At 48.5% G+C, this 136,406-nt stretch overlaps 10 protein-coding genes, 1 long non-coding RNA gene and 1 pseudogene across 21 annotated transcripts in view; 6 read left to right on the top strand and 6 right to left on the bottom strand.

Annotated features, from left to right (window-relative positions):
* NPHS1 (NPHS1 adhesion molecule, nephrin) overlaps positions 1-19,790 on the top strand; it is a 20,914-nt gene extending 1,124 nt beyond the window's left edge. Inside the window, exons 3-29 of one of the 4 annotated variants that reach the window (XM_045846770.1) lie at positions 1-3; positions 164-292; positions 816-897; positions 1,278-1,381; positions 1,572-1,699; positions 1,788-1,959; positions 2,146-2,303; positions 2,544-2,688; positions 2,792-2,916; positions 4,325-4,511; positions 4,713-4,842; positions 5,016-5,188; positions 5,635-5,775; positions 5,855-5,995; positions 6,531-6,652; positions 7,518-7,689; positions 7,790-7,946; positions 8,042-8,193; positions 9,440-9,551; positions 9,635-9,816; positions 11,832-11,888; positions 13,589-13,708; positions 13,842-13,866; positions 13,968-14,043; positions 14,190-14,283; positions 14,380-14,435; positions 18,461-19,789. The exon at positions 1-3 is cut by the window's left edge and continues 120 nt beyond it. In XM_045846770.1, the coding sequence (XP_045702726.1) occupies positions 1-3; positions 164-292; positions 816-897; positions 1,278-1,381; positions 1,572-1,699; positions 1,788-1,959; positions 2,146-2,303; positions 2,544-2,688; positions 2,792-2,916; positions 4,325-4,511; positions 4,713-4,842; positions 5,016-5,188; positions 5,635-5,775; positions 5,855-5,995; positions 6,531-6,652; positions 7,518-7,689; positions 7,790-7,946; positions 8,042-8,193; positions 9,440-9,551; positions 9,635-9,816; positions 11,832-11,888; positions 13,589-13,708; positions 13,842-13,866; positions 13,968-14,043; positions 14,190-14,283; positions 14,380-14,435; positions 18,461-18,592 (3,275 nt within the window). In that variant the 3' untranslated portion in view covers positions 18,593-19,789. Of the gene's footprint in view, positions 4-163; positions 293-815; positions 898-1,277; positions 1,382-1,571; positions 1,700-1,787; positions 1,960-2,145; positions 2,304-2,543; positions 2,689-2,791; positions 2,917-4,324; positions 4,512-4,712; positions 4,843-5,015; positions 5,189-5,634; positions 5,776-5,854; positions 5,996-6,530; positions 6,653-7,517; positions 7,690-7,789; positions 7,947-8,041; positions 8,194-9,439; positions 9,552-9,634; positions 9,817-11,831; positions 11,889-13,588; positions 13,709-13,841; positions 13,867-13,967; positions 14,044-14,189; positions 14,284-14,379; positions 14,573-18,460 lie in introns of all 4 variants that reach the window. The other 3 variants (XM_045846768.1, XM_045846769.1, XM_045846771.1) reach the window with 3 other exon arrangements.
* A 4,346-nt stretch (positions 19,791-24,136) lies between these two features.
* On the top strand, positions 24,137-24,697 carry LOC123823887 (annotated as a pseudogene).
* Positions 24,698-34,576: 9,879 nt separating this feature from the next.
* On the top strand, positions 34,577-43,197 carry PRODH2 (proline dehydrogenase 2). 5 transcript variants are annotated; one of them, XM_045846845.1, is made up of 10 exons: positions 34,577-34,802; positions 34,879-34,963; positions 35,036-35,075; positions 35,316-35,427; positions 35,512-35,598; positions 38,148-38,228; positions 38,311-38,466; positions 38,543-38,709; positions 41,137-41,247; positions 42,654-43,197. In XM_045846845.1, exons 1-10 carry the CDS (start codon positions 34,626-34,628, stop codon positions 42,952-42,954), a joined length of 1,317 nt encoding a protein of 438 aa, XP_045702801.1. In that variant the 5' UTR covers positions 34,577-34,625; the 3' UTR covers positions 42,955-43,197. The 5 variants fall into 5 exon arrangements, with proteins under 5 accessions (XP_045702801.1, XP_045702800.1, XP_045702799.1 ...); XM_045846844.1 differs by having other exon boundaries at positions 35,289-35,427; positions 42,654-43,196; XM_045846843.1 differs by adding an exon at positions 41,656-41,741 and having other exon boundaries at positions 34,879-35,075; positions 35,289-35,427; positions 42,654-42,886.
* An 11,322-nt stretch (positions 43,198-54,519) lies between these two features.
* ARHGAP33 (Rho GTPase activating protein 33) lies at positions 54,520-68,298 on the bottom strand. Its single transcript, XM_045846767.1, has 22 exons — positions 68,137-68,298; positions 66,086-66,183; positions 65,923-66,007; positions 65,496-65,576; positions 65,253-65,390; positions 64,729-64,821; positions 63,254-63,376; positions 63,093-63,170; positions 62,941-63,007; positions 62,798-62,857; positions 62,556-62,708; positions 62,368-62,470; positions 61,039-61,183; positions 60,876-60,958; positions 60,679-60,786; positions 59,173-59,318; positions 58,386-58,539; positions 58,156-58,301; positions 58,003-58,077; positions 56,251-56,925; positions 55,769-56,160; positions 54,520-55,684 (listed from the first exon to the last, which is right to left on the bottom strand). The coding sequence occupies exons 1-22, from the start codon at positions 68,140-68,142 to the stop codon at positions 54,893-54,895; spliced, it is 3,801 nt and encodes a 1,266-aa protein (XP_045702723.1). The 5' UTR covers positions 68,143-68,298; the 3' UTR covers positions 54,520-54,892.
* A 3,028-nt stretch (positions 68,299-71,326) lies between these two features.
* On the bottom strand, positions 71,327-84,484 carry PROSER3 (proline and serine rich 3). The gene is given in 12 exon segments (XM_045846960.1): positions 71,327-72,475; positions 72,478-72,559; positions 72,718-72,799; positions 72,890-73,754; positions 73,865-74,040; positions 76,058-76,194; positions 76,296-76,378; positions 77,063-77,169; positions 77,276-77,403; positions 78,688-78,890; positions 79,100-79,281; positions 84,363-84,484. Coding segments are annotated over 11 exon segments (2,097 nt in total). The 5' UTR covers positions 79,106-79,281; positions 84,363-84,484; the 3' UTR covers positions 71,327-72,247.
* Positions 84,485-85,556: 1,072 nt separating this feature from the next.
* HSPB6 (heat shock protein family B (small) member 6) lies at positions 85,557-87,968 on the top strand. The gene is made up of 3 exons (XM_045846772.1): positions 85,557-85,792; positions 86,741-86,863; positions 86,971-87,968. The coding sequence occupies exons 1-3, from the start codon at positions 85,595-85,597 to the stop codon at positions 87,154-87,156; spliced, it is 507 nt and encodes a 168-aa protein (XP_045702728.1). The 5' UTR covers positions 85,557-85,594; the 3' UTR covers positions 87,157-87,968.
* Positions 87,969-88,024: 56 nt separating this feature from the next.
* LIN37 (lin-37 DREAM MuvB core complex component) lies at positions 88,025-94,813 on the bottom strand. The gene is made up of 9 exons (XM_045846846.1): positions 94,630-94,813; positions 90,136-90,211; positions 89,893-89,943; positions 89,545-89,574; positions 89,384-89,469; positions 89,132-89,298; positions 88,398-88,538; positions 88,236-88,309; positions 88,025-88,152 (listed from the first exon to the last, which is right to left on the bottom strand). Exons 1-9 carry the CDS (start codon positions 94,661-94,663, stop codon positions 88,071-88,073), a joined length of 741 nt encoding a protein of 246 aa, XP_045702802.1. The 5' UTR covers positions 94,664-94,813; the 3' UTR covers positions 88,025-88,070.
* Positions 94,814-95,863: 1,050 nt separating this feature from the next.
* On the bottom strand, positions 95,864-97,233 carry PSENEN (presenilin enhancer, gamma-secretase subunit). 2 transcript variants are annotated; one of them, XM_045846837.1, is made up of 4 exons: positions 97,076-97,233; positions 96,802-96,947; positions 96,299-96,403; positions 95,864-96,113 (listed from the first exon to the last, which is right to left on the bottom strand). In XM_045846837.1, the coding sequence occupies exons 1-4, from the start codon at positions 97,195-97,197 to the stop codon at positions 95,974-95,976; spliced, it is 513 nt and encodes a 170-aa protein (XP_045702793.1). In that variant the 5' UTR covers positions 97,198-97,233; the 3' UTR covers positions 95,864-95,973. The 2 variants fall into 2 exon arrangements, with proteins under 2 accessions (XP_045702793.1, XP_045702794.1); XM_045846838.1 differs by having other exon boundaries at positions 96,802-96,886; positions 97,076-97,142.
* A 610-nt stretch (positions 97,234-97,843) lies between these two features.
* On the top strand, positions 97,844-99,278 carry LOC123823816. Its single transcript, XR_006786600.1, has 3 exons — positions 97,844-98,592; positions 98,706-98,801; positions 99,102-99,278. It is a non-coding gene; the product is annotated as an uncharacterized LOC123823816 (long non-coding RNA).
* A 158-nt stretch (positions 99,279-99,436) lies between these two features.
* Positions 99,437-102,799, top strand: IGFLR1 (IGF like family receptor 1). Of its 2 annotated transcripts, XM_045846610.1 has the most exons (6): positions 99,437-99,610; positions 100,259-100,479; positions 100,976-101,160; positions 101,419-101,728; positions 101,858-101,956; positions 102,588-102,799. In XM_045846610.1, the coding sequence occupies exons 2-6, from the start codon at positions 100,323-100,325 to the stop codon at positions 102,797-102,799; spliced, it is 963 nt and encodes a 320-aa protein (XP_045702566.1). In that variant the 5' UTR covers positions 99,437-99,610; positions 100,259-100,322. The 2 variants fall into 2 exon arrangements, with proteins under 2 accessions (XP_045702566.1, XP_045702564.1); XM_045846608.1 differs by having other exon boundaries at positions 101,858-102,718.
* On the bottom strand, positions 102,705-122,118 carry KMT2B (lysine methyltransferase 2B). Its single transcript, XM_045846607.1, has 37 exons — positions 121,762-122,118; positions 120,612-120,684; positions 118,385-120,366; positions 118,128-118,241; positions 117,884-118,034; positions 117,427-117,706; positions 117,210-117,265; positions 116,697-116,975; positions 116,291-116,385; positions 115,918-116,016; positions 115,666-115,779; positions 115,380-115,526; positions 115,175-115,270; positions 114,636-114,753; positions 113,976-114,089; positions 113,626-113,810; positions 113,461-113,550; positions 113,266-113,370; positions 113,060-113,133; positions 112,361-112,476; positions 112,173-112,264; positions 111,956-112,093; positions 111,091-111,249; positions 110,767-110,887; positions 110,611-110,689; positions 110,348-110,508; positions 109,058-109,285; positions 107,682-108,975; positions 107,511-107,588; positions 107,324-107,433; positions 104,686-104,823; positions 104,526-104,600; positions 104,245-104,422; positions 103,839-103,946; positions 103,638-103,721; positions 103,391-103,520; positions 102,705-103,298 (listed from the first exon to the last, which is right to left on the bottom strand). Exons 1-37 carry the CDS (start codon positions 122,116-122,118, stop codon positions 103,023-103,025), a joined length of 8,094 nt encoding a protein of 2,697 aa, XP_045702563.1. The 3' UTR covers positions 102,705-103,022.
* A 928-nt stretch (positions 122,119-123,046) lies between these two features.
* Positions 123,047-126,756, bottom strand: ZBTB32 (zinc finger and BTB domain containing 32). 2 transcript variants are annotated; one of them, XM_045846876.1, is made up of 6 exons: positions 126,701-126,756; positions 124,641-125,623; positions 124,316-124,449; positions 124,137-124,205; positions 123,847-124,011; positions 123,047-123,667 (listed from the first exon to the last, which is right to left on the bottom strand). In XM_045846876.1, exons 2-6 carry the CDS (start codon positions 125,522-125,524, stop codon positions 123,414-123,416), a joined length of 1,506 nt encoding a protein of 501 aa, XP_045702832.1. In that variant the 5' UTR covers positions 125,525-125,623; positions 126,701-126,756; the 3' UTR covers positions 123,047-123,413. The 2 variants fall into 2 exon arrangements, with proteins under 2 accessions (XP_045702832.1, XP_045702833.1); XM_045846877.1 differs by having other exon boundaries at positions 123,048-123,667; positions 124,316-124,389.
* Between the last annotated feature and the right edge of the window lie 9,650 nt (positions 126,757-136,406).

The raw sequence follows: 136,406 nt of genomic DNA, 5'->3' as shown, positions 1-136,406 counted from the left end.
TGGGTATGGTCTATATATCTAGCCCTCTCCCACCACGGACCTAAGAGTCCAAGCTACTAGCCTCTCTTTCTTCAGATCCAGGGTGCAGAACTCACTTCATAAGCAATGAAATCCTCATATCCTTGTTGGTAGTAACGGCTTACTCCAGACCTTTTCTCACCAGTGCCCCCCAAGATGCTTCAGATGACCCCTGAGGCAGGGAGCACAGTCACGTGGGTAGCTGGGCAGGAGTACGAGGTCAGCTGTGTATCTGGGGATGCAAAGCCAGCACCTGACATCACCTTCCTTCAAAGTGAGTGTGGATGAACTGCTGGGAGCAGTGTGAGACTCCTGGAGTTGGGAGAGGGGTACCCTTGCCCCATGCCCTCCTAGGGGCCTCAGAAAATATAACATTCCTGAGATGAGGACACAGGCTTGGGGAGATGCTGAGGCCAGCATGGGATGTGGTGGATGGTGGGACATCCAGGGAAATGCACCAAGGAGATCACAGGAGCACTGGTTTGGGACTCAGTCATCCGGGCTGAGGCTCCAGAAAGAGATGTGGTGTCATCATCAGTGCAAAAATGAGAAACTGAGTAATGGATGTAGGCAACATACCTAGTAAGGATGGGAGGGGAGGCGAGAAGCCCAGGAACCAGGCCTGAGTACTCTGGGATTCAGGGAAGCCTGAATGTGTGGAGGGAATGGAGCTAGTACTTTTCTTCCAGAGCCAGGAGAGAGGGCAGTATATCCATCCTGATGACTTCCAGGCCATGATCCCCAGGGTCTGCCTTGGGGAGAACCTGGCATCCCTTCTGTCCTCTTGTTACCCCAAGGTGGACAAATAATTTCTGACATTACTGCTAATGTGGACGAGGGATCCCAGGAGAAACTCTTCACCACAGAGGCCACAGCAAGGTATGGGAGTTGGGATGCCCTAACTTTAGCCTGACCCCAAAATTTTTTCATGAAAACCCCATAGCCCAGGGATTCAAGCATGAAACTTGGGTTAGGTATGACTATCAGGGTCCCTGACTTCACTCTGACATTGTCTTCTGACACTTCAAAACTTCTTCATGGGAACCCCAGTTCCAGAGTATCAAGTATGAAGGTTTTGGCCATGCATGGGACTCTGGGACCACAATTCTCATTCCTAATCCCACAAATCCCTTCCATGGAATTCCAGATCCTAGAGGAAATCAGCATGGAGACTTAGACCAGGTGTAGGGACTCCTTCATCCTAACTCTCCAAATTTCCGATAATAACTCTGACTCTAGAACCCCAACTTCCCACCTAGAGTGACACCACAGAGCTCGGATAATGGGCAGTTACTGGTCTGTGAGGGGTCCAGCCCAGCTTTGAACGCCCCTATCAAGGTCTCAGTCACCATGAATGTTCTGTGTAAGTGGGAAACTGAGTGAGCTGTGGGCACTGGGGACAGGGATTGGGGGAATTGGGGCTCTTGGGGGTGCACAGGGGTTATGAATGGTTCTGGTTCTCAAAGAGAAACATGAGGGTTCAGGGGCAGACTGTAGTGCCTGGAAAGAATGGATGGGCTCTCCAGGCCCACTGAGGGACTGCTGCTCTCTAGTCCCCCCAGGCCCCCCCGTGATTGAGTGGCCAGGCCTGGACGAGGGGCACGTGCGGGCAGGGCAGAACCTGGAGCTGTGGTGCATGGCCCGAGGAGGAAATCCACCAGCCACACTGCAGTGGCTGAAGGTGAAGACAGAAGCATACATGAGGGCGGGGAGATTGGTGGGGGCTGGGAGCTGGCCTTGAGATGGCCCGGGCCTGTTCCTCTCTCCAGAATGGCCAGCCCATGCCCACAGCATGGGGCATGGAGCATGCTCAGGCAGTGGCCAGAAGCATGCTAGTAATGATGGTGCGGCCAGAAGACCATGGGACGAGGCTCAGCTGTGAGGCCCACAACAGCGTATCTAAAGGGATCCAGGAACGTGGGGTCACACTACAGGTTACCTGTGAGTCTTAGCACCAGCTGCCCATCTGTCAGTCTATGTACCAGAGAGCCATCTGTCTGTGCCCCCAAATCATGCCTGTTTAATGCAAAATACCTCATCATCTGTCCCAGGTTCCCTGTCTATCTGGGCTGGACTGTGTGGTGTCCAGCCCAGCTTAGTGTCTCTCCTCTGCCCATTATCTCTCAGTTCCCCCCAGTGCCATTACTATCCTGGGATCTGCATCCCAATCTGAGAACAAGAACGTGACCCTGTCCTGCATCACCAAGTCCAGTCGCCCACGGGTCCTGCTGCGATGGTGGCTGGGCTGGCGGCAGTTGCTGCCCACAGAGGACACTGTAATGGATGTGAGGCAGGGGCCAGACTCCTGGGTGTGAGGGAGGAGGGAGTTAAAGGCATGGCCCTTGGATCTGAGAGAAAATGCCTTGGTTGTTGGGGAGCATGGACTGGGACCTGGACATCCTGGCTCTGACAGAGGAGGGGATGGGAAGGCTTCATGTGTCTCTGCTGGAGCATGAAGTAGACTCAGGCCTCTGGTCCATGGATGAGGGTGCCCTAGTCCCTAGCCTGAAGCTCTTTCCTGCCAGGGCCTTCATGGTGGCTACATCTCCATGTCCAACCTGACGTTCCTGGTACGACGGGAGGACAATGGTTTGACGCTCACCTGTGAGGCCTTTAGTGAGGCCTTCACCAAGGAGACCTTCAAAAAGTCACTCACCCTGAATGTGAAATGTGAGCCCCTATCCTCCCCCTGAGGGATATGCCCTGCCTTAATAACCCCACCCTCAGTCCTCAACCCAGAGAAGAGAGTCACTCTTTCTGCCTCTCCCCACAGATCCTGCCCAGAAACTGTGGATTGAGGGGCCCCCAGAGGGGCAGCTGCTCCGGGCTGGGACCCGGGTGAGGCTGGTGTGTTTGGCCATTGGAGGCAACCCAGACCCCTCCCTCACCTGGTACAAGGTCAGTGCCAAGCAAGGGCTGTAGGATGGCCAAGAATGTGGGGAAGTGCTGAAGGCCTGTCTCTCTTCCAGAGTCTTCGGAAATCTTGGAAAAACCTGAATTAAAAAAAAATACTAAGGATTTCAAGTTTTGTCAGGGAATTGGAAAAGACACAAATGCCCTAAGAAATAAGTGGAATCCTAGGAAAATCCTGGGAAATCAGTGAGAATCTTGTGTTAAATGAAGGAATTCTAGATCATATTTGGGAATTCTAGAGAAAAGACAATTTCACTAAATGAAATTCTGCTGAAATCTCAGAATTCAGGTGAAATGTTGGAAATTTTAGGGAAAGACTAAGAATTCCAGGAACAAAGACAATGACAGGCAAAAACTAGAAATTTGGGGAAAGACTAGTAATTCCACAAAGCATTGAAATTCATTAATTAGTATTAAATTGACTTCTTATTGAGATTGATTTGGAGGTAAATAAATGAAATTCTGATAAAATTAAAAGAAATTCTGACAGAATTCTGGAAAGATCTTGGGAAGTTAGGGAGCTAGTGAAAATTCTGGGAGGAAAAAGTAGGACTTACAGAGATGAAATGGAAGTCTCCATAATTAGATGGAATTCTGGGGAAATGCCAAGACTTTGAGCCTCACAAAGGATTTTGGTAAAAGATTAATGATAAAATATTGGGAAAGGATTCAGAAATCTGTGAAAAAACAATTGAATTAAAGCAGGAGTGTCAAACTCATTTTCACTGGGGGCCACATCAGCCTCGCGGTTGCCTTCAAAGGGTCAAATGTAAGTTTAGGGTTGTATAAATATAACTACTCATTAATCAGGGGCAAGGAACTCAACACTGCCGCTGGGTAGAAACAAAGTGCCAGGCTGGATAAAACAAGGTGGAGGGCTGGATTCAGCCTGCGGGCCTTGTGTTTGCCACCTGTGAATTAAGGGAATGATCAAATGAAATCTTCAGGGAAAGTGGGGATTTTAATTAAAAAAAAAAACAAACCCTAAGGATTGGAAAACATGAAGGAATTCTTGGAAAGCCTTGGGAATTCCAAGGGAGTTTCCTGGAGTTTGGTATTTGGTAAATGTAGCTGGAACGGATTTTGAGAAATGGGCCTGAGGGTCAGCAGAGGGCACCAACAATCTCAGGCCTCTGCAGAGCAGAGGTGAGGCATGGAACTGGAGGACGGATCCGAGAGCAAAACAGCAGAGTTTAGGGGGTCCAGGTTAGGCGGGAGAGATTCCGCGTTGGGAATAATCAAGTCCAACTTCTTCCTCTGCCCTAGCACGGTTCCCGTGGAAGGGGGCGCCTTTTCCTCATCACACAAAGGCTTTATCTTGGGCTGGAGGCTGCCAACCCAATTCGGGGAAGGCAAGGCTACCCATGGTCCTCATGTCACTCTCGACCCTCAGGACTCGCGCATGGTGACTGAGCCGCGGCTGCCGCAAGAGCCGCGCCGCGTGCAGCTGGGAAATCTGGAGAAGTCGGGGAGCATCGTCTCTCGTGAGCTAGTGCTGGTCACGAGTCCGTCGGACAACCAAGCCAAGTTCACGTGCAAGGCGGGCCAGCTCAGCGCATCCATGCAGCTCGTGGTGCAGTGTAAGGGCTGGAATGACCCGGGTGCGCGGGAGGGCTTGGCGGTAGCTGGTAACTGAGCCAGAGCCGGTGGCGGGAACAGTGGGTTTGGCAGAACCAGGAGTAGTGGTAAAGGGACACAGGGCTGGGCTGGACCGGGCCTGGGGTCAAGGCACAGATCTCCTCTTCATCTCTGAACCTTGCTCCTCTGACATGTTCTCGAAGTTCCCCCAACTAACTTGACGATCCTGGCCAACGTGTCAGTGCTGCGCCCTGGGGATGCCTTAAACTTGACTTGCGTCAGCGTTAGCAGCAACCCTCCGGTCAACTTGTCCTGGGACAAGGAAGGGGAGAAGTGAGAGTGCGAGTGGCCCCGCCCCTCCCTTGTTCTGGCCTTGCCCACTTACCTTCCAAGTCCCGTCCCCACCCTGCCTGCTGTCCTGCCCAGTTTCCAAGCCCACCTCTGGCTTTGCTCCTGCCCCTGTGCCAGTCATGACATGATCCCACCATCCCCTGCCCTGTCCACAGGCTGGAAGGCATAACTTCACCACCCCGGAGCGCCCCATTTAAAGGCTCTGCCGCCGCCAGGAGTGTCCTTCTGAGAATATCATCCGGGGACCACGGCCACCGTGTGACTTGTCGTGCCCACAGCACCAGGCTACGGGAAACCGTGAGCGCCTTCTACCGACTCAACGTGCTTTGTATGTGCCCTGAACTGGAGCCCCTCTTGATTCCCTCCTGACCCTGTATCATTTGGGGCTTCACCTTGACCCTGTCCTTGACCTCCATCCTAAACCTTAAAACTTCCCTGAACTTTATCCTGACCCAGCCTTGCACCAACTCCTAATCCTGCCCAAACCCCATCTTGCCTTTGTCCTCTATCGTAACCCCTGATCATGACTCTCATTCTGAACACTCTCTCCATCCTTAACGTGACTCAGGCCTCTACCCCTTTCCTAAACTGGGTCCTAACCACCATCCTGAACTTAACCTCCAAGCTCAGTTCTTTACTTAATTGTTCCTTGTTCACAACCTTGAATCTAGTTGCAACCGGGACTTTCACTCTGTATACCTGTGCCTGATCTCAAATTCATCCCCATTCCCAACCTTAACACCAATCTTGACTCCCAGTGGCATCCCTTCACAGACCCTCCAGAGTTCCTGGGGGAGCAGGTTCTTGTGGTGACTGCAGTGGAGCAGGGTGAAGCACTGCTGCCTGTGTCGGTGTCTGCCAACCCAGCCCCAGAGGCCTTCAACTGGACCTTCCGTGGCTACCGCCTCAGCCCAGGTGTGGGAAAGGGCATGGAGAGCGGTGCAAGTCTTCAGAAAGGGAGGTCTGGTAAGCTCCTCACCTTGATCTCCCCTAGCTGGCGGGCCCCGGCATCGCATCCTATCTAGTGGAGCTCTGCAGCTATGGAATGTGACCCGTGCTGACGATGGCCTCTATCAGCTGCACTGCCAGAACTCGGAGGGCACTGCTGAAGCTCTAGTGCGGCTGGATGTACACTGTGAGCCCCTCATCACCCTAGGAAACTAGGCAGCTCTGGGAGCCCCACCCATCATGGAAACCACATCAACCCAGGAACCTTGCCTGCTGTGAAGTCTCCTTATTGTGGAAGCTCTGCCCACGCAGGGATGTTCACCTGTCCTGGAAGCCTCTCACTCTGGGAGCCCCAGCTACAATGAAACCCAGCCCACTTTGGCTCTACTGCCCCCTAGGATGATAATCTGCTCCTGACAGGGGACCCACCTACATGGGAGTTACTCCCATCATGTCCATGATGGGAGTAACTCCCACCTCCAAACAATTCTGGAAGTCCACCTGACCTACTCTTGTCACCACAGAAGCAGAGTAAAGGATAGGGACAGCCTCACTAACTCTGAGAACTACTCCAAGTGCTCCATATGTTCCACATAAGAGGCAGATCATCATACCCATAACTTCCCTGGACACCTCTAAGATACCTTGCCCACCTGGGATCCTCTCCCACCATGGCCTGTCTGGTCCAAGGGCCTTCTTCAAGCCCCTGTCTCTTCCTCCAGATGCTCCCACCATCCGAGCTCTCCAGGACCCAACTGAGGTGAATATTGGGGGTTCTGTAGACATAGTCTGTACCGTTGATGCCAAGCCCATCCTTCCGGGGATGTTCAACTGGGAGAGACTGGTGAGGATACAACATTTGGTAAATGGAGGTGGGGCTGGGCAATGTGGTTTCTTACCTGTCAACTCTTTGGGAAAGAGGGTCACATCTATATGACTATATACTTGTCAGGGCATTCCCTAAGAACTAACTGTTGAATGGCAGCTGAATGGATGGATGAGTGGATAGATAACCAGGTGAGAAGGCGGGCAGGTGGATAGATGTGTAGATTGATAGGTAAATGGGTAGATGAATAGGTAGATGGATGAATGAGTAGATGAAATAATAGATAAACAAATGGACAAGTGAATGAATAGATAAATAGCCATGGATGGCTAGATGGATGCTTGAATGAGAGAAATGAGTAGATAAATTAATTAGATTAGAAAGTACATGGATGGATAGATACTCCATCAGTGTAAAGATGTCTGTGGAAGGATGATGGATGAATGGATGAAGAGATAAAAAGATGGATGAATTGATAAACAGATGCATGTACTCATGAGTGTGTGCATGTATGAGTGAATAGATAGGGAAGATGGGTAGAGAGATGAAAGGGCAAATAGATGAATGGATATAAGAAAGAAAAATGGTTGGTTGAATGAATGGGTGAATGAATGAATGAATGAATGGATGAGAAGAGAGGTAGACGGATGGGTAGATAAGTAGATTAATAGGTGGATGGTTAAATAGATGAACATATATGTCAATAAATGGCTTCATGAATGGTTGAATAAGTGGGTGGATGGATGACAAGAAGAATTTTTTTTGCTAGCTCTGTAAAAGGTGATTGTGGCTAGGAGAATGAGGCTACATAAGGGACCCATTTGGGGAGATAATGGAACTGGGGCAAGACTGGGGGCCATCACCCTGAGCCTTGGGCACCCAGGGAGAAGAAGAGGAGGACTGGAGCCTGGATGACATGGAGGAACTGTCAAGGGGGTCCACAGGGCGTCTTCGGATTCACCATGCCAAGCTGGCTCAGGCAGGTGCTTACCAGTGCATTGTGGACAATGGGGTGGCACCTCCAGCCCGAGGGCTGGTCCGTCTTGTCGTCAGATGTGAGTAACACACATACCCCTGAGTTGAAGTCTTACCAGTAAACCTACAATTCTCATGTTCTTCCAAATACCTCATGTTGACCTCCTAGTGCCCTCCTAGTTGCTCCCCAGGTAGAACACCCCACTCCCCTAACTAAGGTGGCTGCAGCTGGAGACAGCACCAGTTCTGCCACACTCCACTGTCGTGCTCGAGGTATACCCAACATTGTCTTCACTTGGACTAAAAACGGGGTCCCTTTGGATCTCCAGGATCCCAGGTGAGCCCAGGCCCAGCCAGACAGCACTCCAGCTCCAATTCTGTTCCCTCAGCCCTAGTCGCTCTCCCTGAATTCCTGCCACACCTCTTTTCCAGGTACACAGAGCACACGTACCACCAGGGTGGAGTCCATAGCAGTCTTCTGACAATTGCCAATGTTTCTGCAGCCCAGGATTATGCCCTCTTCACATGCACAGCCACGAACCCCCTCGGCTCAGACCATACCAACATTCAACTCGTCAGCATCAGTATGGTGGGAGGGGGCTGTGAGGGTTTTGGGAGGGTGCTCCCTGGTTTAGGCCCCAAGTCTCAAGTTGGCTCCCTACTGGAAGTGTTCCTGAAACCTTAGAAGTGTTTATGAATAAGGATGGAGTTTTTGCCTGGCCTGAAAATTCTAATGAAGGCTGCAGGGGAACTCACAACAAATAAAAAAAGGAGTGGGGACTTATTGGCTCAAGTAACTTAAAAGTAGATTTCAGGAGTCACTGAATCTAGGTTCAGCTGTCATCAGAACTCTGTCTATCAGGTCTACTTTTTTGTGTGTTGGCTTTATTCTAAGGCTTCTCATAGTGGGCTGCTGGACTTCCTGGAGGAAATTGAATTTTATCTCCTCCTAACAGTGGTGTGAAAGTGCTAGAATTAAGATTTATTGGCTCTTTTGGCTCCCAGCCCTGAACCAATCATGTGGTCAGGGGAAGAGCAGAGTCTCTTCCATAGGAAGCATATGGACTGAGGATGTGGGCAAATGTTTCTCCTGTGGCTACTCAGGGTTCTGTAACCAGAAGAAATTAATGGAGTGGATGTGAGATAAGCACAAAAAATACACTTCAAGAATGAATATATATATAAAATACAGTTGATGATCTAGTCATTCAGGCACATGTACAGAATGGGTAAGAAGTATGAGTACTTGATGAGCATATTCTCAGCCCAGGGAGAAAGCCACATTCTTCCTTCTTGTTTCAGCTCTCATATGTAAATACGTGTCCTTTTTGAGGTCTATTTTGTACCATATATTGTGTGCTGTTTGTCCTTGGGTTTTGTTATTTAAAATGGCCTCCAAGCATAGTGCTGAAATGCTATCTGGTATTCCTAAGTGCAGGAAGGCTGTGATGTGCCATATGGAGAAAATGCCTCTGTTGGAAAAGCTTCGTTCAGGCATCAGTTAGAGCTGTTGACTATGACTTCAATGTTAATAAATCAAGATATCTTAAATAAGGTGTTTTTCAACAGAAAAGCACATAAAACAAGATCATGTAGTGGTTGTTTAATAAAAATGTTGTGACTAGAGGCTTAGGAACCTAACTCTGCATTTCCTCTAGAAGCAATGGTTTAGTATTTGCTAATTCAGTGTTCACAATAACTTTATTGAACATAACCACCATGAATAATAAGAATTGACATATTTAAAATCATTCTTAGGAAGAATCTGGAAGGAATCTGCCAGAACCCTTTTGTATCCTCTGACTACTTTTCCCATCATTTTTCTTGAAGGCCGCCCTGATCCTCCATCTGGGGTAAAGGTCGTGAGCATGACCCCATACTCAGTGGGGCTGGAGTGGAAGCCTGGCTTTGATGGGGGTTTGCCACAGACCTTCCAAATCAGGTGGGTCCGTATTAAGGCAGAAGAGGGTGGCAACCATCAAGGCTGGGGCACCGCCTTGAGTGACTGAGGTCCTTCTCATGCAGGTATGAGGCTCTGGAGACCCCAGGGTTCCTCTACATGGATGTCCTACCACCCCAGGCCACCACCTTCACACTGACTGGGCTGCAGCCTTCTACACGATACAGGGTCTGGCTGCTGGCCAGCAATGCCCTGGGGGACAGTGGACTAGCAGACAAAGGATCCCAGATCTCTATCACCACCCCAGGTGGGAAGGGACAGTCTTGGGCAGGTTGCAGAGTTCCTCAGAGGACTTAAAGGGTGGTACAGTGAAGTCAGTACTATTATACCACTTTTACAGATGAAGAAACTGAGGCCCACAGAGACTGAACATGTTGTCCAAGGTCACACAGCTGGAAGGAAGTAGAGATGAGACTGAAACCCAGGCAGATGATCTCCAGAGACTAGGTTTTATTCACTGAAATATACTGTCTGAATGCAATTAATGATACAAAAAATTTTAAAAAGTTTGAATCAAATGAAAATGAAAACATATGAAAATTATGGGGTACAGCTAAAGCAGTGCTTAGCAGAAAATTTATAGTGTTAAGTGCTCACATTAGATTTTTTAATAAGATTTTATTTATTTTAGAGAGAGGGGAAAGGAGAGAGAGAGAGAGATAAACAGCAACATAAGAGAGGAACACTTATTGGTTGCGTCTTGTGTGTGCCCCAACCAGAGACCAAACTGGCAACCCAGTCATATGCCCAACCAAAATGGAACATTTTGCTTTGCTTTGCAGAATGACACCCAACCAACTGAGCCACACCAGTCAGGGCTTAGATTTTTTTCTTAAAAAGGCCTCAAATTGACACTGAAAGTTTCCAGCTTAAGAAACTGGAAAAAGAAGAGCAAGTTAAACACAAAGTAAACAGAAGGAGGGAAATAATAAAGGTAAGAACAGAAATTGGTGAGCTCAAAAACAGAAAAACTAGAGAAAATTAAGGAAACAAAGTCACTTCTTTTCAAAGATCAATAACATTTATAGAGTTAATCAAGGCAAAAAAGAGAGAAGACACAAGTTAAGCAATATCAGGAATGAAAGAGGAGACATTATATTAAGGGAGTAATAAGAAAGTATTATAAACAAATTTAGGCCAATAAATTTAACATCTTTGATTAAATGGACAAGTTCTTTGAATATAACTAATGAGAGCATTTTGCTTCTGACAGGCCAATCAGTAGTGTAGTGGCTAATCACATAGAACCTTGTTCAGAGAAGCCTGGTTTGAAGTTCCAGCTCTGCTGAATCCTAGTTATGAGACCCTAGGCAAGTTACTTTATCTCTCTGAGCCTCAGTTAAACCTCTGTGAGCCACAGTTTCTAAAAATAAGATACGCCTTATTTTTCTAAAAGTAACGTCTATCTCAGACAGTTGTGAGGATTAAATGAATTAATATATCTAAAGTGTTTAGAACAGGGCTCTGTACAAAGTAAGTGCTATGTAAATACCAATTTTTAAGAAATGCTGTCTGCTCACTTTCATTCACTTAGTCCCATGAAAGCACCCTCTTTCTGTCTTTCCTTTTCTGGCAGAGCAGCCTTTCACCCATGGAAGTAAGGACACTTCCTCATTTCAACAATATTCCCTTCTCTCTCCACACTCCCAGATTTGAGCCTTCCCTTTAAGAACTAAAGCATAAAATATTACACTCACCTCCCTTGCTCTGGAACTTATACCTCTATTAAGGGATCCTGAGAGTAAGCACTTTTTTAGTTAACCTGAAAAGTTCACAATTCTGGTTAAAAGAAACTTGCATACCACAAAGCACTCATCAACAAGTAATTATTATTATTATTATTATTATTATTATTATTATAGACATTAGAATGACTATCAATAGTATTGCCATTCTTATCAGCAATTTGCAGGTCTTCTTGAAATATTTCAGCCCTGGCTGGAGTAGCTCAGTGGAATTGAGCGCGGGCTGCGAACCAAAGTGTCACAGGTTCGATTCCCAGTCAGGGCACATGCCTGGGTTGCAGCCCATGGTCCCCAGCAACCGCACATCGATGTTTCTCTCTCTTTCTCCCTCCCTTCCCTCTCTAAAAATAAATAAATAAAATCTTTAATATTAAAAAAAGAAATATTTCTGAGAAGCCATAAACTAGTTTTCTTGAGTCTCTAAATGGGATGCAAAGCTTAATAAAAGACTGAGAAGTATTTAAGGTTTATCCTAGAGTTTTTTATATTAATTCACAATTTCTTATCCACCCCCTAGGTCTAGACCAGCCTCCTGAAGAACCTGACTACCAGCTGCCCACAGAGCAGCCTGTAGGCAAGTCCTCAGTTCCCTGAAACCCCCTTTCTCCCCTGAGACTAGAACTTTCTTGTCTCTAACCATGCCTCCTCTGCTTCATGGACCCAGTCCCTGAAGACTTAGCTCTGTTCTGCAGGCCCTAACCCATTTCCTTCATTCTTCCTATTGCCTGGATATGACACATTTTCTCTCTTCTTAACATAGTTTAATTCTGAAAGAATTAGCTGATTTCATGCCCCATGCAGAGCCTGTATCAGTTGGTTTTGGCTGCATAACAAACTACCTTAAACGTTGGCACTTATAGCAACATTATTTCTCATGACTCTGAGTGGCTGAACAGTTCTGGTCTGGGCTGCAGTCAGGTGGCAGCTCAGCTGGGACTGGTTGGTCCAAGATGACCTCCTCTTCACATGTCTGACAATATGGCTCTTGATTGGGATGATGAAGATAACTGGGCCACATGTCTCCCCTTGGGTTGTTCACATGGAGGTGGTCACAGGAGTCCCAAGAGCAGCAAGAGAGGGCAAGTTCTGATTTATAAGCATCTTTCAAGCTTCTGATTCTGTCACATTTGCTATTGTCTCTGTGGCTAAGGCAAGTGATATAGCTCAACTCCAAGTCAGTATGAAAGGGGACTACTCAAGAATATGAATACATGGAGAAAATTATGACCATTTTCCCAACAATCCCCTTTCAGAGCCTAAGAAGTTTGCAAATGACAGAAATTTGGCTGTTCATGGCAATAAAGGGAATTGGCTGGCTCATGAAATTAAAAATTCCAAGTATGGCTGGGTTCAGGAACTTAAAAATTTCACCAAGGACCTATCTTTCACACTCTCTCAACTTTACTTTCTTCTGTGATGGCTTCCTTCTCAGGTTCTTTCATCAAGGTTACAAAGGAGTCTCACATACACCTCTAGTTTTCATTCTACTTCTTAGCAGCCTGCAGAGGAATGTCCTAAATGTTCTGGCAAAAATCCACCTTGGGTCAAACGCTGTCTCTAAACCAATCAATCACTATGAAAAAATGCTGTTTTTGGCCAGGCTGGGCCCATGTGTTCCTCCATGAGTCCTACAGAGCCATATAGACCGAGAGTGGGGAAGTGGCTATTTCATCAAAGGAAAGTGAGTGCTGTTAGTAGAAGATGGGGAATGAATGACGAACTGACATATACTTAGAGGCACTTAGTCTCAGGGATATAGCAGAGGAGTCTGATATTGTCTGGGATGTAAATTTGTGCAAAGAAGTCATTTGAGATGGAGTTAGATGGGTGAATGAAAGTTGAGAAGAAAGGACATTCAAGGACAGACACTTGACTATTTCAAGGCTTAGGGGTGTAGGTTTGCCTCAGTGATTCTGGAAACAGCATGGTTAGTTTGTATGGCTGGAGGGTCTAATACCAAAGTCTATGGTTGATGGGCAAGGCTGGAGACATTGAAAGAGGCCAGATCATAGGTCCTGAATACCCAGCTAAGGAGCTCAAGCTCCTGCCTGAGTTCCTACATGGGTCTCAGGCAAAGGTAGGACCCTCTATTGGTGGCTTGACTTGAGAAAGGAGCCTACCTGCCCTGAGGTAGCAAGGAGTGGACATAAAAATCCCCTGTTCATTTTCTTCCCTGACCTATGAAGAGGGGTTTTCCCTGGTCAGGGATAGACTTTCTTTGGGCCTAGAGCCAGTTGTTTTGAGCTCACTGAGGGGGCTACCTTCCATCCTCAGGCTTCTCGGAGCTGCCCCTGATGCCTGTACTATTCGCTGTTGGGGGTCTTCTGCTGCTTTCTAATGCTTCCTGTGTTGGGGGATTCCTCTGGCAGCGGAGACTGAGGCGTCTTGCTGAGGGTGAGGAGCCTTGTTCTGCTGGGATTGAGGTCCACAGGTGATGGGGAGCCCTGTGGCCACTTCATATTGAAGGTCTCTCAGGGCCAAGTGGGCTTGGGGGAGTCTCTGACCCCTTTTTTCCCACTTCCCTCAGGCATCTCAGAGAAGACAAAGGCAGAGTAAGTGGGTATATTTTTCTGTAAGAAAGGCTCTGAGGTTTGGGGGTAATGGGTATCTGAGGATCAATAACCAACTGCCCTCCATACCCCCATCCTGAAAGCTCAAAGGAGGACCGAATCAGGAATGACTATGAAGAAAGCCAGTGGACTGAAGACCTGGACAACCGAAGCTCCACGGTGAGTGAGGGTACTCCAGACAGTCTCATTGACAAGGAACTGACAGTGATTAAAATTCTATTAGCTTCAGGTTAATCATTGACCTTTCCAGGGAGTCAAAAGATGAAAAAGACTTTACTTGTTTTGGGGGGTGGGGGTTTTTACAGGTTAACACAAAAGATATGGAGCCATATTACCATTCCATGAAGGATTTCAGCCCCCAGCTGCTATCAACACTGGAGGAGGTATCTCGTCCTAGAGGTGAGGTGCGACTACATCAGAACTTCCCAACTCATAGACACCCCTGATATCTGGACTGGGTGCCCTGATCATCCCTTCTTTCCACTCCAACCTCAGGTTTCACAGGTCTTGAAGAGGAGAATTTGGTCTTTCCTGGGCACTTGTATGATGAGGTGGGAAGACTGAACACCCCATCTGGAACGTGGGGACCCCTCTATGATGAAGTACAGTTGGTGAGGAGATTTGTATCTGCAGAAGTCTTTCCTGGCCAGTGCCAGAAACCTACATCTTACTGCATATATTAGTTAGGGTAAGCTAGCTGCTATAACAAACCAGTTGTTTGTTATAGGCCTGGCCACAAACCAGTAACCTAAAGAAGACAGTCTATTTACTTTTCTCTCATAGTATTCAGAGGTGAGTGGCCCTGATGCAGGTGGTTATTACAGAATACAAGTTCTTTCCATTGCAGTTCTCTGCTATCCCCTAGCACATTGTCCAAGTTTGCGTGGATGGGCCATTTCACTGGGGTTTCAACCATTAGAAGGGGTAAAAAGAGAGCAATGCAGACACAATCCTGCTTTATGGGTTCAGGCCCAGAAATTACACATTCTACTCATTTCCCTGGTGAAAACATGGTCACATGGCCACATCTAACTGCAAAGGAGGCTGAGAAATGTAGCCTAGTTTGGGAGCTGTATGCCTCACTACAGTTAGATTACTGTGGAAGAAAAAAAGGTATGCATTTTGTTAGAAGTTAGCCATGTCAACTACACAGAGAAAATATTTTGGCTCATTCAATTGAAAAGTCAAAGTGTAGAATTGTCTTTGGGCCCACACAACTGGATGAAGAATTTCCTCCTTAAAGATGTCCCCAGAAAATCCAGGTTTGTATCCTATTAGTTGGGAACCTTCAAAGAAAGAGAATGCCTCTTTTCCAATAGTTCCAAAGTCCCAATGCTGACACTTACTGATCTAGCTCAGGTCACATACTCATCACTAAACTGCTGAGGCAGGGAATGGAATATGCTAATTAGACAGGTCTGGGTTACTGCCCACTCATGGCATCAGGGAGTAAGGACCAGCCCCACTCAATCCACTGTATTGAGAGTGGGAGAGGGTCAGAGAGCCCAGAGTCTAATGAACATAGTAGCAGGATAGGTAAAAACAATAGACAAGTACTTTGATCATCAACTAACCCCCATCAACTGCCCCACAGTAAGGGAAGTGGGGCAGAATATCTGACTTTTGGTGTAGCCTTGGCTAATGCTGGCACCTCTGGGCCAAAGATTTCCATCTCTAACATTGTGCCAGATGGGACACTATTCTCCCTATTAGGGTGGACATAAGGAGCATACAATGTTGTCCGTGGTGCTGAAGCACATGTGCCCTCTAAAGCACAGATACATTCTGCACACTTTTTCTGTAAAGAACCAGATATTCGATATTTTGGGCTTTGCAGGATATACTGTCCTCAAAACTACTAAACTTTGTTATTGTAGTGTAAAAGCAGCCATAGACAATACATAGGCAGATGAATGTGGCTAAATTCCAATAAACCTTTTTTGTGAACACTGACATTTGAATTTCATATATTATAAATATTATTCTTCTTTTGATACTTACCTTGCTATGAAAAAAAAGGAAAACCATTCTCATGTTTTGGACAGTACAAAAACAGGCTGAGGGCCATATTTGGTTCATGGCAAATCTGCTGTAAAATTTCCTGAGCCAAAACAACCATTTTCTCCCAAACCTAATGCAAGACACATCCTCAGTAAGGACCACCGTACATGGATTTTTTTCTTTTCTTTTTTGATAAGGAAATGTTTTGGTGATTCATAGGAATAACAGACTCATGACTCACATTCCACAATTCCCATAGCTGACATCATGGACTTTTAAAAGTTTCATATATCTGACATTCAAATTCTTTTTCTGACAGAAATTCATGAGATTTCTTGAGCTTGCTTAAAAATAATCCAGTTAATAGGGATAGAGGATGAGAATACAAAGATATAGATGAATCAAGATTGACTGAGAGTTGGTATTATTGAAGCTAAGTAATGGGTACATGAGGGTTTGTGATAAGAGTTCATTATAATCACTCCCTTCTTTCTTAAAATATGTGTTATTGATTGTGCTATTACAGTTGTCCCACTTTTTCCTCTCCTTTATTCCCTTCCACCTTGCACTCCACCCTTCCACCAGCATCCCTCGACATTAGTTAACATCCATGGATCATACATATAACTACTTTGACTTCTCCATTTCCCATGCTATTCTTAACCTTGCCCTGTCTATTTTGTACCTACCATTTATGCTTCCCATTCCCTGTACCTTTTCCCCCATTCTCCTCCTTCCCCCTCCTCACTGACAACCCTCCATGTGATCTCCATTTCTGTGATTCTGTTCCTGTTCTAGTTGTTTACTTTGTTTTTGTTTGGTTTTTTTGTAAGTTAAGATGTTGATAGTTTTGAGTTTATCATTTTACTGTTCATATTTTTGATCTTCTTTTTCTTAGATGAGTCCCTTTAACATTTCATATAATAAGGGCTTGGTGATGAACTCCTTTAACTTGACCTTATCTGGGAAGCACTTTACCTGCCCTCCCATTCTAAATGATAGCTTTGCTAGATAGAGTAATCTTGGATATAGGTCCTTGCTTTTCATGACTTTGAATACTTCTTTCCAGCCCCTTCTTGCCTGTAAGATTTCTTTTGAGAAATCAGCTGATAGTCTTCTGGGAACTCCTTTGTAGGTAACTATCTCCTTTCTTCTTGCTGCTTTTAAGATTCTCTCCTTATCTTTAATCTTGGGTAATATTGAGTAAAAATTGGGATGTTCCTTGGTGTGTGCTTCCTTGCCCAACTTCTTTGGGACTCACTGAGCTTCCTGGACTTCCTGGAAGTCTATCTACTTTGCCAGATTGGGGAAGTTTTCCTTCATTATGTTTTCAAATAAGTTTTCCATTTCTTGCTCTTCCTCTTCTCCTTCTGGCACCCCTATGATTCAGATGTTGGAACGTTTAAAGTTGTCCCTGAGGTTCCTAAGCCTCTCCTGATTGTCTTGAATTCTTGATTCTTCATTCTGTTCTGGTTGAATATTGATTTCTTCCTTCCAGTCCAAATCATTGATTTGAGTCCCAGTTTCCTTCCCATCACTGTTGGTCCCCTTTACATTTTCCTTATTCCACTTTGCATAGCCTTCACTTCTTCCTCTATTTTGTGACCATACTCAACCATTTCTGTGAGCATCCTGATTATCAGTGTTTTGAGCTATGCATCTAATAGGTTGGCTATCTCTTCGTCATTTAGTTCTATTTTTGGAACTTTGATCTGTCCTTTCATTTGGGCCATATTTTTTTTTTGTCTCGATATGGCTGTTACATTATAAGGGGCAAAGCCTTATGTATTTGTCAGGGTGGGGCAACCCATGTTGGCTTCATTATGATGCTGTATGTGTGGGAGGGGTCTGAGAGGGAACAATGCCACTTGCTTGGCTCTTGGCTGGCTTTTAGTCACTTCCCCTGCTACGCACAAGTAAGTTGGGCTTTTCTGGTGCTTATTCCTAGGTGGGTGGGTTTGTGTACATTCTAGGACCCTGTGGATCTCTCCATCGAACCCTCCTGTGAAACTGGGAGTTTCTCCTGCTGCCGCAACCCCCATAGCTTTTACAGTCAGAGATTTTAAGGCTTTATTTCCCTGCACTGTAACCCTGGGTTGCACAGTCTGTCTTGCTCCCCAGTTGTTCCTCCTGGTTTATTCATACACAAACGTGGGACCACCCCATCCACCAGCTGCCACCTCACTAACCCAGTCCTCCAGACACTAACCTGCTGTGAGTATTCTCTGCCCTGGCTGCCCTTCTTCACCCCTCCACCTCTCTGGGTAAATGTTTCTTCTTTAACTCCTTGGTTGTTGGACTTCCATACAGTTTGGTTTTCTGGCAGTTGTGGTTATTTTTTTTGTTTTTAAATTTGTTGTCTATCTTTTGGTTTTGCAAGGAAGCAAAGTGTATCTACCTATGCCTCCATCTTGGCTGGAAGTCTCTCATTTTTATATGTTGGGATTTACCCCCATAATTTGATAGTAAATTTTTTTTCCTCTGGGAAGGTGAATGTAATTATATATACCCCACAGCTGCAATGATGACTCACAGGGCATCTCTTTATGGTTCTAACTCCACCTTTGTTTGCCAGGGCCCCTGTGGCCTCTGCTGGCCTGAGGATGAATATGAGAATCCAAAAGGAATCTACAATCAGGTGGCAGGAGACGTGGACCCAGTGGAAATGGATTCTCTACCCTTTGAGCTGAGGGGACATCTGGTGTAACAGGATTCTCAACACTCTTTTCCTACACCTGCAGGACATAGCGTTTCAGTGGTCCTTTTCATTTTAGTCTGGGATGAGCTTGTTAAATGAGCTCTAAAAGACACAAAGGAACTGGACTTTTTCAGGAAAGGACATGGAGATATGTGTGTCAGTGACAAAAAAAGGATTCAAGCTGGTGTCAAAGTATAAACAAAGCTCCTCCTTGGGTCAGCTTTAGAAATTAAACTCCAAAGGGACACAATGAATTGTAAAAGACATTTTAATAATGAAAAGTTATTATGAGGGTTTTAATGTTTTTTCAGAAATATGAAAAGATATATTAAAAACAGTTCATTTAGAGTTTAACTACATCTGAAATAGCTAATAATAAGTGGAATTTATGGACTATTGTTGTATCCTACTTGTTTTATTATTTTCCAGTTATCTAAAATATGATGTATAAACTATGACACACTTGTAAACATAAATAGATGAAAATAGACTAAACACAAAAGAATATATATTGTGTGATTTCACTTACAGAAATTCTAAAATAGGTGAAGTTATCTATGATGAGCAGATCAGTGGTTGTCTGGAGCCATGAAAAGGGAATTGACTCTAAAAGGCCATGGGGGAATGTTTTTTGAGGGGGTGATAAAATGTTCCATATCATGAATGTGGTGGCAGTTACATGGGTGTATAGATTTGTCAAAGATCATTAAACTATGCAATTAAGATGAGTGCATTTTGTGGTACATACCTCAATACCTTGGTACCTCAGTAAAGGTGACTTTATAAACAGGCTCCATAGTAAAGCAGCACAGCAACATAAATTTTATTCTTTATATTGAATAGCAGAAAAAGATAACTGAGAGATCTATTTCCATGGGAGATGGACAAAATCTTTCTGTAGGGGGTCTTCACTCCTACTTTATTAATAATCTCATCAAAAACTGTCCTGGCCAGGCTGGTTCACTGAGTTGGAGTATCATCCCTTAACTGAAGAGTTGCGGATTTGATTCTGGATCAAGGTGCATACCTAGGTTGTGTGTTTGGTCTCCTGTCCAGGTGCATACTGGAGGCAACCAATTGATGCTTCTCTCTTGCATTAATGTTTCACTATCTCCCTTCCTGTCTCCCTCTAAAAAGCAATGAGAAAATGTCCTCAGGTGAGGAATAATAATGAGTATAATAGTAGTAATAATAATAATAATAAATCAAAACTGTTTGTTCAAATGCTTGTCCATATATTATTTTCATCACTACAGACCTAAAATAAGTTTACACCATTGCACTTGAATCAAATAATTTCCATTTAATTAAAAAATGATTCCATTCTGCTCTGGCTGCTGTGACTCAGTGGAATGAGTACTGGCCTGTGAACCAAAAGGTTGCTGGTTTGATTTCCACTCAGGGCACATGCCTGGGTTGCAGGCCAGGTCCCCAGTAGGGGGTGTATGAGAGGCAACCACACATTGATGTTTCTCTCCCTCTCTTTTTCCATCCCTTCCCCTCTCTAAAAATAAATAAATAAAATATTTTAAAAAATGATTCAATTTCCTCCCTGGCTGGTAGCTCAGTGGATTGAGCGTGGGCCTACAAACCAAAGGGTTGCTGGTTCAATTCCCTGTCAGGGCACATGCCTGGGTTGTGGCCCAGGTCCCCAGTAGGGGCACATGAGAAGCAACCACAACCACACATTGATGTTTCTCTCTATCTCTTTCTCCCTCCCTCCTCTCTAAAAATTAATAAATAAACAAAATCTTTTAAAAAATTATTCCATTCCTAAGAATAGAATTTTTCTAATTGTGCATTTTTCCTTTTCTAAGAAGAAACCTTAGACATTTTGTTTCCACATTGGTTTTTCAGGAAAGATGAATTTATTGGCTTTTCTAGCTGATATTCTCTGGGGAGTGTTAGCTTCAAGTACTGCTGGATCCAGTGTTTGAAAAAGCCATGAAGAGTCAATTGCTCTGTATCTCCTGTCCCTGTTTTTTTCTGTGTTGATTTCATTCTCAGGTAGACTCTTCATTTGGTAGACAAAAATGACCATTTACAGTTCTAGGCTGGTATTCCACAAGTTCAGCAGACAAAGTGCCTCTTATGCCAGTACTTCTGGAAAATTATGGGCCTCTCTTTCATCCTCCCAGCTTGGGTCTCATGCCCATCCCAGAACCAATTGTTGTGGCCAAGGAACAAAATATGCTGATAACAGGTCCTGGGTTGCTCTACCACATAAACCATTTGAGCAATGTGTTTGAAGGGAACTTCAGGCTGTGAGTGGATCTCTTTCTGTACTTCCTACTTTCTCTTTGACTGTCTAAATCAATATAGCAGATGTCTATTGCTTCTGTCTGCCCAGAATCTAGTTTCTCTTAATTTATATACATATTGTTGAATAAGCCCTGGCTGGTGTGGCTCAGTGGATTCAGCACCAGCCTATGAACTAAAGGGTCACTGGTTCGATTCCTGTCAGGGCACGTGCCTGGGTTGCGGTCCAGGTCCCTGGTTGAAGGTGTGCGAGAAGCAACCAGTCAATGTCTCTCCCACACATCAATATTTCTCTCTCTTTCTTTCTCCCTCCTCCCTGTCTATCTAAAAATAAATAATATCTTAAATTAATTAATTAATTAAAAATCTTTTTTTAAAAAAGATGCTCATATGTGGTGTTATCAATAATGTAGCAAAAGAGGCCATTGTTGTGGGTGTATAAAATAGTAACCCTGTCCTAGACTTCCCTAAATTTCCGTGGCTAAAACTAAGGTAAGACAGGTATGCAGACATATATGGAAGCATGCTAACCCCTGAAATATTTGTAACATCATACAACTGAAAACAACCCAAATGTCCATCAATGTAGTAATAATTTAGTAAATTAAAGTAATTAATTAAAATGGACTTGTGAATTATGTTTATTTACCTAGGCAGATGCCCATTATTATTTTTCAATTACAGATGACATTCAACATTATAGTAGTTTCAACATTATATTAGTACAACATAGTGATTAGACATTTATATAACTTATAAAGTGATCCCCTGATAAGTCTGACATCTCCTGACACAATACATAGTTATTATGATATTATGGACTCTTTTCTCTATTCTGTACCTAACATCCCCATGACTATTCTGTAACTACCAATTTATATTTCTTAATCTCTTCACCCAGCTCCCCAATCCTCCTCCCACCTGGCAACTATCAGTTTGTTCTCTGTATCTATAAGTTTGTTTCTGTCACAAACATAATATTGAATCTAAGAAGTCAGACACAAGAGAGAGCATTCCCTATGATTTCATTGGCTTAAAGTTAAAAATGGTCAAAAATAATTTGTGGTAGTAGAAGTCAAGAGTGGCCATCTTTGGTGTGGAGAGAAAGAGAGTGATTACAATGGGATACAAGGCTGCTAGAGGGCCAATAATGTTGTTTCTTGATTTGGGTGCTAGTTTCAACAGATGATGTTGTCACTTTCTGAAAATTTGTCTAACTGAACACTTGTAGTATGGGCAAATTTCTTTATGTGTTATACATCATTAAAATATTACATTGTATCTTGAGCTGGCATTAAATTATGATTTTCCAACATGATGATGAGCAGACTTTGACACTGTGTTGAAAAACAACAAACAACTTTCATTCTATTCATTCTATTTCAAACTATTTCATAGTTTCATTTTTTTCTTAAAAAAGTGTATTTTCAGGCTTCCAGTCAAGATAGAGGCATAGGTAAACATGCTTTGCCTCCTCATGCAGCCATGGAAAGAATTAAAAACAGACCTCAGAACAAATAACACCCAGAACCATCAGAAAATTGGGCTGTATGGAAATCAGACAACCAAGGATTTAAAGAAGCCATTTTCATCCAGATGGATAGTAGGGGCGGAGGGAGATGCAGAAGGGGCAGGGAGCCACAGAGATGAAGTATGGCACAGAGAGGCAGAGGCTGAATGGGCAGTCATACATTCATGTGTGGTGGATAAAAATGGGAAGGGATACCTTGGGAGCAAGGGATGCCAGCCCCAGGCCAGACCACACAGCCCAGGGTTCCAGTGCCAAGGAGATAAATCCCCATAACTTATGGCTATAAAAACCAGTAGGGGTTGGGACAGGGGAAGAAACTGCCAGATTGTCAGGACACTCCACTTAAAGGGCCCTCAAGAACTTAAAATATATGCAGGCCCACCCACTCTTGGATTCAGCACCAGAGCAATAGCTAGAAGGGTGCCAGTTGCACAGGACAAGTGCAGGACAAACCTCCAGAAGCCAGGAAGTGGCACTGTCCTCCCTCTGAGCCCTTCCCCCACACAAAGCCACAAAGTGGTGAAGTGGGTTGCCCCACCCTGGTGATTACCTAATGCTCCACTCCACATAATTTACAGGTATCTTTTCTATAAGAGGCCACACTACTAAGACAAGAAGTCAAAGCAACTCTACCTAATACACAAAAACAAACACAGGGAGGCTGCCTGTGTTGCTACTGTTCAAGGCCTGAGAAGTTGATGGTATTTGCACTGATGGAAGAATAGTCACGGAGCCATTGGGAGTGTGGCATGCCTTTATCTGGGGTGGACAAGCCACACACAGTGGAAGCCATGCATCCCCCTGTATGTCTCTGTGTGGCACACGTTGTGGCTCTTGTTCCCCAGCGTGGCACCCATCATGGCTCTCAGCAGGGAGTCCCTAGCTACTTTTAAATACTAGAATAAACAAGGCTGGCAAAAAGCCAGAAAAGTCTATATCAGAATAATTCTGCACATGTGAGTTCACTTCACATTATGAGAACAGGTTATCAGACTCAGTCTCAAGGCTATGAGAACACTATTTATCAGACCCTTCCAAGTCTATGGGAACACTATTTCCCTTAGTTACCCAGACACAAGGGTGAGGAAGCCAGACTGCTTCCACTTACCCTACAGTGCCAAACTGAGGAGTCAAAGAAATATGGTCCAAATGAAAGAACAGGAAAAAAAATGGAAAAAGAACTAAAAAAAAACAGAGATAACTCACCTATCACATGTAGAGTTCAAAATACTGATGGACAGGATGTTCAAATAAGTCACTGAGTATGGCAACAAAATAAAAAAGACCCAGGAAGAAATGAAAGTTACACTAAGTGAAATAAAGAAAAATCTACAGGGAGTCAACAGTGGAGGGGATCAAGCCTGAATTCACATCAACTATCTGGAACATGAGGAAGAAATAAGCATTCAACCAAAACAGCAAGAAGAAAAAAGAGTTCAGCTCTGGCTGGTGTGGCTCAGTGGATTGAGCACTGGCCTGCAAAACAAGGGGTCTCTGGTTTGATTTCCAGTCAGGGCACATGCCTGGGTGGTGGGCCAGGTCCCCAGTAGGGGACATGGGAGAGGCAACTGAACATTGATGTTTATCTCCTTTTTCTCCCTCCTTTCCCGTCTCTCTAAAAATAAATAAATAAAACCTTAAAAAAAATAATTCACTCCCCCCTCCCACTACTCCTTCCCCTAGAGTGCCACTTGGTCTGCACTACACTTGCTAGTTGGGCTGTCGTTCAGCCAGTAAGTCTGTTGTTTTCTTCCAGCACCATCATGATCATCTACTGGGACCTCATCAGTTATGGTGAGATGTTCTCTGATATCTACAAGATCCAGAGGTCACAGATGGTCTGTGTTTGGAGGTAGAGGAAAAGATGGTCGGTAGGACAGAGGTTAACATTGATGACTCACTTATTGGTGGAAATGCCTCTGCTGAAGGCCTGGAGGGTGAAGGAACCAAAAGCACGGTAATCACTGGTGTTGATATTTTCATGAACCATCATTTACAGGAAACCAGCTTCACAAAAAAGGCCTACAAGAAGTACATCAAAGATTACATGAAATCAATCAAAAGGAAACTTGAACAGAGACCAGATAGAATAAAAAGTTGTTTATGACAGGGGCTGCAGAACAAATCAACAAATCAAGTACATCTTTGATAATTTTAAAAACTACCAATTCTTTATTGGTGAAAACATGAATCCAGATGGCATGGTTGCTCTGCTGGACTACCATGAAGATGGTGTGACCCCATATATGATTTTCTTTAAGGAAGGTTTAGAAATGGAAAAATGTTAACAAATTTGGCAATTTGGACCTATCACCTGTCATCATAACTGGGTGCTGTTTTTCATCCACACACCAGGACTATGACAAATGGGACTGGAGTTATCTTGAGTTCTTCGTTTATTTTGACCTTGATTTACATGGAGTAGAGACATTGTTTTTAAGAAAAATGGATAATTGGAAGGTGGTGGTGAGATACGTGGGAGCAGAGTCCACTTTACCCTGTGCATGGGTGAAACACCTAGCGGATCTTCTGAGGAACAGAGTGAATAGCCAACAGTATCCCAGCATGAAAATTAGAGACCAAAAATTGTAGAGGACATTGAAAATCAGACAGTGGGAGCTATAAACACCAGTATACCTGCTGGAAGAGGAAACCCACCAACAAAAGAACCACCAACAAATAACAACAGAAGAAGGTGAAGGAGGGAGTGGAAGTCACACTAACCTCAATCCAGGACCCATCTGAAAATACAACTAAATGATGGAGAAATTACCCAGGACAAACAACTGAACAAGAGCGAGAGAGAAGCTTCAAAACCTTGTACATACAGAAGAATCAGCTTCAACACAATCTGTCCACACCGGTACAACATAATACAAGATGTGGTGGATGGAGTAACCCTCAGTTAAACAGCTAGAGGGAAGGATCCACCAAAGAAAAACCCAACAACAATCAAAACCCAAAGACATACAAAGAGCCAACATAAATGACAGCTCAAGACCAGTGAGCTCAGGAGATCAAGGAGATTGCATCACTGAATCCCACAGGTCTTCTACCATAGAAGTTCACATCAGAAACCCAGGGAGTCAGAAAAGATTAATTTAAGAAGCAGAGACTAACAAGAAGAGTCTCACAAACAATGGGAAGACAAAGAAACAATCCCCAAATGAAAGGAAAGGAGGAAGCCTCAGAAAGAATGCTAAATGAAATAGAGGCAAGTCAACTATCAGATATTGAGTTCAAAGCAGTGGTTATCAGGAAGCTCAATGAGCTCACAGAGAATTACCAAAAACTACAGGGAAACTACAATGAACTCACTGCAAACTATATCAACATGAAAAAAGAAATAGAAACTATCAACAAGAGCCAAGAGGAAATGAAGAATACCATTTCTGAACTGAAGAACACAGTAGAAGGAATCAAAAGCAGGCTAGATGAAGCAGAGGATTGGAGCTGTGGGGATAGCAAGCTGGAGGACAAGATAGAAAAAAACACCCAGAAAGAGCAAGAAGAAAAGAGACTCAGAAAGAATGAGGAGGAGTTAAGGGAAATGCAGGACAACATGAAATATAACGATACCCATATAATAGGGATACCACAAGGAGAAGAAGAGCAAGGTGTAGAAAACCTGTTTGAATAAGTAATGATGGAAAACTTCCCTAATTTGATGAGAGAAAAAGTCACACAAATCCAGGAAACACAGAGAGTCCCAATTAAGAGGAACCTAAAGAGGCCCACTTCAAGACACATCATAATTAAAATGGCAAAATTCCAAGACAAAGAGAGAATCTTAAAGGCAGCAGTGGAAAAACAGGAAGTAACATACAAGGGAGCCCAAATAAGGCCAGCAGCTGACTTCTCAATGGAAACGCTTCAAGTCAGAACTGAATGGCAAGAAATATTTCAAGTAGTGAGAACCAGAGGCCTGCAACCAAGGTCACTTTGCCCAGCAAGGCTCTCAATTAATATGGAAGGCCAAATAAAGAGCTTCCCAGACAAAAGTAGTCTAAAAGAACACACCTCCACCAGACCAGCTCTACAAGAGATGCTAAAGGGACTGCTTTAAGAAAAGGAAGGAAAAGAGTGAGAGAGAGGGAAACATAGGTACAAAGAAATGGCAATGAATAAATACCTATCAATAATAACCTTAAACATAAATAGATTAATGCTCTAACCAAAAGACAAAGAATAGCTGAATGGATAAGAAAGCATGGCCCACACATATGCTGCCTACAAGAGACCCACCACAGGACAAAAGACATACACAGGTTGAAAGTGAAGGACTGAAAACAAATTTTCCAAGCAAACGGACAGAAAAAAAAATCCGAGGTAGCAATACTCATTTCATACAAAGTAGACTTCCAAAAAAGGTCCATAAAAAGAGACCCAGAAGGTCACTTCATAATACTCAAGGTAAAAATCCATCAGGAAGATATAAACATTGTAAATATATATGCACCCAACATAAGAGCACCCAAGTACATAAAGAAAATCTTGGAGGACTTCAAGAAAGATATTGACAGCAACATAATTATAGTAGGTAATTTCAACACCACACTGCCAAAAATGGATAGATCTTCCAAAAAAATATCAACAAAGATATTGCAGCATTGAACAATGTCCTAGACCAAATGAACTTAACTGGTATATAAAGAGCCTTTCATCCCAAAGAAGCAAAATACACATTCTTTTCAAATGCACATGGAACATTTTCAAAGATAGACCACATGATAGGACACAAAACAAGCCTCAACAAATTCAAGGAAATTGAAATCATATCAAGCATTTTCTCTGACCACAAGGGACTGAAACTAGAAACCAACCTCAAGGGAAAACTAAAAAAACAAACAACAACAACAGAAAAACCACTTAAATTCATGGAGATTGAATAGCATGCTATTAAACAATGAATGGGTCAAGAATGAGATCAAGGAATAAATCAAAAAGTTTCTGGAAACAAATGAAAATGAACTCATAACAACCCAAAACTTATGGGGCACAGTGAAGGCAGTCCTGAGAGCGAAGTTCATAGCAATACAGGCATACCTAAAAAAAAAAGAAAGAAAGAAATATTTCAAACAAACAACCTAACCCTACATCTACGAGAACTCAAAAAACAGCAACAAAGACAGCCCAGAGCAAGTAGAAGGAAGGAAATAACCAAGATCAGAGCAGAATTAAATGACACAGAGACTAAAAGCACAATTCTAAGGATCAATAAATCCAGGAGCTGGTTCTTTGAAAAGATAAACAAAATTGGCAAGCCTTTAAGCAGATTCATCAAAAAAAAGAGAGAGAAGATCCAAAGAAACACAATCAGAAATGAAAAAAGGACAAATAACAACTGATACCACAGAAATACAAAGAATTGTAAGAAATTACTACGAAGAACTATATGCCAAGAAATTTGAAAACCTAGGTGAAATGGACAAATTTCTAGAAAAATATAATCTTCTGAAATTCAATGAAGAAGAAGCAGAAAGCCTGAACAGACCAGTAACAGCTGACAAAATTGAAGCAGTAATCAAAAAAACTCCCAACACACAAAAGCCCTGGACCAGATGGTTTCACAGGAGAATTCTACAAAGTATTTAAGAAAAAGCTAACCCCTATCCTTCACAGACTATTCCAAAAAATCCACGAAGATGGAAGACTCCCAAACTCTTTTTATGAAGCCAGCATCATCCTAATCCCAAAATCAGATAAAGACACAACAAAGAAAAAATAAAACTTCAGGCCAATATCGCTGATGAACATAGACACTAAAATCCTCAACAAAATATTGGTAAACCACATCTAGCAATACATTAAAAAGATCATACATCATGACCAAGTGCGGTTCAAGCCAGAGACGCAAGGATAGTACAATATTCACAAATCAATAAATGCAATACATCACATAAACAAAAACAAGGACAAAAATCACATGATCATGTCAATAGATGTGGAAAAAGCATTTGATAAGGTACAGCACCCATTTATGATAAAAACACTCAGAAAAGTGGGAATAGAGGGAGCATTCCTCAACATAATAAAGGCCATATATGAAAGGCCCACAGCCAACATCATACTCAATGGGCAAAAACTAAAATCTTTCCCAGTATGATCAGGAACAAGACAAGGATATCCACTTTCACCACTTCTATTCAACATAGTATTGGAAGTCCTAGCCACAGCAATCAGACAAGAAAAAGAAATAAAAGGCATCCAAATTCAAAAAGAAGAAACAAAACTGTCATTGTTTGTAGATGACATTATTGTGTACATAGAAAATACTATAGACTCCACAAAAAAAAAAAAACTGCTCAGCCTAATAGATGAATTTGGCAAAATAGTGGGATACAAAGTTAATATTCAGAAATCAAAGGCATTTTTTGTATACCAACAATGAAACATTAGAAGAAGAAATTGGGAAAAAAATCCCACTTGATATGGCAACAAGAAAAATAAAATACCTAGGAATAAATCTAAATAAGGAGGTAAAAGACCTGTACTCAGAAAACTACACAACACTGAAGAAAGGAATTAAGGAAGAGACAAATGGAAACATATACCATGTTCATTGATCAGAAGAATTAACATCATCAAAATGTCCATACTACCCAAAGCAATTTGTAGATTGAATGCAATACTTATTAAAGTACCAATGGCATGTTTCACAGATATAGAACAAACACTTCAAAAATTTATAGGGAACCATAAACAACCACGAATAGCTGCAGCAATTTTGAGAAAGAAGAGTAAAGTAGGAGGGATCACAATACCAGATAACAAACTATATTACAAGGCCACTGTAAACAAAACAGCCTGGTACTGACATAAAAACAGACACATAGACCAATGGAACAGAATAGAGAGCCCAGAAAGAAACCCAAGTCTCTATAGTCAATTAATATTTGGCAAAAGGAGAAGAAGCATAAAATGGAGTAAAAACAGCCTCTTCAACAAATGGTGTTGGAAGAGCTGGACAGCTACATGCAAAAAAAATGAAACTTGAGCACCAACTTACACCATACACAAAAATAAATTTAAGGTTGATAAAAGATTTAAATATAAGTTGTGACACCATTGAAGTCCTAGAGGAGAACATATGCAGGAAAATCTCAGATATTCCAAGGAGCAATATTTTCACTGATATGTCCCCTAGAGCATGGGACATAAAGGAAAGAATAAACAAATGGGATCTCATCAAAATAAAAAGCTTCTGCACGGCTAAAGAAAACAGCAGTAAAATGAAAAGAGAACCAACTGTATGAGAAAATATATTTGCCAATGATACCTCAGACAAGGATTTGATCTCCAAAATATATAAAGAACTCACACAACTCCACTCTAAGACAAGCAACCCAATTAAAACATGGGCAAAGGACTTGAACAGACACTTCTCCAAGGAGGACATACAGAGGGTCCAGGGACATATGAAAAGATGCTCAGTATCCCTAGTATCAGAAAGATGCAAATTAAAACCATAGTGAATTACCACCTAACACCAGTCAGAATGGCCATCATAAACAAGCAACAAAGAACAAGTGTTGGAGAGGTTGTGAAGAAAAGGGAACCCTAGTGCACTGCTGGTGGGACTGCAGACTGGTACAACCACTATGGAAAACAATATGGGATTTCCTCAAAAAACTAAAAATGGATCTGCTTTTTGACCCAGCAATTCCACTGCTAGGATTATATCCTTAGTACTCTGAAACACCAATCCAAAAGAACCTTTGCACCCCCAATGTTCATAGCAGCACAATTTACAATAGCCGAGTGCTGGAAGCAACCTAGGTGCCCATCAGTAAACGAATGGATCAAAAAACTATGGTACATTTCCACAATGGAATTCTGTGCAGAAGAAAGAAAGAAGGAGTTCCTACCCTTTTCGACAGCATGGATGGAACCGGAGAGCATCATGCTAAGTGAAATAAGCCAGGCAGTGAAAGAGAAGTACCATATGATCTTGTCTTTAACAGGAATCTAATCAACAAAATTAACAAGCAGGCAAAATATAACCAAAGACACTAAAATTGAGAACAGGTTGAGAGTGACCAGAGGGGAAAGGGGAGGGGATTATAGGGGAAAGGGATGAGGGGTTTACAGGAACAATTATAAAGGACATATGGATAATAACAAGGTGAGGGTAGAAACAGAGGAGGGAGGTAGGAAGGGCTGGGGTGGTGGGAAGGGGTGGGGGAGAAAAGGCAGAGAACTGTACTTGAAAGACAATTTTAAAATGTTAAAAAAAGTAAAAAAGGAAAAAAAGAAAAATGTATCATTAGGTTGTCTAAAAATAAAATGCATTGAAACTTAAAAAAATAATTTAAAAAAATGAGGATAATATAAGGCACCTCTGGGACATTTCCAAACATGCCAAAATCTGAATCATTGGGATGCCAGGAGAAAAGGAAGAGCAAGAAATTGAAAATTTATTTTAAAATAATGAAAAAAATCCCTAATTTGGTGAAGGAAATAGACATGCAAACCCAGGAAGCACAGAAAGTCCCAAATAAGGTGAACCCAAAGAAGACCACATCAAGTCACATCATAATTAAAATTCCAAGGGTTAAAGATAAAGAGAGAATCTTAAAAGCAGCAACAGAAAAGCAGACAGTTACAAAGTAGTTCCCTTAAGGCTTCCAGCTGATTTCTTAGAACAAACTTTGCAGGCAAGAAGGGACTGGCAAGTATTCAAAGTGATGAAAAGCAAGGACCTACAACCTAGATTACTCTATCTAGCAAAGTTATCATTTAGAATTGAAGGACAGATAAAGTGCTTTCTACACAAGGTAAAGCTAAAGGAGTTCATCATCACCAAATGATTATTATATGAAATGTGAAGGGACTTATTTAAGAAAAATATCAAAAGTATGAAAAATAAAATGGCAAAAAATACATATGTATCAACAATTGAATCTAAAAAGCAAACAAAACAATGAGAAGAACAGAGAGACAATCAAAGGTACAGAGAACATTTTGATGGTTGCCAGGTCAGAGGGGGGTAGGACAGAATAGGTAAAAAGGTGAGGGGAGCCCTGGCTGGCGTAGCTCAGTGGATTGAGCGTGGGCTGCGAACCAAAGTGTCGCAGGTTCGATTCCCAGTCAGGGTACATTCCTGGGTTGCAGGCCATGACCCCCAGCAACTGCACATTGATGTTTCTCTCTCTCTCTAAAAATAAATAAATAAAATCTTTTTAAAAAGTGAGGGGATTAGGAAGTATACACAGGTAGTTACAGAATAGCCATGGGGATATACAGTACAGTATAAGAAATAGAGAAACCAAAGAACTTATACATATGACCCATGGACACGGACAATGCTGTGGGGATTGCCTGAGGTAGTCAGGGGTGCTGGGCTTAGGAGGGCAAAGGGGGAAAATCAGGATAACTGTAACAGCATAATCAATAAAATATAATTTTAAAAAAGATATTGAATTCATGATTAAATACCTCCTCACAAATAAAACTCCAGGTTCAAATGGTTTTACTGGTAAATTCTATCAATGATTAAAAGAAGAAATACTAAAGAATTTTTCAAATTTGTTACAGAAATATAAGTTATAAGACTGGAGTTATCTTTAAAAGCATTGTTAAGTAAAAAAATTAATGTGCAAAAGGATGAGTAATATTTTCTTTTTTAAAATTATTTTATTGTTGTTCAAGTACAGTTGTCTGCATTTACCCTCCACCACGCCCCCCCCATATTTCCTACGTATATAATAAATAAGTGATATGTATAGGTTCATTTCTGTGCACAGACTATCTCTGCAAGGATACCTCACTATCTTAAAGGAAGGAAATTGAAGGATTTAAATTTAGGAGTAGGAAAAAAACCACGTTTTTCACTTTGCCTCCTTTTGTATTGTTTTATTTAAAATATGAACTGTGATGATTTTTTTAAAAGTTTGAATTCTTTTAGTTCAGGCTTTGCTGGATTTATAATCTGAGTCTTATCATTCAGGTCTGTGAATTGGGTACTAAAGAAAAAACTGTAGAAAGGAATGATTAAAATTTTCAGGCCTGGGGTCTAGAGAACAAGATCATTGAACCCACACTTGGCCACCAACTGGTTGCATGATTTCAGGAAAATATCTCTACCTCTCTGGGTCTCTGTTTATAACATCTGTGAATGGCAGGTTAATTTTTTCCAGCTCTTGGGGGATAACCTCTAAGCCCTTGAAATGGCCTGCTCAATAAGAGCATTTTGATTTACCTGGTGGCCTTGGTCTGTACGGTATTAGTGTGCACTCTGGAGGGGTTGCAGACTAAGTTCAGTCATGTGAACATAGCCTTGCCAATGTAACTGACCTCTAATAAAAAGCCCAGACACCAAAGCTCATGTTAGCATCACTGGCTGCAGTACTTTTTATATCTTGTCACACATTGTTGCTGGGAGAACTGGGTGCTATTCACTTGATTCTACTGGGAAAGGTCAACTAGACTTGCACCTGGCATCGCTTGGACTCTATGCTCCTCTTCCCTTTGATATCTTCAATCTGTATCCATTCAGTATAATAAACCATAACTGTGAGTAAAAAACTCTGAATTCTGCAAGTCCCTCCAGTGAATTACTGAACCTGAGGTGGTTTTTTGGATCCCTAGATGCAAGGGTGATTAATAGTATATACCTCACCAGGACATAGCACCAATGAGATTATGCATACACAACATGCACTAATCACAGCCAGTACTTACTAAGTTCATATTGTGTACCACTGTGTGTCCATGAACTCACTGATTCCTCATTACAACCCTGTGAAACCGATAATTTTTATTCCCACTCCCTACCTATGATTTTTTACTTTTTATTGTTAAATGTATTTTATAGTCAGGAGTACAAAATATAAATGTATGGCTTTAAAAAATACTATATAGACAATTGTGAATCATCACCACCTTAAGAATCAAGGACAACCCCATCTGATGTAGCTCAGTGGGTTGGGTGTCGTACCACAAAGTCAATGGTTACCAATTTGATTCCCTGTCAGGATACATGCCTAGGTTGCAAGCCTGGTTCCCAGTTGGGGCATGTGCGAGAGGCAACGAATCCATCTCACATCTGTGTTTCTCTCCCTCTCTTTCTCCCTCCTTTCGCCTCTAAATAAATAAATAAATAAATAAATAAATAAATAAAATCTTCAAATAATAGAATAAAGGACATAGAAGCCCCCATGAGCACCTACCTAGTGACAACTCCTCCCACCTTCCAAGGTAATCATTTTCTTGCTTGTCTTTTTTTTATAATTGAACCACCCATGTACATATCCCCAATACATTTGCTTCATTTCATTTTCCCTGCTCTCAAGTTTTTTAAAAATATTTTATTTATTTACTTTTTAGAGAGGGGAAGGGAGGACGAAAGAAAGGGAGAGAAATGTCAATGTGAGAGAGATACATTGATGGGTTGCCTCTCATATGCCCCCAACCAGGGACCTGGCCTGCAATCCAGGCATGTGCCCTGACCGGGAATCAAACTGGTGACCTTTTGATTCATAGGTTGGCACTGAATCCACCAAGCTACACCAGCCAGGACTGCTTTCAAGTTTATTGAATGGAATAATACAACATGTGCTCTTTGGTGTCTGGCTTCTTTCACTTAACATTATGTGTGTGAGATTTATCCATGTGGTTGTGTGTATCAGTAGTTTGTTCTTTTATTGCTGTATAGTATTACATTATGTAAATATACCACAATGTATGTATCCTTTCTGCAGTTGATGGAAAGTTGGGTGATTCCCAGTTGGACCTACTGAAAACAGTGCTGCTATGAACGTTCCTTTCTGTACATATTTCCTGATTTCCATGTTCAAGTTCTCTAGGATATATACTTAACATGAAATGGATGGGTTACAGGTTATATGCATTTTCAAATTTATTCAATACTGTACTCTTTCTGATTGTAAGATGAAGCAATTTCAACGAGAGGTCAAGAAACTTTCCTAAGATCACAAAGCCAAACTGCTTTGAACCAAAAGATCCTTGCTCCCAAAGCCAAGCTCTCACTAGCACCTAGTAGCAAATGTGGACACTGAATAATTGTGAGCTATCATACTGAGGGTATAGAGAACTGTTATTCGGGGTCTTCCTGTCCAAGTTATTCTGAACTCTGTCCCTTTTAGTTAATTGTTAACTGCTTCCCAAGAAGCCTGTGATCCTAAAGATTTGCCTTTCACTGCCTACGTCTGGTTAATCAGTCACTGCCCCTGTCTGGTAGACTGCAGCCTCCAAAGCCCATTTATCTAGTGTGAAAGTGGTGAGGGATTCATGATGCTCCGGACCTGTCAAGTGCTCTATTCCCAGGCTGGCAGCCCTACTAGGGGCTGGCAGCCCCTGAGTTTTGATGGTGGGGCCTTCCACCTCAAGGGCACAGGAGAACTGATGCGGGCATTGCTGGTGCTGCGACTGTGTGCCTGGCCCCCTCTGGTCACTCATGGCCTAGCGGTGAGCAATGACCTTGGGGACTGGCTTTAGGGCTCCACAAGGTCTTTCTCTGAGCCCTCGCTCCTTGTTACCACAGCTCCAGGCCTGGTCTCAGCGACTCCTGGGCTCCCGGCTCTCCGGAGCTCTTCTCCGAGCTTCTATCTATGGGCAGTTTGTGGCAGGTGAGACAGCAGAAGAGGTGAGGGGTTGTGTGCAACAGCTGCAGACCCTAAGCCTCCGGCCCCTGCTGGCAGTGCCCACAGAGGAGGAGCCAGACTCAACTGTCAAGACTGGGTGAGTAAGCACAACCACCTCATGGGCCATCACAGTCCATACATGCCTAGTCCCTGGCTTGTCCCTCATGGGAAGTTATATTAAAAATAAAATTTTAAAAATTAAAAAAGGGGAAAAAATAAAATTTAAAAGGAAGACCAGATGAACCAGGGCCCAGGGCCCAGGGAAGGGGGGTTAGTAGGCTCTAGGACCTGATGCCTGCTGGCTGGGCAGTGAGTCCTGGTATGAGGGGAACCTCAGGGCTATGCTGCGGTGTGTGGAGCTGTCACGAAGCCTCTTGAAGACCTCTGCCCCAACTGGGAACATCCTCATGCAGCTGAAGTTGACAGCGTTGATCAGCACTTGGCTCTGTGTAAGAGACCCAGGATGTGGGAGGAAGGTGTGGCTGGCTGCCTACCATGTCCACCTCACCACCCCATCCACCACCCTGTTCCAGAAGGTGCTAACTTCATGTATCGGAAGGCCAGGAGCTTCCTTGGAGCTGAGCCCTGAGAGGCTGGCAGAAGCCATGGACTCTGGGCGGGTAAGAATCTCAGTCTGGGGAAGAAATGAATAGTTGGTGGGGAATGTTGAGGGAGCAGAATCCCCTGGACTTGTATGTAGCAGGCACCTTCAAGTAGTTTGTTCAAACTATTTAACTACCACTACTTTCCAGGCTCAGAACAATCAGAATAAATGTGGCTGTAGTTGGAATGGATGGAATATGGGTCATCTGGGGGTTCTAGGGGAGGGGCCTGGGGGCTCAAAGCTCTCAGGAGTGTTTGAGACAGCAGCTTTTTATCAAATAGAAATAAGTATATGAACATTTTATCAATCTACTTAACTATGCTAGTATATGCTGGAAGTTGTGATTAGACCAATGGGATTTGGTTTAATCATTCATTCACCCATCCAAACATCCACTTCTTCATTCTTTTTTCTTTTCATGTCCTATTTCTACCCTGCCTGCCATTGGCACCCACTCTGTCCTGTATAGTGTATATCTTTATTATTGTGATTTTGTTTTGCCAAGTATATACTGTTTGAAGCCATGTTTTTCCAACATTTCATTATGAAAATTTTCAAACATATATAAAAGTTTAAAGAATCTTACGATGAACACTCATATACCTGCCATTGTTAATATTTAACTATACTTGCTTTAAACCATCTGTCCCTCTCTCCATTGCTCTGTCCATCTATCAATCCATCTTATTTTTTTATGAACTTCAAAGTAAGTTGCTCACATCAGCACACTTCCCTCCAAATGCTTCAGAAAGTATGTCACTAATTAGAGCTCAATAATTATTTATAGTGCTTTATTTCTTTTCAGGTAAAATTTTCATATAATGAATAATGTACAAATTGTAAATGCATGCTTAAAAAATTTTTTTTGTATCCTCACCCAAGGACATTTTTTCACTGCTTTTAAAGAGAGGAAAGGGAAGAGAGAGAGAGAGAAACACTAATTGGTTGCCTCCCATATTCCCCAACTGGGGCTCCCCATTCAGGGCTCAGACCTGCAACCTAGGCATGTGCTCTGACTGGAGAGAGAACCCACAACTTTTTGGTTCATGGGACAATGCTCCAACCAACTCAGCCACACCAGCCAGGGCCATAAATGTTCCCCTTGACAAGCTTGTACAAATGCATGAAACTGAGCAATTCAAATCCTTATCAAGTTATAGAATGTTTCTATAGTTGCAAAAGCTCCCTTGTGTCCTGCTCCATTAATCTGGGAGATACATTTTAAGATGTATGCAAATAGTGTTATGTTATCTATCTTGATCTGTTACACACTTTTTCTCCTAAGCACTCAGACTTTAAGTTCCATCCAAGTGTCTTTGTGAATAGAATTCCATTGTGTACAATTGCTGCTTCTAGTGGTGTGGTTTATCTTTCCTGGGATGGATACCCTGGGAGCCTCCAAGTCTCCACCACCCCAAGCAATGCGGTAGAGCTGAGTTAGAGGTAGTTATCATTGGCCATCTATCATGTTCCAGGTGCTGTGCTAGGGGTGGAGGAGCAATGACCAAGATAAACAAACTCCCTGCCATCAAGGCACTCATTTCCTGTCAGGGAGGGCGTAAGAGACACTTAAAAATGAAAACCAAAGCCAATATGTAACAAGTTAGGTATAAATAAATATTGTAGGTGAAAAAGGCTGAGGAAGGGGCAAGGAAAGCCCCAGACAGGGAGTTGAGGATTTAAACCAGGGAGAACCTCATTAAGTAGAGGATATTGGAACAAAGATCTGGAGGAGAGGTAAGTGGACCTCTGCGGGAAAAGTGTGCCAGGTAGAAGGGACAGCCAGAGCAAAGGCTCTGAGGTTGGAAGGTACCTGGCATGTTTAATAGCAGGGAGACCAGTGTGGTTGGAGGGCAGAGAGCAAGATGGACAGTGGAAGGCAGTGAGAACAGAGGGGCCAGATAGGGTGGAGCCTAGAAGGATACAATGAGGCCTTGGTATTTGTTGAGGAAATTGAGGTCCTAAGAGACTAATAGGAGGAAAACATGGCATTTATTATGAGCTAGCTACTGCTCTAAGCATTTTCTATAGGCCAACTCCAAGTTACTTCTCTGTCTAAGTTTCAGTTTCCTCACTGGAAAATGGAGCTTGGAATGACACCTGTCTACTAGGATCATTATGGAAAGTAAATAAACACAATAGTATATGCAGTTACCTATTACTATAATAATGACAACATGTATTGAGTGCTAATTATTTTCTGGCACTGTCCTGTCATTGTTATGTCTAGGCACATCTCACATGTTAACCCATTTTTATCCATGTAACTCCATGAGGAAGCTACTGTTATCATTTCCATTTTACAGAGGAGAAAACTGAGGCCCAGAGAGGTTACATGACTTGCTCAAGGCCACAAAGTATGTGGTAGAACCAGGATTCAAGTCAGTTTCTGGGGTCTTAACCATCGTATTACACTTCAATAAATTGCATATATATGTGAAATAGCAACTTTTTAGATTCCTAACAATTTCTAATTTTTTCCCCTTCCTGTGGTGTGGGAGAGGAGACTTAGGCCCTATAAGGAAGTCCTGAGCTACTCTCACCTTCCTGGCTGCCCTCCCCTAGGACCTCCAGGTCTCCTGCCTCAGCACTGAGCAAAACAGTCATCTCCAGGCTTCTTTGAGCCGCTTGCAAAGGGTGGTACAGGTAATGCCTCCTGTTGTGGCCTAGCTCCACTGTACCTGCTAGACACCTCTGGTGCTCTGACCACAGTCTCTCTCGCCCTCAGCATGCCCAGGCCCAACACGTGAGGCTCCTAGTGGATGCTGAGTACACCTCGCTGAACCCTGCTCTTTCTCTGCTGGTGGCCGCCCTGGCCTTGCGCTGGAACAGCTCCAGGGATGGTGGGCCCTGGGTGTGGAACACTTACCAGGCTTATCTGAAGGTGTGTGGTACATTCCTGGGCTATTCAGGCTGGAATTTCAGCATCCTGACCTTAAGCAGCCTGTGTACTTTGCCAGGACACACACGAGCGACTGAGGCGGGATGCTGAAGCTGCAGACAGGGCTGGCCTGGCCTTCGGAGTGAAGTTGGTACGAGGGGCGTATTTGGACATGGAGAGAGAGATGGCCCGGCTCCAAGGAACCAAAGATCCCACTCAGCCTGACTATGAGGCTGCCAGTCAGAGGTAGGAGTGGGCCAGGCCAAGCTCTGTGACAAGTAATAATAGCATCTAACCTTTAGAGCTCACAACACAAGATACTGAGCATCCTGTATGTGTCTACACATTACTCCCTCTTCTTGGTCCAGCACACCCCTGCATCCCACCTGAATAGTAGCCTTCTCCTTGGGCTCCTTTCTCACCCCTTTGACCCCCATTCCCTGTCTCTTCCCCACACGCAGCTGGAGGGAGTCCTGTTTATACTCAAGTCAAATCACGTCCCTCCTCAGTTCAAAATCCTTCCATGGACAGGGAATGGCAAAAAATGTGGGAACAACTGTGACAGCACAATCAATAAAAATAAAATGTTTTTTAAAAACCCATATTATTTTTTAAAAATCTTTTCATGGATCCCATTGCACCCTCAGTAAACCCCAAATCCTTACAGCAGCCCACAAGGCCCCATGCAGTCTGGTCACCGCCATCTCTCTAACTTTTCCTTCCACTTTTCCCCTCACTCTCTGCACTGCTTGATGATCCCCAGGGCCTTTTGTACTTCCTGTCCCACTGCCTAGAACGTTCTTCCTCCAGACAGCTTCATGGCTCAATCCCTTACCTCCTTAGGTCTTTGTGTATTTGGTGCTTTCGCAGGGGGCCTTCCCTGACCTCCCTAGCAAAAACTAGAATACCTCATCACCCATTCTTTAACTGAAAGTTCAGTTATCTGGGAGTGAGATTGCTGTGTCACATGATAACTCCACATTTAAACTTTGGAGGAATTGCCAGATGGTATTCCACGGTCTCGCACTATTTTACATTCATACCAGCATTGTATGAGGGTTCCAGGTTCTGCACATCCTCCATGGCATGGTACCACTCATGTTTTAATATATATTTTGAGTGAATAATGAATTCACATGATGCAAAAATTAAAATGATATGAAAATTAATACACCAACATATCTCATTTTGACCAAAATCCCCATCTAATTATGGAGTCTCCCTGGCCCCCACAGGTAATCCCTTTTGTTAGTTTCTTACAGGTGTTTCTTAAATTCCTTTATGCATACAGAGGCAAACACAAAGATTTTTGTATCTGCAAAAGTCACATGTCTACATATTGCTCTTTGCTTTTCTACTCAACTGCCTCTCTTAAAGGCAAAATAGTCTAGTGATGAGCACAAGCTTTGGAGCATCAGATAGTCTGAGCTCAAATCCCAGCCCAGCCATTTCTAGCTGTGTGACCTGGGGACAAGAGACTTAACCTCTTTCAGCTTCAACTCTGCTTATGTAAAATGAAGATAACCAGAACATCTGCCTCACAGAGTTGATTTGAGAGTGAGGTGAGTGAACATATGTGTGTCAGGCAAGATAAAGGAGATTTATAGTAAAGGGACTAAATTAATGGAGTGCCCTGGATGGTGGATTTCAGGACTAGCATGTGAATCAAAAGGGTCGCAGGTTTGATTCCCTGTCAAGATGTATGCTTGGGTTGCAGGCCAGGTCCTCAGCTGGGGCCATGAGAGACAGCCAAAGGGTGTTTCCCTCTCTTTCTCCCTCCCTTTCCTTCTCTGGAAAAATAAATAAATAAAATCACTAAAAAATAATATTAAAAAATTAATGGAACATGGGTAAGGTCCAAATAATCCATAGGGAGTGTTGAGGCACTCAGAAACCCACAAAAGTGGGAAGTGGTTACAACCTTATTATAGGTGAGGAAGAAGGGCCACACTGGAGGAGGTGTGGACAGATAGGGTGGGCCAGGGAGGGGGGCTAAAGGACAAAATGCCCGAGCTCTCTTCCCTCCCACCTTCTAATCTGCCCATGACTGGGTGTTGCAGGATGTAAAAAGTCAGCTTCCTAAGGGGCAGAGAAGGGCAAAGAACAGATCTGGAAGGCAGTGGAAAATAACTACTATAGCGGTGAAGGTCATAGGGTGGCACCTGGCCTATAGCAGTTCAGAAAGCATTTTCCAGTCTTTGTACCTTCCCAGGTCAGTACCAAGAGTGTCCTTGTTCTTTATACAGCTGCATGGCACTCCACTGTACTCTGTGTACCACCATTCATCAAGCCAGTCCCCTACTTAAGGACATTTGGGTTGTTGTTAATCATGTTCTGTAGACAATGTTGCAGTGAATGACCTCAAGAAAATGTCATGTCGTGTGTGTGATGTGGCCCTTATTTGTGAGAATGCCATTGGGCCAAAGGCTTTTTGTATACCTTCATCTCATTCCATCCTCTGAGCATCACTTTTAGGTGAACTTGCATTGTTACAAAAGAGGGAAAAAGCTCAAAGAAGTGATGTCCCTTGCAACTGGTCCAGGTGGAAGTGGGGTATTTTATGACTCCAGAGTTCTTGTCCCTAGGAACTCCATGTCCCAAGGACAGAAATGCCTAGTCACTGAGGCCTGACTATCACTCACCTGGTACCATAACTGGACCATCTGTCTTCAGTTACAGACGCTGTTTGGAGCTGATGTTGACCCATGTTTCCCACCGTGGTTCCATGTGCCACCTCATGGTGGCATCCCACAATGAGGAATCTGTTCATCAGGCAACAAAACGGTATGAAGTGGGCCCCTTCCTTCTTCTCCCTAATTTACATGCTTGGAATGGGTAGAGGGTGGTGGACGTGGAACAAGATGAGGGGCAGAATGTGGCAACAGTAGGTTCAGAGGAATTCTCGGAGGATATTAAAAACATTAAACCTCTGCTACACTTATAGGTCTTATAGTCCCTAGCTGAACAAGGCATCACCCCTTATATGCTAGGATACTGGGAAGTCCTAGGGTTCCAGGGAAGGAATGGAATTCACTGGAGAGATTTCAGGCATCTTAGAGCAGTGGATTTTTTATCATTAAGTTTAGAAGTATTTCAATAGTTAAATAACTGGAACAGCCATGTGGATGCCAATGGCTGACTGAGCTCTGGATCCAGCCACTGTCTGGATTGATGATGTGGCCTTTTCTGTAGCATGTGGGAGCTGGGCATTCCTCTGGATGGGCCTGTCTCTTTTGGACAACTTCTGGGGATGTGTGACCACGTCTCCTTGGCACTGGGTATGTGAATGGCCCGTTCCCTACCACCACCATCACCATGCCCCACCCAGCCCCAGGCCTCATTCCTTCTCAGCCAGGGTCCTTCTCCCATTTCAACCAATGCCTTACCATGCTCCTATCTAGAGTTTGCAGATGGCCCAGTCTCTTCCAATGTCTAAAGTCTTGTAGGCCTTTGTCTCTGTACCTGCTCTCTGTTGTTTTGCTAGTTTTTGATCATGGTGTTTTCTTTCCTATGTGCTTTGTTATCTTTACCACGTTGCTCCCCAGGGACTGACCAGAAGATTTATGTCTTTCTCTGCCAGATGCTAAGGGCTACAAAATTGTTGTATCCTAAAGTCATAGCTTGAGGTTTCCTGAGACATCTCAGATATGCAAATTTGGTCTGCAAATATGCAAGCAGACTAAAGCACAGCCACAACCTCTCAGAGATGGATTTCTCTGTTTTCTTCCCTGCTGTGCATAAGCTGGGTCAAGGTCATTCCCTGGGAGTAGAGGGAACTCTTACTCTGAGAGTGTTCATTTTGGGGTTCCAGCTTAATGCGAGGAAGCTCTCCTTTCTACCTCTCACCCTGTTCAGACTTTAGGCCTCAATTTCTGTATCCCTTCAACTCTGTAAAGCCATCAAATAGCAACTCAATTTTGTATTCAGGGCAGAAGTGCTTCCTGTGCATCCCTTCCCTCTCTGGTTTTCCCTTTCTCTTAATTATTGGATTAGGAAGTTCCTTATTCTCTTGGGAGCATTTTAATAACTTTAAATGTTTACTCCAGAATTTTTAGTTTTTCAGTGGGAAATTTTGTCTAACTCATCTATCTGCCATATTCTCAGAACTAGAAATCTTTGTTCCAGATGGGGCCTATGGGAGCCTCTCTCCAAACACTCTTATCAACATCTTATCAACACTCTCCCTGCAGGGCAGGCTGGCTATGCTGTATACAAGTCCATCCCCTATGGCTCCCTGGAGGAGGTGATCCCCTACCTGATCCGGAGGGCCCAGGAGAACCAGAGTGTGCTGCACGGGGCCCGCAGGGAATGGGAGCTGCTCAGTCAAGAACTTCGACGGAGGCTGCTGGGGCGGGGCCTGAGGGCACTATGTTAGCACACCCAGTGGTTATGTGGTCAATAAAGGTCCTGAGCTACTGCCCAAGCTGCTACCCTGCACTGAAGCTGCCTCCTTGGAGAAGGACTAGTCTTGACCTCACCCAGCCCAGCTAGGGTGTTCTGCAGCTCGTGAGAGACCGTTAGATAAGCCTAAAGCATAGCAAAAAGATTGAGCAAAAACTAATGAAGCCTCTTCCACCCTGAAGCAGTCTACCGTGTGATAGTTCTGGGGTCAGCTTTACTCAGCCAGTCAGTGGCTGAAGCAGGAAATTCCTTCACTCCAGTGGATGCCCAGATGAAGAGCACACCTGAGGCAGTAAAGCCAAGAGTCTGGGTGAAGGCAACATGTGCAGGGAGGAAGTACACAAAGTACACAGGGAGATGGTACACAATCTATGTTTCTCTCCCTTCTTTCCCCTCCCTCTAAATAAATTAATATTTTTGACTTCCAGTCAAGTGGTGGTATAGGCAGAAAAGGCTAGCCACTTTACACAACCTTATCAAAATTACAACTAAAATATAGAACAACCATCACTCAGAATCATCAGAATACTTCAAGTTGAACAGAAGTCTGATAACTATGGGTTGAAGCCCCAACCATCCAGACTGGTAGGAGGGGCGGAGATGCAGAACCAGCTGGTACCACATCCATTTGTGGTGGATAAAAATTTGGGAGAGGTATTTTGGGAGTGAGGAGTCCCAGCCCCACACCAAGCCCCCAGCCCAGGGTTCTAGCATCAGGAAGATTAGTCCCCATAAATCAAGGCTGCAAAAACCAGCCAGGACTGAGTCAGTGGAGAAACTTCTGGAGTCCCCAGGAGTTCCTCTTAAAGAAACCACACACGAACTTATTCAGACTCACTCCCTCTGAGCTACAGCACCAGGGTAGCAGCTTGAAAGGCACCAGTGGCATACAGGGAGGGATTGAAGTTTCTAGCATCAGGGTGAGAACTGGGAGACAGCCTTCTCCCAGACAGAAAGGTGGACAGAGGTCACTGTGTATTTTCTGAACACTCCCCTGATAGAGTAACAGAGTCAGCAGGCCGGTGCCATATCTGAGACTTCATTAACCTGGCTAATGATGTTTGACCAACACTGGGGATCCCTTGAGGCTCCATCTCACCCAACTGACAGGTGTTAACAGTAGCTTTTCCTACGAATGGCTGGTCTTGGCTCAGGCTTCACAACTTCCTAAATCCTTTCAAGCAAACAGCAGCTGGCCTCAGTGAGTCCTGAGCACAACCCCCACCCCCCATACATCTTGCTAAGTGGCTCCAAGCATGAAATTAGCAGCAGCCATCCTAGATTCACAGCTTGTCTTTGACTGGTGATCTCCAAGCCCAGCACAAGTAACAGTCATCTCAGATTGCTTTATAGCTCAGGCAGGGTGCCCCAAGAAAAACACATGTCAGGGCTGACCTTGGCCTGCACCACCTGGGAAACCCCAGGGCCTTTGGACGTAGTGGACAGCTACAGGCCATGTCTGAGCACCACCACCCTGTCCCTGCACAGCTGATCCTCCATGGAGGACAGAGGTTGATGGTCAGTGGTCACAACCAGCCCTTGCATTTGACTGGTGTGGGAGGCCTGGGAGGCCTGGGTAAATACCTCCCCCATTGACCTGCCAACAGCAAACAAGTCTCAACTACAAAAAGAGGGTGTACTCAGCCCACACAAAGGGTGAACCTCGAGTACCTAGCTTGGGTGGTAGGGGAGGCTGTGCCACTGAACCATACAGGACACCTACTACATTAGGTCACGATACCAAGACAGGGAGTCATAGCATCTCGACCTAATACATAGAAGAAAAATAAAATTAAAAACAGGGATGCTGCCAAAATGAGGAGACAAAGAAACATGGCCCAAAAAGAAGAACAGATCAAAACTCCCTGAAAAGAGCTGAATGAAATGGAGATGAGCAATGTATCAGATGCAGAGTGCAAAACACTGGTTATGAAGTTCAGGGAACTTAGTGAGAACCTCAAGAGCATAAAGAAGATCCAGTCAAAAATGAAGGCTGCACTAATTGAAATAAAGAATAATTAACAGGGAAACAATAGTAGAGTGAATGAAGTCAAGAATAAAATCAATGACTTGGAACATAAAGAAGCAAAAAACAACCAATCAGAACAATAAGAAGAAAAAAGAATCCAAAAATGTGAAGATAGTATAAGCAGCCTCTGAGACAACATCAAGAGGTTCAACATTTGTATCATAGAGGTGCCAGAAAGAGAACAGAAGGAGCAAGGAATTGGAAATCTATTTGAAAAAATAATGAAAGAAAACTTCCCTAATTTGGTGAAAGAAATAGACATGCAAGTCCAGGAAGCGCAGAGAGCCCCAAACAAGGTGAATGCAAAGAGGCCCACTCCAAGACACAGCATAATTAAAATGCCAAAGGTTAAAGATAAAGTGAGAATCTTAAAATCAGCAGGAGAAAAGCAGCTAGTTACCTACAGGAGAGTTAGACTGTAAGACTACCTAAGGCTGTCAGCTGATTTCTCAGAAGAAACTTTGTTGGCTAGAAGGGATTGGCAAGAAATATTCAAAGTCATGAAAAGCAGGGACCTACAGCTAAGACTGCTCTACCCAGCAAAGCTATCATTTAGAATTGAAAGTCAGATAAAGAGTTTCCCAGACAAGAAACAAACTAAAGGAGTTCATCATCAACAAACCAATATTATATAAAGTGTTAAGGGACTCATTTAAGAAAAAGAAAAACATCAAAACTATGAACAATAAAATGGCAATACATACATATCTATCAACAATTAAATCTTTAAAAAAATAAGCAAACAAAGAGAACAGAGGAAGAATCATGGATACGGAGAGTTTTGATGGTTGCCAGATGGGAGGGGATTGTGGGAGAACGGGTGAAGAGGTGAGGGGATCAGAAGTACAAATAGGTATTTATAAAATAACCATGGACATGTAAAGTACAGTGTAGGAAATAGAGTACCCAACGAACCCATACATATGACCCATCAACATGAACAATGGTGTGGGGATTGCCTGAGGGAGTGGGGGTTCCTGGGTGGTGGGGGGAAATTTTGGCACTACTGGGATACTCTACTTCTAGTCAAGATGGAGGCATATGTAAACACTCCTAGCCTCCATACACAATTATAGCAAAACATACAGATATACTGCAAAAGAAATATCACCCAGAATTGTCATAAAATCATGCTCTGTGGAAATCCGACAACCAAGGATTAAAGAAGCCACATTCATCCAGATGGGTAGGGACGGTTGAGTTGAGGAGAGGCACAGAGAGCTGTGGAAATGCAGGATGCTGCACAGAGGCACAGAGATGGGAACAACATCCAAGTATGGTGGATAAAAAAATGGGAGTGCTACCTCAGGTTGAGGAATCCAGCCCCAGTCCAGAACATCCAGCCCAAGATCCCAGCACCAGGAAGATAAGTCCCCATAACTTCTGACTATAAAAACCAGTGGGGATCAGTGCAGCAGAAGAAACTGTGTCTTGTTCAAGGGTTTGCAATGGACTTAGGACTCATGCAGACCCACCCTCTCTGTGATTCAGCACCAGGGCAACATCTGGAAGGGCACCAGTGGCATATGGGGAGAAAGTTAAATTGAAGTTGGGATACAGCTTCCTCCTCAGCAAAACTCCAGAGGCCAGGCATCAGCATTGTTCCCTCTATGAGCCCGCCCCCACACAGAGCAACAGAGTGGTGATGCTGGTTGGCCCGCCCTGGCAATTACGTAAGGCTCCACACCATATAACTTAACAGGTGTGCTAAGACAGGGAGTCAAAGCAGCTTTACCTAATACATAGAAACAAACACAGGGAGGCTGCCAAAATGAGGAGAAAAAGAAATATGGCCCAAGTGAAAGAACAGAACAACACTCCAGAGAAATATCTAAAGGAATGGAGCTAAGCAAACTATCACATGCATAGTTCAAAACACTGGTTTTCAGGATGCTCCAGGAATTCATTGGGTACGTCAATGCCATAAAAAAGACCCAGGCAGAAATGAAGGTTGCATTAAGTGAAATAAAGAAAAATCCCCGGCTGGCGTAGCTCAGTGGATTGAGTGTGGGCTGGGAACCAAAGTGTCCCAGGTTCGATTCCCAGCCAGGGTACATGCCTGGGTTGCAGGCCATGACCCCCAGCAACCGCACATTGATGTTTCTCTCTCTCTCTCTCTATCTCCCTCCCTTCCCTCTCTAAAAAATAAATAAATAAAATCTTAAAAAAAAGAAAAAATCTACAGGGAACCGACAGTGGAGAGGATGAAGCCAAGAATCGTATCAATGATTTGGAACAAGATGAAGGAAAAAGTATTCAATCAAAACAGCAGGGAAAAAAAACATTTTTAAAGATGAGGATATGCTTAGGAACCTCTGGGACATCTGTAAATGTACCAACATCTGAATCATAAGGGTACCAGAAGAAGAAGAGGAAGAACAAAACATTGAAAACTTGTTTGAAAAAGTAATGAAAGAAAATGTCTCTGATTTGGTGAAGGAAGTGGACATACAAGTCCAGGAAGCACAGAGAGTCCCAAACAAGATGGACCCAATAAGGACCACACCAAGACACACCATAATTAAAATGCCAAAGGTTAAAAAATAAAGAGAGAGCCCTGGCAGGTGTGGTTCAGTGGATTAAGTGCTGGCCTGGAAACCAAAAAGTTGCTGGTTTGATTCCCAGTCAGGGCACATGCCTGGGTTGTGGGCCAGGTCCCCCACTGTGGGTATGCAAGAGGCAACCGATCAATGTATCTCTCACACATCGATGTTTCTCTCCTGGTCTTCCTCCCTCCCTTCCCCCTCTCTAAAAAGATAAATAAATAAAAATAAAATAAACAAAAAAGATAAAGAGAGAATCTTAAAAGCAGTGAGAGAAAAGTAGACAATTACCTACAAAGGAGTTCCCACAAGACTGTCAGTTGACTTCTCAAAAGAAACTTTGCAGGCTAGAAGGGACTGGAAAGAAATGTTCAAAGTGATGAAAAGCAAGAACGTACAATGTAGATTATTCTACCCAGTAAAGAAATCATTTAAAATTGAAGGGCAGACAAAATGCTTCTCAGACAAGGTAAAACTAAAGGAGCTCATTATCACCAAGCCATTATTATATGAAATGCTAAGAGGAATTATATCAGAAAAAGAAGATCAAAACAATGAACATTAAAATGACAATAAATTCACAACTATCAAAAATTGAATCCAAATAACAAACCAAGCAAACAAGCAGAACAGGAACATAATAATAAATATGGAGATCATTTGGAGGGTTATTAGTTGGGAGAGGGGAGGAGAAGAACGGGGCAAAGATACAGGGAATAAACAGCACAAATTGGTAGGTACAAAACAGACAGGGGAATGTTAAGAACAGTATAGGTGATGGAGTAGCCAAAGAACTTATATGCATGCCCCACAGACATGCACCAAAGGGGGGATTGCTGGAGGGAAGCAGTGTACCAGGCAGAGGGGGGCAGAGGGGAAAAAATGGGACAACGGCAATAGCATACTCAATAAAATATAATTTAAATGCCTAAATAAAATCTTTTTCAAAAAGCTGAGGGAAATGTATTTCAGAAAATGGAATAACCAGTGGAAGGGCCCTGAAGTCAAAACAAACTGCATATGTGTAGCAGCAGGGAGCAAGGGGACCCAGGGTGAGGACTGCAACTGAAGAGGAAGCAGGTACAGATAGGAAAGGGCCTCAAAAGGAATATATATGAATATTGTTGGTTATTGTTCTGTGTGTGATGGGAAACCATTGGAGTTGTAGGTAGGAAATTAATATTACCCAGTTTACAATTTCTGGGTTTTTTGATTTGGGAATTTGATTGTGTATCGGATCACTTTGTGAACTTGCTTAATAGTTGTAATTGTTTGTTGATTGTTTTACTTTATTGTTATCTGCAGATGGTGACAGCTTGGTCTCAGGCTTTCAATCTCTAAACTCTAATTTATTTTGTCATAAGCTGTTGGCCAGAATTCTCAAACTTTGTTGTCAATGGGCAATTTTTTTCTTTGTTCTTCATATTTAAGGGAACAAGTCTATGTTTCTGCATTAAGTATCATGCTTGCTTTTGGGTTTTGCTTTATAATTTTTATCAAGTAAGGAAGCTCTTATCTATTATCAGTTTTCTGAAGTGTTTTTCCTCAATCACAAATAGGTATTGAATTTTATCAAAGGCCCCTTCTGTATCTACTGAGTTAAACATGATTTTTGTCCTTTAATCCATGAATGTGTTTTATTACATTGATAGATTTTCTTTTATGGAGTCATTCTGCTTTCTGGGAATAAATCAATGGGTTAACCGCTTTCTTTTTTAGGAGTTTTGCATAATCACAAATACAATTGATATGTAATTTCATTTTCTGGTTCTGGAAACTCATCTGGTTTTGGAATTAAGGTCATACTAACCCATAAAAATGAGTCTTGCTCTCTTTTCAAATTTTTTTTGGAACCTTGTGTAAGAGTATCTGTACATAAAATGAAGTGATTATCATTATAATAATTAACTATATAAAGAAATGCTTTGTGTTTTAAGATGCTTCTGCAGGGATCATTCAAGACAAATGCAGAAAACCAGTTAGGATGCCATTGAAAAATATGGGGGTACTGAGAAAAATAAGATGCAGTAAGTGTGATATTCAGAGGTTCCTGAAGGATCTCATTTGAAGGGATTTTAGAGACCAAGCTGGGTTGAACCAAGTGCATGATTGATTAGCCATGTCTGCCAAGGATATAGGAGTACAAGGACAAGGAGTCTATGCAGTTGCTCTCCCTGAGGATATGGGGTAGGGCCTTAAGGAAGAGGAACTCAAGGATGATGGGTGCAGAAAAATAGTGCTTGGGGCAAGATGGGTGCAGAGGCTGAGGACTTGGAATGGGTGATCTCAGCAGGACAATGGGGGAGGGGATTGTCAAGGACATGGAGATAAAGGTGCCAAGGAGGTTGCTACCTGGATTCTGTTCTTACATGTAGTATTCAAAAATAAACTAGAGAGTCCTGGCCAGGTATCTCAGTTGGTTAGAGTGTCATCCTGATATGCCAAGGTTGTGGGTTCGATCCCTTAGTCAGGGCACATACAAAGAATCAACCAATGAATGCATGGATGAATGGAACAACCATCAATGTTTCTCTCTCTTTCTCTCTCACTCCCTCTCTTCAATCAATTTTAATTTTTTTAAATAAGTAAATAAATAAATAAATGAGAGATTTCCTGATAAAATGTAGTTTGCTTACCTTGAATTGGATGGGATTATACATATACTGAATTAGAGCTAGGTGGAGGCTACTTGCCCTCCACAGTACATGAGGCTCATGTAAGCCCAAGTCCCCATAAAGTTCACTTTGCCCTGGCTCCTAGGTCCTTTTGTGTGATTTTAACACCTCTGGGATGGTGGATGTTGGCATGGTAGGTAGGTGTCTTCCCTTGTTCCAAAACTCTGGACTTAATGATAAGCACTGTGTTGAGATGGATTCTGAGGCAGAGTTCTCGGAGGGTGGAGGTTCCAGGACACAGGGATGGAACCTGGGGTCAAGGGTCACTCAGTCAGGGAAAGGCTGTAGGGGCTGGGGATTGGCAAAGGTGTTGTCTGGAGAAAGGGGCAGGGATAGTCCTGAGCCTTGCTGCCCCTCAGTTGTCCAGTTCGATGGTGAGAAATCTGCTGGGCAGACGGAGCTCTTCTCAGCACTGCTGGGCCACAGCTCTGCCATGCTTGGTGCCAACCCAACCAGTGAATGCACATGTGGTGATACCCCTACATTCCCAGGGTCCCACGTGTCAGTCCCAAGAGCCAAGGCTCTCTCTTCCAGAGGCCTGTCTCCATCATGACCCACTCCCACTTCCTGATGACCCTCCTGTCCCCTGTGACACTTCTTGACCTCTCAATGAACCCCTTTTCTTCTCCAATCAGTATTCCCAGTCTCCTGGTGCCTCCCATGCTCACAGTAATCTTCTCATCCTCTCAAGGACCTGTGTCCCCGAGCTATCCCTCCTGTACTGACATCCACCTCCCATGTGACTCCTTTCATCCCTCAGCCCTGTCCTCATTGTTCTGCTATAGCTGCTGCCTTGAGCAGCACACCTCTGCATGGAGACACCTTCTTAGGCTGCAGCTTGGTGGTACAGCACCTGCTAAAGGCAGGAGATGACCTACATCTACATTACCAGCAGGGTTGCACTCCTCAGGACTAGAGAGCAGGGTGGTATGGCCAAGCAGAGCCAGGAGGTAAACAGTGGCCCAAATGAAGAGGGGGCATCAGGGCCAGCACCCCCACCCTACCTCACCCCACATACCCCTCATTCAGGTGCTGGAGCTGTTACAACTCTGTTTTGCCCACATATCTACACTAGTGTACAGTGGTGAGTTGACATTCACTGCATTCCTGGGCCAATTGCAGGCTAGCTCTGGACACAGCTTATGTGGTTCCCTGTCTTTGCTGTGGGTAATGCAGGTGGACAAGTAACTGTTCACACTGGGAAGCCCACCCACCCACCCACCACTCCCAGTTACCCTAGACTTACCCTCAGACTGCCCTTTACCCCAGGGCACCAAGGCCAAAGCAGATCAGATCTCCCCAAATCTCAGCCTTGGGGTTTGGCCAGGTAAGTGGGAGAGGTTGGGAGAAGAAGGACCACCCCTGTCTTCTTCATGCCTCATAGTCTCATTACCTTCTCCAGCTGAGCAGCCTGTGGCCATTAGGGCCAGTAACAGGTATATGCCTCATGGACCCCAAGCAGCTGCCTCCAGCCTAGGGTGAGCCCAACTGCACCTACAAGAGCAGCTCCCACACACTCATGGCCAAGTGAGAGATAGTCCCTCCAACACCCCGTCTGGCTGTCCAGCAGAGCACTCTGGGGAGAGTCCAGATCTCCAGCTCTCCTCGCAAGGAAAACCCCTTTGTCTCTGATGTATACTCTCTCCCCTCCCCACCTCCAGGTGGAGGGGCCGTCCAGTCACTGGGCAGCAGCCTGATGTGCTGACCTTCAGCACTGCAGATGTGACACCCCTAGCCTACTCCCCATGCCAATTTGGTCTCACAGACCAGTCTCCTACCTGCCCTCCCAACTCAAATGTTCATAAACAAAAGACTGGGAAATGTGACAGTAGCCATGGTATAGTGTCTTCACCTCTGGACTGGCACCTCACATAGAGCCCTCCAACTGAAGTGACCACCCCACACCACCACTGGATAGTGGGTATGCAGTCCTGTGTGCTTGTCTCATAGACTGCAAAGAAGAGGTGGCTGTACCTCTAATGGTAAAGACCAGGTGCTGGCTCTCTAACAGCCAGGCTTTGTGATCTGGGGTCTGTTTCCCTTCTGTCTGGTAGCTGGTATAGATCAGCAGCCCCTGGCACATGGTGATCTCTGCCAAGGTGCAGGCTCCACCCTCTGCAGGTTTGGGCCTCTGAGTAGCCTGCTTTCCTCCCACCTAGCACCCTGCACTGCCCCAACCTGCTGCCGCCGATGGCACTGAGTCCCTTGGCAAACCTGTTGGTGCTGCTTCTTCTTTTTGAGTTTGTGTGGTTGGGCTCCCTGCATGTGGCTCTGCACCCCCAGGGACAAAGCAAGGGGTGGTCCTGCACTATGTCAAGCTTGCTGCCTGGCTGCCTGCTGCAGCAGGTACTGGAGGCACTGCAGTTTCTGCAGACCCACTGGCATATTCATGGCAGTCTCAGCTCACATGCTGTGTAGTTGGTGTGACCAGTCCTGGCCAAGGTGACTACCTGTCTCACCTGCATGCCCAGTGTCCCTGTCTAGCAGCCAATAGCTTACCAGGCCCCTTGGTCTCCACAGGACTTAGTAGGGCTTCCCCTGAGGAGGCCCAGGCCCAGGCCCAGGCCCCAAACTGTACCCAAGGCTGCCGCTTGAGTTCATCTGTGGTGATATGCCTGCTGATAACTTAGACCTCTACAGCTTCTGCATCCTGACCCAGGAGGTCTTCATTGGTCAGTGAGTGACCCTACACCCTGTCCTTTTGGATCCACCAATCGTGCTTCCTCACAGGGTAACTGTTCTGGGCTGAGATAAAGGCTAAATTGGAGGCAGGTGAGAGCCCAGCCTTGGAATCCCTGGTGCCAGGCCTCTACCAGGCTTTGATTCAGGCTGGGCCGGGCCGAGAGCCTGCTGACTGCTAGGGCAGCCTGCAGAATACCCAATACCTGCTGCAGGAGTCCAAGTACAGGACAGGCTGGCAGGAGTGAGTGGTTGCCATGGAACCTTAGGCAGGGCCTTTGTCCCCACATCCACACTCCTTTCCATAGGACTCAGCTCCTGAGGTGAACTCCCCAATGGATTAGACCATACTGGGTCCTGCACCCCAGGGTTCCCCACCAGGTAAGAGGGTAAGAAGAGGTGGTAGCAGGTGCTGGGCACAGTTCAGCTATAACTCCCTAATTCCAACCAACTGGTTCATACCTCCAGAGACACTAAACTATGAGTTGGCTCCCAGATGCAAGACAACACCCAGGCCTGTGCCCCCCTGTGATGTCTCAAGGCCCCTCCTCATCCCAGGTAAGAGCCAGGACAGGGATGTGGAGGACTAAGGGAGTTATGGGGTACCTAGGGCACCCAGGCCACCCATGCCAGCTCTCTGCTATCACTCTCTCCAGGCTCTGGAGATTCCTGAGGTCACAGGGGGTCACAGCAGAGTCCATGAAGGCCTGGCCTGGGACTCAGGCTGCAGCTTGTCTCCAGGCAGCAGCTCCAGTCCCAGCCCTGACTTCTGCCCATGCCACAGCTCCACAATCAGGGTCAGCCTGTACCACTGCCTGGAGCCCAGCTCAACAGTGTGGATGCCTCCAGAGCCCTGTGTGACCATTCAGTCCCTAACTTGTGACATCTCCCCCCAGCTGTAACCAACGCCAATTTCTCTGGCTGCCTCTCCTCTGACCAGAGACCCCTTCCTGGGACCCCCAACTGTCCCCTCACTGACCTATGGACCCCTGACCAATGCTCCTTTGCCCAGGGCCCTGTCCTACACTCCATCTTTCAGGGTCTAGCTTCCTTGCTGGACAGCCAGGGTTCTGAGGAGCAGCTTGAGAGGAAATTCTCAGCCAAAATCCCAGTACTGCAGGACTGTGGCAGCACAGAGCTGCCCTGCTGGACCCCTACCTTGCCTGTTGACTCACAGGGAGGTTTCCCATACCCTGGAGATTGCTGGCAGGGAAGGCCACTAGGGCCAGTGAAGCAGAAAACCCTGAGCCCATGCCTTCCTCCCAACCTCCACTCCAGGCCTGTTCTGAGCTCCATAGCCCCCAGGTGGCAGTGCCAGCTCCCCCTACCCACCCTCAAGCATGTGGGTAGTCCTGAACTGATCAGAGGAGGTCCCTTCTCCAGCGTGTGGAAGTGAGAAATGGGCCCTGGCAAGAGTGCTTCTGGACCCCTTCCTCATACCTGGGGTAACCCTCAGCCCATCTCTGCCCTCCTACTCCCCTGGATGGATCTGCTGGCAGAGATCACAGCAGAGCTGCAAGGTGGATGCCAACGTGGAGACAGGCCAGGCCTGGACCCTGCTCTTGGCACAGATTCTTAGGACACCCATGGCTTCTTCTCTGCTGACATCGTCCCTCAGAGGCTCCCAGGAGGGACTCTGCACTCAGCACCTGCTGAAGTGATAAAATGATACAGCAACCTACTGCCTCTTTGGTCACTGCATCTAGCCCCAGCATGACATTAGCAAACACAGTTTTACCATTTTTATTCATCTATGTTATCAGATGGTTTAATGGGATATGTGGGGAGATGGACAGGAGCTGTCCCCCACCCCTTATGCACAGGTCAGGGCATGCTGGGGGCTCCTGGAGGGAGAGGGAGGACAAAGTGTCAGCCTGGTCCCAAGAGCTGTGTGAGAGACCCCCATAATGGAGGATGGAGAGGGAATGGGTGTGCCTTTTAGCCCAGGGCAGGGACACCATAACAGGTAGGGACTCACATCAGAAGCAAGTTACAAAGTTAGAAACCTGGGGCAGGGATCAGGAGCTTAAGAAAATACAAAACAAGGGATTGGGTTGGGCCAAGATCAATGAGAGAGAAGAGAGAAAGGTCTCCGCTCTGGCTCAGCAGTAGCTTTGGGTCTGGCCCTCAGAGTGGAGGGACCAGTTGGAAGTGGGGAAAGGGGGCGGGGGACCAGCCCCCTCTCTCCCCTGGCCCCCATTCCTGTACAAGGACCCTCGGTGGTGCTCACCCCCCCTACCATAGACTGGTGGGGCTGCCCTGTAGAGCAGGAGAGGCTCGGGAGGGCCCCAGGGCCCAGGCACCCTGTGAGGTGTAGGGGGGCCCCAGGAGGCCCTCTGTTTTTGGGGGAGGCGGGGGACTGGGGGGCAAGGATCTGAACGGCTACGGGTATGGGCAGGAGGGGAAGAGGAGCTGGAAGAGGTGGATGACGGACCCCTGGGCCCTAGGGCTAGGTTGACATAGAGGGGCTCAGGCTGAGTGGGGCACCGGGCAGGGTGCTGAGGGGCTGAATAGCTCAGGTTATGGGAAAAGCAGGAGGGGCGTGGTGGGTAGCTGAGCAGGAAGTCAGGGGACCTGTGGAGCGGTGGTGATTGACCAAGCATGCCATATGAGGCATTGAGCCTATCTGGGGGCATGGAGCGAAAAGGACTCCAGGACCGGGTGGGGCCAGAGTGGGAGGAGCCCTCACCTGCCTCAATCTCATAGTACAGGTTCTCTCCCCTGTCAAGTGGTGTAGGGGGACCCAGGGAGCTCCTCCATACTGGGGCTGGGGAGCTGGGCTGGAAGGATGTGGAGGCCAGGGGATACAAGCCTGGTTTGGGGACCCCAAGAAAGGGTGGCAGGTACTCCCGGGGAGCTGAGAAGCAGCCAGGGGTTCTCACAGAAGAAAGAACCTGTGAGGAGACAGGACACGGGAACTAGGCTGATGTCTCTGGCATATCCCTGCAGCCCCCACCCATCCTGAGCTGGGCACTGACCTGGGCAGGGCCTCTGCATCCCCTCCTTGAGATCCCCATGGGCCGCGGGCTCCTCACCAGGCTCCCAACACTTTGCTGCCTTGGTAGGGAGGGTGGGGGTCCTGGAGCCCAGGCACCAGGGTGTGCTAGTGGGTGGGAGGGTGGCCCACTCCCTGAGGTCCCCAGAGGCTCACCGCCCACCGCCAGGGACAGTGGGCGGCAGAAAGGGGAGTGGGGAGCAGATGGGGCACTCCCATGCTCCTGTTGGTTCTGTCTCTGGGCCACTTGCTGAGCCCGCTCAGCCAGGGCCAGGGCCATGAGGCGTGCTGGGTTCTTGGGAGGTGGAGGTGGGGCCCCACCAGGGCGCAGGAGGGATAGGGGTGGGGGCAGCGGCGGTAAATCCATGCCAGACCCTACACAGAGAGGAATGGGAAGGGGCATCAGCCAGGTCTTGAGCACAGCCTCAGGGTCTGTAGGGTATTAATGGGCTGAGTAGGACTTACCATGTTGTCCTGGGGCTTCCTGGGGACCAGGTAGTGCTAGCTTGCTGCACATCTCCTGTTGGTAGGTATCACTCAGCTGGGCTTTGGCTCCGTGAGGCAACAGGGAGATGAGATGGGGGTGCAGGCCTGGGTTGGGGCTGAGTGCTGGTGTTGGGGTGACTGAGGCAGGTGTTCCCCCAGCCTCCAGCAGCTCTAGGACAGCAGGTGGCACTGATACAGTCAGGGGTTCTGAGATGTCCAGGGCAGTGGGTGAGGCAGAGCTGGTGGGCCCACGGGATGAGAAGGCCTGGGGGGTTGCCCTGGGTGGGAAGGCAGAAGCAGGGGCTGGGGGAGCTGGGCTGGCAGGAGGTGCAGGGTCCCCTGGAGTAGGACTGCTACAGCGAAAGGTAAGGGGATCAAAGTCGAGCCCCCGGAGCCCCTCCAGGCAGCGGGGTGGGCTGAAGTCCAGATCATCACCATCATCTAGCCAGGCTGAGTTTCGGTGAGAGGGGGAACCGGAGAGTGCCCCCAGCCCAGCTGCTGAGGACTCGGAGCACTCGGAGGACTCAGAGGACTCGGAAGACTCAGAGGAGGAGGAGGAGGACAGGCTCTCACAGGAGCCAGCAGGTGCGGGGCCCACAGGGAAAGCATCACTGCTGGAGTGGGGTCGCCGTAGCCTGTGCAGCCTCTGGAGGCCTGAGAGGGTGGTAGGTGGGAGAAAATTAGGGGTCAGTGCTCAGAACTTTACACATCCATACATCAGTGAGAATAGGGCATACAACCAGGAGTCTGGGGAAATAATATGCAGAGGCACTTCCCTGGATAGGGCCACAATGGCTGTGAACCCAGGGAGAGCTAGCTGTTCAGACTCATGGTGACAAAGGAAGTGAATGGCAACTCCCTAAGGAGAACCATTCCAGACCCAAAGGCCAGAATGAAGTGGCTGTGAACATGACCAACAGGATCTCAAACAAGCTGCTGGGAGTAGGCTGGAATGACCACTTTTGGAAAACAGTAGGCCTTTTCTTGTTCAATTGAACATGAGTATGCCCTAGAGTATGCACCCCCACTTTTGGGTACACGTAGAGCCCTCACAGGAGTGTGGGCACAGCAGGGAGTGCTCATAAGAGCCCCCAAATCCATCGGGAGTAGGAAGGACAAGCAACCCCGGACAGGATATCCACATGGAACACTGAAGATCAGCAGACAGAAGTGAGCCTGAGCTACACCTGGCAACATGATGGTAGTCTGTAATGCAGTTGTGAATGACAGGCAAGTTCCACATACAGCACAATACCCCCTTTCTTATACTACCTTTAACTGAAGTTTTAAAATGACTAAAATGACTAAAATGACACAATATGTTTATGTATGCTCTAGACATGATAAAAACCTTAAAAACAAGAGGATGATGACCATCAAATCTAGAGGATGCCTCTGTTGATTCCAGCAGGTAGGAGAGGGGAGGAGCTTGCAGGTAAGGTTGTGGGACTCTTTTAGTTCTGGCCAGTGGGTATGTGGATGTTCATTATATTATGTAAATTTTTTCAAAAGAAATTAATAAGAATGTAAAAGGACCCTGTATGGACCAATGACCACAGTGTGGCATGAGCTAAGGGTGATGCTTTATCCAACTTACTATACCAGATGTCCAAATTAAAAACTAATAAAATCCCAAGACACCCAAATTTGAAGTACAGCATGTGAAGGCCAACTCAGGGCCCCAGCTCCTCCCAGCTTGACCCTGGCACAGGCCAGGCCACCCTGACTCACCAGCCCCGCTGGCCTGCGATGATAGAGACTCCTCACTCTTGGCAGATCTCAATGTGACTGTGTCAGGTCGGCTACCTACAAGGAAAGGTAGAAGGGTCACAGGAGCACTCCAGAGTGCCTCCCCACCACTATGCCAACTGCTCGACCTCTGACCTGAAGGCTGTGGTGGGGCACGCATGCCCCCCAGCCAGGGAAGAGGCTTCTTTCGGGGGATGCTGGGGCCCCGGCCCAGCGCAAAGAAGGTCTTCCAGCTGCTACCCGCTGGCTTCCGCTGTTTCTCGCCTCTCTCCTCTTTCCTCCTGGGGTTTGGATGAGACACAGGAGACAGTGTGAGGAGCTGAGGCCTCCAGACTAGACCTTCTGCTCCTCAGCATCCCACTCACCTTTCTGCAGGTGAGGCTGAGGCCTTGGGAGCTGTGGAATCAGTGGGTGTCCCCAGTCGGCCCTGGGTACGAGCCTGAGCTTCCTCCAGAGTCAGCAGGCGAGTGGAGGGGCCACTGCCCGCAAGGGACTTGGGCCTGGGGAGGAGGCAGCGGCCTGGGGAGTTGGGAAAGTGGGCAGCTATCAGCCCAGGGGCCTGCCAAGGACACAGGCAAAGCCAAGCACTACAGCCCCAGCCCCAGCCCCAAAGCGTGCCCCCCTCCCCCGGGCTGGCAAGGCAGGGGACCAGAGAGTATCAGGCAGGAATGGGTGGGCAGCAGGCAAGTGAGCAGGAATGAGGCAGAACCAGCTGAGGCAGCTCCCAGCAGCCAGCGAGGGCAGTGGCCCTGGCTTCAGTTACCTCGGGCCAGAGGGCCCTCCGATGTGCTGAATCCTGATTGGGCTGGGGTCCGGGGCAGGGTGGGGAGTCTGGGTGGGACCTGGGCAGGGTCAAGTCTGGGGACCTACCACCTCCTCCCAGGTAGACCCCTGGCCCCAAATGCCCCCAGGAGCTACAAGGGGTGAAGGAAGAACGATGTCCGGGCCAAGAAGTGGGGATCCTGAGCGTAGGAGCTGAAATGAGAAGGGTGGGGAGGGGTGGGAGAGGCCGGGGCGGGGTCCTCAAGGAGCCAGGAGGGAGGACCAGTTCCAGTGGGTAGAAACAGGGCTGGGAGTCCACCTGCCCTCCCACACGCAGCCGTGACAATGAGGAGGCAGTAGCCAGGACATCAGGAGATGGGACAAGCATACCTGCAGTGTCGAGGCCAGCAGAGGTGAAGGTGTCACTGAACAAGACATCCACGTGGGTGAGTAGGAATTCCACCACCACTGACTGCACCCGCACCTCCCGGAAGGCTGCTGCCCCCCCCAGCCCCACTGACTCCAGCTCCATGGACCTGAATGGGAAAAGGGAGAGGGAGACCAGGTGCCTTGAGCCACAGCTGGGGGAGGTTCTAGCTAGATTAGGTGGGGAGCCAGTGGAAGCAGTAACTGTCATTCAACACCTCTGACTTCATCCAACTAATCACATTTATAACCAGGTTCTCAACCTTTCCCCAAACACACTCCCTCACCACCTTCCCCATCTTAGTTATGTAGTCCTTTAAGTGGTTCAGGCCAGACACCTCGGAACTATCTTTGACTTCTCTCTTCATTACCCACATCCAATCTGACCCAAAACCTTGCGGGCTCCACCTACAAAATCTATCCAGAACCTAAACTCTTCTCTACTGCTCACCCTGGCCCAGCGCCCATCCTCTCCCTCTGGAGCCTCACAGCTGCCTCCTCCCTGGTCTCCTGCTCCCATCCCACCTCCACAGTCTGTTTCCCATTCACAGCTGGAGGAGGCTGTGAACACCTGAGTCACATCAGGGCCCTCTGGGCTCAGAGCCCTCTCTTGGCTATAACTCACTCCTGGTAAAGTCCTCACACAACCTACAACCCATAAGTCACTCCTCTTTTATCTGGTCCCCCACCACCTATCTGACACCTCATCATCTCCTCCTCTTCACCCCTTTATTCACTCACTCACTCAGCTCCAGCACAATAGCCTTCTCACTGTTCTTCCTGACTCAGCCCCAGGACCTTTGCAGTTACCTTTCCTTCTGCCTGGTTTGCTACTCCCCGGATATCCACATGGCTTCCTCTCTCACCTTTTACAGATCTTGACTCAAATGTTACCTTCCTCAGTGGGTCTTCCCCATCTACCTTATTTAAAATTGTAAACCTTTTCCATATTCCAGGTCTGCCTTTGTTTCTTTTTCCCCATAGTTCTTATACCCACCATCTCATGTACCACCTATTTTATTTAGGACAGATAGCTTGCCTGTCTCAGTCACCATAAAATCCTCTGGGGCTTACCCTGCTGTTGGTTATAGAAGACTTCTAACTGAAGCTTTCCCTGACACTCTAACATTCCAAAATGCCATGATCCTGTGCATGCCCCTTCCCTGCTTTGTAATCTTTCTCCTTGCCACTCACTACCATCAGGCCACACTGTGTATTTTCTTGTTACTAGTTCATTGTCCATCTACTCCATGAGAATGTGAGCCCAGGAGCACAGGGTCTTGCTCACTATTCTGTTCCCAGTGCTGAGAACAGGGGCTGGCACACCGGACGTAACTAACAAATATATGTTGAATGAAATGAACAAGAGAACAAAAGTTGGGTGAGTTCCTAGCATGGGTGTAGGGGGAGACTTGGGGCTCAGCCCATGGGTGGGAGCTGTGGGTGACAGTCTGGTGAGCTGTAGCTTACCGTAGCAGGTTGGGTGCCCAGACAATAGCCAGGTTGCGGGCATGCATGCTGGTATTGGCACTGTGTCTTGCCATGCGGGCCAAGTGCCTCAGCAGGTATTCCAGAGTCCTGAGGGTGGGAGTGGAAGGGGACACCTCACCTGAGCATCAACTCCCTTGTGAGCCCACCATAGCCCTTTCCTACCCTTCCTGGTTTACCTGTAGTGTGGCGGGGGCAGCTGCTGGATGACATCATGGACACGCACCAGGCGTTCCTCCTCCCCAGGCACTGACATGGCCTCCTGACATTGTGCACAGGCATGATGTGGGCTGGCCCCCATGCATCCCAACACCCTCCAACCTCACCAGCTCCTTTACTCACGCTGAATTTCCCGTAGAGCTGATATGTGAGTAGGGGGTTGGGCAGCTCTCGGAAGTAGAGCTTGCAGAGGGAGGACACACTGTGGATGTCCTGAAGGAAGGTGGGGCCAGACAGTTCAGGGATCCTCTCACTGTCAAACTCATGCCTGAGACCACCAAGTTAAAGAGGAGAAAGAGTTGTGTCAGAGTTGGCTCTCCTGGCTGTACCCTCCCTCCCATTGTCCACAGATGTATGCAGCCCTCTTCCTGCCCTGGGCTCTTCAAAGGTGAGAATTACTTCATCCGTAATAACCCTGTGTGCCAAAGACAGAGGAGCCTCATTTTACAGAGGGACACCCTGAGGCTCAAGTAGAAGGTACCCCTGCCTGTAGCTACCAAAAGTTATCTGGTTCCAGAGTATGACCACGCTACTTCCACCAAGTTGTTCTTCAAGAGGTGCTGGAAATCCCAGCAGCCCTGCTCACAACTATCTAGTGGTGTCCCACTGCTTGAGGGTAAAAGCTCAATGCACAGGAACTCATGCCACATCTCTCACACCCCCAGGCTCCACACTCTTTACTTCATGGCCTCCTGTCGGCCTCAACACTTGTGCCTCACTCCTTCCCACCTCTTAGACTGTCATACGTACTGTCTCCCCTCACTTCAGAACCTTCCCATGTAAAAGCCAAAATCCTAACAGTTGTCAAAAAGGCCTTGCATGCTCTGCCCCTAATTACTTCTCAGATATCATCTCCTGCTACTTCCCCTTTGGACTGGCTGTTCTCTCCACCATGAATGTTTTTCCCAGGATATCCACATTGCTCGCTCACTCCCTCCCATCCTACAGAAGGAGCTCGCCCCCAAGAGGCCTTCTCAGCCCACCTTACTTAAAACTGCAATAGTCCTCCCAGATTTATTATGATTCTCCTTATCCTCAAATCTCTTGTTCTCCATAGCACTTGTCACCTACTAGCAAACTCTCTCATTTCTTTGTTTGTCTCTGCCTCCAGCATGTGAGCCCCATGAGGGTGGGAGACTCTGGTTGTCTCATTAACCACTGTATCTCCACTGTGGTCAGGTTGTCACGGTACGTTCTTGTTTGGCATGTGGCAGGTACTCAGAGAAACTGATCCCTCTACTTCCAATGCTCATTCTATTCTCACCTCTCAGGCCTTGGTGTGGGTGTCACTTCCTCAAAGAAGCCCACCCTGCCTCCAGCCCTGATCTAACCCCAATCTATGCCTTCCCAACTCCCAAGATCTTCCCAACTTGGCACATGACACAGGGCACAGACTAGGGATGATATTCAGTAAAAGTCTGTGGAGGAAAGGGGTGGGAAGAGGGCCCTCACCGTAGCCTCTGGATATTGGATGACACGCCTGAGAGCCGGTAGATACCGTCCACCACCCCATGGGCCTCAATAAACTCAGAGCAGCAGCGAAGCACCTGGGGCACTGGGAGAAAGCACTGGGGTCAGGGCTGGACAGCTCAAATCCTGAGTAGGAGCAGTGGCCTAGGCAGGTGGGCCTGGGACCTCACCATCTTGGCCTGAATTACTGAGGTGCTCTCCAAGGTCGCAGCCAAACACCCTCTGCCGAAGGATACCTCTCTGTCTCAGGCGCTGCCGAGAAGGGCGGGAACGCATGAAGGTACGCAGGAGGCCAGCCAGCTTCCCACGTGGCCGGGGTACAGCTGCAGGGGGAAAAGCAGGCCACACAGGATCAGTACAGTTATCAGTCTGATGGGAGGCGGGCAGGAGCCTGACCTCTTGTTTTCATTACCTGAGGTCAGAGAGGAGACACCCTGGGAAGCTGGGACACCACATAGGGGACCATCAGCATCTGTGGGGTGAACCATAGGTGGAAAGGATGGATGGCAGAACAAGAATGAAAGAAGGCCTCCCGACTTTGCCCCTGGCACTTACCCCCCTTGAGTCCTGGACAGGGCCGCTCTGTGAATAGCTCCACACACTCGCTGGGGAAGAAACCGACCTGAGGAGGCATCAGGGTCAGTGCCTGGGCCACCCTAGTTGCCACAGGGCCCTAGCCCCACCTGTCTACTCCAACCCAGGCTCACCTGGAAGCCTCGCTTGCCCCGCCACCAGCTCCGATCTTCTGTCGGTGGCATGTCGATCACGGAGACAATATCTCCCACCTGGGAGTGGGCAGATGAGAGAGTCAGAAGCAGCTAGGAAGTGGGAAGTACAGCTGGAGCCTGCCCCTTCCCCACAGCCTCACCTCGAAGGACAGCTCATCTGGTGCCTGGGCTGTGTACCGTTTTACCACGTGGGCAGCAGCCACTGCAGGAATATTGAGCGAGGCCTCCTCACTGAGAAGGAGTCGCCTGCCATGGTTATCCAGCTGTCATGGAGGGTGGATGTGACAGGGAGAGCCCAGAAGGCAATAAATAATAAGTAATAAAAAAATAAGAAAAGGTTCTTCCATGCCCAGTGCAGGCCAACACTTGTTTCCCATCTAGTCACTCAGAGCTATTGGTAAAACACCTAAATTCATGCCCCTTCCATAACAAGGCCCCTTCCTTCCCCTCATATGTCCCAGGGCTCCCTGGCCCAGAAGTCCTCCTGATACACTCATGCACCCTTACCCTCCATAGCAGACACTGCACATCTGCTGTCTAAAAAGCCGCTGGTTTTACATGGATACAGAGTGTTTTGAGGGTTACCAGATGGGAGGGGGCATGGGGGAATGGGAGAAGAGGTGAGGGGATTAAGAAGTACAAATAGATAGTTACAGAATAGCTATGGGGATATAAAGTACAGTATAGGAAATGGAAAAGCCAAAAACTTATATGCATAATCCATGGACATGAACAATGGTAGGGGGATTGCCTGAGAGAGTGGGGGATGCTGGGTAGAGGGGGACAAAGAGGGTAAAATCAGGATAACTGTAATAGCATAATCAGTAAAATATAATTTTTAAAAATGAGATTCAAAATCAAATATATATATATATATATATATATATATAAATTAAAAACTGCCCTGGCTGGTGTGGCTCAGTAGACTGAGTATTGGCCCAAGAACCAAAGGGTCGCCAGTTTGATTCCCAGTCAAGGCACATGCCTGGGTTGTGGGCCAGGCCCCCAGTAGGGGTTGCTCGAAAGGCAACCACACGCTGATGTTTCTCTCCCTTTCTCCTTTCCTTGCCCTCTCTTTAAAAATAAACAAACAGCCAAAGAACTTATATATACAACCCATGGACATGAACTAAAGGGCAGGGGGAATGCAGGTGGGAGGGGGTATGCAGGATGGAGGGGAATAAAGGGAGAAAAATGGGGCAACTGTAATAGAATAATCAATAAAATATATTTTTAAAGAATAAACAAATAAAATCTTTTTAAAAAATAAAATAAAACAAAAACTAAAAACCCATTATTTTAGTCACTCTTAGCCAGGCCAAACCTATTTCTAACTGATATATATACCTTGAAATTCTCACATCCCTGCAGCCAAACATCTGCTAACACACACACACACACACACACACACACACACACACACACACACACACACACACACAAGGGGGCACTCGTTCTCTCTCACAGCCATTAACCCAAACAGACCCTGAAATGCCAGTGTCTCCTCCTGTCTGGCTCATTTCCTTCCTGTGCCCATACACACTGCTAGGCTGGTTCTTGGTCCTGTGACATCCCTCACTCACTTCCAACCCCAAGCCCTGCTGCCCGGGCCCACCTCCATCCAGGTGAGCACAGGCCCACAATTGAGGTTACTGTCCACCAGTCCTGACAGGGTCTCCAAGTATTGCAGCAGCAGTGGCACCAGCATCTGTGATTAGATTGTCAGGGTGAGCTCTTATGAGGAGACCCCAAGAGAGCCCACTGCCCTTCTACACTGCCTTAGCTTGCCTCTAGACAGGACAGAACTTTAATTTCAATGCATGGATGCCATTCCACTGTTAAGTACTAAAATATTGTCCTATCAGTTTGCACATAGACTATGTCAAGCTCCTTTGTACTTCCATTGGTCTGGCCATATTGACCCTCCCATGGAACACCCCAGAACTCCCCATGATCTTAAAACTAAAGGGAGCCTCCAGAACCTTGCTGCAGTCCTAGGGGCCTCTCCATTCTGACTGGTGGGACTCAAACCATACTCGTGTTTAAGTATTTATCAATCTCCCCAGCCTTAACGATTTCACACATCCATGATGAGGACACACCATGGTTGAGGCAGGGATGGGATAACAAGCAGCTTACCTGGGAAGCCCTGGCACCCTCTGGAGGTGGGGGAAGCTCTGGGAGGCAGGAAAATCTCCGGTCAAATATGCAACGGTGGAGGTGGGCATCCAGGGAGCGGAAGTCATCATAACTGCGGAGAACTGGCCAGGAACGGCCCTGTGGGAGCAGGAGGGACAAAAAGGAATAGTGGTTCCATTTCACTGAGCTGAGCACCATGGAAACCAGTCCACCAGGCTAGATGAGAAGCAGGGGTGGCCTTACCTGACAAGTCACTTGCACCCCAAACACCAGCTCATTCTCCCCAGAGAAGCTAGAGCCTTCACGCTCTGGAGACAGCAGGAGCTGTAGAGGGAAAGAAAGGCCCAGGTGAGGGCCTCACTGTTGTTCCAGTCCTAACCTCTCCAGGTGGCACTATATAGGGATGGGGCTATGTTCCCTAAGGGCAGAGCCTGGTGATGCCTTAATCAAAGTACAGGGTATTGGCACAGAGTATACACCTAACAAAAAGTTGTTGCTGAATGAATAAAGAAAAAAATGTATGAATGATGAGCAGCTCTCCCCTTCTGTCCTGCAACTTCCATCACTGACTGCTCAGATGGGTGGAGCAGCCAGTCCCAGGGACCAGTCTTAGGGGTAGGGTAACTGACATTGCTTCAGGGTTGGGTTCCCACCTGGGGGCAATTCCTACCTGAATGTGGCCAAAGTCAACATTCTCATAGTGGAAATGGGCACAGTCAGCCAGCCGAGGGAAGGGACCTCGAGGAGCTGAGAGCCTGGGGGACAGGTAACACATCACTAGTGGCTCCTGTGCTTCACCCCCTTGTAAGCTGAGCCACTCCCTTATTTCTCACCTCTTCCCAGCCTTCCCCTTTGCACTGGGTGCCCCAGTCGGAGGTAGGGGCTGCACTGAGCCCTCCCCTGAGCCATCTAGGCTGTCAGTGCTGCGAGCCTGTGGAGCAGAAAAAAGAATCAGAGGACCCCAGAGATGGGAGCAGAGAGACAACATGAGTATTGTTATCTTCCAGTCTGGGCCTAGAGGCTTGAATCACTCTTTATACTGGAGTAGCAGGGGAGGTCAAGGGGAGGTGAAGGCCAGGCTGAGGATAGGCCTTCATCTTCCTGTGTGGTCTGGGGTGGGGGTGGGGGGTGTATAGAAGAGCAGGGGCCAGAGGTGAGGCAGGGAGAGAGCATGCTGGTACCATGTCTCTGGGTTTAAACTCCTCTTGTAGGCCCTGGAGAGTACAGTCATCTTCCACTTGTGCCTCTCCACACCTCTCAACGATGTCTGTGCAATCACAGCTTCCATTTTCTCAGTCTTCCTGCTCTCAGCCTCTCCCCTCCTGCCAGCATCTTCACAGCAAGCAACAGTATAACTTTCACACAACACAATCCTGTCTCTCCATAGATCACGGACCTTCAGTAGATCCCTGTTGTCTCGAAGATAATCCTCTGGTCTGTTTACCTCTCCACCCTCATCTCTCCCCATTGCCTCCATTCTTAGAGTTCTCAAATTTCTGAGTCCAACAAAAGCACCTCATTTCTGATTTCCTTTGCAAAGGCATAGACCTTTGCAAAGGCTGCTCCCTCTGCATGTAACACTCTTCCCTATTCTTTCACTAGGTTCACTCTTCCTCATCAACTCTTATGTTTCCTCCTCTCCAAAGTTCTCCCTGATCCTTCAGGTTGTATCAGTCACTTCTTCTGGACTCCTCCATCCCAAGGTTCCCCCATTCCAGGCTTGATGACTCTGCCTGGGCTTCCCCCATCATAGCCCCGAGCACTCTGAGATGTCACTGTCTGGTGACAAGTCCATCTTCCCCACTGGACTGTGACCTCCCTAGGATCAGGGCCTGGGGCTGAGCCCTCAGCTCCCCAGCATTGTCCAGCACAGAGGTAAGCACAGAATTAGTACTCCTCACAAGTAGGGTTGTGTGACTCCTTGCTGGGTCCCAATGCCAAGTGTCAGCCCAGTTGCCAGCAGGGGTGGGGTAAAATCTGATGAATAAATTAACCAGCTACCAGATGTGGACTCCCAAACTAGGCTCCAGCTTCTCCCTCCTTCATATCCCTGCAACCCCAAGTTCTCCTTCATCTCCCCCTTAGGTCTGTTCCCCTCCAACCCATGAAACTCCCAGAGGCAGGATGGGACCTAACTCTCTTTGCATTAGGAGCTTGGGCTTGCAGAGGTCTCGGTGAATGTTTGTTAAGTGATCGAATGAAGAATAAGATGGATGAATGAGCAGGACCAGCATGGTGGAAGAGGGAGATGGAGGGGAGGAACGATGAAGACAAGATGGAGAGGAACCAAGGATCAGCGCTGGCTTGGGGTCAAGGTGGAGTAAGGAGGACAGGAAGAGCTGGAAAAGCTGAGGTAAATGTTCTAGCTCATGGGAGAAGAGGGTTGGTTGAGAGAGACTGGGATGGGGTGAAAATAATAAGAGAAGAAAAGGGTTAGGCTGAGGTGGAGCTGAGTGGGGGTGGGGCTAGAGAAAGAGGCCGGTGGTAGCAGGAGGAGGAGGTTAGGCTGGAAGGGATGGAGGTTGGGATAAAACGAAGATGGCTCTGGGATGTGGGGGTTAGTGGGGTCCCAGGGAGCTTCAGCAGGTACCTGCAGGGACCATTTGGGGGATGCCGGGTCCTTCCCAAGACCAGCCCCTCCCGAGTCCAACCCTTCAGCCACACACCTCCATCCCGGGTGTGGAAGGAGATGCACGCTGAGAGGGAAGGGCAGGGAAAGGGCTTGGGACCAAGAGCAGGCTCGGGGACAAGAGGGCCAAGACTAGGGGTGAGGGGCGGCGCAGGCCTCGGGCTCGGGCGGGGCCGGGGGCGGGGCGCGCGGGGCGGGGCCGTGCATGGACAGACTGCCACGCGGACCGACTGACGGCCGCATAGGCCCCCTCACCACCATGGTCTCCTGGCCTCCTCAGGTGCTGGCCGCGCTAGACACCTCGATCGCCGTTGTCCTCTTCGCGGATGCCGCCGCCATGGCGACACAAAGGGGAGGGCATGAGCCACGCGCGCGGCAGCTGCAGGCTCCGCCCCCAACCGCTGCCTGTGGCTGAGACGCTCCTCAACCCACGGGGGCGGGCACAGTGGGGATGCCACACAACCCCTCATTGGCTCCACCCTGCCTGAGGCGTCCAGCCCACCTAGCGGCTTTTCATTGGCTTTGACTTGAGCCCTTCCCTGACTGGGACTTGGGGGGGGGGCGGATAAGCTTGACAGTGCTATGACCACGCCCATGACTGCTTTCATTGGCTTTCATTCCCCTGATACATACATCCTTGCTTTTTATTTTTAGAGAGAAGGGAGGAAGAGAAACATCGATGTGAAGATACATTGATGAGTTGCCTATCACACGCCCCGACTGGGGAACTGGCCCATAATCCAGGCATGTGCCCTGACTGGGAATCAAACCTGCGACCTTTCGCTCAATCCACTAAGACGCACCAGTCAGGGCTAAACTTTTCTAACACTTTTAACGCTAAACAATGGACCCTACCCCTTAGTTCACTCAGTGACCACTCCTCTGATACTCATAGTTGTATACTCCCATAGGCTCAGGGCTTTACCTCTCCAAGCAGCTTTTCAAAGTCTCAGTCCACTAAGCCTCATCTTGTCAGTCCTGACCCCAGTCCTTTCCACAGAATACTGAGGACATTCACCCATGGACGGATTCTACTGGCTCAGATGCCTTGCCTGGAACATAACCCTAGGCAGTGTGACTTAGCTCTATCCACTGGATATTTTCCTTGCCTTCCCTACTGCTTATTACAGGCCAGCTTCCAGCCTTATCTCTTTTCCTAGAAATAAGTTTAGCCTGCAATGCCACAACACAGCCATGCCCCCCATAAAGCCAATCCCAATCGTTCCCCGCCCCCGCCCCCCGCCCCCAACTGACTTAGCCAAGTTCAGAAAACATTAAGAGCACCCCTTTCAAGATGACACTCCCACTGGTCATGCCCTCAACGAGGCTCTTAGTCTCAAAAGGTACATCTTTGTTTTTATTTCTTTTTATTTATTGATTTTAGAGAGAGGAAGAGAGGAAGAGAGAGAAACATTGATTTGTTGTTCCACTTATTTTATGCATTCATTGGTTGACGCTTGTATGTGCCCTGATGGGGATTGAACCTACAACCTTGGTGTATCAGAACAACATTCTAACCAACTGAGTTGCCCCACCAAGGCAGAAGGTACATCCTTGATCAATCTACTCATTCATTCAAAAACTTCAATTGCATAATTTGTGGAGACATCAGTAACCAAAACAGGAAGACATAACCTACCCACATAAAACTCAAAAGCTAGTGGGAGAAAACAATGAACAAAATAAACATTTAAAAATATAGATTAGGGGACAAATTCTATGGATACAAACTAAGCAGGTATTGGGGAAATGAAGTGCTGGGGAAGGAGTCATTTTGATAGGAGCTTAAGACTTGGGAAAATTTAGCTTAAGGTAAATAGTCATAAATCTAGCAAGTAATGTGTATGTTAAGTTTTTGTTTCAGTAACTACAGATAAGGCCCATCCTGGTGCCTGAGAATAAGCAGTTGACCTCCTGGGGCACTGAGCTGGAGATTACCTTGTCTGGAGACATCTGTACCAGGAAGAAGCAAGCAACTACCCTTCCCCCTTGGAGGCAACTGTTGAATTTCAACGGCTTTCACTGACACCTTGTTTGCCCTCCCCCAACCCCCTTATAAAAGATCTGGCTGGGAAAGAAAGAGTAAGATGGTTTGTTAGGGTATGAACTCGCCATCTTCTCAGATCGCTGGCCATCTGAATAAAGTGCCTATAAAAGATTCACTGTCATTGCTTAATTGGATTTGGTAGTGACAGGCAGCCTGAACGCTGGTGTCTTTTCTGGTTACAATTTTACAGTTACTCATTTCAATTTATTGAACTTGCAAACTTCACTCCCATCACAGATACTTCCTACATGATGTTCCCTCTACCCAGAGTATTCCTCTCCCCCCACTTCAACCTCTGTAGTGGCTGCAAATTCTTTGACACTTTTCTCATAAAAAAGTAGAGTATACATCCCCTCCCCTTTGAATCTGAGCAGAATTCAACCAATAAAGAATAGTGGATCCTAGCTGGTGTGACTCAGTAGATTGAGTGCTGGCCTGCGAACCAAAGCATTGCCGGTGCAATTCCTAGTCTAGGGCACATGCCTGGGTGACGGGCCAGGTCCCTGGGAGGGGGCGTGTGAGAGGCAACCACACATTGATGTTTCTCTCCTTCTCTTTCTCCCTCCCTTCCCCTCTATAAAAATAAATAAAATCTTTTAAAAAAAAAAAGAATAGTGGAATGAACACTATGTGACTTTCAAGGCTAGGGAGTAAGAGGCAATGCTGCCTCCTCCTTGTCCACTGGAACAACTAGCTCTAGACTTGTTGAGGTATTATGTGAGACACGTGACTTTGCTGAGGTAGTCATGTTTTGAGAAAGCCCAAGCCACAAGAAAATTGTGTACTAGAATCAATAGTTCCAGCTGATCATTTGAGCCCTGGTGCCAGATTGTTTTATGCCACTAAGATTTGGGGGTGGTTTGTATCCCAGCAACAATATTTGACGTGGCCCTTTGTTAACTAGTTAATTCCTACCTGTCTCAGCTCAAATGTACTTTTCTCAGGAATTTTCTAGGCCCTACTCACCCTCCAACTAGATCAGGTTCTTCTACTATAAACATCTTTTATTTCTTCTTATATCTAAACATCTATTTCCTTCTTGTTGGTTTGATTTTTTTTTAAGATTTTATTTATTTTTAGAGAGAGAGGAAGGCAAAGAGAAAAGAGAGGGAGAGAACATCAATGTGTGGTTGCCTCTCACGCACCCCTCACTGGGGACCTGGCCTGCAACCCAGGCATGTGCCCTGACTAGGAATCGAACTGGCGACCCTTTGGTTCACAGGCCCATGCTCAATCTACTAAGCCATACCAGCCAAGACTTATTGGTTTAAATGTACAGTTTGTTCAGAAAGGCTGAAAACAAATATTTACCATGTCTGTGACAAACAGAAGCTACTTTTTACAGAAATATATTCCATTTTTAAATAAATAGATGTCAAAAAGGAAAGTAGGTAGAAATTGTATCATCTGTTTTAATACAGTTTAGAACTTTAAAGCAGTATCATTTTCTCTGCATTCTGTTTATGGAAGTCAAAGTTCTATCCAGTTTCAAGGAAAAGAAACTGAGATTCTACTTTCTGATGGGAAATATTTCAAAGAACTTGTTGACAAAACAATAGTTTTTAATCGTCCAGACAGGTGATGATTGCCTCGACTAGGGTGATGGCTGTGGAAGGGGAAGAAAGGGTTAAGTTCTGGGTAGCTTTTAAAGGTAGAGATGACAGGATTTCCTGGTCAACTGAGTGTGGGTGTGAGGAAAAGAAAGGAGTCAAGGACAACCTTGATGCTTTTGGACCAAGGAGGAAGCAGAAGGACACTGAGGAAAGCTTGGGAGGAGGAGGTTTAGGGGGAAGATTGGGAGCTCAGTTTAAGACCTGTGCAGTCTGAGACATCTCATAGACCTCTGAATGAGGATGGTGAGCAGGTAGCAAGATATAGGAGCCTGAGGTTTAGTGGCAAGGTCCAGGCTGAAGATAGAAATTTGGGGACTATCAGAACAGACAGGGTTATCCATTAAGCTACAACAGCACCTGGGAATGAGTGTAGATAGAGAAGTCAAGGCCAAAGCCCTGGACGCACTAAAGTGACAGACTGGTGATGCTAGAAGCAGGGGAAGGGAATGCTTCAAGGAGGGAGGGCTTGATGACCAAATGCTGCTGCAGGCTCAAGCAGTGTGTGGACTAAGAAATAACCATTGTCTAGCACTCTGATAACCCCATTAGTTTCGGGCCTGGAGGGCAGTTCCTTCTATCTCATGTGAGACAGGAAGATCCACTCCTGAGTTAAGGTGAGTCCCAGACTTGCCTGAAGTGTTGCCTGGAATCCCTCCCCTGCTTGCCCTCAAAGGGGATGAAACCAGAAAAGATTCTGCATCACAGGTCAGAAACCAGGGGGGTGGGGGAGGGGCAGGAAGGAGGTAAGAGGCAGGGGGAACCATTTCCCTAAGATAGCATGACTCAGCCTTTCTAGAACTCTTTTCTTAGGCACAACCAGTAAACTGGAAAAAATTCCATTGGGAAAAACAGAATTTGTGCAATTCAAAAATCTTTTGGTCTCAAGTGAGGCCCCTTCCCTCTTCAGCATCATCCTGAGGGACCTGAGGGTGGAGGGTGTGGTGACCTAGCTGGAGGAGACCAAGACCCTGGGTCTTCATTGTGATCCAGCAAGAGGGATAACTGAGTGTCCACTTCCCTGGAAAAAAAACAGGTAGTAGAGACTAAGGTATGTGCTCAGGATTGGGGTCTGGGACTGTGGACAGTTCTGAGAAAGGGGTTCAGAGAGGTGGGCACTCTATGGGGGATCTCAGGAGATTCAGGGTTCCAGTGTCGTAAATCCTGGAGATAAGTCACCTTTTTTGCCGCTGCAGTTCCGCCCTCTGAACCCTTAGCACCTGCAGTACAGGGTCCTCCTGAAACTCGCTACTGTCAGAGTCTGGGGGGAAAAAGAGTGAGCTCCAGGGGGCTGTACCCATAACGTGATGGACAGCCATCCGGATCCTAGCAGCCTTGCACATACACTCACCTTCAGCATCCTGAAGAAGCCCAGCAGCCTGGGAGAGTATGTCCTCTGGCGGGGCATGGTCAGCAGCAGGCGAAGATGTGACCACAGCTTCTAGAGACCCCGCCTTGAACAGAGAGGGCAGGGACTTGACACCTGTGGAAGCCTTCTCAACTGAAGGGGGTGGGAACTTGGGCTGAGCCTGCCTGACTTCCTTGCAAAGCACCGACCCCGCTGCAGAGGGCATGACTTTGGCTTTCAGAAACTCAGCCTTAGATGAATCTGGCGGTATCTCAGCCAGTGGAAACCATGAATCAGATAGAGGGGGTTTAACTTTGGTTTGAGAGTGTGTGTTGTTGATTTTCGGAGATTCATCTAGGGATGGAGGCAGGCCCTTGAGGGGAGAGTGCATGCCCTCCAGGCTTTCCGAAAATAGCCTAGCGGCCACTACCTGACCAAGAGGGCCTCTGAGCTGTGGACCAGGCCCTTGGTCAGCCACTGTGACCTGCCCAGCAGGTTCTTGGCAAGGGGTTCTACCCCTCTGAGGCTTGGGGCCCTGGTGCTTGGGCTGGGCAGGGCTGCATGGCTCAGGGTTGGGCAGGCCCTGGGGGTTGGTAAGGGGCATAGGAGCAGAGGCCCAGGGCAAGCCCCCAGAAGATATCCATGGACCAGTCTGTGGTGCCCAGAAAAACCCATTGGGGCTGGGGCCCCAAAAGATGTGTGGAGAGAACCCTGGAGCGATAGGCGGCCTCTCCACATAGAAGGCTTCACAGGCAGGATGAGGCCTGGCCACACAGTCCCAAAGTGGGATGCAGTTAGACTGTGTTCCCAGAGAACCAAGGGTCTCTGCAGGGGCAGGCGAAGTCTGCAGACAGGTGGGGACAGAGACCTAAAAGAGAGAATGCATAGAGTGTCCTCAGTCCCGCTCAGGGTTCCTCTTCCTCCAACTTCCCTTAGGATCCCTGTCGGCCCCTCAGGTGCCTCCCTTCCCCATCTCACCGGAGTGGTGAGGGCGGAGGTCCCTGGCAGTACCCAGGTTCCATCACCCTGACCTCCTTGAGCCTGTTCAAGCTTCCGCCGCTGCCGCCACTGGTACAGAATGTCATCCTCTGGTTGCAGGGTTGCCTGGGAGGAGACCAGGGCTGGAGCAGGGATGGTGGCTGGTGCAGGAGTTGCTGTGGAGTAAGTAGAGTGAAGAGGGTAAGTAGAGCAAAGAGGGTAAGACAGGAACCTGATGACAGCCTGCACATATACCCTTCGACTGTAACAGAAGGTTATTCAGACGGACTTTCCAGATAATGTCCCAACTCCTCTCTGGAGTGGGAAGTGGGGAAGGGGAAGGGTCAGAGAGCGGACTCATGGACTTCTCAACCTGTCATTATTCAATTCTTCCTTCATTAACAAGTGTTTATTGAGCTCTTACTATTGAGCCAGGCACTGTTCCAGCTCAATACAACAGTGACTCACAGCAGGGCAACCGGCTGTCCTCAGTCCAGTGGGGCAAAACATCTTTCCCATCACCCAGAGCATCATTTCAACCGTGATGATCAGTAGGGCTACTACTGTCTCCCAGAAGCCCTATCATCTGATGCTGCACAAAGAGGCAGGGGCATAGTCTCAGAATTCTCTCTTCTCCCCTCCCCTCTATATCCTCCCCGCTCCCAAAAGATGTGTGGAGTGAATCCTGTGAATCTACTTCCAAACCTGGTCACATCCCTCTACTTTGCTCTTCAGGCTCTAGCCCAAGCCAAACTACTGGCATCTCTCACTGAGTATTGATAGCAACCAGGGGCAGTTTGTTAACATTCAAGGAATATCATGTATCCTCCCTACTCAGACCCTCCCATGGCTCCCCAGTACTAAGATAATGACTAATTGCCTCCTGCTTGGCCTAGTGTAATCTGACCCCTGCCAACCTCTCCATCCTCATCCCACACGACTCTCACCTCTGGTTCTTGCCTTTTCTAGCTCATTGTCTGTACCTAGTTCCCTTCCACTTTAGGTTCTCTGTACATGCTAGAGGGCTCTTGTCACCACCATCATTCAGGTCTCCATTCAGATAGTATCTCTTCTGGGAAGATCTTCTCTGATAGCCCAACATCACAGTCCTCTCCTGCATGGCCCTCATTTCTGTTTACATTTCACTTTGTGAGGTAATGTAGCTACTCTCTGTATTACACGAGATTACACTGTGCATAGTTGGTTCACTGGAATCTCCAAGCCTGCTCACAGGGCCTCACACACAATAGGAATTTAATGTTTGCTAGATGAATGAATAAATTAAATCTGCAATAAAACTCATGAAGTAGGTACTAGTTTTATCCTCATTTTACAGATGAGAAAACAGGCTCAGAAAGAAAAAGTTAATCAAAGGTGATGCTTAGGTGGAGGGAAGAATCAGACAGGCATTTTAGCTGGATCACACAACATGCATGAACCTCTGTTTACTTGTGCTAGCCTGATGCTATTCATGGGAGCCCCATGAGACATAGAGCACCTGTCCTGTGCTCCACTGCATCCCAGGACCTGGGTACCGAGTAAAAGTAACAACAATGATGGCAGTAATAGTAACGCAGGTTCTTAATCTCATCTCTGAAATCTTGGGAGCAGAAATTTGAGAGTTCAACAGTTCGCATGTTTTAGCAAAATTGTATGGTATGAGAAGTATAGGCAGGAGTCTGGTGCAGTATGCCTGACTCAAACCCATTGGTATACAGTTGAACAATATGCAACTGCCAATATTCAACCATTTCTTACTTACAAAGGCAAAAATTTCATATGGTTCAATGTAATATATCCACAGCAAAAAGTATCAAGTCACCCTAAATGAGATATAGATAGATAGATAATTTCCTTTTTATTGGTAAGGTCAGATTTTGCTGTGAAATCGGGTATGGTGCAAAATTTGCAAAAAACATTCTGACTTTAGACCTCTGTGTTCAGAGAGGCAGATGGGATAGAGAGAGCTTGTCATACTAATGATAGCTACTTATTAACAAAGTGGTGCTAAGACTGCATGGATTCACCAATTCATTTAATTTTCATAACACCCATAGCAGAGGAGTACTATTATCCTTGTTTTAAAGTCAGGAAAAGAAGAAAGGCCCAGACAGGCCCAAGGTCACATAGCTGGTCAGTGGCAGAGATGGAATTCACACCAACTGCCCTCAATCCTTGCTCTCCAGAACTCACCATGTGCCTTGGAGTCAGAGCTCTTGCTGGAGTCAGGGGTGAAGGTCTTGGAAGAGGAAGAAAGACCATCAGACCTGATGGGGAATGAGGAATTGTTGGCATTGCTGAGGCTTCGGGAGGAGGAGACAGAGGCTTTGCTGTAGGAAGAAGGCAGAAGTGAGGCAACAGGGGTCTCAGAGGCAGTGGGCCAGGCCTGGAACTGTAGGAGTGGGGAGGATGATGGGGGCAGGGAAAGTACCTGTGTTTCAGCAGCTTGGCAGCTCTGCTTTGCAGGCTCAGCATCTCCAGGTCCAAAAGGGATGAGTTCCATGTGCTGAGGCTCTGTGAGGTGAGAGGGTCAGAGGCCAGCTCCCATTCCAAATGCTGTTCAGAAAAGGGCTCCAGACAGAGGGCCTGGAGTACATATCTGCATTCCACTTGGTACCCTCACATGCTGGCTTAGAATCTGCTCCTTCTCAGGGAAAAGTGACCCAGTTTTCCTCTGTGGATCCATACCACAGATGAGGCATTTTTGCAGGCATTTTTGACTTGATGCAGGCATTTTTGTAGAAGGGTGGACCCTACTTTCCTGACTAGACCTAGCTAATCACAACAATCTGTCCTCTGGTTCATGTTGATTTTGAGTGAATGAAAGTAAGCCCTGGGGCTATGGATGCAGCTATTGGAAAACACCCCTCTTTCCAGTGGATTAAATAAGTTAGAAGCCTAGAGCTACTGGAGCCATTTAGCTACTTTGAGGGAAATCCTACCTGAGACTGAGTCCAACAAAGAACAGAGCCACGGTAGTCAAGTTCCTCCCAATAGTGCTTAAACACCCAGATCCAGCCATGCCTGAAAACATCTACTTTTGGATTTTCCTTATTGTGGTAGCAAACAAATCTTTTTTTGTTTGTTTATTTGGTTGGTTGGTTAAGCTTCCTTGAATTGGGAATTGATCCTAATTCTATACCGGGGCTGATGCTGTCAGTTCAAGTACACAGGAGAAGGAGTGGATGGGGATGTCACCTGCTTTATTTCTTGAAGAGGGGCCAAAGCCTTAGCCTGTGATGCACTGGCCACCTTGGCAAGAGTCAGGACTGCTGTGTTGAATCTTCCTTCTGGTTTATTGGCTCCTGCTGAGAAGCCCCATTTGATTTAGGAGGGCCAGGAGGAGTGGCTGCTGGGAGCATTGAACAGGAAAGGTTTTGGGCCAGCAGTGGATGGGGCTGAAGCAAGTACCTGTTGCAAGTTTCATGCTAGGATCTGGAGATTCAGGCTGCAGCCACCAAAAGTCAGCTGGGGTTGGACCTGTAGTCTGGCGTTCCTCTCTGCTTGTGGGCTGAGCCTGGCGGAACCGGTTTATGAACCTGCGGGCCTCAGAGAATGGGAGGTGGGTGAGGTGAGGAGAACCAAATCATCATCACAATAGCCAATGCTATTGAGCACCATGGTAGTGCCTAGTAGTTGTCCCTCAATATCTGCTCTCTTTTCTTATATAGTAATACAATATTATGTAAGACTAATACTAGGCACATAGCCTCTCTTCTAAAGATACATTTACCAGGTACCCTTGCAACTTTATGGCCATGTAACTAGGTTTTTGACTAACAGGGTATAAGGAGATGTGATTCCGAAAAATGGATGTTGTTGGCCATTTTGGTCCACGAAGGAAAGGGCAACAGCCTAGGGCTGGGAGGGCAACAAGATAGAAGTAAACTGTATCTCTGACCCCTCAACTAGGGGCTGCATATCAGCTCTGGTTACTTCTGCCTGAACTGTTAGGTGAGAGAAAAATAAATGCTATCTTGTTTAAGCCACAATTAATTTGGGACTCTGTTATAGCAGCTGAACTAGTATCCTATAAATCCAAGTGCTCACCATGGGACAGGCATTGCTGTAGAAGCTTTACAGACAGTTGACAGACCTAGACAGGACTAGGAGGAATGGAAAATCACCAGGCAGGAAACTACACCATGGGGAACTGCAGCCTGGGAAACTGCCTGCCAACCCTACCCAGGATAAACAAATGCTTGCCTAGGATTGGGGACTGGGGTCGGCATATCCCACATAAAAGGATGCAGCTTTAACCCAAGGCTGACAAGATGTATCAAGAACAACAGTCAGCAGAAATGGCACCCAGCAACCAGCTCTAGCCAATCAGGCTCTGACACCCCAACCAGTTACCCTTTGTGAGTTTTTGTGCTTAAAAACCCCGTCCTAAGAACAACCAAGCAAGTCTTAACCTCCCTTGGTTGGCTTCACTTCCCCCGACGAGTCCCAACCTCCCTTGGTTGGCTCCACTTTCCCCTTTCTCCTTGCTAATAAACCCTGCTCTTTGGCTTGCTGTGTCTGACTGGTTTCTTGAATGACTCTGACCTAGCAACAGTAACTCACTGAAAGCTTAAACAGCCCTGGAGGATATGTTATTCATATCCCCAATTTACCAATAAAAAAAAAACTGAGGCCAAGCTCATACAGGAAGTAAATGACGGAGCTGGGATTTGAACCCAGGCAACCTAGCTCCAAAGCTCTTAACACACATGAAATGTGGTCCTGAAAGTGCTACAAAACCAATGCTGGCTGTGGTGATTATTACAGATGCCTGTCCAACTCCCCAATCTTTCTTGCCCCTCAGGGCTGATGGTACTTACCTGGCCACCACAGAATCACCACTGTCAATTAGGGTGGGTGGTTGAGAGGCACCCATTTGTTCCTCGGTGGTGCTGGGTGGGGAAGGGGTCCCTGAGCTGGATGGCCAGGACTTCTCAAACAGCTCAGGGGAGTTGTGACCTGTGGCCAGAGCCTTGGGAACTTCTGGGATCCTGGATCTTTGGGACCTGGATGGGCTTAGGGTCTAAAATAGGGGAGGTGGGGAGAAGAAAAAGTGAGGCCTGGGGACCTCCCTATAGGAAAACAAACACACATGAAGTCTTAGTCCAGAGGGAAGGAAACACATCTCACAATGGTAACTACTCAAGAGTAGATGAGGTTGTGATGGTGGTAGAGTACTGGAAAAGGAAGGGACATGGGGAGGGAAAGAGGGGCTGTCTCTTAATCTCTTACCTGCATCTCTTATTACAGGTCTTCCCTCTAGTCATCACTCCCTTCCTACTGGGCTGGCAAGCAGTGCTCTGTGAGGTGTCCTCACCTTGAGGTGCCAGGTCTGGCTTCAGGATGGCCAATAGCAGCTTCAGCTTAGGGTAGTATCCCCAAAGGGGCTGTCTTGGGTGAAGAAAACTGGCAGGCTGCAAGGACAGAGTAGGGTTGGTAGGCAGAGCTTGGTCACTGCAGCTTGGGAGGAGTTGGGAGGGGAATGTAGGGTGGGAGGATGGGAAGAAGAGGGCAGAACAGACTACAATTCCCAAGGATTCCTATAAAAGATGGACTATAATTCCCCTGGTGGAGTCTCAAAAGAGAAGAACCCAGAACTTCTGGACAAGACAGTGGCATAGGCAGACATGACTCGCCTCTCTCACAACAAAATTACAACTGAAATATAGAACAACCATCGCTCATAAGCAACAAAAATCGAATTGAATGGAAGTCTGACAACTACGAAATTAAAGAAACCACATCCATCAAGACTGGTAGGAGGAGTGCAGATGTAGAACAGGCTGGTCTCTTACCCACATATGGTAGATAAAAATCCAGGAGGGATATCTTGGGAACCAGGAGTCACAGCCCTACACCAGGCCCCCCAGACCAGGGTTCCAGTGCCAGGAAGATAAGTCCCCACAACTGGCTGCAAAAATCAATGGGGATTGACTCGGTGGAAGAAACTGCTGGAGCCCCAAGCAATTCCTTTTAAAGAACCCACACACAGACTCACCCATGCAGAATCATTCCCTCTGGACTCTGGCAACAGGGTGGTGGCTTGAGAGACACCACTGGCGTGGAGGGGGAGGCTGAGGTGTCTGGTACGAAGAAGAGCAGAGCTTTTCTGGGCCCTCCCCCAACAGAGTGGCAGACTGGTGCCTATCTAAGATTCCATCAACCTGGCTAACACGGTTTGACCTGCCTTGGAGATCTGCAGAGACTCTGCCATGACCAACTCATGGGCCCCACACAAGGTGCTTTTCCATATAAATGGTCTTGGCTCATGCTTTGCAACTTCCTAAATCCTCTCAAACAAGCATCAGCTGGCCTCAGTGAGCCCCAGGCCCAGAACTAATAGCCTAGATTCACAAGTTGGCTTTCCCTGGAAATCACCAAGCCCAGTACAAGTAGCAGCCATCTCAGATTGCTCTATAGCTCAGGCAGGGTGGCCCAGGCAAAACACAAGTGGAGGCTGATTTTGGACTGCACCATCTGGGAAAGCCCAGGGGCCAGGGCACCCAGTGGACAGTATAGACTGCATCAGAGCACTACCACCCTACCCCTGCACAGCTGATCCTCCACGGAGGGTGGAGAGTAAATGGTCACAGCCAATACTGGCAGCTAACTGGCCTGGGTAAACCCCTTCCACTGATCTGCTGACAGCAACCAAGTCTCAACTACAAAAGGAGGGTGTACTCAGTTCACACAAAGGGTGAACCTTGAGTACCCTGCTTGGGTGAAAGGTGAGGCTGTGACCCACTGGACCCTATAGGACACCGACTACATTAGGCCACGATACCAAGACATGGAGTCAAAGCAGCGCTACCTAATACATGTAAAAAAAAAAAAACACAGGGAGAGGTTGCCAAAACAAGGAGACAAAGGAACATGGCCCAAATGAAAGAACAGATCAAAACTCCAAAAAAAGAAGTAAATGAAATGGAGATAAGCATCATCAGATGCAGAGTGAAAAACACTGGTTATAAGGATGCTCAAGGAACTTAGTGAGGACCTCAACAGCAAAAAAAGATCCAGTCAGAAACAAAGGACACACTAATTCAAATAAAGAACACTTTACAGGGAATCAACAGTAGAGTGGATAAAGCTGAGAATCACATCAATGATTTGTAACATAAGAGAGCAAAAAAGAATCAATCAGAACAACAAGGAGAAAAAAAAGAATCCACAAAAAATGAGGATAGTGTAAGCAGCCTGTGGGACAACTTTAAGCAATCCAACATTCTCTATGTAGAAGTGCCAGAAGGAGAAGAGAAAGATCAAGAAACTGGAAATCTATCTGAAAAAATAATGAAAGAAAACTTCCCTAATTTGGTGAAGGAAATAGACATGAAAGTCCAGGAAGCACAGAGTCCCAAACAAGATGGACGCAAAGAAGCCCACTCTAAGACACAGCATAATTAAAATGCCAAAGGTTAGTCCTGGCTGGTGTAGCCCAGTGGATTGAGCACTGGTCTGCAAACCATAAGGGTGGCAGGTTCAATTCCCAGTCAGGGCACATGCCTGGGTTGCCTGCCAGGCCCCTGGTGGGGGGTGCAGAAGAAGCAACCACACATTGATGTTTCTCTCCCTCTCTTTCTCTCTCCCCTCTCCCTAAAAAGAAATAAATAAAATATTTTAAAAAATAAAAAATCAAATGCCAAAGGTTAAAGATAAAGAGATGGCTGAGTGGGTGTGGGAGAATGGGTGAGAAGTGAGGGGATTAAAGAGTACAAATAGGTAGTTACAGAATAGCCATGGGGATGCAAAGTACTGCATAGGAAAGGGAGTAGGCAAAGAACTTACATACATGACCTGTGGACATGAACAAGGGTGGGAGGATTGCCTGAGGGAATGGGGGGTGATGGATGGAGGGGAGCAAGGGGGGAAAATCAGGACAACTGTATTAGTATAATCAATAAAATATAATAAAAAAAAGAGAGGACTTCCGGCCAAGATGGAGGCATAGGTAGACACACTGTGCCTCCTCACACAACCAAAATAAGGACAATTTAAAACAAAATAACCAGAACTAACAGAAAATTGAACTGTATGGAAGTCTGACAACCAAGGAGTTAAAATAGACGCATTCAACCAGACAGGTAGGAGGGGTGGAGTCGGGAGGCAGGGCAGAGAGGGGTTATGGCAAAAAACAAAACAAAACGGTGGCTTGTGCACCCCAGGTGCAGGGTGGCAGCTGGCAGACCCAGCAAGGCAGCGATTGTGGAGCGGGGCGCGGTGCGCAAGGCAGCTGACTGGGCGGTCCCACATTCATGCGCACAAAAACCAGCAAAATCGGAGAGTAAGCACAACCTAGGGTCCCACTGCCAGGAAATAAAGCCTCAAAACACCAATTGAAAACACCTGTGGGGGTTGAGATGCCAGGAGAGACTCCCAGCCTCATAGAAGAGTTTGTTGGAGAAACCCACAGGGTCCTAGAATGTACACACGCCCATCCACACAGAAATCAGCACCAGAAGGGCCCAGTTTGCTTGGGGGAAGCAGTGGAAGGGACTGAAATCTGACAGAGAGCAGAGCAAGCACCATTGTTCCCTCTCAGACCCCTCCTCAACATAACAGCATCACAACCCAGAGACTGGGTTGCCCCACCTGGTGAACACCTAAGACTCTGACCCTCATACGTAACAGGCGCAACAAGACAAAAAAAAATGGCCCAAACAGAAGAACAGATCAAAGCTCCAGAAAAAATACAACTAAGCAACGAAGAGATAGTCGCTTAGTATCAGATGCACAATTCAAAGCACTGGTGATCAGGATGCTCACTGAATTGGCTGAATTTGGTCACAAATTAGATGAAAAAATGAAGGCTATGTTAAGTGAAATAAAGGAAAATGCACAGGGAACCAATAGTGATGGGAAGAAAACTGGGACTCCAATCAATGGACTGGATCAGAAGGAAGAAAGAAATAACCAAACAGAAAAGAATGAAGAACAAGAATTTAAAAAAATAAGGAGAGGCTTAAGAACCTCCAGGACATCTTTAAACATTCCAACATCTGAATCATAGGGGTACCAAAAGGGGAAGAGGAAGAGCAACAAGTGGAAAAGTTATTTAAATAAATAATAAAGGAGAACTCCCCCAATCTGGCAAAGGAAATAGACTTCCAGGAAGTCCAGGAAGCTCAGAGAGTCCCAAAGAAGTTGGACTCAAGGAGGAACACACAAAGGCACATCGTAATTACATTACCCACGATTAAAATGAAGGAGAGAATCCTAGAAGCAGCAAGAGATAAGGAGATAGTTACCTATAAAGTAGTTCCCATCAGACTGTCAGGTGATTTCTCAAAAGACACCTTGCAGGCAAGAAGAGGCTGGAAAGAACTATTCCAAGTCATGAAAGGCAAGACCTCCATCCAAGATTGCTTTACCCAGCAAAGTTTTTATTTAGAATGGAAGGGCAAATAAAGTTCTTCCCAGATAAGGTCAAGTTAAAGGAGTTCATCAACACCAAGCCCTTATTATATGAAATGTTAAAGGGACTTATCTAAAAAAAAAGAAGATAAAAAAACATGTATAATAAAATGACAGCAAATTCACACTTACTAACAACCACACCTAAAACAAAAACAAAAACAAACTAAGCAAACAACTAGAACCAGAACAGAACCACAGAAATAGAGATCACATGGAGGGTTATCAACAGGGGAGTGTGAGGAGGAGAGAGGGGAAAAGGTACAGAGAATAAGTAGCATAGATGGCAGGTAGAAAATAGACAGGGGGAGGGCAAGAATAGTATGGGAAATGTAGAAGCTAAAGAACTTATGACACATGGATATGAACTAAAGGGGGGAATGTGGGTGGGAGAGGGTATGCAGGGTGTGGGGAATGAAGGGGGAAAAATGGGACAACTGTAATAGTGCAATCAATAAAATATATTTTAAAAAAAGAAGAACCCAGAAACTGCTAACCAGTGGTACTCAACACTAGGCCCAGTCTAACTTTCTTTTTGAAATACAGCAGTTGTCTTTTGAAAATACAGATGGGTGGTCCTCACCACATACCAAAAGAATAAGAATTATCTAGAAGTGGGAGCTAGGAATCTATCTTTTTCTCAGCATCCCAGGTGATTTTGAGGTGGAGCTTGAGTTAAGAACCACTGCTAAGCCCAATCATTGTACATTTCCCATAAGTCCTTAGGACACGAAGGAGAGAAGGGTACATGGACTACAATCCCCATCAGTCTCTGGGCTCGGCCTAGGCAGGAAGGGTAAAAAACAAAACAAAAGAAGACACTCATGGGAGTCTGGGGGCAATTTCAAAATTAAGAAACTTATTTCCCAAGATGCCCCCTAGCCATCTTAGAAAAAAAACGGTCCGTGGGGCAATTAAGAGAGCCGAACGTCAGACGCTATGGGATCCTCGGCTTGGAAGTTGCAGTTCTAAGCGATTGAAGAGACTCCAGACCCCAGCAAACTTGACTCTAGGCTGTATGGCTCTCACCCTCGGTTTTCCCCAAGCCTCCTGAGGTCCCCGGAAGAGAGATTCGTCTCACCTGCGGTTCATCCTGTAGCTACCTCAGCGATTTCGCCTGCTACTCTCCTTCACCTGATTGACTCCGCGCGCCTCTTTGTTGCTTAGCAATGCCCTATCAGTCCCGCCCCTCCCCAGAAGTGCCCGCGCGGGAAGATAGCAGCCTCCAAAGTGACCAATGGTAGAGAAGAAAATAAAAATAATAGAATGTGACCAAAGCGGGATGTCTCACTAATGGCTGTAACGGAGGCCTGAATGAGAGAGCGTGTTTGATTGGAGAACCACAGTGTGCAGGAGTAATTGGCAAGCCTGTGGACCCATGGAAAGTACGCGAAACTGGGCTCAAGGTTAGGAAGGGGTTCTAAAGTACACTCCCTTCCCTGCAGTCTTGTCTTCCAACCAGGCCCCCTCTTGCTGCAGGAATGTGGTCCAGACTCCATTCCAACAACCCTTTTTCTCGTTGCAGGGGTAATCAGGGAGACTGTCCCCTTTCTAAAGGGTGGCCCTCCAAAAGTAGGACCTGCAGGCCTGTGCTGCACAGTTACCTAACCACTGTTGTCTTGCTGCAGGAGCAGCTGGTTGCGCCAAGTGCCAAGCCTGGGCTTCTGGCCAGGTGGCTGGATCAAAACGAGCTATTTCGGGCCAGGCGCGCGGCCCCCGGGGGGCCAGCCTGGGCTGTTCTTGCCCACGCCCCCTGGCCTCTGCTCACCTGGCAGACCCGGCCATCGTGCGCATCAGAGGCTGAATCAGAGGCACAAAATTAGGCCCGGCTTACCGGGGGGGCTGGGCTGAGATGGGAATAGGGTCTGTCCTGTATCCTCCCGACAGTTTGGCTGGTCCACTGCATTCCCTATACCCAGGATTCTGCTCTTAAGACTGCCATCTGCGTCATCTCCAGAGCTGTCTGCGAGGCGGGGGTGGAGTAAAGGACTGGGAACTCTGCTGAGGGATTCTTAGGCCCTAGGTCTCAAATGCCGCGCTGTATTCGCCACTCTAGCAAGGCTCCGCCTCTCCAGCCTTAGTTTCCCCCTCGGGAAACTAGAGAATCTTGATACCTCTGTGGCATCCAGCGGGAGCTTAATAAATGGCCAAGTCATTGTTGGCTTTCTAAAAAAGGCTCTGTTAGTGTCTGAGTCTGGCCGCAGTCCGAATGTCCCGGGGCGGCCCGCTGGGGGGCGGACACACCGCGTACTATAAAGCAGCGGCAGCGCAGGCTGGGACACTACGAAGCGTAGGAGGTGGAGGAGAAGAAGGATGGAGATCCCAGTCCCCGTGCAGCCGTCTTGGCTGCGCCGCGCCTCGGCCCCGTTGCCCGGGCTTTCGGCGACCGGGCGTCTTTTTGACCAGCGCTTCGGCGAGGGGCTGCTGGAGGCCGAGCTTGCTTCCCTGTGTCCCGCCGCGCTGGCACCCTACTACCTGCGCGCACCCAGCGTGGCGCTTCCGGCCACCCAGGTTGCCTGGCTTGGGGAGGGGCTGTAATCCGACTACTTCCAAGGCTCGGGGCTTTGTCACCCCGGGAGTGGGGGGGTCAGGGAATGGACAGTCCCTTGACTTTGAGCGGGGTGAAGAGTCTGGCCACTCAGAGGGGCTTCCGGAGTTCCCCAAGTACGGAATCTCTGAGGCTGGATTACTGAAGTGGGTCGGAGGTGCCCGTCTATCTGAGGAGGGTCTCAGTTCTAAGGGAACTGATAGGGTGAGGTGGTCACTCTGTCTTGTTGACTCTGAAAGAGGCTGTAGACCCAGGAAATGCCGTGGGCGGAGGGATGGAGCCCAGTTATTCTGATGGGCTGGAGGACTTCTCAGTGACTCCTGCGGGGAGGGGATGTTTTGTTATTCTTGGGAAAGAGAGTTTGGAGACTGGGATGACCCTATATATCCTGGAGAGGCAGAGGGGACGAAGGGTCCCGTGACTTGAGAAAGGGGGGCCCCGGACAATCTGAGAAGTGGGGGAGGAGTACTGATTAACTGCTGAGGACACAAGTGGTCCCGTGACACTAGTGGGAGGTTAGAAAGAGGACTCTGGAGACTAGAGAAGAGGCAACCTGGCAATTTCTGGCGGTAGGAACAGGGTGTTTGTGGCAGCAAGGGCCCTGGGGGCTCTGAAAGAAAAGGGGCTGGGGAGTGAGTGTTCAGGAGGAAATGTTGACTATGGGGTCGTTGACACTGGGGGATGTAGGGCAGGCCTCACTCTGTGAGGGTGGAGGTCCCTCACTTGGCAAGGGAAGGTGGCCTCACCACTCTGGGTGAGAGGTGGGTTAGTCGGGATGAAAAGGTCATCAGTAGGAAAGGTGCTTCCCAGTTTCGGAGGCCAGGGTCAGCTACAATATTAGAACCGACGGTGGAGAGCTTTGCTGGGGCCTGGGAGCCCCGCCCCGCCCAATGACTATTGGCTGTGCGCAGGTGCCGACTGACCCTGGGCATTTTTCCGTGCTGCTGGATGTGAAACACTTCTCGCCAGAGGAAATCTCCGTCAAGGTGGTTGGTGAACATGTGGAGGTGCACGCCCGCCATGAAGAGCGACCGGTGAGCCGGCTGGTGGTGCACAGAATCCCGGGGAGTTCCTCTGGCCTAAGGGAGGGGGACAGTGATAGGGAAGGGTAGGCTACTCTATCTAGCCTCTCTCCTTCCAGGATGAACACGGATACGTCTCTCGCGAGTTCCACCGTCGCTACCGTTTGCCACCTGGCGTGGACCCTGCCGCAGTGACGTCAGCGTTGTCCCCTGAGGGTGTCCTTTCCATCCAGGCCTCACCTGTGCCCGCTCAGGCCCCACTGCCACCACCAGCTCCTGCCAATTTGGGATCTGGGCACGCGTGAACCCTGGTAGCTGCCGCAGGCCCCTTCTTTTAAAGCCAAACTGACTCCACCCAGCCAGATATCCCAAGCATGCCAAGATCCACACCTCCTCCCCCAAAACCGGATCTAGTCCAGACCCCTCCAACCTAGACTCACCCCTGATAACCTAGACCTTTTCCACTGGCACTCCTGCTCATATACCATCCATTTTCAAACCCCAACACCTTCCTAGTTTCCAGATCCTATAAGCACAACCCCTCAGCCTAGTCTCCTATTTACAAACTCCCTCTTTGGCAGATAAACCCACTCAAAACTCCCTATTTCCTCCTGTCTCCCTATGAAAATATCTCCACTGTGACACCAGATTATGATATAGATAGCTCTGTCCCAAACCTAAACCAGTTAAGCGTAATCCACCTCTGGGCAATGTCCCAGACTGTACAGACTTTCCACACCAGACCACCCACCCAGGCCTGGTCTTCCCCTAATTAATCTCAACCAGCCACCTTCAGACTCTTGAATCCCTTTTCTGATCCTCACCCTTGGACACCTATTCTAGGCCAACCAGTACCTTCAACCTCAAAATGTAGATACCCTGCCCATCTCCCCAGACCCTGCACACTGTCCTAACTCCCATCTCCAACTTTACCCAGGACCCCATCTCCAATCACAGGCAATCCACTTTCCAGACCCTTCCCCTTACTCTCCAAGACCCAGCCCAGAGGCCACTTGCTTTTATTCTCCACAATCTTTCTCCCTCCTTTAATTCCTTTCTGTCCCACCCCCTCACTCCTACCTAGCTCCACTCCCCCAATAAACATGGTAGAGCTGTGCCAACTGCTTTGTATCTGGGCCTGGAAGGATGGGCTGGAACAATCTGAGGCCAGTGTGAAGAGGGGAAATGTTTATTGGGGTGGGACTGGAGCAGGGGAACATCACTGTCGCTCATACATCTCCCGTAGGATCTTCATGCTTTCTGAGTAACGAAGCTGATTCCGATGAGATGCCTCCTTCCACCTGCAGTGGGGGTGGGGAAGCAGAGGGAGGACTCAGCAGTTGGGGCAAAAGCCATAGAGGGGCAGCAGGTTGGGGTTGCTCACCTCTGGCGGATGCGTTTCCAGCGCTGCATGTTGCGGTAGATGAGTGTGGAGGGTGAAGGCTCAGGCTCAGAGGGCTGTGTAGATAGAAAGGCCAGGCTGGGTGGCCATGCCCAAGTCCTACAACATAAGTCCCATAGCCCTGGGCAAGCCTTACAGACCTACCTCATCATCAGGGGTACCATGGATCTCCGGCTGCAGTGGGGATGGAATTCGGGATCTGCAGGCATCTCCAGGTAGCCCAGGGGCTGTAGGAGGAGGCAGCTTGTACACGTCACAACTCTTGCTGTTGGTGACCTCTGAACTCTGGGGACACAAGAGCACCATACCAGGCCCAAAAAAGTCAGAGAAGAGGGCCAGGGATAAACATTTTACCCCTTCCACCTTTGCCAGTGACAATAAACATGAGGGTCTCACCAGGGACCTGCACTTCTGAAGGATGGGGACCTTACCCAGCTTGGGGGTCAGGTCTGCCCCAGGAATCCCTACCTTCTTCTGTCCAGCTCAGGGACCCCCACCAACCCCTATTTAACCAGTCCAGACTCCCATCTATGACTGCCAAGCCCAGGGGGTTCCCATCTGCTCTTTTAGATCAGGTGGCTACACCTGTTTATACTAAGGATCCCTCTCTGTTCCCCCAGCTATTGGGGATCCTCATCTTGGAGGTCAGACTTACCTGCCCAGGGGAACTCTGTCCCTTCTTTGTCCCAGACCAGATAGCTATGTCTGTCTGCTCTACAGAGCTCCCTCCATACCCCTAGCCTAAGGGTTCATATCTGTGTCTCACTGGATCCAGGAAACATTTAAGAGACACACAAACCTGTGCCTGTCTATCCCACTGGCTTGTGACTACCCACTCACTCCCTGGCTGTTGGGCAGAGGCCTACCACCCATCCCACCTCTTCATCTTCAGGCAGTGGGGGCAGCGGTGAGCTGGGTGAGCGTTCACGCTCACGCACTGAGGGGCTGTTGCGCATCCAGGCACGGCAGATTGGGTACAGCGGCGTGTTCTCACTGAATTGAGCCAAGTCCACACTCCGGTCAAACAGCTTAATCACATATGTGTCTAGAGTGGTAGGAGTGGGAGGTATGTGAACATGCTCACATAGCCCCCTATCACTGATCACCCTCTAGGGCCACCACCTACTCACTGGATCGTTGTGGCCCTCCTTCAGCCAGTCCATCATCCATCTCCCTCCTTTTCTTCCTCCGCTGGTGAGGGAAGCGGGCGGATGGCCTGTGTGAGTTGAGAGAACATCAGAACCAGGGCTAGGGACCTCTTGTCACCTGGCTGGGACCCCTGCTACCTTACCGTTTGCCAGTGACTGCAATGGAGCAATCCCTGTGGGGAGAGACAGGACATTAGCAGGCTGACCCTTGAACAAATGCTTGCTCAAAACCCCCAAAGGACACCCTAGCAATACTGAGATCAAGCCTGAGGTGCTCACTTGGACCCCACTAACTCTGTAGGCCTTGTGTCCCATCCACATCCCTGGGGCTCTAGAAGCCAACTATGAGGGGACCTAACTTTCTGCTGCCACAGGGTCTTTGTGCACAGAGTGGTTAGGACTGTGGTGGAGGGGACACAGTAGTCAGGGCTTGGATGAGGGAAGTCACTCACCACAAACCCTCAGATACTGATCCCATCAACAAAACTTACTTGCTGTGGGTATCTGAGGGGGTCTTCCCGGCTTCCTCATCCAGACGCTCCCTGGTAGCAGAAGAGAACTGTGGGCTCAGGGTTCCAAAGGCCCAGAGTAGGAAGGCAATGAGTGGCTTCTCCATTAGGCCCCTTCTTCCCTAAGCCAGGTTCTGGGGTCCCACCCAGATCCACTCAAGACCAGAGGGCCCAAACTACCAGGTTCCCAACCCCCTATGACTCCAAGCTGGCTCAGAATCCAACCTGTCCATGTGACTCTTCTCCAGGAGACACTGCAGAACAGCATCCAGTTGGTTTCGAGCCTTAGCCATCTCCAACTCTGGGGAAGAGAGTACCAAGCAGGAATCAGTTTGAGGCCCAAAGCAGGTGGTCAGCCAACTGGGCTGGAGAAGGGCATGTGTACCAATCCTATGGCCAGGCCCAGGTCCACTGAGGTGAGGTAAGCTGGCTACTGAAGCAATGAGCAAGAGCTCTGGGTTCCAGCGCTGTATCGAGTAAGTCACCTTACCTCACTGAACCTGTTACCTCATCTTGAAAATGGGTCTCCAAGTGATACCTATCTGCTAGGACTATTCTGAGGTTTTGGGTGTTTTTAAAGTATATTTTATTGATTATGCTATTACAGTTATCCCATTTTTTCCCTCACCTTTCTCTCTCCTCCCTGCACCGCACCCTCACCCTCCAGCATCATGTACAGTTCATGTCCATATAAGTTCTTTGGCTTCTCCATTTCCCATACTATTCTTAACCTCCCCCTGACTATTTTGTGCCTACCTATTCCACTTCTTATTCCCTGTACCTTTTCCTCCCATTGTCCACCCTACCCCCCACTGATAAGCCTCCATGTGATCTCCATTTCTGTGAATCTGTTCCTGTTCTAGTTGTTTGCTTAGTTTTTGTTTTTTATGTTTGGTTGATGATAGTTGTGGGTTTGTTGTCATTTTACTGTTCATACTTTTTGATCTTCTATTTCTTAGGTAAGTCCTTTTAACATTTCAAATAAGGGCTTGGTGGTGGTGAACTCCTTTAAGTTTACCTTATGTGGGAAACACTTTACCTGCTCGTACATTCTAAATGAAAGCTTTGCTGGATAGAGTAATCTTGGATGAAGGTCCTTGCCTTTCATGACTTCCAATACTTCTATCCAGCCCCTTCTTGCCTGTAAGGTTTCTTTCAAGAAATTAGCTGATAGCCTTATGGGAACTCCTTTGTAGGTAACTATCTCCTTTCTTCTTGCTGCTTTTAAGATCCCCTCCTTATCTTTGATCTTGCATAACTTAATTATGATGTACCTTGGTGTGCTCCCCCTTGGGTCCAATTTCTTTGGGATTCTCTGGGCTCCTTGGAAGTCTATTTCGTTTGCCAGATTGGGGAAGTTCTCCTTCATTATTTGTTCAAATAAGTTTTCAATATCTTGCTCTTCCTTTTCTCCTTCCGGCACTCCCATAATTCAGATGTTGGAACGTTTAAAGTTGTCCCAGAGGTTCCTTAGACTCTTCTCATTTTTTTTACATTCTTGTTTCTTCATTCTGCTCCAGTTGGATGCTTACTTTTTTGCTTTTGTTCCAAATTGTTGATCTGAGTTCTGGTTTCCTTCCCTTCACTGTTGGTTCCCTGTATATTTTCCTTTATTTCACTTTGTATAGCCTTCATTTCTTCCTTCATTTTGCAACCAAGTTCAATCAATTCTGTGAGCATCCTGATTACCAGTGTTTTGAACTCTGCATCAGATAGATTGGCTATCTCCTCATTGCTTAGTTCTTTTTCTGGAATTTTGACCTGTTCTTTCATTTGAGCCATATTTCTTGTCTCAGTGCACCTGTTACATGTAAGGGACAGAGCCTTAGGTATTTGCCAGGGTGGGGTAACCCACTTGGCTACGTTATGGTGCTGTATGTGAGGGAGAGGTCAGAGAAGGAATAATGCTGCTTGTTCTGCTCTCATCCCACCTTCCGTCACTTCCCTTATTTCCCACAAGCAGTTTGTCCCTTTAAGTGCTGATTGGCAGGTGGGTGGGTTTGTGCCCATTTTGGGACCCTGTGAGTCTCTCCAATGAACTCTCCTGTGAGGCTGGGAGTTTCTCCCACTGCCACAATCCCCAGATCTTTTCCACAACCTGTGGTTTTGAGTCTAGTTTCCCGTGCTGAAACCCAGGGTTTCCCATTCCTTCTCACTCCCCTGCTTTCCCCCAGGCTTGTCTGTGGGCGAATGTGAGATCGCCGGTGTGATCCGCCAGCCACTGCCTTACCCACCCAGTCCTCCAGCTGCTGCCTTGCTGTGTCCTTTCCACCCCACTGCCTGTTTCCGCCCCTCCTACCATCTGGTTGAATGCTTTTTCAACTCCTTGGTTGTTGGACTTCTGTGCAAATGTTTTTCTGGTAGTTCTGGTTGTTCTTTGCTTTTAAATTGGTTGTTTTCCTTCTTTTGGTCGTGCGAGGAAACAAAGTGTTTCTGCCTACACCTCCATCTTGGTTTCTGTTCTAAGGTTTAAATAAACCTATGTTGTATTCGAATCTCTTAGCATAATGCAATAAGTAACATGTACAGAGTGCTTATGTGCCAAGCATTGTTCCAAGCATATCACACATATTAACCCATTGAATTCTCACATTAACCCTGGCAGGTACATATGATTTTTATCCCCATTTTACAGATCATGAAACGGAGGCACAGAGATGTTAGTTAGCTGCCCAAAGTTACACAGCTAGGAAATTGCAGGACTAAGGATTTGCACCCAGGCTATCTGGTTCCACAGCTAAAGTTGTAAGGCAGGGACTCAAAGTGGGTGCAGATATATTCTGTTTGGCTGATGCAGTGGCACTATTTTAAATCAGAGTTAAATTTGAATGACCTGACATTTAATTGGGAGATTTCAGCCAAAATACCCATTTTGCCCCCTGCTCCAAGAAATGATATCTGGGCCCAACTTCCTGCATGTCACGGGCCCTGCCTGGTCCTGTCAGCCTGTGTGTTTGACTCCTTTCATCACAGAACTTAAGGAGGTAATGATGTTCTATTATCCTCTCACCCAGTGAGGTGCTCACTCTCCTCTTCCAACTAGTAGGTGCTCTGGTCCAGTGCTCAGAGCCTGGAAGGACATTTGGGGATATGCTTTGGCCAGCCCTGGGACTTCCTGAGGAGACCAGGAGATACAGAGATTTCCAACATCACTCAGAGGAGATACAGGGTAGGGATGTAGTTGGGAGCCGCTGAGATTCTAGTGAAAAGTGTTGGGCAGAAGCCATGGTATGGATTATGCCTACATCTCTTTCGCTGGCCCCGGCTTCTCTTCTGAACTTCAGATCTTGGGATCCCATGAACTCCTGGACACCTCTCCCTGGATATCACCCAAGGTCCTTCCACCTCCTGGGTTCCACACTGGCCTTAGTGTTTCTCTAAACTCACCCTCTTTCCCAAGCCCCCATTTAAGGGGTAGCCCTGCTGTCCCCAGTCTTTTCCTGGGCTTCACATGGACACCTCTCTCCCTCCTCCATCCCAACCCACAAACCCCTGCCCACTTGGCCTCCCAAGTTTCTCTCCCACCTATCCCAAACCTAACCTGCCCACGCTGGTCCTTTTTCTCATTCTCCTGGGCTCCCAACCTCAGTCTCCCCTTCTGATCCACCCTCCACAAGATGGCCAAGGATCTCTTCCTAAAACCAATCCTGACCCTTGATCCTCCCTTTAGAACTCTCCACAACTCTGCAGTGTTTCCAGGACAGAAACTGAGCTCTTCAGCCTGGTGTTCACAGGCCTCCATGACCCTACCTCCCCCTTCCCACAGGATCACTGTGGTCAAGCCCCCTATACTTTTCCACCCACGATTTTTTTGACATGTGAGGAGTATCTTTATTAATGCACTCCTCAGTTTAAAACCTTCCTTTGGCCCCCCATTTCCCTCAGAGCAAAAGCTAATGTCCTAACCTTAGCCCACAAGATCTATTCCCCTCCCCTCCTCTCTTTCCCCCATCTCCTCATACTCTCTACGTCTGTCCCAGCCACACTGGCCTCCATGCTGGCCCTTGAACAGGCCAGTCAAGGCTTCCTTCTGCCTCAGGGTTTTTTCAAAACTATTTCCTTTGTCTGATTCTTTGATCCCTAACAAATCCTCATGGCTCTCTCCCTCATCTTGCCTCACTCCTGATATCCTCTTCTGTTTCATTTTATTACTACTTATACCATCTAACATCCTACATTGTTTTACTATTATATTTTGTCTGAATTCTGTGCCTCTCCCACCGCCACTAACATGCCAGTCCTGGGTTCCCATGAAGTCGGCCCCATCCCAAAATGACTTCCTCTTTCCTCATCATGACTTCGGTTTCCTCATCAACCATATTGCCGACTTTTCGAATTACCGGGATACAGTGACTGCGAAGATTAAAAGCTTCCCTGTACTTCAGGCGGTCAGTACAATGCTTGACTCATGGCCACTGCTGCAAATGGAGAAACTGGGGCACAGCCAAGAAGAGTCCTCAGGATCACACAGCTAGGGATCCCCATGTCTTACCGCACCATTCTGCTTGAGCCACTACCAATCTCCAAGGTATTTCAAGCACAAACCAGGAATGTATGCAGGTGGCAAGGAATCGCTTGATGCCTGACACAGCGATAGTGAGAAGCGCTGTAGGGAGACGTCAGGTTGTCTGCCTAATCGCGATAATCCTGTCTATCTGGACTCCCATACCCTGATCAGTTCCGTGCTCCTTTACAGGCCCCTGACGTCTGGGTCCTCACCTGATTTCTCCACTTTCACCTTCACCGGAAACATGGTTTGTGTCTGGGGTCTCGCTAGCTGGGTCGGAGGAGCCCCCAAAATCCTAGGGTCACAAGTCAAGGCCACAAGCTGACGGTGAGCGGTCAAATATAAGCTTCGTGTTCGGTAGGTCCTCCGCCCTGGGCAACCTGTAGCTCCCCTCGGTGGGCAACCCATCAGCAGTCGCTTGTTCCCATTAGTCAGTGTAACTGTCGATCTCATACTCTGACCAATTGACAGCTAGCACCATCGGCTCTCAGTCCTAAGTCCCACCTTCCTGGGAATCCATTTCCGGAAACAAACTAACGACACCTCGGAGAGCTTTCTGGGAGGTGTAGTTTTAGCTCCGGAGATTGAGCGCCTGCGTCGCGCGAGGCATGGTGGGAGATACAGGATTGAGGCACCGCGAAGCTTTTTGGAACCTGTAGTGTTAGTACCTTTGAGTAACACCCACTTAGGTATTAACTGGGCTAATTTAACCAAGAGGGGGTCCCTCTTGGTCCAAACTGGAAGACAAGCCTGGAATTAGGTTTCGTTCCCTCTTAGCACTCGTTAGGCGCTAGCTACCCATTAATCTCCTGTCAAGCACAACCTCATTCACTTGGCAGATATTTATCAGTGTCCAAGTCAACCTTATAGGTACTGGAGACAATCAGTGTACAAAACAAACAAATATATTTGCCCTAATAGAGTTTATATTTTAGAGGATGGGAGATAAACAAGTAAAACATTTTAGATGAAATGTAGTAGGGAAAGAATATAGCCTGAAGGAACATATTGAGTACCAAGGTAAGGATTGAAATTTTAAATAGGATGGTCAAGGAATTGTTCTCTAATAAAGCAGACATCTTCTTCAGAAAATGGTAAATTTCAATTTACTACATATGCCTTAACTACATATGAACCATGGTCCACATTTCAGATGAGAATACTGATGTCAAATGGGAAAGTACTGTTTTCTAACTGACAAGAATACCAGTACAGGATAGCAGCCCCTAGTAATAGAAACATTATTCCTTTCTTGGTTCTGCATCTGTAAAATAAGTTTCTTGCACAGAACAGCTCCTATTTCAGAGGGTTATGAGTAGTATTCAGTGAGAAAATGCCCATAATGTGTGAAACACTAAGCCTGAACAAAGTAAGCATTCAATGAATGTTTATAAATATTAATAATCATTTTCTGTTTCAATGTCCAAAACATCCCAGGAGTCAACATAGAGAATTAGGGTTATTTATTGGGGGGTGTCAACAGAGAAAATAGGAGATGGGAATAAGAGCCCATCCTGGGAGAATGATCAGGTCTTAGGCCTGGGCAAAAGAAGTTGTCAGGGGGTACCCAGGGGTATGGTGAAGGAGAGGTAGTCCCCAAGGGCGCCCCAACGGGACCGGTAGATCTGGAAGATGGTGATCCAGGTGGTGAGTATAATTACCCAGAAGAGGAAGCCCACAGCTGAGCGCCAGACATCTGTAAGGGGTAATAAGAGTGGGAAAAGTTGGCTTCACATGCTTTCTGGTCATCCCCAGACCAGCTCTCTCTTCTCTTCTACAGAGCCCTAGAATTCTGAAACTTCCATCATCGCCCCCCACCAAAGTTCCAGGTTTCCACCCCCCCACCCCCAAGGTCTTCTTTCAACCATGCCCTGGACTCACAGCCTTTGATTTGGCTCTGCTCTGTGTACGCCGGTACAAGGAAGGCCTCTCGGAAAAACCAGAAGATGTTGACCAACCAGAGAAAAGGCAGGAAAGCAAACCCACCTGCAGAGAAAAAAAAACAAAAACTGGGACATAAGGCAATGAGTATCCTCCCTAATACCCATCTAGAGGACTTATTTGGAAGGTCCTCTCCCACACCCAAGTTCAAACTGAGATCTCTGCTATTTGGGACTCAGGTATTGGGGCTCCTCCATAGGATCCAGGAATCTGATTCCTCAGCCCTCTCTTTCTCAGGACCCAGGAGTCCAGTCCCCAAATCCCCTCCTCTCTTGAGACCAAGAAGTTGAGGCCCAGCCTCCTTCTTCCTCGGGACCCAGGCCTTTCCCTCAGACCCAGGAATCCTCGCCCTCAGCCGCTTCGTCCGTCTTAGATCCAAGAATCCAGGCCCAGAGACCCTATTCCCAACCCCTCTCCTGGGATCCTGGGAGACTGGTCCTTACCCAGGTAGTACTTCCGGCACAAATTCAACTTCTCCTCGTTGGACACCCGCTCCAAGTTCATAGTTGCGTTGGGGCCGGGGAGTCCCTGAGGGGACAAGACCCGAGGCTTGACACTACAAATGCAAGGATCGCAAAAATCCACGCCCCTTAAACAAAACAAACAAATTAAAGTGTAGGTTTGCTAAAAGTGCGGCACCCTCGCCCCCACCAGCAAGCCGAATGGGTTGAGGGCTCTTTATGTTTATTAGGATTCATCAAAAGACCCGCATCTCACCTGGCGTGTTTACTTTCTCCGGGCTGGATGTCTTTGCCACTTTCAACTACCGACGTTTGCGTGTGATGCCCCAAGTATCTCTGGAGTTCGTAGTCTTTTTTGATAGGCAGCGCTGCACGCATGCGCTTTCAGGGAATTCCTGTTGGTGAGTCTGCCGAGAGCGCAGGCCTTCAACACGCAAGCGCACTATGGAGTTTCTGAGGGCAGAGAAAAACTACACTTCCCGATGGTCTTAAGCAACGGAAGTGATTTAAGAGAAGAAAGCGAGTGTTAGAGGGTTCGGGTAAAAATAGCAGAATATTTAACTTCGGTATCCTGGACTGAGGACACGTGAGAATGGGTGCAGGCAATGGCCATCTGGGGGCCGGGAACGCCGCACTTGGTTTCCTCGTCCTAGGCGGAGTGGGACGGTGTTTCTGGGGTGTCCGGCCTTCGGGCCCTCGGTTCACCTCTGTCTCTGCATCTTTTCCGGGTTAACTGCTCTTTTTAAGATCGGGGTCAGCTGGCTACACAACAAACCGACTTTCTGGCTCGGAGCCTGAGGGGTTAACGCCTCGCGGCTGTTCCCCTCTTGCTGTCCATCATTACGAGGTCCCGCCTTTTCCGGATTTCTTAGGCCCACCCTATCGCCGGCTCTTTTCCTGTCGGACCTGTGCAACTTCCTCCCGCAACCTTCAGGCCCTCCTCCCACCAGCAGTCTACACCCCTGGGTTGTCTCTCACTTCTTGGCCCTCTTCTGGTTTCCTTAGAGACAGGCATCGCTGATGTATTCAGGATGCTTAGGACTCTTTTCTGGTGCAAGGTCCCACCCCAACCCCTTTGCACGTAGTACCCCCTCTTTGCTCACGTCCTGCTCCTCTTAAATTTATTCATAATCTTGTGATGCTCAACCTGCATTGGAATCCACAGAACACCTCCCAAACCTAGAAGGATCGCACTGTGAGTGAGGGACCGGTCTTAGGGGAAAGAGACCTCAGCAGACCATCCCGAGTCTACCTTACCCACCTCCTCCAGGTCACGTGAGCAATGTGGAGGTGCAAGAACACATTTCTCTGAGGCTGGCAGGTTGAGTTTCTTGTGGGCCAGGAGTTCAGCTGAATACCTCCTGGTCTCCGCAGGAGTTCCTGGAACTGCAGGAGAAGTATGGAGAGATTGAAGTGATGAATGTGTGCGACACTTAGGAGACCACCTCATGGGCAATGTCTGTGTCAAGGTGCCTGTTTCCCCCGCATTAGAGCCCAGAGGTGGAGGCACTTCAATGCCTAAAGGCCACCACTGAAGCCCCATAACTTGAGGTCCATCACTAAATCCAGTCCAGCCCCAGCACTGCTAACTAATCCCCTGAATATTTCAGAGTTTGCTGACCCTGATTGGCTTTCCAGTCAGTTTGGGTGTGAAGAGGATGTCAAGCAGACAGCTGAATTCAGTAACTGTTCGTTCAATGGGCAGGCTGTGCATACTGAGCTGTCTCCTGTCACTGACTTCTGGGAGTCATGTTGTTGGCAGTAGGAGATGGGGTATGGCAGTACTGGGGTGGGTTGGGCACCTGGAATCCCAGACTCCTGTGTATATGTGTTGGTGGGGCTGTCATTCATAATGTTCTTCATCCATCCATCTATCCTCAACCCAGAGAAAGCACCGTTGGTGGCTTCTGCAACTTCATTCACCTGCAACCCACCTCCCGGAACCTCAGCGGGCAGCTCTATGGGCAGGAACCCAGGGGCAGGTATCAAGACTTCTCAAACCCTAATGCTCCTATACCCGGAAATGAACCTGATCCTATGCCCCCAAACAATGTCTCAAGCCTTTGGTATCCTAACACCAGCACTGAGCCCCCATTCCAGACCAGCACCTAAGTCCCAATTCCCAAATCATACTGAACCCCAAACCCAACACCAGCTTGGATCTCTAATCCTGAAATTAGCCCCTGAGTACCTATCCTGAGACCACATCCAGGAACTCTAGTTACTTCATCACCTGCTCTGCTCTATGCCTCTAACCCTCCTCTCCCCACTCCTGTCCCCAGGTCACCCCTGAGGTCTCATACCCACCACCATCCCCAAGAAAGAAACCAGTGATGTTTCCCAGGTGACTAGCATGGCCGCTTCTGAGATCCTGGCCCTCTTGTCCTCCACACCTGACAGGCACAGACGTTCCTGGCCAGAACCTCTCCTCAAAGCTCCCTCAAGTTCCCAAGGTCATCTTTCCCAACCTCTGGGGTCTATCGCCCCTCCCCTAATAAAGTTCGGTATTGAGGGTTTAGAGCTTGAGCCTAGCCTTGGGCTGGAGTTTCCTTCCTCCTTCATATCTGATGAAAAGGGGAAGTAGGCGGGTATCTAGCCACAACTGCAGCTGAGAAGCTTCAGTAGAGTAAGGTCCCAATGCCCTATAAATCCCCAAGTGGGCCTGGTGAGCTGGGGCCAACTTGTGCTGGAAACTTCAGCACATCCATCTGAGGCTTTTCAGGGGAAAGATACCTGGTTGCGGCAGGTTGGAGGATTCCCAGCCCAGAGGAGATTGGGGTTAGGAGCTAAGGTAAGGTCACTTGGAGTTGAATGGGAGTCTCTAGTGGATGAGACCTGGGTCCTCCATCCCAGTTCCCTAGATGAAAGTTGATAGTACCTAATACTTAAGTTTACCATGTGGCAGGTGCTGTCCTAAGAGATTTTTATTTTATTTATTTTTAGAGAGATGGGAAGGGAGAAAGAGGGAGAGAAACATCGATGTGTGAAACATCGATTAAGTCGCCTCTTGCATGCCCCAACCTGACCTGGGGATCTGACTGGCAACCCAGGCATGTTCCCTGATTCAGTCAAACCAGCAATCTTTAAGTTTGCAGGCTGACAGTCTGCTGAGCCACACCAGCCAGGGTCTAAGAGCTTTTTTAAAATCATTTTTTATTTTTCAATTACAGTTGATTCTAGTAAGGGTTTTAATTCTTCATAATAGCCCTATGAGACAGGTGGTATTAGCCTACTCTATGGATGGAACATAGCAGAAGTGGGATATGTAGCCACACTGGCTTCAGAGCCCTTGCTCTAGCAATCTTGAGGCCTTATGGTCTCTGATAATGGGCGCCAGAAGGACTGGGGGCTGGGGGTAGATTCCTGACTTCCGCAGGGGCCTAGGGGGTTCCTATGCCCTCATATCCACCACTTCCTTCTTCCTGGTTTCCTGGAAAAGTGTCAGAGGTGCTGTGGCGGAAAGTCCTGTGGTTGCTGGCCCCCTGGCTGCAGGCCCTGCCCGGATGAGGCCCCAACGCCTCCTCTTGTCTGCGGCACTGTTCTTGGCCCAGACTGTGCCTCAGGAAGCCTCCCAGCACTGTGGCCGCCTGGAGTACTGGAACCCCGACAACCTGTGCTGTGGCAGCTGTCTGCAGCGCTTCGGTCCGCCCCCATGCCCCGGTGAGGAGCAGGAATTGGGCATATATGTACGCTTATGTATGCATATGTTTCTGCTGAGCAAGGGGATGATAGGAAACCAGAGGACAGAGGTTTGGGAGCCTCGCTTTGGGGTAGAGCTGATGGGCCTTAAGCACATAAGGCAGGTATGGGGGTTGAGCCAGTGAAAATGGGTTACATGAGGGCCACCACTAAGGTTTTGTGGCCTGTTAGGTGGAGTCCAGGCAGTGAGGGAGCGGTGGTGACCTATGCAAGTCAAGTCCCTGTGTGGGCGCAGCTTGGTGTAGAAGCGGGAGGGGCATTAAAGGGGTAAGGCGTGTGGAGAAATGGTTCCAAGACTGTCAGGGCAAGTGTTGGGAGGGAAGGGTGGAGGGGTGGACAGGTCCGCTAATGGGTGGGCAGAGTACAAGGTATGAGGCCTGCTGGGGTAGGACAAAGGAGAATGGACCTTGCAGAAGTGGGTCTTGGAAGCCACATAAGAGACCTTGTCTTCCCCTAGACTACGAGTTTTCGGAAAACTGCGGGCTCAATGACTTTGGTGATCACGTAACGCACCCCTTCAAAAAGTGTCCTCATGGACAGTGCAACCCTGACAACGCAGAGCTATGTAGTCCCTGTGGCAGCAGAGCCAGGGTCCCCACTCCCGGGGCAACCCAGCGGCAGCACCGGCGGCGCTGCAGAGAGGTGCTGCTTGGGCTAGGGTGTAGCCTGTGGGAGGTGGGGTGGGTGTGGTCTGGATCAAAGGAGGTGGGTAGGCCCCCACTGAAGGGGCTCAGGTGGGGACATAATTATCTGGAGGTTGACTAGTTAGGGCTAAAGTAGTGAGTGGACTGGATCAGGCAGGGAAGTGGCCCTGTGGAGGATGAGGAGGGCAGGTTTGGGCTGAGGCGGTAGGAGTGGGCAGGGTGTGCCTCCTGCTTCATTCCAACCCCCTATTTCCAGAAGCCGGCTCCTACCAAAGAACCCTGTCCCCTGAAGCCTGAAACACCCAGCGTCCTGAGCTCCCAAGAATCCAGCTCACTGACAGTTTCCAGCCCACCACGGACATCTGAGCACACTGCCCCTTGGCAGGCCTTGCTAACTATTGCCCTGCCCCTAGTGCTGGTTCTGCTTGTGACCTCAGCCATCATCCTCTGGCTTGCTCAGCAAAGGCATAGCTCCCACCACCACGGGAAAGCTGTCCACCCTTATTCTGGTATTGCTCGCGGTGATCCCAACATCTCTCCAGGTTCTCTGGAGGCACCAGAGGCAGGTGACTGACTCAAGGAAGGTGTCTGCTTCCATTCCTGGGCAGGTGGTTGGTTAGTCTTGGGCATGCTGAGGGAAAGATGGACTGGGAAACTCACCCTTTTGCCCCCTCATGCCTCCTTTTGTCTCCCAGAGCTGCCAAATCTCACATCACAGCCCCTGTCTCGCCTCCTGGATGAGCTGGAGGTGCTGGAGGAGCTGATTGTACTGCTGGACCCTGAGCCTGGGCCAGGTGGGTCATTGGCCTGTGGTACCACTCGACACCTGGCTGCAAGATATGGACTGCCTGCTGCCTGGTCCACATTTGCTTACTCACTGAGACCCAGTCGCTCACCTCTGCGAGCACTGATTGAGATGGTGGTAGCAAGGGAGCCCTCTGCTTCTCTGGGCCAGCTTCACATACACCTGGCCCAACTAGGGCGGGCAGATGCACTACAGGTGTTGTCCAAGCTTGGCTGATCTGAGGCACACCAGGCCTAGCACTCCATCAGGATTCCCTTGAAGTGCCTGTGGGTGGGGGGAAGTTGACCCTTGGGTGGATGACCCTTATTCCCTTGAAGAGCCTATTCCCTACCAGACTCATTAAAGGTGCCCTCTCAAAACACAGTCCTATTTGGGACAAGATGTCCTCATTCCCCAACCCCCTCAGAAAAGGGCCCATTTACCCTACACATAAGACCAGATGTGGGAAAGCTGGCCTCAGGTGCCTCTGGGGAACCAGGGTCCCCTCTTGAAAAATACTCCTGCTACCCTTGAGAGAGCTCATCCACAGGAAGCCAGCTGGGTTCTACCTAGTAATATGTAGAATATTTGTTGCTCTGAAGCCTCGACAGGTCCAACAACTTATTTCTAATCCCGAACAGTGGCTTCTTACCTACTTGTTGAAGCTGATGGTTTCCTTGGCTCAAAATGGGTATGGGGCACAGAGAAATGGGAGCTCCTACCTGCCCCCAGCATCATACAAACTGGAAGGCCACCTCTCCAAACATTGACAGACTTTATTGTGGGGGGAGGGGTTCCCACCTGGGATCCCACCCTCTTAAATAAAAAAGTGCATAGAAAAGAAGGGATTTAGAAATTTTTGTACAATATCTACATTCTGGGCCCCCAGGGCAGGAAAGGAGCAATTGCTGGGTGGGCTGGAAGGGTGGGGAACAGGGCCCTCGACACCTGCATGCCCACATCCACCCTGAACATGAGAGTGGGGGTGAGATGCTCTGGAAGGGACTAGGGAATCCTCCAAACGGGTGACATGGCAGCGGGGGTGGCGGGGTGGTTGTGTGTGGGCAGCCACAGTTTCAGTTAAGGAACCGACGGCAGCGCTTGGCGCCACAGTTGCAGGGCAGCTTGTTGCTGGCATCCTCAATGGGGAACTTGTAGTCATAGGTGAGCTCCTCACCACGCAGGATGCGGCGCAGGGCAAAGATGACGATATGCTTCTGGCCTTCCACGTGGATGACTCGAGAGAAGCAGTTGGGCTCACAAGAGTGGTTGATGAAGCGGGCGGCATTGCCATGCATTGTGGCATCCACCACATCGAAGTCATCCATTCGGAACATGTAGCACCCAATACCCTACAGGGACAAGGTGGGGGCGGTCAGGTGCTCTGTTCCCATGGGTAGGTCCTGCTTCACCCACCTCATTCTCATGACCTGGCAGAGCCCACCTTCCCATCGTAGAACTTCTCCCGCTTGTCAGTCAGCACAGAGCGAATGACAATACCAGAGTATTCAATGACCATCTCGCCAGCATCGATGTTGCGCTTACAGAACAGGCCCCGCCCATGGATCGCAGATCTGCAGGGTAGGATGGGCAAGGGGAGCTCAGGGGGGAAGGGGGACAGAACCAAGGCAGGCCCATACCAGGGCACCTGTCATCCACCCAAGGGGCATCCTCCCCCCAACTTCACTAACCTATAGACACCCACAGCCTCTTTGGATGTCTTCTTGAGGTGGCGAAAGCGCATGGCCATGGGCAGCTCCAGGCTGGTGGCACGTCTGGTGGGGGACAGCAGTGTCACACAGGCTGGTACCCAGGAATGACCTCTCCTGCCCCTTGTCACCCTCTTTATGGACCTTCCAAATGACCCCAGCATGCTGGCCTGCCCTCCATACCTAGTTGATCTGAGCTGCACCTCATCCTCCTCCTCATCACAGGTGGCTCCCTCAGGTAGTACCCTGTGCTGGGAGGCCAGGAAGTTGAACATGTCAAAGGTACACTTCCTGCAGGTAGAAGGGAAAAATGGAGGGAGGTTCATAGCCATTACTTTGAGATGCCACCCCCCTATTCTTGGCCTGGACCTGCTGCTGGCAGAATAGGAGAAATGCTACTACTATTGAAGACAGCAAAAAAGGGGAATGAAGGAGGTTCATTCTTCTGATATGAACTTTAGAAATAATTCCCGGAATGACCTAGTATTCTTCTCTCAGGCCTCAGTTTCTGATCTGTAGACTTAATTTCTACCCTCAAGATTGCCCATAGGGGTCCCCCGACCCAGGCATCACACCCCAGACCTCTCACCGAAGATACACCTCGGCTCGGGCTGCCCCATGGGGATTCAGGGGTGGCTCTTCCTGGCCCTCTCCCTGCTGGTGGTAACGGAACTTATAATGCTGGCAGCGCTGGGCCCCAGGCAGCTGCTCTGCCAGGAAGATGACAGCATCATGGTGGATGCCCAGGAGCCTTGCCCCACTCATTCCTGAGAAGAGTCAAAGGTGAGAATGCACAAGTCACATCAGAGACCCATCTTGCCCTCAGGAAGTCATCCCAGCCCCCGAAGTCCCTGTGGAACCCCCACTTACCACTAAAGGAGAGATGTCTGAGCCGGGCATGCCCTCGGGCCTCTTGCACCTTCTCAATTAGAGTTCTCCACGCCCCTGAGGAGAAGGCAGGGCCAGCGCAGACTCAGGATGGTATTCTATGCGAGACCTTCCCTCCCTGTCACCACTACACCTGACTCACCCTCCAAACTCTCTGCCTCCACGCTGAACCCATCCTCACTGCTGATCTCGAAGCGCAGATGTGGGCCAGCGCGTTTCGGGGCCTGGTTCTCTTTATCCTCTGGGGATGGAGGCTCTTCCTCAGAGCTTGAAGCGTCACCTGGTCCCAAGGAGCAGGTCAAAGTAGGTAAGGATCACCCCTCCTGGAGTCAAAACCTCCCAGTTTCCCTCTGCCCTCTTTCCCTGGGCACAGACTGGGTCTGAAGTCCCCTGCTCTAAATGCCCAATGAACCCTACAGACCAAACTTAATTTTTTCCTGAAGGTTCTGTAGTCCCTTTCTGTAGGACTTCTGGTGGCCCTACAGGACACACTATGGCTTACTCACACCCAGTATACCATAAACTTCCACGCTTCATTCCTCTGCCTCACAAAATAGTACAAACATATCAGTATTATAGGACTGTACTCACAGAATCAAATACTTGTGCATTATGAGCTATTTAAGGTGTTTTTCAGCAGCTAAAGATTTTAAAGATAGAGCAGACAGGATGTACTGATGTAGAAGATGTAGATGTGAGAGAAAGAGAGGGAGGTGTCAAGGAAAACTCTTGAGGTTTGGGGCTGGAACAACTGGAGGGTTAAAACTTATTTACAGAGATAATGAGGGTTGGGGAGAAACAAGTTTGGGGTAAAGGTTGGGAGCTCAGTTTGGAACATGCTGAACCTGAGATTCCTCTTAGAAAAATCTCCCTGGCAACTTGCTGGTTGAGATGGTAAGCAGGCACCAGGATAAAGGAGTGTGGCTAGGAACTTGGGGGCTATTAAAATTAGAAATGGGATTTAGGGCCACAAAATTAGACAAGAGCAGCCTGGACATGCCAAAGTTGACAGGTCGGGGCAATGAGGAGGCACAACCAGAGAGATGAGGAGAATGATGGGGTCCTGGAAGCCAGGAAAGGAAGTGATTCAAAGAGGGAGAGACCAGCCCATCAACTGTTGATCAGTTTGTGGGCTGAGGACTGAACCACTGTATTCGGGTGGAGCGGGGGTAATGTAAGTTTGAGTGCAGCACACTTTAGGAGAGGCAGGACTCACATGGTCACTCTCCCCTCATCACTTCTCTGGGCCAATCTGCCCACATGCCCTCTTTCCCCTAAGCAAGATTCTAAACCTGACTGCTACTGTGTGATCCACATCATTTCTAGGCCTCAATCCTGAGTCCACCTGACTTCTACCTCTCCTTAGCTCTCCCCCATCCTCACCTCCATTCTGTTCCCTGAGTAACATTCTCTCTGCCTTCTTTCCCAGTGCTTGTTCTTGGATGCAGTACACTACCTAATGTACATGTATGTTTCCTCTACCAAAATGTGGTATGCTCTCTAAGGGCAGTCAGGGACCTGTCTGTCATGGTCACTGTCATCATCATGTCCTCTCTGACCCCATAAGCAGTCTTTCAGTTAAGTCATCTCAGTCTACCTCATGCCACTTCCATGCTCAGCAGCTGTGATCTATGTAATGAGAAAATTCCCATGTTGGGACAGGACTAGGGCCACTAAAAATTCCAAACCTCAGGCTGTTTGATAACGAGCTTGCTTGGCTGCAGCCCTTTCCCTCTCCCTGCCCTCCTTGACCTACAGAGTATTTCTCTTCCAGCTTCACTGAGATTGTCAGCCAAATGATTCCAAGTGCCCTCATCTTGTGCACTTCAGGTGCACCTAACCTCACCTCTCTTCCACCTCAGCGGTCTCCTGTTCAACCCAAACACCATGCCTCCCCTCACCTCCTTTGCCCTCATCCTTAGCTTTGCTGTCTCAGCCCTCATACCAAACCCCTCTAATCTGTTGGCCCTCCTCCTCTAAGACTCCTAGCTGAGCTTTTCAGCAAAGTGGTTGGGTGTTGTTTTGATTTCTTCATCAACCACTGTCTTTGATTCTAAACTATGACACAACAGCCTCCCTACCTCGTCCCACTGGCCCACACAGTACACACTAATCCTAGACCCTGGAATGTTTAGGGCTCTCTTTGGCAACTGTGATTGCTGACTACTTCCTTCCCCTGAGCCTCTGGGATACCACTCTCCTCTGACCACCTTTCTACTGTTCCCACCCGAACTTTGTCTTTGGTTTTACTAGGTACCTAAACCTCTGACCCTGGAAGACTAGGCTCTGAAGCGCTCCCTGGGGTTCTTGGGCATACTGGACAAGGCACTTTCAGAAGCCCTTTCACCTCAAACTGAAACTTCCTGTTTCTGTCACAGACCATGAGCTCCCTGAGGGTATCTCCTTAATTTTAGCACCCAGCCTCAGGCTTGTTCCCAGGTGGGGGTGCAATGTATAACACCCAGTAGTTGTTTCTCTTTTTTACTTATTTTTAAAGATTTTTATTGACTGACTTTACAAAGAGAAAGGATGGGGGGGCGGGGGAGAAACACTGACTTGTTATTCCACTTATTTACGCATTCGCTGGTTGCTTTTTGTATGTACCCTGACCAGGAATTGAACCTGCAACCTTGGTGTACTGGGACGATGACACTCTGAGTTACCCTGCCAGGGACCATTAGGTATTTTTCAAAGTGTATCAATTCTTCACTGTATCTATCAGTTACTCAGCTGAGCAAGCACATGGAAGAAAACAGAGAGAGGAAAAGGCCAGCCCCTACCTGAGTAGTGGTGCCACTGGGGTTCAAGCAGCAGGTCAGAGGAACCATCAGGAGCCTGGGGAGGACCATCTTCTGGAAGTGGCAGCAGAGGAGACTGGTCCTGGAGGGGCCTATGAGGAGAGACCTGTCAGAAGAGAGAAGGGACAGAAATCCCAGAGCTTCCAGGGAAAAGGCATTGGCCACTCACCTCAGGGTTTCCTCCCCAGGATCATCCAGGTTGAGAATTCCACGCACTGTGGGCGTTTTCATCCTCACTCGGCTAAACCTGGTGGTGGTGGGGGGAACCACGAGAAGCCTGAGCTGCCTCCTTCTGCCCAAGTCCCTTGCCCACCTCCACGGCCTTAGCATACTCACTCACCCGCTGCCACTAAGCCCTGGACCCTGAGGAGGATCCTCCAAGGCCTCTCCATCTTCCTCCAGCCGGGGGGTCTTGCTCGGGGGAGGTGCTGGTGGGGAACGGCCAGAGAAGGTGGACACCCTTTTGACACGGATGGCCTGGCGGGGTGGACTGGAGGGCCCACTGCTCAACACCAGTGTCAGTGGAGGGGGTGGTGGAGGCGGGGCAGGGCGGACCACACCTACCACTGGCAACACACCCAGCAAGGGTCCTGGGGGCAGAGTCCAGGAAGTGGGGGCCGTTGGGGGGATGGGAGGGGAAAGAGGCAGCTGCTTTACTGGGGGGGAGACAGTTTCACCCTCCCCAGCCATCTTTACAAACACTTGGCCCAGCTTGTTGACAAGAATGATTTTGGATGTGGCGGGTTTGGGGGGTTCAGGGGCAGGGCCCAGGCTCAATACTCGAACCCCTGGAGCCCCAGGGAGCCAGGCAAACGTCCGAGTGGGGTCAGCTGGGCTAGAGGGCAGGCCTTGGGGAGGTTGACTGCCATTGGCCAGGGGAGGTACTGGGGGTAGTGGTTCCTCTCTGGGCCTAGTATCTACCTCCCCAGACCCGCCTAAGTTCTTCAATACAAAATCCACAATTTCTGATGGCAAGTCCTCAGGAGGTCGCGCCCTGTCCCCTGCAGCCCCGATGACCCCAGCCCGGCCTGCTCCTGGCCCTGAAGGAGGAGTCCCCTGACCCCGAGGCTGCTGGACAGCCTCAGCCTCGCTGTCTGTGCCATCATCCACTCCGTCCAGCTGTTCGATGCGAGGGGCTCCAGGGAGAGTGCCAGAGGCCAAGGGAGGGCCAGACACCACAGTCACAGGGAAGTGGATGTAGCGGGGGATAGGGCTGGCCTCCTCCTCTGAGCTGTCCCCTGGGCCCCCATGGCTGCTCCCCACTGTCCCTGTGGCCACAATCTCTTCCTGAAAGGGCTCAGTCCCCAGCAGGCTGGCTGCAAAGTCCAGGTCAGCAGCACTCAGTCCTGACACCACCTCCATGTCCTCAAAGTCTGGGCCCAGGTCTTCAGGGGGTGGTGGAGATGGGGTAGGGCCAGGGGGAGCCAGCTCCCCTGAGGTAGGTGTAAGGGCTCTAACGAATGAGGTAGGAGGGGGCACCCTGAGCTGAGGAGAGGTTCTGAGAGGGGGAGAGGCCCGCCGTGATGGTGGCAGCCTAGGGGCCAGGGGGCTGGGACGACGGGAGCGTCTGGGGGGAGCTGGGAAGTCCGGGTCTCCCACTGTAGGGATGTGGTGGGTCAGAGAAGATGGACTTCCTGTGGGGGGAAGGGTCATTGTCAGCCAGGTGCTCCTGCCTCACCTGCCCCATCCCTCCCCTGAATACTCCCAAATACTCACCAGGGGAGGGCAGGGGTCCAAAGGAGACACCCCCCAAGGGCCTCCGGGATGGTGAGTAGTTGGGCACTTTGATTCGAGCCCCTGAAAAGGAGCGGGGAGCTGGTGGAGGGGCACTGCTTGGATCTGACCGAAGAGTGGGGTCCAGGTGCTGAATAGGTGAGTGGTGCTCAGGAGCTCCAGGGATAAGGGCATCTGTATCTGGTGGGGGGTTGACATGATCTGGGGGTTCTGAAGAGGCAAGAAAATGGTATCAGGGATGGCGGGGGCTCTTCATCAAAGCCTTTCCTAACATGCTCTCCCTTTAGAGCCAACTGCACTTTCTCTGCCCCTGTCCCTGACCCAGTCACAAGCACTGTTTCCCAGCCATCACCCTGGACTCAAACCCCTCCATGGCTTCTACAAAACCACCACACGCACCTGGATTGGGGCCCTTTTGTGACCCTTCCTCAGCCATCCTTTGCCATCTCCCCAGTTCCTGGCTCCTATTGCTCTGATTCATGATCTACATGCCATAAAGGGCACCACCCTGCCTCCAGCACAGCCAGTCCTACCACTTTCTTACCTACACTGTACATCCTTGCCACATCAAATGCATCCGCCCTATCCTGGCACTTTTGGCTCCACCCAACCTGTGCAGCTGGTGCTGCCTCCTCCCAACATTCTCGTTTCCATCCAGGAGAACTGCACCCTCCTCCCCTCTCCACTTCATGTCAGACTCCAACCTGGAACAAACTCCTTACCTGCAAACACAATCCCAATCTCTTCCTCCTCCCATTCAGCCCCCAATGGCCTCTCCCTTTACCAATCTCCAAGCCCATTCTTTGCTCTTTGTCATCCAGTCCTCAGCTACATCCCTCAGTGCCAACGTGGCTGTGAAGGTGCCAGATTGGGAATTGAGCAGATCAGATTAGAATCCTGGCTCCACCACTGTGTTACTGTGGAGAGCGACTACCCTTTCGAGTTGCAGTACAGTGGAGCTTGTACCTTCCTCAGAGAGCTGTGGGGAGCATTACATAAGCACGGAGCCCTGAGTCAGGTGGCCCTAAAGGCTCCTTCCATTGGTACAAAACTTGTCACCACCTCCCCCACCCCAAAGAAGGTAGCATGGTACTCTCCCCTCACTTCCTGTGAAATGCTAAGCTTAGCCCCTGGCACAATATTAGGTTATGTTATTGCCATTACAATGAAGAAAAGAATGGGAAGCACCCTGGAGTGTCTTTAGGGGAGAACAGAATAAAGATTGAGAGGGTGGCAATCAGGGTAAAAAATGAAGTAGTCCTAAGGCCTTACCAGCAGAAGGGGTGGGGCTGTGCACAATGGTCTGGTTTTCCTCTGCTGCCTCCAGGTGAACTGGCTCTTCCCTTGGCCCCCATGGCCGATACTCAAGAATTCGGCACCGATACCAGCAGCGCCGCCGAGCATCCACTGTGCTCCAGTACAGACGGGAGCACCTGTCAGGTAGGTGTGTGTGGGATACAGGGTCAGGGTAACTTGGGGAAATGAGGTGTAGTTCTGTAGTCCCAAATCCCACCAGTTCCTCCTGGGCTGCTCACTGGTAGCCAATGGGGAAGAGCCGTCCCTCGCAGTCGGAGAGATCAGACAGGGTACCCAAGGAGTCAATTCGGATGGAGCCTACAGGGCAGAAGAGAGGTCAGGAGGATGGGGCCAGGCAGAGTCAAGAAGAGCACCCTAAAGAGCAAGAGGCTTACCAATGAGCACGTTGATGGCATCAGGTTCGAGCCCTGTCAAGAACTTTCGCTTGAAGTTGATGCCCTCAAAGTCCACGTAGACTCGGCGGAGAACATCAAAACCATCAGGGGTCACGATCTCCTGGTGGATGGCAAATGGGGTTGTTGGACTGGTGGTACATGAAAGGGATGGCAGGAAAGGCTCTACAGCCAGGGACCGGATAGTCAGGGGCTTGGCTAAAGGACACAGGGAGAACAAGAAGCACTGAGAGGCAGCAGGGATCCCTGAGTGGAAAGGGGAAAAGAGAGCAGTGGGGAGTTTTATCCCCCATGGTAATAGCCCACCTTGCCATCCAGCAGATCTGTGTGTTTCTGACAGAAAACTTTCTTGTCATCCTGGAAGATGCAGTAACTGGCCCGGGCACACATGAAGTGGAAATTGCTGAGGCAGGAGGAAAGGCAGCAGCCCACCGTGGCTCCAGGCTTTAGGCAGAGCTCACAGCGCTGCGGGTGGAAGGGGCTGCTGAGGGGAGAAGCCAGTGACCGGGGCCAGGGCCTGACGCTCAGCATTGCGGTCCTTGAGATTCTGTTTGGACCTCTGTCTAGACAAGCATTTCACAAAGCAAGGGAACTCACCAAACATAACCTCTCACCTAGCTGTATCCAGGGGACCAGGTTCACATCAAAACTATTTCAGATTTTTTTGAAGCAGAGTGTTGAAAAGTAATAGTTAACACTTGCAGAATGGCATTTACCAGCTTTCTCACATAATTCTAATATAGAACCTGTACTATTTCATTTAGTCCTGCCTCCCTGCAGTAGGTACCTCTATCATTCCATTTCCTGACAGTGAGCTTGAGAATTCTACAGGTCCCACACTGGTGAGGGGGGATTCTGATCCAGGGAACACCTCAACTCATGGGGACATATTAAGAGGTAAATGCCATACTGTATGGAAAGCTTCTAGCACAAGCTCAATCAAAAGGTGATTTTCTAACCTTTAGTCTCCCAGGACAGAGGGCACAAAAAAAGGGTGGGGATGCGGTGAAAGCCACTATCTCTCCCACACCAGAGTCCTGAGACAATACCTAGGACCAGCAGTGAAAGGACATGCTGTGGTAGAGACTGTGAAATAAGAGTTGTCACCACTGAAGGAGGGGCCCTACCCAAAACCCAAGGGCTGCCCACCTCTCCAAGCCCATGCCCTCACCATCTGCCTCCCTCGAGCCACAGCAGCATGCACATTCTTGAGGGAACCATCGTTTTCCTCAAATACTTCAGCTGACCAAATGGCACAGTTAACATGTGTCCACTCATTCTGCCCGATGTACAGGAGTCGCCCTGCCTCCTAGGGACAGAAGAATGATGTGAGGAGAGGCCTCAGGGACCAGCCCCCGCAACCCAGGGCTTCATGCAGTAACCCTTACCTTAGAGTCTGCATCACCATATTTGAGGCAGAGTGCACACTGACGAGGGTCCTCCAGGTGTGAGAAAGCAACTGAATCCTTGCCTTGGAAAGCTGGAAGAAATGTGGGAAGGGAGGTCTAAAAATCAGGACCTGAAGCCTGGCCCACCAACTCAGGGGCTCTAGTTCCCAGCTCCCACTTCCCAATACCTGCTGAAGGGTCCCCTGGAGGCTGCCCTGATTCTGGAGTCTCTGGTTCCTGCTGCCTCCACTGAGCGTAGACATGGTCCAAGGATGGGGGCAACACGGCATTGGGCAGGACTCCACTGTGGATAGGGTGGGTTAGCATCTGACATGTTTAACAATGGCTAAACTGGGGCCCACTCACAATCTCAGCCCGAACATGCCCTGACACCTTTTTGTCCCTTCTCCATGTGGCATTTCCCTCAGGCTCCCAAACAAGCCAGGCCCTCTCATGCCACCTTTGGCACATGAAATGCATGTTCCTCATGCCTGAAATACTCTTTCTCCACATCTCAGCTCGGATGTCATCACTTTTAGGAAGTCTTAGGTCCTAGGCTCCAGCAGGCAGCTCCCCTGGGCTTCCTCATCATCACCCTGACCATCGGGGTCATCAGTGCTTGCCCAACCCCCCCAAACACAGCTCACTTACTGCTGTCCCCAACACTGCCTGGCACACACACAAAAAAACAAAGTGAGAGCTAATTCCACAGTCTGAATCTTTGTTAATTTAAAACCACTGCGGACTGTCATCCAGGTCCCACCATCCTCCAGACCCCAACTCTACTCCTTCTCTATTCTGACTAGTTTGACCCTGGATTCCCATTAGATGCCCCTGGGCTTTGCCCTTACTCCCTGGTTTCCTTCCTGTTACCTAGCCTTACTCACTTCGGCAGCCGGGTACTCCGTCGCCAGTACTTGGGGTCGTGGGCATCAAACCAGCCGAACGTAGACTCTAGCAGCTGGGGAGTGGGTAATAAGATGAGAAGAACTGGCTTCCCCAGGAAAGTTGACAGGGGAAGGATCTGAAGGACCCATTCTCTCCTCCCCACTACCACGGAAGCCACCCTAATAGCAGCCCTCAAACAGCCCACCTTCAGCAGGAGCCCCTTCATCTGGCCTCCAACCCGGTGCTCTGAGGTCTCTCCTTCTTCCAAGTGTCTCATCAGGATGCTCACTACATCCTCCATGAAGCTGTGCTGTAAGGTGGCTTGTCAGGATCTACTCCCCTGCCCAACCCCAGCCCTCTTCTCCTGGCATCTACCTTTTCCTCTCAGTGTCCCACTCACCACAGACTTATAGTAGCCTTCCTCAAAGCGCTGACTCACGGCCTGTAGATCACAGGGCCCTGGGTGCAGTTGCTTTCCACCTTGTCCACACTGCAAAGAGGGGAAGTCAGCAGGGCTGGTGCTGGGCCTGGCCCCACCCCACCCTGCTGCCCAAGCCCTCCAGACCTGGGTACACAGCAGCAGTGGGGCCACCACCTTGGAGCTCAACAGGCCCTGGAGCACCTGTTGCAAACCCCCCTGCAAGGCCCCACTCAGGGCCTCTCGCCAGCGGGGGTGTGTGGCCCCAGCACACGGTCCACAGGTGTACAACACTGAGTCTGGCAGCCCTGAAAGGATCTCATAGTCTTCATCTAGAATAGCCAGGGTGAGAAAGGAGAAAATGGTTTGGGGCTACCAACAGCTGCCAAGTTGCCAAGAAGTTTTAGCCCACCTGTCCTCTGAGGACCTGTGGATGGGAGCAGGACAGGGATCCCCACTGGGCTGAGGTTCACACCCCTGGTACTCCACTTACTCACCCGAGAGCCCCTCGCACTTGGCATGCACCCAGTGGTCACACTGTGCACACTGCATCATCTTGCTCTCATAGTCATTGTCTTCATAGCAGCGTGTGCAGATTGGGCAGTAGTTTCCTAGAGAGAGAGAGAAGAGGGTAAGTCAGAGGGGCTGGGGCTATTACCTGCCCCTCAGAATTTCTGTCATAGGGGTAGGAGCACCATGTTCATGGGCTTCCTCCATTATGGTCCATCTTGGGTCTCTACTATTCCCAGAAAGCAGGCTGAGGATACGGCTGAGGATAAGGCATCTTTTTTTAAACCTGCAGCCCCAATGTTTCACAAGAAATAGGGCCTTGCTAAACATGGTGCCTGAATAAATGAGGAAAGCCCAGGTTTTCAAAGGGCTCAGTGGAGACCTGAGTCTCCAGAAAGAATCTCAGGGACTACCATGCAGATGGGGCCCCAGGCCCTCCACCTCCACTGCCCTCAGGCTGTGTCCCGATTTTTATGTACTGGATGGGCTTCTATGAAAGAGTACCATGAACAGAAAAGAATATTACATAGCTAAAAGGGTGGAAAACCACTAGAAGAGAGCATCTGTTCTAACTGCCTGTGTAGGAACTGGCCCACTCCCCGGTGGACCCCCAGGGCCCAGGCCCAGGGCCCCTGCCAAGTCCCCACCTTTCTCATAGAGCTGGGTGCACCTGGGGCAGAGGCTGTAATCTCCAGACCACTCGACGTCCCAGTTCTTGCCTGGAGTTGCCCCACAGCTTTTACAGCGCACACAGGCTGAGCAGATCTGGGAAGGCAGTGGGCAGGGCAATGTTAGGGGTTGAGCCAGACACCAGGCTATAGCAGTGCAAGGGAAAGATGGGCAAAGGGGAGTGGATGGTAGGCAGAAGACAGATAAGAAAGGAAGGGTAAGAGAACAGGAGAGGAATAAAACAGGAAGACTGGTGATGGGAAACCTGGGAGAAGTGGAGGTTAGGCTAGAGCAGGGGATTCTGAGCTTGGGACTATGGAATCCATGGTCCCCTAAAAATGTTACATGCAAATTCTTGCCTATGTGAAATTCCTAAAGAAAAATGTTATGTTTATCAAATTCTCAAAAAACCCCTCCAACTTTCCCCTGTTCATGAGTCCTAGCCTACAGCAAGGCTGAGAATGGTGGCAGCATTAATTAGAACTTCAAACCAAGAGGAGTGGGCCCCATCTCTCACCCAGTGGCGCCTTTTGCGTGTGGCCCGGGTTGGGTAGCTGGGCCCCAGGCAGGCTGGGTGGTAAGCATGGCGGCAGCGCTCACACTCCAAGAGGTGCTGTTAAAAAATTGGAAAAATACAGCAATGGCAGGATCTACTGGCACAGGGATACTTCTTTCCTCTACTCCTCCACCAAACCTGGGCCCCTTGGCTCCAGGGCCCGAACCTTGGATCCTCGGCCTTTGCGCCCACAGACATGGCAGAACTTGCAGCGGCGGCAGCACCAGGTATCATGATGTTGGGGCAGGGGCCGCTCGGCTTCCTCCAGGCAGAATGGGTGGAAGGGGTCACAGCAGACTTGGCAGAACACCAGCTGGGAATGGAAGAGTGAACAATAAGCACGGTGTGAGGCCAGGAGGCCAGGGCATGAGAACCTGCTAAGGCGACCCAAGAAATCAGACAGTAAGGGCTAATGGAGACTTGGGAGGTTGTGAAACAAGGCAGAATCCAACCTCATGCAGGCCTTTGCTGGCACACAGCAAGCACACCATAGGTGGCCCCCCTGGTACGGAGGTGAGCACACTCAGGCCTCCCATCAACCACACGTTCTCCAGATCACAATCCTCCTGATAGAAAAAGAACACATGGGATCAGAGAACAGTCAATAACATAAGAGTCAGTTCCATCTTACAGTCCTGACTTCTCACACACAATAAGTTTCTTCCAACTCTAGTCCTTGCCATCCTCTCCCCTCAATACCATACCTTGAAATCCACACGAACCCGGTGCACACCATCAGGGGACTTCTGTTTTCCAGTCCAGCCATTGGGAAAAGAAGCAAAAGGACCAGGGGCCAAAGCATCCTAGGGAGGAATAGTGGTGGTCAGAAGGCTGCCCACTTACCTCTAGACGCTTCTCTCATTGTTACCCTCTCTCCTGGTCTGCCTGACCCTGTATTTTGCCCAAATCCACTGCTTTCCAGGACAGGCCTGCCTCACCTCCCAGGGTCTGTTTTCTGGTATGAACACACCATGACACTCAGATGAGCCTGTTACTCTGACTTGCCAGGAAGCTTCTGGAGGGCAGGAGCCATGTCTTCCACAGGGCTCAGGATTCTTGGTACAGGGCTGCGCTCACCTTGTCCAGGCGCCTCCGAGCCTTGAGCTGCAACACAGGCTGCAGGGTGGGTTTGCGGGGCCGGCTCTGCTCCTCAGGTTCTGGTACTGGTAGCTCTAAGCAAGACACATGAGCAGTGAGGTTCCCTCTCCTCCCTGCCCCACTGTCCCTCTTTTACAATCCCTAAATATTACCTGGATGTCCAGGGCCTTCTTTAACCAAGGGCTGCTAGGATTATCCTTAGTTAGGCCTTGCTCAAAAAGCTACTAAAAACCCTACACACCAGCTCCCCTGTCCACTTAAAACTACTTCCTTCTCTGCATTCAGCTACCTTCTCTACCACACCCATAGAACGCTGAAGTCAGAGCCCTGTCCCTTCCACACAAAAGACACAGGACTAATAGAGGAAGCAACAAGCAATTCGCACCATTCTCTCGTGGGGCCCGACGCCGGGGAGCAGGAGGACCCCCAGGCTCTGAGTCATCCGAGTCCTCGAAGATATCATAGGAGGGTCGCTGTTTGACGCAGCGCCGGGCTGACTTGCGCTGCAGTAGGAGGGAGTCCTGCTCCTCGGGCCCTGGGGGGGCCACCACCTCCTCCCGGGGCCCCCCAGCTCCCGCCCCCCGGCGTGGGCCTGGAGGACCAGGGGAGGCCTCAGGAGATTCATCGGAATCCCAGGGCAACAGCGTCTTCACTATCGTCCGGCCTGTGGGAACAGGGGACTTAGTAGGATCCAAACTCAGCCAGGGACATGGGACATTTGGATAGAGAAAACCCAGAAAATGAGGCAGAAGAGAACAAGTATGAGAGAAAAACAAAAGCACACAACAGAAAGAGACAAAGGTGGTACACTGCAAAGATAAAAGGAGCAAATAAAACATGGTTTCTTCCATACCACGAATCTAAATAAGGTTCTTAAATGCTCCTCAAAACTTGTTACCTTTTTTAGCCAGCCGCTCCATCTTCCGAGCCTCTATCTTGTCGCACTTCCGGTATCTGGGGAGGGGAGCAGCACGTCACCAGGGTAGGGGACTGGTGGTCTGGGGGAAGAGAGGAAGCTCTCCACAAGGATGCCAACTCCACTGCTCTGGAGGGGCAGGGGGCCTTGGTGACAAACAACCATGGGTGGAAACAAAGGTTGAACCCTGGCTACTCACACACAGCACTGCTTCTTGGTGTTAGGGCCCCCAAATTTGGGCTTGTCCAGGCAGTTGACACAGGAGCCACAGTCCTGCACACGCAGGCAGCCCCGACAGTGTCCACACCGTGCCATTCGCATCTTCTTGCCATGATGGGAGGGCAGTGAACGCCGGGGTGTATGGGCCAGGGCTCCTCCAGACCCTGCAGGCTCTGAGTCTCCCCCAGGTCCTGTTGAATCCACCTTTCCCTGTTGTGACTGTGATGGGACACTCTCAGTTTCAGATGCTGATGACGTATCTAGTGCAGTGGAGAGAAGGAGATGGAGGTACAGAGCCACCAGGCCTATCTCATCTCTGTTTTTTCCTACACCTCATTCAGTAGGCCCTCTGGCCACTCCTCTAGGCTATTGGTGCATTCATTTGCTGCCAGATTTGACAGAGCTGTCAAATTTCCCCAGAAGACACCTGCCCCTACCCTCTGTTGCAAGGTCCTGCCGATCCCGGAGAGGGAGAGCACTGAGGCGGGGGACATCTTCAGGTACCATGGCCCGAGCCTGACCCAGGGCCACAGCAGCATGACGGCAGACATGTTTGATGCGGGGACCTTGCACCGGGGATTCAGGGCCCTGGGGGAGGAGAAATCACAAACACATGTGAGATGTTGCTACTTGTGCTCCTGCAACAAACCTCCTTCAGAGGACCCTCCACCCACTCCATACCGATGGTCTCTCTCGCTTAGTTTCCATCGATTCATCTTCAGACTTGACAGAACCTCTATCTGAGATCTGCTTGATGGTCCCTACGACTTCCTCCATCTGCCCTCCAGGACTTGGCTGGTGGGGAAATAATAATCAGGATCAGAGACTGGAAAGTGAAGATGGAACCAGGGAATGAATACAGGAAGCTAAGGAACAGGGGAGGACTGGCTCCAAGGCTAAATGTCTGGGTGCAGGGGCCTGGACCCTATCATGCTTACCAGCATCAAAGATGCCACCTTCTGCTGCTGCTGCTGGTCAATCTTGAATAGTTGCACCTTAGCTCTCTTGAGCAGGCTGAACATTTTCTCCTCTACACCAGACAGTGGTAAGGAACCCATGCCTGTAGTCCGGGCCTTTTCCAGTGGTGGCAGCTGCTGTGGTGGCGGCTGCTGTGGTGTTGGTGCCTGGGGCAGCAGCTGGGTTTGCAAGACCTGTAGAGGCTGCTGTAGCTGAGCCTGAGGTTGCTGCCCATTGCTCAGAGCTGGAGCCCCAGGTGGGTGCACCTCGGCCTTAACAGGGGTGGTGACCACAGGGGCAAATCGAGGCAGGCTGAGATGGTTGGTGCGGCCCACTGCCCGTGGCTCAGGCTCAGCTGGAGATTCATCAGCGGGAGGCGGCTCTGGCTCAGGGGCTTCAGGGGCCCCAAGAGGAGGAGTAGTAAGCACCGATTCATAGATCTTCAAGTGGGCTTCACTTGGGGTAAATTGAGGGGCCCGAAGGAGCAGGGGCCTCCGGGATGGAGTGACAGGAGCAGGGGGTGGGGGTGGGGCTGGGGGAGGAGCAGGGGGAGGAGGGGGCAGTTCCCGGGTCAGTGAGGTCCAGCGAAACGTGGGTTCCCTTAAGATGGACCGTCTCTTTTCAGGGAGTGGGACTGGGGTAGATAGAGGAGTTGGGGTACATGGTGGAGAGGGGGCTGGTGCTGGTTCCTGGGGGGCAAGCGGGGAGATGGCAACAGGGGGCCGTGGAGTAGGTGAGACCTCCACCTTTGGGGGTTTGGAGGGGTCTTCATCCATAAATCGCCGGGGTGTCTTGATGACACGGGAGGACCGGGCACTCACCACAGGCATAATAAACTGCCGGATGTTCTTCAGGAAGGTGGTGCTTTTGGGGGCCACAGTGGGGCTGTCTTCCACAGGGCCTCCTGTGGTGGTGCTGAGGGTTGGAGTAGTAGGAGAGGTGCCCTCTGGTCCTGCCCGAGCAGCTTCCCGCTCTGCCCGTTGGCTGGGAGTCAGGGGAGGCCGGCCCCTCTTCCTGGAGCACGTAGCTGGGACCATGGGAGGGGATTCTTCCTGCTCCTCCAGGGCAGGAGGTGGAAGAGGGGATGGTGGAGGTGGTGGGGTCACTGAGGGTGGTGGAGGGCAACATGGGAAGAGTGATATTGAGGGCGATGGAAGAGGTGGGGGAGGTGGAGGGGTCGGAGGAGTCAGGGGTGGTGAGGGCAGCTTTGACTCTTCCTTGTCCTCGGCTAACATCACCTCTTCCTCAGCTACAGCTCTCTCTTCCTTCTCTTTCCCTTCCTCCTTGTCTTTCTCTTCTTTCTCCTCCACTCCCTCCTCCTCCAACTTCTGCTCCTTGTTCCAGCAAGGGCTATCTCCCTGTCCAGATTCAACTTTCCCTTGGGGGGCATCCTGCCAGCTTTCCTCATGTCGATCTTGACCCTGACCTGATTCAAGTCCCAAGGACAATCGTCCCATCTTCACTCTTTTGGCCTTTGAAACAAACTTGATCACGAGGGGGTGTCCGCCTCGGCCTCGGCCTCGGCCTCCACGGCCTCCTCGCCCAGACTGTCCTCCACGTTTGGGGGTTCCAGATCCTAGGCCAGGCCCCTCCTTGTATTTCCAGCTGCCAGTTCGGTGTTTTACTGGAACCACAGGAGGTGAGGGCTCAGGTTTGGGGATTGTCACAGCTGCTTCTGCCACCATTATTGCCTGTTGCTTCTTCCTGCAGGGGCCTGCTGGCCGGCCTGGGGGCCGCCCCCGAGACCGTCGGGGGGTGGATGGCTCACATGTCCGGCTCCGGGGGGCTGGGGGTGCCTGGGCCCGCCGGAGAAGTTCAGTCAGTGCTTGCACCATCCGTTCCGTGCCCTCCTCACCCCGTTTCCGGGCAGAAGTCTTTGGGGGTGTAGGAGTCACATCGGCTAAACGAGGAGGCGGAAGGGGGGTCATCTTATGCTTGCGGCCCCGACCTCGGGGGGCTCGACCTAAAAGGAGAATAGGTGTGGGGAAATGGGTCATTCCAGCCCTGTGGACTAAGGAACACGCTCCAGGAGGGCCAGTACTAAATCTTACTTGTCTGTTTCCCCCACAGCCCAGCATAGCTTGGGCTTTGAACATAGAACACACTCAGTAACTGATGAAGACTTTACTTGAACTGGGAAAAGCTGGCACAATGAGTGAGAATAACATTCTTATAAAGCTACAGAGGTAGAGTTTCCCCATCACTCACCTCGCTGGGACCGGAGCGCAGAGCGCAGGGAACTGGGGGCCACATCTTCATCTGAATGAAAACCCTGAAATTCCTGATTTAGGGGGCCAAGGGTGGAGGGGAGAAACAGCAGTCAGTGCCAAAGCCCTTGTTCCACCCGAGACTCAGGTATTGAGGAATATCCCCAGCTTCCCCCTAATGGACCCCTATTTTCAGAGAAACTAAAAAGTCTGGAAGGTGAAGGGAGTGGAAAACAGGGTCTCTCCTTCCTTAAGGATGAAGACAGAGTATTCTGAACTCCCACTTCCTGTGTCAGACCATGCCAGCACAGCCATCAGTGGTTCACAGGCACAGAAGGAAACAGAACAGGGTCTTCTCAGGCCAGGCAGTAGGTACTACCATCAGATTCCCTTACACTCCAACTCAGAAAAAAAGTGGAACCTCTGTTTATATTCTCTTGAGCTGTAGTTTCTTCCAGAACGAAGATGAGAAAAGGGCCTCCCAAGCATAGTGTGTATCAAATGTTTACCACATTAGGATCCCCACACACTCCTGCTTTTTCTGAGAGGCTGAGGATAAATCCTGAGCTGAACTCAGACCTGCTAGAATGCCCCATCTTAGTCTTCATTCCATTACTCTTCAATCTGTGCCCCTAAGAGGAAGCCCTCCACCATTCTACCCTCTCTCCACTTTAGGTCAGAAGAGGAAATGGGGCACTGGTGAAACCAGGGCTATGTCAGAGGTTATGAGGCTGGGCGGGGCAGGTTACAGGTAAGAGCCCAGGGAGCCCTAGCCCGGGTCCACTAAAGCCAAGCTGCTGCTGTCAACCACCACTGGTTAGGCATGCAGTCCCCATTAACTTCCTCGCCCAAACCTCTACTGCCTTAGCTTTGTCAGCTACCAAGAAGGATCAGCTCAGAACACTTCAGCTTAACCCGCCACGGGCCCAAGAGCCCCTTTGCACCTCAGACCTCTCTCTTCACTTATAAAAACCCTTCCACCGACAGCTCCGTGCAGCCTACCTCCTCCCATGCCTATTTCCAGGGCCCTTTCTCTCCGCAGGGGCCCTGAGAATCTCGCTTCCCCACGTCTCTCCTGTGGGCCACTTAGACCCCTGGAAGCCCCCGGCCTCCGCCCAGCCCGGCGCTGGGAACGCCTCCGACCGCCTCACCTCATCATCGGATTCCCCGTCACTGCTCTCCTCCTCTGGCACGCAGCCCCGGCTCGGGCCCCAGCCGCGGCCCCGTCCCCTGCCTCGCTGAACGCGCGGGCCGGCCCACAGTCGGCGGAGCCGGCGCAGGCCCCGGCGGAGCCCCAGCAAACGGAGCAGGGCCGTGTCCTCCCCTGGCTCAGCTCCGCCCGGCCCCGCCGCGCCGCCGCCGCGCCGCAGAGCTACCCGCACTCTCTCGGCCCCGCTGCCCCGTCCGCCGCGGCCCCCTCCCCCACCGGAGCCTCGCGGCCGGCCCGGGAAGCGGCCCCGCGCGGAGCCAGGCCCCGGGCAACCGCCGCCGCCCGCCGCCGCCGCCATCTTGGCACCGTGAGAGGGGCCGGGGAGGCAGGGGGAGGGGCGGCCCGAAAGCAGGGGCGGGGGGAGGGGACGGAGAGGAGGGTGGGAGAGCCGCGGCTCACGACAACAACCCGCGCCGCCGCTGGTCTGGCGGGAGCCGGGGGCTGGGCCGGCTGCGCGCGGGGCACCACGGGAACAGGAGTCCGAGGCCGGTGAGCCGTCACCCTTAGACCCTGTCTGAAGAGCAATAACGCCGCGTCGTGGCCTAAGAGGGGTGAGGCGCAGGGACCTCAGGGAAATGTAGTCCAGGCACCTCGCTCCTTCCGCCGGGAGCTAAGGCCCGCGAGAGCTAGGTCTGTGGGGGACCCAACCCGACCCAAAGAGAAAGCTAGCTCCGGAGCCACTAGGAGGTGTGGTTTTCGCCCCAGACTCCTCCCACCGTTCTTGTGTAGGCCAGCGGCCCGCTTGAACTACCACTCCCAGAATGCCGGGTGCTTCTTACCCTGGGAAACCCGAAGACATTGGGAAATGAAGTTCAGGACTGCTGGAGGTTTTGGCTGGGGAAGGGGCGGTGGCCAAGGGTTAGTCTCAGTTCGAGGCACGACCTGGCGGCCGTTTCACACAGCGTGGAGGAAACATGCCGTAGAAGCCGCGGCCCATGTGCTCAAGGAGAGGAGACGGGTGGTTGAAAGCAGAGCGGAGCACGCGTTCCCCTCAAGCCCCAGGCCTGGTATCCCCAAGACTCAGACGCCTCACACCTTTGCTTGCTGTAGAAAGGGTAGTAACTTGGGTTCTTACAACCTCCGTCCTCAGGGCTTGCTGCCAAGTATCTGAACCTTGAACCCTCCTGACCTTCTGCTTGTGGGGCAGGACGGGGAGATAGGGGAGGTGATCGCCGCGCGGAATTGTGGACGCACGCCCACTAGAGGCCGCTACAGGATTAGGGGCAATGCTGGGCGCACTCCCACCCACGCACACAGACTAGTCTGGACTCGGCTTTCTCGTCCTGAAAGGAAAGCACAGAAAACGCTTTATTTGGGTGATGAGTCTCCGCATAGTTAACCTTCACTTGTGAAAACCTCACTGTCCTCCCCACACGGGATCGCTGACTCAGGCTTTTGCAGCCCCGCGGTCATCTGGAAGAGGGCTCTTGGTGGCCTTTCTGCGATGCCTCTTAGAGCCGAATTTGCTAGACAGCCGAAACTGCGGTGCCGGGTCAGAAGCCTAGTCAGCCCACCGGCCCGTCTTCAATGTGTTCATTATTTGGCTGAAGGCAAAGAAGCCTGATATTCCTTCAGGTGCAGGAGGAAGGGGGCCTACAGGGAGGTCGAGGCCCGAGATGGCTTTGAGGTGGAGGAGTAGAGAAAGGTGGAGCGAATGGTCCATCCCGGTGGGAGCTGGCTGGGTGAGTGGCCGCGCATGTGTGCCTGCATGGAGGCCAGGCTGGGGCAGCCGGCCCCGCACAGAGGGCAGCGATAGGGTGCAGCCCCGTGTGTCCGCAGGTGCTTGGTCATGGCTGAGAAGTCCCGGGAGCGCTGAGGACAGAGGCCACAGGAGAAGGGCTTCTCTCCTATGGCGGGTGGAGGGGAAGGCTGGTGAAGGAAAGAAGCGGGGGAAGGCTGGCCTAGGGGTAAAACCGGGCAACGGGCAAGGGAGTAGCGTGGAAACTAGGTACGAGACGGACTTCGGGGCGAGTAGAACAGTGCTTGGAGAGAAGGAGACAACTTGTATTGGATAGGAAGCCTGTACCTGTGTGAACTCGGTAGTGTGTCTCCATCTGATGCTTGAGTGAAAACCTCTTTCCACAAACAGAACAAGAATAGGGCCTGGACGTAGCAGGAGGGAGTGGAGGAGGACGTTGGCGAGATGGGCGGCCTGCTTTGCCCACATGACCCACACAGGTTGCAAGTGCACCTATGGGGATAAAGAAGACAAAGGAGGGCAGAGCTGGGAATCCCAGGGCTGGATCACTGAAATACCCAGGCAAGACATCAGGGGCTATGGTGAGAGTAAAGCAAAAGCACTCCCACTCGACTCACCTGTGTGCCTCTGATCAGACTCTTCCATCTCCCCAGGGCTGAGCTTTGTGGGGCCCTGGGGGAGGGAACCTGGAGGAAGCAGAGTGGAGTAGGGGCCCTGCTCAGGCTGAACTCCTGCAGCCCCAGCCCCAGCCAAGAGACCATATTACAGGGTTCATGCAGGACAATGAGGGGCTTACCTGAGGTAGGTCTAGAGAAGGCCAACTGGTTTTGGCTCCAGAGACTTTTGTGGAGGTTTAGAGACAGTGGGATCCTGGGGGGCGGGGGGAGAGTAACAGACTTGGCAAAACCTGTGACCCTGACTGATCCCATCCTGGGGAGGAAGGTGTCATGAGTTTTCAGGGGCTGGGCTTTGGCTTCCCCTGTGGTGGGAGCTTGTTGTCCTATCTCCAACTCAGGAAATGTACAACAAAGATAAGAAATGTGGTGCCTTTCCACCCATCACCACTGCTTCACCTGAGTCACTCCCTCCCACGCAGGCTTTTATCAGGCCCCTTCACTCACCTCTGGTCCTGAGGCCAGACCTCTTGCCAAGCTCCAGTAATGGGAGTGCTATGGGAGAAGGCAGTGCCATATCTCTGTGGCAACAACAGGAAGCTCCTCCATAGGGCAGGCTGGCCTTCCCCTAACCAAGGGGCCTCAGCCCACCAGGGCCTGGAGGTGATGCTAGTTTGGAGGGAACCTGGGTGGGGCCAGGGGCCAGGCAATTCCCCCAGACTTTCCTCAGAGCCTCCTGGACTCTCCCTTACCCACATGATCACTTCTTGTTTCCCATCTACACCTCTGTGGTCAACAAGGGATTGGTTGAGTTTCTCCTCTGATCTCATCTGCTCCCCCTGACCCTCCTGCACTGCCTCTGCTATCTCAGGGGTCTCTCTTAGTGGCCTGTGATTGTGCATTGTCCCCTGTTCTCTCCCACCAGTTCTAATAAACTGTGGTTTCTGCTCTCCAAGGCCCCATACTCCTCTCTCAGAATCCCTTATGGGTCTCTCTGGCTCCTCCTGGTGTTCCTTCAGCTCCTGACTCAGCTTTATTCTAGCCCTGTCTCTTCGAGCTTTCCTGCATGCCTCTTCCAGACACTGTACCCCCAAGGCCCTGGCTGCCTCCTCAAGGGGCCCTAGTTCCCCAGGTTGCAGCTCAACACTCTCCCCATAAACAAAGTACAGAAGCTGTGCAAAAGTGGAAGGGCTGATTCCTTTCACCAAAGTCCAGTGGCCCCTGTGGCCCAGCTGCTGGCTCACACCTGCCAGCACCAGGCTATGGGCAGGGAACTCCTGGCTCCCCACAGTGATCATGGTATCACATAGTGCTGGCCAGAGCCTGGCTGCTAGCCGTACTAGCCGATCAGAGTCATAGGGGCTAGGCAGTCTTGTTGGGGACAGGGGCATTTTGCCTTGCCTGGGTACCAATCTCAGAGGTTCTGAGACAAAGGCCACAGTGTGAGGTCCATGGTGGAAAGGGGAGGGAGGAACAGCATATTCTTAAGCCTGTGGAAGTGAGGGAAGAAAGAGTGAGTTGCTGGTTCTGGATCAGAGCTCTCTGTCCTGAATGGAGCAAATAAACTAACCCAAGAGAGAACCTGAGCTTACCCAGAACCATAACATGGGGCTGGGGTGGGGTGACAGGAGAATGGAAATTAGATCAAAGTCAGGACTTAAAAGGCAAGGACCAGGTAGTTAACAAGTATATCAAGTAGTGGGTTTAAGACTAGTATATACTGGATTTTGCCAATTAGCAATCTGTGACTTAAAGGATAGCAGATACTTATACTTCTACTTCTCTGAGCCCTTCTTCAGGGAAAGACCTCTGAGTAGGCCAGGCTCTTCTTCATTCGAGACAAAGAAATCACCACAAGACCCAGTCAGCCCAGGCAGTTAGGGATGGAGCAAGGCATAGTTTCATGAGAAAGTTTAGAGAGCTGGTGTGTCCCCACACAAGCTGAGGGTCCTGAGGCAGAAAAGTCAGCAAGGCATGGATCATAGCTTCAAGAAGGCAGGCTCCACAGTATCAATGGATCATCTCCTTGAGGCTGAAGCTTCTAGAACACATCCTCAGAGAAGGAACTGGAAGAGACCAAAGATGCCTACCCTGGGAGTTAAGAGAACAGGTGCAGAAGCCACAGAAGAGCAGGCTCTTGACCCAAGGATGGAGAGGTTTTGGAAAAGACTTTAGCTACTGAGGAAGTGAGAGAAAGGGAGATGAGGACTGTAGAGGGAGAGGCTATTTACTTTCAAAGTAAAGATAAGGAGATAGTTTAATTTTGTTTTTCATAAACCAAAAGTGAAGAATAGAAAGACAGAACCTAACAAGGTAGCAATTTATTGCACATCAAAACCAACACACTGGCTTTTAAGAAGAGAACTGAGAACCCAGATACAAAGAGACAGACCCAAGTGTCTCAGTGCCCAGCAGGCATATTCCTAGGTGTATTGAGTTAGGACCCTTGTGGGAGGGAGGATTATTTCTTGGACACCTCAGGGAGAGGGCTACAGATTGGCAGGAAGTGAACAGAAAGAGGGGTATAATGGGAGAAAAGTCTCAGCTGGGGAGAATAAACCACTCACCATTTGTAGCTTCCTCCTGAACCACCGCATGTTCTGAACTGCTATTTGGGCTCCTCCTGCCCCCCCCAATAACTCCGCCCCTGACTTCACAGTCTTCCATTGGGTGTCCCAAGTATCAATCTACCATAGTCCCCATGTGGGGTGTGGTTTTATACCCCTAGGTCTGCTTCAGCCCTCCAGGAGAGAACATGCCTTCTACTTCCAGAATGCAGGCATTCTGCCTCTTAACCTCCCATCTCATTTTATTTGTGAACTTCTAGAGTCAAAGAAGTATATATCTTAGGCAACAAAACTTTGAACTAATCAGACCTGAATTTGAGTCTCTCTTTGCCATTTACTAGTTGAGTCACCTTGGGCAAGTCCTCTCTGAGCCTTGTTGCCTCATCCATGAAGTAGGGATAACCTCTGCTTATTTTATTTGGAGGTGGAGGTGAAGATGAAATGATGAATGTGAGAGTGGTTTGTCAGTACATAGCATCATTCAAATAGTATTAATTCTGTTTCTTAGAGGTGTCAGAGCTCTAGCAGATGAAGCTGTTTTATACTATCTCAGAAGTAAAAAGGACTAAAATATCTGGATTCCAAGGAGAGAGTGAAAGAGGGCCAAAAGCATACTGACTTGGTACTAGGAAGCATTGACTGGTTGTGGGAACGACCACTGGAGACAGGGTGTGTGAATGACTCAGATCCCTCCATCAAGCTCTGAAGGGGAAGGGGGCAACCCCAGAAAGGATCTGTAGTGGTCTTCGAAGAGAAAAACTTCTTGGTTGATGACAAATGACATTTCTCTGAAATCAGGACTCTGGGGTTTCTTTCACTTCCTGCCCAAAGGGTCAAGGTCCTCGGAGATTTCCCCTCTTTTCACACTTTAACACTTGTTAACCTGGGGAAAGGATGAGGTTTGAGAAACTCAACAAAATTTTTTCTGTTTCTTATTATTCCATTATCTTCATCATGCTGTGGCAAATTTTCATTTATTCAACAAGTGATAAATCACTTATATGTGCCTGGCATATCATATATTACCCAATAGATAACTGGAAAATAAACTAATGAGGCACTGGTAGGCTGCTCTGGTGACAAGACATAGTCTGATTCCCCCTTAGGCTTCTCCCTTAGATCCCGATCCTCTCCTAGGTTCAAATATTGTGTTTCTAAACTCCTGTTTCTCCCTTTGGCTCCGGGACCCCAAAGTGTTCAGACCAGCCCCTACTTTCTCCCTCCAGACCTAACATGTCTTCCCTCTACCTTTCATTCTAGGCAGATGTTAACCCTTCTTAGATCACACAGGGTGTGCCAATGGGTGGGGCTGGTAGAGGGGCAATAATAGGGTGGGAGAAGGGAAGATGAGTCAGAGTGAAAGGGAAAATGCAAATGAGCAAGCAGTATTCATTTGCTACTCTGAATGTTAAGTGTTTTCCATTTCTGAGCTTTCTAACTCCTTACACCACCACACCCAGGGACTCATTAGATACCCATATAAAAGACACTTGGCCTGGACATATGTAAGAACCAATGTCTGATATTTATTGTATACAGAGGGAAATATCTTCCAACAAAGAAGTACATAATCCCTGATGATATGGAATAAGTGGGGGAAGCCATGAAGGAAAAACCCCACATGTAGAAGGAAAGGTACAGGGGTCTGGAAGATTACATCACCAGTGTGGTCCTCCTCACCTCTCAGCCCCTTATCATGTGTCTGTGACCAGCACACCCACTGGTGTGGTTTGCCCACTGATGATCAAAAGAGTGGGAGACTGCCCAAAAGAAAGCATCCTTTGTAAGCCGAATGTGGTTGATGGTGAGTGTCAACAGGCTTTTAGGAAGTCTAAAAGGGAGCAGAAGGGACAAGGGAACTCCCCATTCAGTGAACAAAAGCCCTCAAGAATGAGAAACCCTTATCTTGCCTCCCATTTGGTGTCTGCTCCATCACAGGAGTGTCCAAACTTGTGGTGTTTGTGGACCATACTGGAAAAAGAAGAAATGTCTTGGGCTGTGCATTAAATAACAAACATTAATGAAAACAAATAAAATCCCATAATGTTTCAAGTAAATGTATGGTTTTGTGTTGGGCCACATTCATAGCCATCCTGGGTCACATGTGGACCGCAAGTCATGGGTTGGACACCCTTGAAGGATATCCCTTTAGAGGGCGCCTCTCTCCTTAGGGGTATCTCTAGAGCTTTCTACACCTCAGCCCTTAGGCTGGTGACACTCTAGTCCATGCTCTGTCTCTCCATTTTCTATGACACAGCCCAAGCCATCTTGCACTGAGTGAGCAGTGACAGCAGAAGTGGTTGACGCTGCTCTTTTTATTTTTGAAAGGTCTCCCGTCCCCAGTCCCAGAAACCTTGTCCACCTTTCATTTTCCAGGCTAATTCAATAGGAATCACCTGCAGTCGTCTCCCTGGGAACCACAGGTAATGAGGAACCAAGCCTGGATTCTGGGAGAGGGTAGAGTGGGTAGGAGGGATTAGGTAGGACATAATTGGAAGAGAAACATGTGGGAAAAGGAGGCATGATTTTTGCCTCTCAGTCCTTTATAATACTCATAATTCTACGTAAAGTTAGAAATCTGGTATTTTTTATTGTTACTGATAAGCTTGACCAAGAACCCCCTCAGGTATAACCCAGCTTGATATAAAAATAATCAATACAGCAATACAAGTGTGGATTCTCTTTAAATATTATAATTAAAATTAAATAATCAAAATAGACCAATTAAAGGGATGGTTTTATTTTATGAAAAATATTCCCCCTTTATTGCATTTATTTTAAATATTGAGTAACTTCAAAGCCAAGTGTAACAAGATTTGATTTTTAAAAATTCTATGAACTTCCCACTCTTCCCAGGAACACGTCTCTTTATCTAAATTAAAGTGATGAACACCCTCCCCCACCCACAGCATTTTCTATAGATTAAGACCAATTATCCAAATTTGACATAAACTTTCAAATGTTTGATCTTTTTAGTTAAATACATCCAGAGAAGAGACACCACAGAGCGAATTCATTTCTTTCTTCCTTAAATCTATGTTATATATAACCCAAGAACCAGCTTATAGTCATAGCCAGGTGGGCTGAATCTAGGTCATAGAGACCCTATCATAGCACACCTTTTGTGGATTAAGTGGAAAAAGAACTAGACTAGAAGAAAAAAGCTTAGGTTCCACTACATCCTCACAATGAAGAGCCTTTTTCTTCAGCCGTAATATGGGACTAACTTTTCCAAAACCATCCACTTCCTCACATAGACTGTTTTCAAGAGCAGTACTGAATACCAGTATGGCCTAAACCCAGGGAGAGAGCCTCACTCTGACATCCTCTGGCTATGTCCCTCCCCATAGGCTGAGGAATCCAAGGGCAGCTAGGAAGTGCCCATTTGGAACCTGTGCCCATCCCTCAATTCTAGACCATGCTCTGGAAACTTGGAACCCTGGATCTCCTGGCCCAAATGGCCCACCTCTAGGGCCTACATGGGCCTCAACCCTCGGCCTATACTCATGAAAGTGTACTGTAGGACTGATGCAACTTAAGGCCCTGACTGTGTGTGAGGGGCAGGTGAACTGAGCTCAGACATTTAGGCTAGTGTGTGAGATACCTTCAAATGTGCACCAATAGCAGGGGTGGGAAGAAAAAGGGGAATCTCCATTTCTAGTCATGCCTAGGCCCCAAAAATAATATGGGAGCCTACTTTATTCCAATAGTCCTTAACCTCTTAGGGGGTCACTATCCCCTTCTAAATGTAAGCCATGGAATCAACTCTTTACAACAGAAAATTGTAGATTCTTATACCATTTTTCATATGAATGATAAGGGATTCACAGATTGCTCTGAAGCCCATTCTTGGACAGGCCAAATACTCCTTGTTTATCCCTGTGACCACTTTTCCCCCTCACCCCCCATAAAACAACATGTGTACAGTTTTTCAGATGATTTCTAAGAGTTCTCAGACCCTTGAAATCCACCCAAAGACCACCCCCTTGCATCCCCCACCCTTGATTTAAGAACTCTGGGTATACATGAAAGCACTCTGAAAGCTTTAATGCCATATAATGCTGGAAAAGTCTAGTGAAATTAGATATCAACACCCTGCCCCATAAGTGTAAAAAAGTCATCAGTAAAGACAACGTGAGTGATTTTCTAAAGAGTAGGATATTTCACACACCTCTTCCTGTGCTCCAGTAAAATATATACATCTTTCCCATTCATCTGCTCTGTGCTTACAGCTTGATATCTTCTTGGAGTGACCAGAAGAGCTCAGGACAGGGACTGAAATGCCCCAGACATGATCCTATCCATATTTTGTCTAGAGCTACCACAAGGCAATGATACTTCATGGAGGGCAAACAACTTGACTGGGGTTTGAAGACTTGCCCCTTCCCAGAACCTCCAGAAGACCATGGGCCTAACTTCCTGGCCACATTGTCCATCCTGGACCTAATACTGGAAAATCTGCCAAGAGCATCTCAACCAAGAGTCCAGAGACCTCGAAAAGCATGCAGCCACATGTTCCCAGCACAGCCTGGATGCAATGACCCTTGACAACTTCTCATTGGGCTTTTGACCTCATCAAAGCTCACTCTCAGCCTAGGCTGGGTCCAAAGACCCTGGAAACCTCTCAAGTGCACACTGGTTTCATCTCTTGTCCAGAGACTCCCAATAACCTATAGAGAGTCATAGGTTTCTCTTTACAGTTACCAGATCCAAACTCAGTCCAGAGTCCCTAGACAACCCCTCACAGTTCAGAGGCCATACCTTATGGCCAATGACCCCACGCAGGGCTCCAAGGGCCTCCAACTGCACCACAACATACTTCCAAATCAGGCTGACATTAGGAACAATGGACCACCTTGGCATGCTGGCCTGGCCCCTGCCCAGCCAGGGCACAAAGGTGCCCAGAAGTTCCCATTTTCAGCCTCTCCAAGGCAGAGGGTGTCCCAGGACCTAAAACCCTCAGCCCTCACTTCCTGACCCACATGGCAACTACTCCATCCTCCATACTCCAGCTGTGCCTGGGCAAGGCCCAAGACCAAAGAAAAGTAATAAAAACCATGGCACTCACCAGCTCAGACTCTGTTCCTCTCCCCACTCTGCCTCCTGTATACTCACAGTGGCACAAGCTCTATGGCCGTTAGAAGGTGGGGACTGTCGCTAAGCCAGGAACCGGAGACCCAGGCACGCGCTCTTCCCGCTTGTATCCCGAGGTGGATGCTGATTGGTTGCAGTGCTGGTTGCACCCTCTTTCGTGGCTCCGGCTTAATGAGCGTGCTCTGCAGCCTGGGAGGCACCTAGGACAGCTCCGTTATCTCTATCCTGCCTGGAGCACGCCGCTGTTGGGCTGTAGAACTGCGCTCTGGCTCTGTGAGAGGTAGAGCCTAGAGTCTGATTGGTCTGCGAACTGGTGCTTTAGGCCTCTAAGGCTGATACCTCAACCTCCAGCCTGCGCCCAATGCTGATTGCTGCGGAATTCGTCCTCTCCCATCCTTTCTATAAGGAGACTGGAACCTGAACCTCCTTCACCTGAATAGCTTTGGTGGCCCCATCACAACATTTTAGGGATATCACTGCTTTCTTGCTTATGTCTTGCCATGCTAAGTAGCTCTCTTTGCAAAACCTTTCACCTTTCTCTCAATTCCTTACAATCTGTGGAGGTGTGTGTGTGTGTGTGTGTGTGTGTGAGAGAGAGAGAGAGAGAGAGAGAGAGAGAGAGAGAGAGAGAGAGGGAGTGGCTGAGGGGCCGGCTCTCAAGAGCCAGCCAGACTTCAGGTGCCTGTGGGCAACTCTTTTCCACTCCCTGCCCTGTCCCACCACTGAATGGTTGCAGAACAAACCCTGCCTCACCAGGAGTATGTGGGGACAAGGAAGACACACGAGGGGGCAGTGCCTTGACCCATGAATGGCCTAGGCCTAGATATTGCACTTCGAATGGTCATTGATACCTCAACTCTCAGCTGAGCCAGGATTGCCTGCTTACTTCGTGTACCAGGCTTCCCCAACCCCCGCCCAACACCGTAGAGAAAAATGGCCAACTGCGCCGCCCTTCTATTAGCCCGGGCTTGGAGCCCAGCCAGCGGGCTCTCTGCCTAGGCAGAGCTTTGGTACTGACAGGTTGCAAGCTCACACTGCGCCAGTATGCTAGGGCCAACTACCTCCCTTCTCCCGCCTCTGCGGTTGCATCGCTGATTGGCTGGCCTTACTCTGTTCTAAGTGGCTTAAACTAGGGTTTGTGCTAGGACACATCCAATGAGGTGCAAGGGCGCTTGAAGAAGGCGGACATCGTTCAACCGGTTCCACTTCTGATTGGTGTCGAGGCGTGCTCCCTCACTTTTAATAATCAGAGGGCACGAAGGCGGGAGTCCAGTCCAACGGTTTCAGGGGGTTAGGATTTTGTCTCAGTCTTAAATTCAGCTACCAGGCTCCTTGGAGGGTCGTCCTGCGCCTCAGCCCTGCAACTAGCTGAGAAGCTGTGGGCGGGATTGGAGGGATTAGGGCAGGAGAAGCACGGAGAGGAAATGCGGAACCTCCTGGGAGATCTGAAACAGGAGGGAGATAACCTAAGGAGCAAATCCCTCAAAATGTAAGGGAAAGACAGGCACTGTAGTAGTAGTAACAGCAGCTTCCACTTACTGAGCCCTTTCCGTGTACCACCTTTCTGCGTTGTCCATTAATTTATAAATAATCTTGTGAGGCAGCTGGTTACTATCTTGGTAGGAAGCAAAATCACTTGTCCCACAGCAAGTATGGGCATTGCTCAGACTCTGATCTTGTTCTGGTGAGAGTCCAGCATTCAAGGTATGCTACGATTAAGTATGGTTGATCTTGTAGATGTGGGATGAGGTCTGGTGTGGTAACATTGGCCCTGGTTTACCTCATCTGTAAATGAGGGGGTTTTTTGGTTTTCAATTTTTGTTTTGGACTTGAATCTGATCTTGAAGTCTACAGCACTCAGTGCATATTTGCAACTACTCAAACAGCTGGGCAAATGCATTTGCATTCTAGAAAAGGATATTTTAAAAATCAACCACAGAGCCCTGGCTGGTGTAGCTCAGTGGATTGAGTGCCATTCTGCGAACCAAAGGGTTGCTGGTTTGATTCCAAGTGGGGGCACATGCCTGGGTTGTGGCCCAGGTTCCCTGTGGGGGTTGTCTGAGAGGCAACTGCACAGTGATGTTTCTCTGCTTCTCTTTCTCTGTCGTCTTTCCCTCTCTCTAAAGAATAAATAAAATCTTTTAAAAAAAATCAGCCACATAATACCTTTGCTACTTACACTGGAGCAGCCTGTTTTAAATACTTTACATGCATAATTTGATTGAATCCTCATAACAAGCTCTATTAGATCTTTACTGTTATTTTTTTCATTTCACAAATTAGCAAATGGAGGTTGAGAGAAGAATTTGATTTACCTAAGATTTCACCAGAATTAATTACCAGAGCTGGAATTTGAACTAGGCTTATTGCAATCTGACTCTGGAGCCCAAGCTTCTAACGTTTGATATTCACTGCCTCCCATCCTAACAGCTACAGTGTTCACAGTGGGCACGTATGGTCCTGGGCAACCCTCAGTCACCCTAGGAAGAGGAATGATGACAAAATCCACTGGAACAGACAACCAAGGTGAAGGAGATAAAGACGCTTAGCTCACATAGCTGGTTCTTGGCAGAGCATGAAGTAGGATGATACATAACCTTCTGAATTCAAACCCACATTCTTAATCAGTCCTTGCACTGCTCCTTTCCCATTTCACAGATGAAGAAACTTAGGCCCTGAGGAGAAATCAGAGCTGGAATTCAGGCCTAGGTCTATGAGAACCAAGAAATCATGTCCTGAAACACACTTTCTCCACAAAGTACTTGTCTGGTAGATCCTGGGTTGGATAAGGTGAGAGGTCCTCTTACCTAGCCCACCTCGTCTGAAAACAATGAGTTCATCTGCTCTCAATTTTTACCCTAAAGGCAGTTAGGAGTGTTTATACAGTATTGGGACCATTGGGAGCTTCTCACTGAAAAGCCCTTCTCATAATAGTTCCCATTTATCAAACACTTCTTGTGGGCCAGGCAAGGTAGAAAGCATTCACATCATCTATGCAGCATCTCACTGAATCCCTGTAATAACTCTAGGACATAAGTATTGTTATTGTCCCCATTTTACAGGTGAGAAAACTGAGACCCAGGAAGGGGTGTGACATTTTGTTTACAGAGCTAGTGAATGATAGAAACTGGATGGAAACCCAGAGAGCCTTACTCTAGAGCCCTAAAATCCAGTTGCCCAGCATGTGCAGGCATGAGAAGATGAAGTGAGGGAACCTGGGCTCTGGCAAGGTGGAGTATGAAGGATTGTTTGCTTCATTCTGGGGGTTGGATGGTACGATTAAGAGAGTCAAATATCTGAGAAGAGCAGAGAAATTATTAGCTTACTGAGTAACTACCTATTGCCAGGACCCATGTTAAATAAGTTTTAAAAACATCAAAAAGCAGAGAGCTTTGGTTAAGAAGCTGAAAACAAGATCCAAACTGTCTGGATTCATATTCTGGTCCTGCTACTTACTAGTTGTGAGACCTTTGGCAAGTTACTTCACCTCTCTTGGCCTCAATATTCTCATCTGTAAAATGGGGATAATGACAGTTATTATCTGTCAGGGATGTTGAGAGGATTAAATGAACTAAGAGAACAGTGGCGTCTCTTCTCTTCCCTGATGCCCTGAAACTGAGTTGCTTTCTCACAGTCACCATCACCTGATTTGACTCGATGTAGACACTGCAAATTAAGGCCAAATATTTGTCATGGGAAAGTTTTAGGGAAGTATGCTCCCAGAACAGGTAGCAAGTAATAAAGGCCCTGAGACAGGAGTGAACTTAATATGTTTGAGGTACAGCAAGAAGTCATTCTGGAGCCAAGCAGATGACTAAGGTTCAAGAGTTCAGTCTGACTGCACAAGTGTTCATAACAGACATAAAAATGATCCCGTACTTTTCAGAACATAAAGGTCTTTTACCAAGATTTGATCTCTGGATAAATCCAAGGCCATAGTTATTTTGAGGCTCATAAAGGTTAGAACTCAGGTCTTCTTTCTCCCCATCCCGGGCTCATGTGTATGGGTCAGCAGACTTGCATTCACTCAAATATTTATTTTTTTTAAAGATTTTATTTATTTGCTCCTAGAGAGACAGGAAGGGAGGGAGAAGGAGAGGGAGAGAAACATTGATCAGCTGAGAAACATCTACATCCATTAACTGGTTGCTCCCCCCATCCCACATGCCCCCAACCAGGCATGTTCCCTGACCTTTTGGTTTGCAGGCCTGTGCTTAATCCACTGAGCCATACCAGCCAGGGCACAAATATTTATTAAACTCTGTCATCATATGCCATCTGTGCTGAGCTGTGGAGAAGACTAGTCCCTTTGAAATCTTTAAATACAAAAATTTACCCTTTTACAAAGGAATTATCCTTCCAGAACCAAATGAAAAGCATAGCAGCTAAAACCCACGAGGGACACTTAAGCCAGGGGAAGGGGAGGGAGAGAAGTGAGGGAAGACTTTCCAGAAAAGGTGGTGATGCCCGAGTATATAATTTTGGAGTATTTACTATGTGCTAGACATGTGGTATAGCACCAAGTATATAATGGCAAGCAAGAAGAATCTGAATGTATTAGTCTTCTATGGCTAACATAACAAAATACCACAGACTGGATGGTTTAAACAAC

Source organism: Phyllostomus hastatus, unplaced genomic scaffold (assembly GCF_019186645.2).
Source record: "Phyllostomus hastatus isolate PE091 unplaced genomic scaffold, TTU_PhHast_1.1 phas_contig_5, whole genome shotgun sequence".
In the NCBI taxonomy this organism is placed as follows: domain Eukaryota; kingdom Metazoa; phylum Chordata; class Mammalia; order Chiroptera; family Phyllostomidae; genus Phyllostomus; species Phyllostomus hastatus.
Note: the sequence above shows the minus strand (reverse complement) of the source record. Positions and strands in the feature narration are given on the sequence as shown.

Bases quoted from the DNA above. Each gene is read 5' to 3' on its own strand.
- PRODH2 (XM_045846841.1), top strand. From the start codon at position 34,626: ATGATGCTCCGGACCTGTCAAGTGCTCTATTCCCAGGCTGGCAGCCCT. The intron at 35,076-35,288 runs GTGAGTAAGCAC...CTGGCTGGGCAG, and splicing joins GACTCAACTGTCAAGACTGG to TGAGTCCTGGTATGAGGGGA. The intron at 38,710-41,136 runs GTAGGAGTGGGC...ATCTGTCTTCAG, and splicing joins TATGAGGCTGCCAGTCAGAG to TTACAGACGCTGTTTGGAGC.
- ARHGAP33 (XM_045846767.1), bottom strand. The intron at 62,471-62,555 runs GTGAGGTCCCAG...GCTTTCTCCCAG, and splicing joins CAGTAATTCAGGCCAAGATG to TGCCCCAGGTGCTTCGCTGC. The intron at 59,319-60,678 runs GTAAGCTACAGC...TTTCCCATTCAG, and splicing joins TGGGCACCCAACCTGCTACG to GTCCATGGAGCTGGAGTCAG.
- HSPB6 (XM_045846772.1), top strand. From the start codon at position 85,595: ATGGAGATCCCAGTCCCCGTGCAGCCGTCTTGGCTGCGCCGCGCCTCG. The intron at 85,793-86,740 runs GTTGCCTGGCTT...GGCTGTGCGCAG, and splicing joins TGGCGCTTCCGGCCACCCAG to GTGCCGACTGACCCTGGGCA. The intron at 86,864-86,970 runs GTGAGCCGGCTG...CTCTCCTTCCAG, and splicing joins CCCGCCATGAAGAGCGACCG to GATGAACACGGATACGTCTC.
- LIN37 (XM_045846846.1), bottom strand. From the start codon at position 94,663: ATGTTTCCGGTGAAGGTGAAAGTGGAGAAATCAG. The intron at 89,575-89,892 runs GTAAGTTTTGTT...CTCTCCCCACAG, and splicing joins CCCTCAGATACCCACAGCAA to GGATTGCTCCATTGCAGTCA. The intron at 89,470-89,544 runs GTAAGGTAGCAG...CAACTCACACAG, and splicing joins ATTGCAGTCACTGGCAAACG to GCCATCCGCCCGCTTCCCTC.
- PSENEN (XM_045846837.1), bottom strand. From the start codon at position 97,197: ATGCGTGCAGCGCTGCCTATCAAAAAAGACTACGAACTCCAGAGATAC. The intron at 96,404-96,801 runs GTAAGGACCAGT...TTTTCTCTGCAG, and splicing joins GTGCCGGAAGTACTACCTGG to GTGGGTTTGCTTTCCTGCCT. The intron at 96,114-96,298 runs GTGAGTCCAGGG...TACCCCTTACAG, and splicing joins GCAGAGCCAAATCAAAGGCT to ATGTCTGGCGCTCAGCTGTG.
- IGFLR1 (XM_045846608.1), top strand. From the start codon at position 100,323: ATGAGGCCCCAACGCCTCCTCTTGTCTGCGGCACTGTTCTTGGCCCAG. The intron at 100,480-100,975 runs GTGAGGAGCAGG...GTCTTCCCCTAG, and splicing joins CGGTCCGCCCCCATGCCCCG to ACTACGAGTTTTCGGAAAAC. The intron at 101,161-101,418 runs GTGCTGCTTGGG...CCCTATTTCCAG, and splicing joins ACCGGCGGCGCTGCAGAGAG to AAGCCGGCTCCTACCAAAGA.
- KMT2B (XM_045846607.1), bottom strand. From the start codon at position 122,118: ATGGCGGCGGCGGCGGGCGGCGGCGGTTGCCCGGGGCCTGGCTCCGCG. The intron at 116,386-116,696 runs GTGCGAATTGCT...TGTCTTGCTTAG, and splicing joins TCGGGCCCCACGAGAGAATG to AGCTACCAGTACCAGAACCT. The intron at 112,094-112,172 runs GTAAGGGTTACT...TTCTGTCCCTAG, and splicing joins ATGGTGATGCAGACTCTAAG to GAGGCAGGGCGACTCCTGTA.
- ZBTB32 (XM_045846876.1), bottom strand. From the start codon at position 125,524: ATGCCCCTGTCCCCAACAAGACTGCCTAGCCCCTATGACTCTGATCGG. The intron at 124,206-124,315 runs GTAAGCCCCTCA...TGCTTCCTCCAG, and splicing joins CTTCTCTAGACCTACCTCAG to GTTCCCTCCCCCAGGGCCCC. The intron at 124,012-124,136 runs GTGAGTCGAGTG...TTATCCCCATAG, and splicing joins GTCTGATCAGAGGCACACAG to GTGCACTTGCAACCTGTGTG.